Genomic DNA, 143,382 nt, shown 5'->3' with positions numbered 1-143,382 from the left:
TCGGTGGGGCTGAAAGTGTGAGCCCACGAGCACGCTTCAGTCTGTGACACATTCTGTGTGGCTCACCCACTGTTTTACAACTTTTGAGTTAGCTACTCACATTGAAAAATCTGAAAAATTATCATAAAAATCTAGAAGGTCCAACTTTTCTTTGCAAACAGAAGACCTGACCACACTGGGCCTGCGTTTCTCCATAGCAACCGTTGAATGGAGTCGAGCCAGTTGGATGGTGACCCCTCCCGTTTGCCCCTGTCTCCACCGCTCCCTGTTGTCTGGCACCTGGCCCACTTTACTCACTTAGATTTCCTGTCTGGCCCCCGAAAACAGTTGCATTTAGGACCCTGGGTTCATTAAGACATGTCTATTTATAATGTGCATGCTACGACCATCCCTCTAAGGCCACATTCCTTCTTCGGCTGCGTGAGTCCACGAAGCCCCTTTGTGACTTGCTATATCCACGTGCCACCTCTGTTTGCTCACGACTTTGAAATGGATTCTTTTAAAGTCAAGTCCTAGTTTTCACATTTGCTAAGTAGTAATCCTGTAAAACCAAGAGTTTGGTGTACCCTGCAGTTTTATTTCTAACACAAGATAAAGCATGCTTGTGCCTGAAATATTGGAGGTCATCTCTCGCGCTCCAATGGCACACACTCCTCACTCCAAGAGCACACATTTGTTGATGCCAAGGCAGATTGCCCGAAAGACCCACCCCACATCATCGACTTGGTCGTCCCTCTCCCCAGCAGCGCCTTTCACGCTGGGTTACACGTTAACCATCCTAGGCCGTCCTGCGAGCCCGGGCTGCCTTTCACATGCATCTGAAACTCAAAGTACATAGAATAGTCTCTCAAGTCCTCCTCTCTCCGAGAGCTGCCTGGTTCTTGCCCTTCCTGAGTCCTGCTTCTTTGGTGCGTCTTGGGATTTCAGGACATTCCCCGTTTGCTTGAGTTCACTCAAGTTCATCCAGAAGATACATAACCAGTTCAAACTGTAAGTTCTTCATCAGGGATGGGGTGTGGCGAGAGATGGGATCACGCTGGAGAGAGAGATGGGTTTGCAGGGCCACACTGAGGCTCTGTCCTGTCCTGTGACTATGAATAATTTCCTGTCTCCATTAACCCAATAAGTTGTAGAAATTGTTCTGTTATCCCAACATAGTTGGAAATAGGCATAACGACATTGTTGACTGAAAAAAATGCACAACCTAAAAAAGTTTAGAATTATGTTCTATTCGGCAGACTTGCGGGACTCCAGCCCAGGAGGAGCCTCTCCGGTGTTCTGAGGGATGGCTCTGAAGATGCAAGGGAGGAACCAGGATACACAGGAGTTTCTGCAACTAAGACCAGGTAGTCGGAACATCAGAAGATTACCGTTAAAGAAAAAACAAGCGTCTCAAGTTAATGGATTTAGCGCTTTTCTAGATATGGGAAGATGCAGGAGTCTGGGCTCATGGATATCATTCCTTTGATTTGCACCTCAACTATGTAGGGCCAGTATCCTGCTTTTTCCATCCTGAATCCACTCAGGGTGCACAGCTGGGGAGGCTGCAGTGGCCGCCGGCTTCATGGCCGCAGCATCCTTTGTTGACTGATACGGCAGTTGGCATTTTTTGTCCCCAGCATGCACAGCGAGAACACCGCCCGCATTTACTGAGTGCTGACCACGAGCCGGCACACGCACCGTCTAATTCAACGGTCACGCGAGCGCTGCAAGGGAGCTGCCGTGACTTTGGCCGCTTTATAGGTGAGGAAAGTGACGTTCAGAGAGGGTAAGTGTGTGACTAAGTCCCCACAGCTGAGAAGCGATGGAGTCAGCCCCCGAATCCAGGTTCGTTCAACACCAGGTCCACACTCTGGACGACTTGCTGTTCGTGGGCAGTTGACGCTGATTCATTTCCTGTTCTGCTGGTGAGTTAACCCCAGTCCCTTCCCCCTTCACTTTGTAGGTCAAGTGGTTTTGTTGCTCTTGGATTTCCCTCTGGTTTCCCCACCTTTGCCTTCATACGCTGCCCTGAATTGGGTGCAGTGTTGTGAAAAGGCCACACAGATCAACTCGCCCCATGAGGCCAACTTTCCTCCCACAAGGATGCCGTGTGTTCTCCTCCTGCGCTAGGTGGGAATAGGCAGCGTCATCCAGGCAGCTTCCACCCTCGAGAGGAATGAACTCCTCTCTATCCCAGCCAGCACCACAGAATGCTCTGCAAAGAAGACCAGAGGTTGGTGTCCTAATATTACTCAGCCCTTGTTGTCTGTGGCTGAGTAACGCCCACCCAGTCTTAGAGCCAGTGGCAGGGGTGGTCTGTGCATGGCGTGGTCTCCACACCCAGCCAGGAGAAAGCAAGAGGCTGGGGGTGAGGAGGGGCTCCTGCTACCCTCCAGCAGAGGCCGTCCCTGTACTAGGGAGGGGGGCCTCAGCATAGGCCCACCAACGCGGGGTACCATCCTTTAAAGGAGACGGATGATGGGGCAGAGGTGGAATAGTCATCCGCTCCTGCACATTTCTACACCTCCCTTGTGGTCAAGCTGGGAGTCACAGGATTAGTTCTGGCCAGTGGAAAGGGCCGTGTCACTTCTGAGCAGAGGCGTTTAAAAGTCACTGTGCTTCCTTCAGGTCCCTCCCTCTTCTCCTGCCATGATGCCTTTGGAGACCACACGTTGCAAATGATGTTAGTGACAAGATGGGGATGAGCCACCCACCTGCTGAGGGCTATGGCTTGAGTGAGTGTGGCACTCAGTCTTAAAAGACGGCCCCCAGGGCTTCCCTGGTGGCGCAGTGGTTGAGAGTCCGCCTGCCGATGCAGGGGACACGGGTTCGGGCCCCGGTCCGGGAAGATCCCACGTGCCGTGGAGCGCCTGGGCCCGTGAGCCATGGCCACTGAGCCTGCGCGTCCGGAGCCTGTGCTCCGCAATGGGAGAGGCCGCAGCAGTGAGAGGCCCGCATACTGCAAAAACCAAACCAAAACAAAACAAAAGACGGCCCCGATGAACCACACTTCCTAGTCTTCACTCCTGTTTTGGTCTTTTTGAGCCGCTGTAATAAACTACCATAGTGGTCTGTGGCTGGTAAACCACAGACATTTATTTCTTACGGTTCTGGAGGCTGGGAAATCCAAGGTCAAGGTGCTGACAGATTTGGTATCTGGTGAGAGCTTCCTGGTTCATAGACGGCTGTCTTTTTACTGTGTCCTCACACGTGGAGGGGGCAAGGGAGCTCTGGGTCTCTTTTATAAGGGCACTCATCCCATTCCTGAGGGCTCTGCCCTCATGACCCAATCTCCTCTCAAATATCAAATCTCACATCTCCTAATATCATCACTTTGGGGATGTTCAGTGCACAGCACATCCTTGTGTAACGCTCTCCCATGCTGAATCTGGGCTGGCCCTCTCTTGAGCCAACGGAACGTTGCAGAAGTGGTACTGGGTCAGTTACGGATCCAAGTTCTAAGAAGGCCCAGCGGTGGATGCTTGCCCACTTGGGGAGCCCTAAGATGTCACATAAGAAGTCCGGGTACCCTGCTGAACTTACCAAGTACAGAGGGAGTTGCCCTGGGGCTATTCAGAGAGAGGTGCTCAGCTCTCTCAGTGTCCCAGCTGAGTCCGGTGTTCGGGCTATCCCTCCGAAGGGGCCAAACCTCTGAGTGAGCCATGCTGGACGTTCCTACCCAGTCAGGTACCCAAGACGACCGCATCCCCAGGCAACACCAGGTGGAACAGAAGGACGACCCAGCTGAACCTGTCCACCTACAGAATCATGAGTGAAAAGACAGTGGTTGTTTTGAGCCACTGAATCTCGGCATGGTTTGCACACAGCAATGGATACCTAACAAGGTGAGAGAGGAGACGCAATGGCGCTGTGACTTGGGGCTTTGTCTGTTGCAGCAGCTGGTATTTATTTCCCTGATGTAACAGATGATAGCCCAATAGGCCAGCCAGGAGATAGCAGGGCCTACACGCTGGCAAAGATGCCAAGACTGGGAGGCTATGCAGAAACAGTCCTCAAGACCTGATTGACTAGATGAGGAGAATAAGGGAAGTGCAGAGGCTCTGAGAGACCAAGCCTGCGACTGCACGGGTGGGAAGGTCCTCAGAGGGGGCTGGAGACCCGGGAGGAGGAGAGACCTGCTTGGGGAAGGAAGCAAGAAAAAGAAGGCATTGTGGTTTTGGATTTAAGGTGCTGGTGGGATCTCGGTAGGAAAATAACCACCAGGCATAGTGAACCTGATTTGCTGCTCAGGTAAGACATTAAGCCTGGAAATGAGTGGGGGAAAGAGAGCTGACTCCATGGGAGAATGATGCCCATGGAGAGGGTAGAGAGAAAGGGAGGATGGGGCTGAGGGAGAGCCATGGAAAATACCTCTGTGGACATGGCATCCGAGGGACCAGCAGTCAGGGAAAAAGGCTAAGGAAGAGCTGGTGCAAAGAGGTGATTCCTCAGAGCCTGGGGTAGGAGAGTGTCAGTGACTGGTGGAGTCAATGGCATCAAAGCCTGTGGCAGGGCTAAGGGGCGGGGGGCCTTGAGAAGAGGGCCCTGGGCTCCAGCCAGAGGCAGTGGTGAATGAAAGGAAGGCAGAATGTATTTGATCTTCATACATTTATTCATCCATCTGTTATCCCTCTGTTTGTCCATATATTTATTTATCCATCCATCCACGCATCCATCTATCCATCCATCCATCCATATATCCATCCATTTATCCATTCACCTACCTACCCATCCACCCACCCACTCATCCATCCACCCATCCACATTCATCCATCCATCCATTTGTTCATCTATCCAAACCTTGTTAGAGCTTACCATGGGCCGTGCAGGGGAGTTACATTAGAGTAAAACAGATGTGGTCCTGCCCTTCGTTGGGAACACTCAGTGAACCCCCCTAAACCCTGAGATGCTCAGATTTGACGATCAAGCTGTCTCCTGCACACAAAAGGTCACAGTAAAGATACCAGCCACCATTTGTCAAGCTCTCGTTTGGGGCCAAGCCCAGTGACTTGTGATTTATGTGTTTTCTGCCACGTAGTCCTCCCAACAATGACTAAAGTGGGAACCGTTCAGAGATGACCCGACCGAGGCTGAAAGGGGTTACAGATCTTGCCAAAGCTTGAAGCGGGTGCTGGGATTCAGGCACACAGCTGATGGCCACCTACCAGGTCTCCCTGCCCCCACCCATGCCCTCCCCACCTCCCCCCCCCCCCAGGAGAGAGGGCCTCCCTTGATCTGCTCGGACCATCAGGATTTATCTTCTCACAGAAGCAATGCCAGAGCTGATGCTGAGGGGAACCGGAAAAGTGAAAATGGTAACGTACTTTCATACATCATTGGAGGAAGAGACAGCTATGGGTTAACTTGATGACCCATGAACACAGTTTCTATGGGAAAATACATCTCAAGTTCCAAAGGACTGACTTGGAAACACAGCCCTGGAACCTAGCCTGTGTATAAATCAGGGACTGTCTGTAACTATAACATTTGTTTAATTTGAATGCGGACCCGACTGGACTTGCTTTTTCTCACTCTGGTTCCTTCTCTGACTTTTTTCTTTTCCTTATGCTGTGCAAAGACCCTGGGCTTCCTGTTCAAGCTAACTGGCAGGAATCGTACTGTCCCTTAGGAGACAGAGCATGCATTTTTGTAAATACCCCCTAGAGATTTATTTCATCGCTATGGAAAATGTAATTCTGTTTTCCTAGGTGATGGCTCTTTTTATGCAGGGACTCCAAGCGGGCTCAAGGCCTGGCCAGATGGTGCCGGATGTGCTCTGTGCAACGTGAGGAGCTGAGGCCTCAGGTACTCCCCGGCCACGTGACTCTTGGCGAGAGCCAGGTCTAGGTGGCTGTGCGGCTGTCCGATCTGCCCACGCCGGGCTGTCCATACAGGACACCCAGTCCTGCTCCTTGGACACCTAAGGTGGTGTAGAGGCAGAGGAGGGCTTGCTGGAGCTGCGATTTGGCCCTTCCAGCCAAGTGTGAGTCAGACCTATTTTTAGCAGTGCCACTCCTCCAGGTGGGCCAGGTTTGACGCTGGGGGCTTTCTGCGTTCGGCATCTCTATTTCCTTGGTCCAACGTCTAGATGGTCTGGGGACTCGGCATTTTCCAGCTGATATTTCTGCACACGTGACTCTTAGCAAGGCTGGCGGTGGAGGGAAGGAACATTAGCCGTTGCAGGAGCTGGTGACATTATGACAGTGAGGTTTGTTGAATGACTCTACGGGTTCTGCCAGCCCGTGGGCAGGCGCAGGCATGGCAAATGGCGAGGCACTTGCTGTATCCCCCACCTGTTCTACCAGTGCCAGACATGACTAGGTGATCAGGATGCTCTCTCTCCCTGTGCTTGGAGAAAGGGGGCTGTGATCAATTAGCAATGGCTGCCGCTAAGGCTGTGGAATTGTGGGGACCGTGTCCAGCTCTGTGCCTTCTGGGGTGGAGGGTATTTGTCTAAAGTTTAGCTACTGTATGGAATCACTTATATCTGCTCTATTGACGATAGTTTTTTTTAGTGTGTTCAGAGCACTTTAATTTGGAATTCTGCAGAAGCAGACCCCCAGACCAGAGTTTGAGTGCAGGTCGTTTATTTGGGAGGTGGCCCAGAGAAACGGGAGGCCAGGGGGTCAGTGAGGCCGCAGGTGTGGACGCACAGCTTCCCACTGTGGGCCACGGGGGCCTCTCGGAACTGTGTAGACTGTCTCCAGGGTCGTCCCCTCAAGGGGCGAGCAGCGGAGTATTTATTCTGCGTCCCCGGCCTGTCGTTGGTGGAGGGCTACTCATGGGTCCCTAGTGCCTCAGCACTTTCGTCCTGCCCTTGAGTGTGAGCCGTTCAGGTTCTTGTTTCCACAGACACAGCCCTCAGGCCGAGAGCTTCCGGGTTGTGGTGGGAAGAAAGGGGGGGTGTGCCCGGGGTGAGGGCGGGCACCGTGTCTGCCCCAGAAGAGCAGCTTTGACAGTGTCGTGACAGAGAGAGCACCGCTCTGGACCCAGATGGTCTGGGGTCTGGCCCCTGCCGCTCCACGTAGCACTGGGTAGCACCCAGACTCTCTGGCAGGTATCATTCCTGCCCTGTGCCCCGGAGGGCTTTGCTATGGGGGTCAGATGAGGCAATGCCTATGAAAATGCTCGGTTAAAAGTCTGCATCAAGGTCATTTCCGGCCGCCTGCCTCCCTCCCCTGGGGTCCTCTCCTCCCTGTCACTCTGGGGAACGGCTAATTAGGATCCCCTCATCCCAGCCAGCCACGCTGGGCCAGTGGAGGGTCCCCGCCTCTCGGCCACAGTGCACGACCCCAGAAGAGCCAATGCGAGCCTTCCTTGGGGTTGAGATGTGGGCCCTGGGAGCCAGGAGACCTCTGCTCCTTATTGCAGGGCGCTGCAGCCTGGGGGTGCTGACGGTCACTGTCCCAAGCAGAGCTGAATGGCAGAGTGAGAGAGAGGGACAGACAGACAGACAGAGATGGGGAGAGAGGCCTGATGACCTTGTGTGAGTCGGGATCTCGTTGTCACTGAAACTCATGCCTTTCTTGAACCTTCCTGTTAGGTGAGTCTTTTTGTTCATTGGAACAGGGCTTCTGTGATTGGCAGCGGGAACCCTTCTAACTCAGGATAGAGACACAAGTGCTGGGTTATGTTTGCTGCAACTGGAGGATCTCAGAGCAGCCACTGCCGGACCCTCGTCAGGATGGGGTGGGCCCCAGGCCAGGCGGATTCAGATTCACCAGGGACAGTGGGGGAGACTTGGCAGCTGTCTGTGGGTCCTCCCTTCCCACCCCAGTGCCCCTCGGGGCCAGTGTCTGCGAGCTCCGCCCTTGGGCTCCCCCGCCCCGCCCCCCTCCCCCAGGGCTCCTGCCCCACAGTCTCAGGGCTGCTGGTCTCTGTGATTCATGCTTAGCCCTTGAGGAATGAGGAATGAGTTCCTGCTGGTGACCTCACAGGCGGCCTCACCCAGGGGGCACGTTCACAGCTTCTTGCTAAAGTCTGGAATTCTCACACTTTCTCCCAAGTAGGCCCCTTGGGAGGACAGGGAAAAGCAGCCCAGACGTCAGGGGTCCGGGCTGGGCGGGCTGGGTGAGACCTCTCTGATGGCTGGTCATCACTCCCCCTTAAAGCGCACGTAAAATTTGCTATCACACAATCCATCGCCATAAAATCTCGCTTTTTGCAGTGACTTCGGTCTGCACTCCCTATACCCTCATCTTTGAGTTCAGTGACCCTCCAGGGCGATGGTGGAGGGTTAGCCCGTGATGCCTCACCTCACCTTGTCCCCCTGGGGGACGAGGACCCTAGTGCCACAAGCAGGGCCCGTGTTAAAGGGGGAAGCTGGGGTGGAGGCTGGACTCTCAAACCCCACAGATGAGGCTGCCTGCCCCACTCCCGGGCCCTGTACCTTCCCTGCCTCCCAAAGTCTGACGGCCCTCCTTCCTTCTCTCAGAGACCCTCGCCCCCCCTCCCCCGGGGCAGCCGCAGGCCCAGCCCCTCCCCAGGGCCTCCTGGTCTTCCAGAAATACGAGGTCCCCGCAGCCCTGGGGTTCTGGCCGCTCCAGACTCGTACCCAGTGCCCCCACCCCTGGCACGCTGAGAGGCCTGGCCACCTTTAGGGGAGGGAGGGTGCACGACGTTGCCTCATCTCTGTCCCTGCAGCACAGGGCAGCCTGCGTGGCACCTAAGCAGGGCTGGGCCGAGTCCCCGCAGGGCTGCCTCCCTATACCTCACGTGGGGCTGATGATGTCCTTTCTGACCATAAGATGAGGCGGTTTGAAAAGGCTCAGCTGTCCCGCGAGGGGCCGGAGGGAAGTGGATCTGCCTGGGTGACACCAGTGGGACCCCGGGGCTGCTAGGGGAAGATGGAAGCTACCTGCCGGCTGATGAACGGGGAGGGGTTGGGGGTGGCGCAGAGATGCTTCCCAGCGTTGTGCATTTGCCAGAAGGGGCGGGGAGGAAACGGGCTCAGCCCCAGTGGCAGGGGGCCCGTGTTAACAGGGTGGGAGAGGCTGCTGCTTCAGGGCCAGATGCTGGGAGGGGCTTTTTGGGGACCTAATGGTGTGGGGTCCAGAGGGGGGTTCAGGAAGGAGCCCCCTGGCTGGTTGACCTTGGACATCACAGTGGAGAGCCCACTGCTGACCACCCCCAGTACATGGATTTCAAGGACGCTCCCTCCCCCTCCCCACACGCCTCTGCCATCAGACTAGCAGTGGGTCCTGCGTGGTGAAGGGGTGACGACGCCGGGGCAGGCTCGTCTGGGTAGCGTTTTGGCCGAGCCCCCCTGGGGTTATCAAGGGGTTGTGTGTGTCCCTACAGTGGCCACAGGGCTGGATGGCGGGTGAAGACATGGCTTTCAGGCTAAGGGCTACCCTGGACCTACGGGGACCTGGCCTTTCCCGTCCAATCACACTGACCAAGGTGAGCACATCCCACTGGCCAGCACGGAGCTGAGCTTCCACGTTACACATTTAAAACTTTGAGCAGCTCCGTGAGCTAATTACAAGCATGAACACGAGTACACCAGCTGATTTTTGACAAAGGTGCAAAGGTAATTTAGCGGGGGAAGGACTCTCCAACAGGTGGCCTGGAGCGACTGGATATCACAGACAGAAAATGAACCTGGACCCATCCTCATAACTTCTACAAAATTCAGCTCAAAGTGGGTTACGATCTGAAATGTAAAATGAAACCACGACACTCTTAGAAAAACCAGAGGAGGAAATCTTGGGGACCTCGGTCCGGGTGACAAGTTGCTAGATTTGGCATTAGGAAGTATGATCCATAAGGAAAAAATTGATAAATGGAACCTCCTCAAAATTAAAAACTTCCGCTCTGTGCACGACCCTGGTAAGATGAAAAGACAAGGTACAGAGAGGGAGAAAACACATGCAGGGGTCCGACCTGACAGAGGACTAGTGTTAGGACACGCGAAGAACTCTCAAGGGAGAACATCAGCTGAGGGAAGACTCCGGAGATGGGTCTCCTGGGCCCTGCTCTGTCCAGTAGAACTTTCTTTTGTCCAGTATGGGAGCCACGGCCACATGGGCCTCCCTGCCCACCAGGATGGGTCTGAGGGTGGACACCTGGCCCAGGGTCTTGGCTTGAGGCCCGACCCAGCCACCAGCACTCACCGGCCACGTCCAGTGGCCCTCAAACTGATCTGAGAGAGGTGCTCTGTCCCACTTCCCAATGATGCTAAGACAGTGCGAGCTGGACACTGCAGTGAGGGCAGCAGGTCCAGGAGGGAGCCTGAGCCTGGCACTCGAGGAGGGATGGGGGCTTCGCCTCCCCCCTGCAGGGCAGCCATGTGAGCGTGCGGGGGCAGAGGCTGCCCGGCCGGGTGGTGTCCTGCTCCTTCTGGCTGGCCCTGCTGCTGCCGTTGCTGTGCAGTTGGGGCGGACAAAGGCCTGGCTTGGGAAAGGGGGGGCGCTGATGGGCGTCGGGAGGCTCCTAGCCCCCCTTCGCTGCAGCTAACCCCTCTCTCACGTCGGCCTCATCACCCCCCCTCAGAGATGAGGTACAGGGCTTGCTGGCCAGTCAGCCCCTGGCTGTCCTGATGCCAGGCCCTGCACCTCCTTGGGCCTGTTCTGTGATCATGCTTATGCTTTTCCCAACACTGCGAGGCCAGCTTTAAGGAATGTTTTTAGCAGAAAAGTATCGTCTATTCACGTGGTATGAAAATGGCCTGAGTTTGTTTCACTCTGGGATTTAAAAAGTTACGACTTTATGGTACCCTGGAGCCCAGGACTCAGATGGCCACCGTCCCTCCTGGTGGGCCTGGTCTGGGAAGGTCTTGCCCCCTGACTCTGGCCTGGCCTTCCCTACCAGGCAGCCAGTGTGACCCCCCGAGAGTGGAGTTGGACCTCATGTCTTCTCTGCCGGGGGTCTTGAGGCCTCTCCCCTCACTCAGAGCCACGGCTGGGCCTCCACGCGCCTCTGAGGCTGTGTTCCTTCACGCCCCCACCTTCTGGAACTTTCCATGTCATTACTCAGCCAGGCCCCAGACCCCTCACAGGCCTCACGTCAGTTGGGCTCCCCCCTGGATGGAGCCTGCATGAGGGCTGGGGTCTGGGCCTGTCCCCGTTCCCCAGGGCGTTACAGAGCCGTACCTGACACGGGGCAGGTCCTCGATATGGGGACACGTGTGTGAGGAACAGATGGTCACACCGAGGGCTGAGCACGTGGCACCACATGCCACGTGTGTCACAAGGAGAGTCAACTTGATGGCATCAGAAGAGGCGGGTGGGTGTGCCCCGGGCGGGAGCTCGGAGGACTGTCTGGTGCGTTAACGAGTGATTTTCCAGGCTGGCTGTGTGTGTTTCGTGTCATTTATGGAGGAAGCAGCAGTGGCCAGGGAACTGATGGAAGTTCAGCCTCACCAGGAAACTGGAAGCCACGGCGCTGTGCCTCCTCCGAGCCAACTCCATGACCACGAGCATCTCCTGCTGAGTCCCTGCGGGGTGCTTCAGCGTGGCCGGGGCCAAGCGGGAAACACTCGGGTTTCCTGAAAAAGCTTCGACCAAAGTGCTAATCTGGACGATCTTGACGTGGATGTTGGGAAACTGGGGTGAGATGTCGAGGATTCCGCGGGGGCCGCCAGCACACGTGGTGTTTCTCCAGGATCACGTATGTCACGTATGACATGTTCCTTAGCTGACATCTAAGGCAGAGATTGGGGGGGGCAAGGGGGAGAGGAGGAGAGACAGAGGCTTCGAGAGCCTCTGCGGAGGAAGGTCAAGGCCTCAACAGCACCCTGCTCTCCAGCCCAGAAGCCCAGAACTCCAAGGGTCCCCTGGATCAGACCGGCTCTCACCCTGTCACGGGAGGGAGAAGACAAGGAACAGTTGAATAAATACAACTTTCCACTGGAAAATGGGCCTCAGACATATCATGTTATTCCCATTTTTTTTTTTAAAGTATGAAGATAATTCTCCACATCTTGGCTTCTGAAGGGGGTTGTATTTTCCTTCTCTTCTGCGTGTTCTTTTCCAGCCTGGTAAATGTCTGCTTAGATTAGGGATAAGGAGGACCACATGAGCGAGGAAACTTCCAGACTTGGGGGTGGGGCCTGGCTGCCTCACACCCCAGCCCCCCGCCTCATCTGGGCCGGGCCTGACCCGGACTCGCGGCCTCCCTGTTGCTGTCTTGGCCTGGGTGGGCCCCAGGGGTGCTGCTCTACAGCCCCCATCAGTCCAAGCCACCCGGCTGTGCCGCCCTTTGGCTTACGACGGGGTACAATCAATACAGCCCTGCGTCAGGATCTCTGCTTGTAACTCTAACGTCCTGGGGAAACTGGGTGTCGCTGGTAGCCCATGCCTTGAACATGGTGCACCTCGCCCTGAACCCCAGTTTTCTCAAGCAGCCCCTCCCAAGGGCAGGCCTAAAATAAAATACTGTAATGAAACGGCCCCCCTCACCAGCCCAGACAACCCCCTGCCCATACCCTGTCTTGGGAGGGTGGTGAGGGTCCTGAGTTCCTTGTCTAGCCCCTCCCTGGGGAGAGGACACTCTGAAGGTCACAGCCGTGTGGTCCTTGCCCCGTGAGGTACTGGGACAAGTGCCCGGCCAGGAGCAGCTGGGGACCCTCCCTCCTGCCTGGTCATCCAGGTGGCCGGGGTCTCCCCACTCAGTTTGTCACCTGCTTGGGCAGATGGCAAGGAGACAGTGAGGCTCGTACATGCAGGGAAAGCTGGACAGGTGACCCCGAGTTGGGGGAGAGTCACCGCTTGAGAAGCTGGGGTGCAGCGGAGGACCGCTGCCGGGCTCCCGGCTGGGATGCCATCGTGAGGGGTGGGTAGGGGGCAGCGATCTTCCCCGTTTGCTTCTCCCGTGTGTCCTCAGGGATGAGAACAGTTCAAGCCTCGTCGGATCGACACGTAAACGATGTCCCAGCACCTCCTGTTCCAAAGCAAGTCTAGACTAAAAGAAAGGTGTGTGGATGATTAAAGAAAAATCCCTTGGGAGCTGGAGTTCAGCCTCCCTCTACTCACTGATTCCAGGCATCCCGCTTGACCTTCAGACCTCAGTTTCCCTGTTGGGAAACCGTGGGAACAACAGCCGGCCGCATCGCTGTTGCTGGGGGAGGAGGGATTCCAGGGCTCGGGGTGGGGAAGCAGCCACGGGCCAAGTAAACACGGTTACTTGCTGTTCACCAGGGAAGCGGTAGCGGGGCTGGGTCTCCCATCACTGTCCAATCAGTCACGCGGGGCTGCTGACGTTTCTTGGTGGAAAAGATGGTGAACACGCGGAGCCTAGGGAGCTGGGACACAGCCTACCCAGGAAACCTCCGGGAGGGGTCGGTGGAGCCCACCTGAAGCCAGATCGGGCAGCGGGGGGGGCAGCGCCTGGAGGGGGCAGGTCGTCAGGGAGTCAGGCCCCGTCTGCTCTGGCTCCCATTTTGAAATTGACAGCCGTGCGACTGGAAGAGGGAAGACCAAATCTGACTCCATATTGGATCTGTTTCTTTTACTTTAACCTTGGTATTCTATTGCTTTGGCTTCCAGGTAGGAATGTTGCCTAGTGCCTGAAATATACAGGATAGCCCGTTCTCAAGGCTGACCTTTAAGGATGTAACACTTTTCCATTCATATAAAAATAAAAAGTTGGGGGTCGGAGAATAACATGTGTCTTGTGTCTTGTTGGAGGTTTACCGGGACATTGTGACCTAGCCTACCACGCCCCTCCCTCATGTTGCCTTTAAAAGTGCTTTGTTGAAACCTTCCGGGAGTTGGGGGTGTTTTGGGCATGAGCCACCTGTCTCCTTGCATCGCCCTGCAGTAACCCTTTCTCTGCTCCAGACTCCAGCATTTCAGTGCTGTTTGGCTTTGCTGTGTGTCGGGCACGTGAACTGCTGTTTGGGGACACACATAAAATCATTTACTTCCAAAGAATAATCTTCCCTCGGCTCAGTATTCTGGATTTTCCCATGTCGTTTGCATTTCGAGGACTCTATGTCACCTCAGGAATAATTAATATACTGAAGTGTCATTAAAGCCTGTGAACTTTGATAGAATTAGTAACACACACATTCGCATTTTTTCCCCTTATTTGAAAAAATAAAGCCTCTTGGCAAACCCCCTAATACAGGGACTTCTCTGGTGGTCCAGTTGTTAAGACTCCGTGTTCCCAATGCCGGGGGAGCACAGGTTCGATCCCTGGTCGGGGAACTAAGGTCCCGAATGCTGCATGGCACGGCCAAAAAAATAAAAAAGAAAGAAAAAACCCCACCCAAACCATAATGTAACAGTGTCAGGAAATGAAGCACTTTCAGAGGCTGTTTCTGATTATAATGATTTCAGGTTTTTTTAGTTATTCTGCTCCAAACGTTTATCTTTACACTTTGCTCTGGTGTGAAGAGGCTCTATTTATAAAACAATATAAGAAAAACGGTTTTATGTGGAGACTGAACTCTTTCATAACTGAGGCAATTACAATGATACTAAGCTTTCGTCTATATGACTTCTACATCATTAGCTAGAAATTAGCCCGCATGACTTGCCATAAAATTTCTTTTTCCTCCTCCCTGAGGAAGGAATGTTTTTATTTGGAAAGTCTAACAGAGGGATGAAAACAAAACCACATGTAGTTTTGTGTATCACAGACCCTCTGCTGAAAGGAATAAAGTCGAGAGAGTCCCCAGCACCATGGGTTACGAAGGCTACAGGCATCACGAGTGCAGAGAGGATTTTATTTTTTGAAGAAACACATGATTTTTTGTGATATCAACCAAGAAAAGAAATCTGAATATTTATTATTCTAATTTGATGAGTTAATCTTCCACAGTTTCAAAATCCCAGTTTCAATACAATAATTTGTCAAGCCCAGGTCTGCCTCCACGCATTCTTTCCTTCCACAGATATGTGAGTGCCTACGGAGTGTCTAGCCACGTGTTAGAGGCCAGAGGCTGATACAACAGATGAAGTCCCTGCCCTGGGTTCGGGGGGCTGATGGTCTGGTGGAGGAGAAAGAAGAACAAAGAAACAAATGCATTGCCACTGAGTCCAAACTGTTTTGCTCACCACATCTGCTCACCAGAGGACAGGCCAATAATTTGGGAGACCAGTTGCTGGGGCAAGGAGTAGTGACTTTATCGGGAAAGCCAGCAGACCAAGAAGACAGCAGACTCGTCTCAAGGAACCATCTTATCCCAGTCAGAATTCAGGCTTCTTTTATACTAAAAAGGGAAGGGGCGTGGTTGGTCCTGGCAAACTTCTTGGTGCTGGAATCCTTTGTTCTTGCAGCTGCTCCCCTAGGTCAGGTCACGGTGCTCCTGTAAACCTCCAACAAAACCAATGTTATATTCTGTTCTGCACCTTTTTATCTCCATAGGAGTGGAAAAGTGTCATACTCTTAAAGATCAGAGCCTTGAGATGGGCGCTCCTGCATATTTCAGGCTCTAGGCAACATACTTTTACAAAAGGTGCAGAGCCAGCCTGACTCAGCACAGGCAACAGAGCACAAAGGTTCAAGTCAAAGAAAGAGATCCAACATGGAGTCAGATTTGTTGTTCCCTCTTACAACATCAAGAGGAAACCTTCTGATAGTGATAAGTGCTCTGAGGTGAGAAGGTGGGGGGGCGGGTCCCTTCTATGGGGCAGGGGGGTCTCACTCACCAAGGTCACACCATGTGCTGTTAGCAGGCGGTGGCTGAGCACGTGGGGTCCTGACCCAGGCCTGTTCCTGCAGCTGGGGGACCCTCTCCAATGGAAACTTTGGTTCTCAGACTTCCCGGCGGTCTGGTTGAAACTTTCTTGGAACAGATGGAGCTGGAGTCTCCTCCATCCTCTTCTCCTTTCACGGGTGTCACACCAGCATCCCAGCCTGCAGGGGCCCCACCTCCCGCTGTCCCCTCCCCTTGCCCTCATCCACAGTGCCCCCCAGTGACTCCTACACATTTAATCTCTTCTCGGCCTCAGCTTCTTGAAAGGACTGGACCAACAGAGCCTGTTAGGAAAAAATACGAATATTTAAAAAGTGTGTCATGGCAGGAACATAAAAACGACCACCACCGTCGGTTGGAAACATCTGATCCCTATCGATTTCCAAGTTGGCTCAAGGCTGCTTGCATGTTTCATCTTATTGTCAAGCTGACACCCTGACAGATGTCTTTCCTCCCTCCTTCTCTCCCCCAGCAGGACACAGGGTCCTGGCCAAGCTTGCCTCCCTGTGCTTTGTATTTTGCTTTCTTGGTAGGGTCACCAGCCTCTACCCATCCCCTGAATATCTTTGCTGCATTTCAGCTGCCTTTGTAACATTGTAACAACCCAGCCCAAATGAACGTGTGCGGAAATCTTAGCTGGAGAATCCGAACTGGGTGTTGCTCCACGCGTGGAAAAAACGTAGTGTTTCCTCTCCGAGGAATTCAATCCACACGGCGCTCGGTCCATCAGCTGCGCTGAGGCCTGGGCGAGGGCAGGGGCTGGAGGCCCCGGCCAGGATCTGCCCACCCTGCCCCCGACCTCTTTCCAGCTGGGGGTCACCCCATAGAGACATCATGCTCCCCAGGCGATGACACCAGAGCCCCAAACGGAAGCGCCCCGTCCTGGGTGGCTACTGTGTCCAATGCAGGGCCCGCTGTCTCCTGGGGCTGAGAAGTCCTCTCCCCTGAGGGGGCCTCAGCCACTCCCATGCAACAACACAGACTTCTCTCTGAGAAGAAAGGGAAGCCCTGGCAGCAGGTGTGTGAAATGTAGGGGCAGTGGGGAGGGTGAAGCAACCAGTGGGCCAGAACCAAGCCAGCAGTGGCTTTATGAACCCCTTTCCTCTCGAATGCATGCATCATGGATCTGACGGCGCTGCTCAAATGTTCACTGGAGTCTCATTTCCTGTGACGGAAGGAATTGTGTGCTGTATAATTAGGCATATAATTAAATGCAAATTTTGGAGCTTAGGGAAGTATTGGGACGAAACCCCCTTCAGTGCTGGCATGAAAAAGTCTAATGCGTTGCACTTTTAATGTGTGTGAATCTTATCTCTGCCTTGACTGACCGTGGGGGAGGGACGTGTAGGATGGGGACAGTGCCAAGTACGGGTGTCCCTGGCCCCTTTGGTCTTTTCTCCCAGGCTCGGCCTCCAAGTGCATATTGAGGCTTCTCCTGGACCCTGTCCCCTCCACCACGGGCACAGCCCTCTCCTCTGGACACTGGTCACTTTTCTCCTCACTGGACGCCTCTGGCTGGAGAGCGGTAGGGGTCAGAATGGTTCTGCCATGTCTGGTGTCCCCGAGGTGCCCCAGCCAAGCTGCCTTTCAGCGATAAGCAGGACGATGCTGGCTTTGGTGTCTACGCTTGGCGAGTGGATGGCCAGCTGCTGAGCTGTGAGGGGTGAGGACCCAGCCGGGGGCAAGCCCCGGGGTGGCAGTGGTGCAGAGGGAGCCTGCTGGAGAGACTGTGTCCAGGAGACCCTAGGGTGGCCAGGGTCTGTCCTAGGCCAGCCTGAGCCACTGTTGCAGGGAGTTTTGTGGGAGCTGTGACTGTTCTCTGCTGAGCGGTTTGGAGAGACACAGAGGTGACTGTCACTGCTGCTTCCAGGAACGTCTTGGCAGCTGGGACCTTTCTCTGGATGAGATTGTGCACGGAATTGTGTGCATGAAGCTCCCAATCCTGCTTTAGAATCAGAAGGAGGACGGCTGACTGTGAGGATGGGAGCTCAGGGTCAAGAGGGAAGAGGTAGAAAGCAGCGAGAAGAGAGGAAGGTTTGAAAGCTTCACCATCGCAGGCGCAGAAATAGAAATAGTATGACTTATCTATTTCCAGAACAAGGTCTGCGATGGCCTATGATAACCATGCTAGTTCAAGGCTTCCAGGTCGAGATGAGGGAGGACCACACGCCTTTGTCTTGTCTCCAGCCTACAGCTCCACTAAACGATAGTAAAGGGATGGCTGAAAGTTATAAACTCACAAAGAAAAAGAGAACGGGAGGGGAGCCTTCAGAGGATGAGAGATTTCAACACACTTGGGGAGGGTGGAGAAGGGGGGAGGTGTCTGGTGGAGGAGCCTCAACACACTCGGGGAAGGTGCAGAGAAGGGAGGTGTCTGGTGCAGGGGGCAGACCCAAGGAGGGGGTGTCAGCCCCATGGAGCCTGGAGATGCCCGGGACTCAGGGTGCCCGTATGGAGAAGACCATGGCCCTGAAACAGGGGGGTTAAATGGAAGTGCACCCCTAATCCCTCCTCCTTGGAATACCTGGCATTTAACCCTGCTCCCCTCCTAGACCAGCTCACCTCCCCCTGCAAATTCAACCAACCAACCAACCAACCAACCAATCGACCATGGGTTCTGCTCTAAGGAAATTTAATGAGTCGTTTTGGGAGAACTGAAGTTGGCATGGCCTCTGCTGGGTACCCCAGAGCCAAGCCCTGGCAATGTGACATTTACTGAGCCCTCCTCCAGACCCTGTGTCCGAGGTCCTGAGGGAGCGTTTGCCCCAACTTGATCACCCATTGTGAGGTCTGCCAGCTGCCAGCCCCTTTCCCAAACAGCGACTATCGCCCTGTTCCAATAAATGAACACACAAGCCAGTAATTTAAGGAAAGCTGGCAACGTGAAAAAGAGGAACAAAGAAAAACACTCATAAAAAAATGCAGAAGAAAAGAGCATTCAGAGATGGACGTGGCAGCCATAGAGGGGTGCCACTCTGATCCCCCTCCAAGCAAGATGGCAGCTTGCTGACAACTCTGGCTGGGAGTCTTCGGGCCCTGCGCCACCTTCAAGCTGATGCTCTGTGCTTCACTGGCACCTGCAGCTGGTGGTGAACAGCGGTGGTACGAAGCTCACCGTTTCTGGCCAGTGTGGGATACTAGATGGTGTCTGCCGCCGAGCTCCCTGATGGGCTGGATGAGATGTCCTCAGAGCTGCGTGGTGGTCTTGGGCTTCTCCTACCCTGTCTTCCTCCCTTCCCCTTCTCCTTTCACAAGAGCTAGACCTGCATCATCATCTGAAGGCGCTCCTGCTTCCTCCTGTCCCCTCTCCCTCTTGTTTTTCACAGGTGTGATGCCCAATAAATCTCTTGTCTGCCTTTGCTTCTGCTTTGCAGAGGGTCCAAGAATTGGGACTAGATCACTCCCAACCTGGCCGGCAAGGGAGACCCCATCCCAAGTTGTATGTGGGCTGTGGGTAGTCCCTGGCACAGGTTGTGGCCCAGATGCCAACAATTTTAATGGTGGTGACTTTGGAGAATGTTTCAGTGAGGGGATGCCCTGACTAGCATGATGATCCAGTCTGTTGAAAATAGGAAGGCAACAGTGCACGTGAAGACAAAGGAAATGGCTGGTTATGACTGCCTCGCATTCAATACTACATTCATCCCCCAACATGTCATTGAGACCCATCTATTTGGTGGTGGTGTAAGCAATGTGCTGGGTCCTCGGAGCATAGAGAAAAGAGAAGACCAAGTAGAAACCTCAGCAGCTACCCCTCCCTCCACTTCAGCCAAGAGTGTGAATCAAAAACGGTGTCGCATTCACGTGAGACCAGCAGAAGAATTGTCCATCTGAGTCCAGTCTAGATTCCTGACCACAGAATTATGAGCAAATAAAATGGTTGTTTTGTTATGTTAAAAAAAGACAAAACAAAGCAAGAAAAATTAGTGTCACATTGTGGAAGGCATGTAGGTTGGCATGATCAGTGCTGTCCTTGAAGATTTTAAGAACACAGGGTCGGTGGTCCCACTCATATCTGTTTACGACCCACTGAGTCATGAAGCTGGGTGTGTCGAGGGTGGTCCTTTTTAACGTGGAGATGGTACAGCTGGGATGGAGCCTGAGTGGGACCAGAGGGCATGAGTAAGTGGTGTGAGCAGGTGCCCAGAGCACCCACCACATAGACCAGTGCCTAGTCCAGTGGGCATCTCCGGCCATGTGACCTGCTGGAGGAGCAGGGAGAAGCCCCAGCTTCACAGATGGGTGGGCTTGGCATCTGGAGGCAAGATGGAAATGCTTCTGCATCCCTTGAGTTCGTCGTCACAGGCTTTACTGCCAACGAGTCTCAGTACCTTCTAACTCCATCTTCTGCTGCTTTGCAGATGATCCAATTGACACACTCAAAGAAAAAACACAAAACACAACAGTGAGAACAAAACAAGTAGAAAGAAATAAAACAAAAACTCAAACCCAAGCTCAGATTCATTAATGTTTTCAATGAATTTTTTACAAAACAGATAATGCATCCATGAAACAGGAGCACAGGGCTATGAGAATAGAACAGTCACAGCAAGAGAGCGCTGCAAGATTAAAAATATAGGAAAACGTTTCATTCAAGTGTCAGAATTAGAAGAAATGTCCTGGAAAATAGTGCAAAAGACAAGAAACAGAGATTATGGGAGAAGATCCACAAAGGATCAATGTCGTAGCTCTGTCGCCTGACGGGCAGTTTCAGAGACCACTACGGGGGCAGCACCTTCTGCTCCGATGCACGGGCCACTGTGGCCTCCTGCTTCCCAGCGTCCTCCTCTCTTTGCTGTAGTGACTCTCCTGACCAGTAAATTTGGGGGGGGGGGTCACTGGGCCGGGCAGCCCATCTTTCTCCCTCTGGGAAGGAACTGCCTGTAGGGTACCATTGTCTCTCTGTCTCATTTTAAAAAGTCTCATTTTAAGAATATGTTATTTCACCTTATTTCTCAGAGGTTTCAAATATGGTTTCTCTAAAGATTAATTCTGCTCTCTTTATTGTTTCCTTTTTTTCTACATTTGTTGATTTTCCTTGGTCTTTGACTTTCATGCAGGCACATATTTAAATCTGGGTCCTCGGGATGCTGGTGGAAGGTCCCTGTGTATGGGTGACCTGGAGGTCAGCAGTGTGTTGGTTAGAGACCAGACCCCTCCCCTCCATCTGTCTCTGCAGCTGACCTTCCCAATCCTCAAACGGGCTCACGCCCTAACTGGACAAGGGGGCCCATGAAACCCCTTGCAAGGGCAGCTCTCCCTATTGGTTTCCTCACGCTGCTCTGACAAATCGTCACACACTTGGTAGTTTTAAAACAACAGAAATTAACTTTCTTGCAGTTCTAGAGGCCAGAAGACTGAAATCCAGGCGTCAGCAGGGCTGTGCTCCTTCCAGAGGCACTAGGGGAGGAAACGTCCTCACTTCCACCTTCTGGTGGCTCCAGGTGCTCCCTTGTTTGTGGCCACATCACTCTGGTCTCTGCCTCCATTTTCCTCCTCCTTCTCCCTGTGTCTCTCGTCAGTCCCTTATAAGGGCACTGATCACTGCATTTAGGGCCCATGCAGGGTATCCAGGACATTTTCCTCTCAAAATCCTTAGTAACATTTGCAAAGGCCTTTTTCCAAACAAGGTCACATTCTGAGGTCCGGGGGGTCAGGACATGGACATATCTTTTGGGGGAAACACCATTCAACCCAGTATACTCCCTAAACTTCCAACACATCCCCTTTTCCAGCCTAAATCCCTGGACAGTGAGTTCTCTGCAGAGTCTTACAGAGGAAGGCAAGGGACACAGCCACCTGTTGGATCTCCAGGGGGCCACTCTGCTCTGTGACACTACAAGGAGGCATAATAAACTGTGTGAAAGAGGGGCATCTTTCAATTTCTATTCATTCAACAGGTGTTTACGTTCTGTGTGGCACAGAGTGGGTACAGTGGCAGACTGCCTTCTCCTGGATATACTTCTATGGCTCCCTTTGGGTGATGCTGGTGCCTGAATCCTTCTCCAGGCCTGCAGACCCGTGGCTGGACCTTGACATTGGCTTTTCTCCCTCCTGGGCTGGCCATCCTCTGGGGTTGACCAGTTGTCTGGCCATCAGGCAATGCCTTGATATCCCCATGGTTCACTCATTGAACACCCAGATCCCAGTGAGGAAGCATGGGTTCATTGCCCTTCCAAGGTGGGCATTTCAACAGAGCAGAGCCTTCCTCCAGAGAAGGGGCTAGCACGATAAGTTTAGGCCATGTAGTCAGTCAAAAAGGGTCATTTTAGGGAAGGGAGTACTCCTTAAATTATAGTAATAACACCACATGTGAACACTTAAAAGGAATCGTAGAAATAAAAGAGCAGACACAGGATAAAGAAAAGGGGTGGGGGACAGTGGACCAGAAACACTGCATTATTCCTCAGAAGTGCTGACATTTTCTGTTTGGGGCCTGTTGCTTAGTGAAATTCCACAACTGGGGCGTCATTCCTGCTGAATTCAGGCTTGTCCAGAAACCTCATGAGACCAACGGCTTCTACTATTTTAATATATGGGTCAATGGAAAACAGTTGGAAATCTGGTAGTTGGTTAAAATTTCACTGGCCAGGCCCTGTTTGAATAGACACATTTATACTTTAGTTGATGCTCAAATAAATTATACCGAGAGGCAGTTATAAAATTTGTCAGACAAGAATTTATTTTGGGGGGTGGAAGGAGTGGAAGACCCAGCAGCGTGGAGCTGAAGGGGCACTGGAAGACCACTGCCCCGCCCCCGGCCCCACTGCATGGCTGCTGAGGAGCTGAGGAGGGGGCTCCACGCTGAGGACAGGACTGAGACCCAGCCTCAGGTCTCAGGATCCCAGCCGTCCCCCTTCTGTGACAGAGGTCACAACCGGAGGCCTGAAGCACGTGTTTTGTTTCAAAGAAAATGTGCCCCAAGCTTTAAAAATCCAGATGTCACACAGAATGAGATCTCCAGCTTCTCCTGAAGACCTAGAAGTTCCGGCCGCATGGGGCTGGCACCCCTGCAAGGCAGTGGGATGGTCTCCTTTGGTCCCCTGGTTCCCACCTTGCCTTAACCACATGGAACTGTAGAACCGGGCTGTGGGAGAGCATTCTGGAGAGGGGTGGCAGGAGAGAGAGGGAGGCCAGCATCTAGGAACCCCAAACTTGTCCGTGGGAGGTTTGTACTGCACGTGGACATTCATACGGATGCACGAGCATATATGTGTATTCATGTTTGTCTATGTGTGTGCCTATCTATCTATCCATCTATCTGTCATCTATCTACCTATCCTGCAGATAAAACTGGTAGATCTGGAGCCAGCCTGGGAACCTGGGCTCAGGTGTGTGGACCCCCTGGGTGAGAAGAGCTGAGGGTGATCTCCTTAACCGCCCTGGTGTGCTAGATGGAACCTGTGGGGAAGGAAGGACATGGCCAGCCCGCAGCAGCTGGGCCTTGGCCTGAAATCCTTCAGGGCTCCAGAAAGCTATGGATACCTCGACCAGCACTTCCAGAGAGGAAACATCCCAGTAAAGATTGTACAGAACTGGTTTCTGAGAAACTACTTACTATATTTAATTAAACAATAAATCAATTAATATAATAATATATATTTAACACTTATAATTGTATAATATATAGTATAAAGTTATATTGTATTGTATCTTATTATGTATAATATATAATAATATAATTGATCATTTATATCCTGACATTTTTCCTAAAGCAATTGAGGTTCCTTAGTGTGCACACGCATATCCTTTTATAGAAAGCATTTAAAATAAGAGAAAAGGCGAGATCAGCAGGAAAAAAGGGTTACAAGATAAAGACCAAGAGAGTAATTATTTTTTGAAAATTAGTTATAGAAGGAACTAATCACATGGCTTCTGAGACAAACTTCTTGAAGGGTCAGTCTGTAGCAGAGTCTCAGTGATGCCTTTTTGTAGCTGGGCCCTGAAGCAGCTGAGGGCATGTAAAGAAGGCTCTTGGTGGGGTCAGGCTGACAGAGTCCAGGAAGGTGGCTTTCTGTCCCTTGGGATGAGGTGAAGCTGGGCTTCCAGACTGAAGAGGCACAAGTTCCGTCACCCCTCAGAAGGTGCCTCTGAAATTGTCTGATCTCCTCGGGTGGCCTGAAGGAGGGGATAGCTTGTCGTGCCACTGTACATTCCTTTTATCAGGTTGGGATAGTGAAAGTGATGTTTAAAAACCTGTACATTTCATCGCACTTTGCCATAACTCATGGCAGAGCTAATGGAATAACATGCGTTAAGGTTTCACCGTCGGCCTTGTTCAGTTTCGGTTCCATATTCCTCTTTCTGACACATTTCCTAACGGGATTGTAGGGAGGATGGATCACTTCAGGAAAGAAGAGCTGTGAGCTTTTCAGGAGGAAAGCTCTCTGTACCGTGGAGACCGCGATGAGGAGGAAATCTAATCAGCAGAACAGCTGACGCTGAAAGTGATTTGAAGTTTGAAAGTTCTTTTTTCTGCCGGCGCATTGGGCTCCTCTCTGGCCAAGGGCAAGGGGCAGCCCTGGTCTGGGGGCACAGAAGGGCTCTCCCTGGATAAGGGCTGTTCTTCTTTGCTCTTCCTGCCTCTTTCCTTCCCTCCCTCCCCTACGGGTGCTGTAGTATTTTTATTTAAATAACACCATCACATGCCCATAGCATTCCGTTACGCAGATCAATTCCAATCATTTTGACATTACTCACTTAAAACAGAGATGTATGACAAAAATAATCCAAATTACAGTCTCACTTTTTTGGGTCTATTCCTGTGTTTTATTATATTTTAAGTTCTGCCAGGGCTGGGGCCGTGTCATCAGCTCCGAGCCGCCACTGGCAGATAGCAAATGCCTGGTAAATACTTAAGGGTTAACGACGCATCGTTCTGATGCGCCTGCCTGGACCCCTCCTCTCAAGGATCCCTCCTGCAAATGATCTCAGCAGCTGTGGTGTCTGGAGAAGGTGCCAGCTCTCTGCATTCCTTCTGAGGGTCTGGGGAGGGCAGGACATGCCCGCCTTGGGATGTGAGGCCTGCCTTCTTGAGGGAAGCAGCCTCCACATTTGTCCGGCAGACACAGCCCCTCAGGCTCCTAATGGGATGAGGGAGGGCAGGGAGGGAAGCTTCTAGAAGACACTGAGGTCTTTGGGGTCACTGTTAGGTTCCAGTGGCCTGATGGAGATGACTCGTGAGGCCTGGTCCCCCTGCAGGGCTTCATTCATTATCTCCTGGGTGATGTGGGGACAGAAGAAGACACAAGGATGAGGACAGCTGGCAGGATGAGAGCATCCCCAGGGCCTGTGAGAGCCTCCAAGTGTGGCCGGTACAGAAGCACGGCCATCCTGGGCACCATGAGTCACTTATTCCAGGTCCAGTTCATCCCAGGACCTGCCACCGCCCTCACGTTCCTGCCATGCAGAAATGCTCATAGACCTCTGCACCCACCATGAAGCTCCAGGGCCCCTGTCTGCTCTCACTGTCCCCTCTGCCTGGAATGCCCTTCTCTGCACCGCCTCCCCCTTTAGAAAACTCCTATACATCCTTCTAGACCCGGTTCGGGTATCTTCTCCAGGAAAGCTTTTATGAGCCTACCACCCTGGGGGCTTGTCAAGGATGCAAGTCCCAGAAATGACTGAACTAGGGGTGGCGGGTGGCACTCGAGGGGAGCTAGCCTTTTAGTAAGTCCTCAGGTGATTCTGGGGAGGAGCCAGGTTTATAATCGCTGCCCTGCTCAAAGTTGCCCGCAAAGGCCACTCGAATTTATATGCTTATTTTTGGGGTAGACTTAATCAGTTCTTCAAACTTCCTCCCTGGAAACGAACTTTCAACCTCAGATACTGGATAAGACACCCCCAAATGAAAATTCTGGACATGAAAAATCGGTACCTAGCTGGTTTGACTGTGATGGTCTCTAGGAGGTGAATGGATGGACATTTGGTGTCTGCCACATGGCCCAGAGCAGGCCGCCTACTTGACACAGAGTGGAAAACAATGGGCACCACAAGGGCTTTCTTCGGGCAGGGGGTGTCCTAACCTTCAGGTGTGTTAACGCACACACGTAATCTGTACGACACCCATGTGGACAAGTATTTCCCATCCCTACTTTACAGAGGAGGAAACAGACTTGGGGAGGGTCAAGACCTGGCCCCAGGTGGCCTGGTGCAGCTGGCATTTGATACAGACGTTTGGGCTCACAGCTGGTTTAGGGCTGGCTCCCTGGAAACAGAGACCGAGATGGATTCTCCTGCAAATGACTGATGAAGGGGAGGCCCAGGGCACACCTGTGAGGGTGGGAGGATGGAAGCAGGGGACAGGGGAGGAAGGGAAGCCTCGATGGGTTCAGGACGTGCAGCCACGCGGGCTTTCACCGTCGAATCTGTCCTGTATCGCTTTGCACCCCTGCCTCTGTCGGTCTCTGGCTTTGAGCCTCCCCTCAGGAGTAGGGTGGAGGGGAACAACTTCCTGGCACTTCTGGGGAGGTGGATCCCATTAGTCAAGGGCAGAGAGAGGTGCAGGTGAGAGAGGACCTTTCTCAGCCACACCTGCAGCCGCTGGGAGATGGGCTTCCACAACCCGACACAGGGACCCCAGGCGCTGAGCAGGGAGCTCAAGGTGTGGCTGTAAGAGCCCTTATCCCTGAGCACTGCGCAGAAGTGTCACCCATCCCAACGGGTCCAAGCCTGGCCAGCACAATTCTTGAGAGGGGAGCGCTTCTGGGGTTTTTCCTGGGCTCCAGCATCTTGATTGTGGCAGCCAACAATAGGTCTGATCACCAGGCATCTCTCTACGGCTACCTGGAGGGAATTAGAAGTGATAAAAGGATGTCCTGAGACTTTCCAAGCCCTTCCTCTGTGCTGAGGGCCGCCTTGTGTCTCTGGCCCTGGCAGTTCCTGGCACAGGCGAGCCCTCAGGAAAAGCTTGCTTGTATGAGTGAATGAATGAGTGAATGAAGGAATGACGCCTCCAGGCTTGTTGCCATCAGGTCTGGCCTTGCTGCTGCTGGGGAGGCAGGTCTCGCTTTCTGCCCCTTCTCGGTCTTTCTGGGCAGGACTGCAGCCCACCCACCCCCTGCCTCAGAACTCGACTGGCAGATTCCACGTACGTCCGTGTATCTTTTCAAGTGTTCCCTGTGTGTTTCCTCAGGAAGCAGGGCTGCTGTGTGGGTGAGGAGTGGTGGGGCAGCTTCTGCGTCGTCTCAGCTCAGCGCTGGAGGCGTGAGGGGAGGAGAGGGCGAGGTGGGGACCCACGGGCATGGTCACAGTTACTGTTGACAGCATCCGGGCTGTAGCAGCCGGTGGAAAAAGGATTTCACCGTTGCCTGTAAACCATGAATCAGTAGCCGCTCTGGCCAACGGCTTCCTCAGTGAGTAGCCCATTCATTCTGCCCCGGAGGGAGGGCTGAGGGGGCACTGAAACGGTGTGCCTGTGCCAGTTCTGGTGAACGGCTGTCTGTCTGTCTGTTCCGCTCCATGTGCTTCATCGACCCCAACCCGGTGCTCGGCCCCTCCCGGTGTGTGGCTGCGGTGGGCGGGTGGGAGGTGACCTGGCCCTCCTTTGCTTGCTTCCACACTTACTCACTGCCCAGTCACCTTCCGGTGTCCCCACCCACCTGCTGATCGTCTCCTGGTCCTGCGACAGCCTCTGCAGGGGCGGGGAGCCCACCTTCCTCCCGTGGTCTCCCATCTCTCTCCAGCCTCCCCCTAAAGGGTGCCTGGCACTCCCCGCTCCCTGTGCTGTCTGTCGGCAGGGTGCTGGGTGCAGAGAGGGGAGAGCCCGTGTGCAGGGCACAGAAGTGACAACACTGGGAGTTGAGCACAGACCCACTGGCAGCCCCCGGTTAGGGGCAGGGTGCTCTGGGGGTGCAAGGATGGCTGCCCAGAGGAAGTGACCATCAAAGGCAGAAAGGACAGTACGAGGGGCTGTGAAATGGCAAAGCTCGTTACCTGTTACATCTGCTACGACTTCCTGGGGCCTTTGAAACTCTTTCATTTTCCCCTCTCCACCACCCCCCACGGTAATCCTGTGAGACCAGAAAGATGGAACAATTACTCTCATTTTACTAGAGAGAAAACTGGAGCTCAGATGGGGTAACTGGCTCAAAGTCCCGTGGCCAGACAGTGCAGAGCTATGTCTACCATCCAAGCCCCCTTGTTCAAGCCAGAGGTGGTGCCACTGCCCTGTGCTCTGCCCCACACTTACTGACTGCTTGTTTCTATAGATTTGCCTATTTGGACAACGCATATAAATGGAATCATACAATATGTGGTCTTTTGTAGGAGTGGAATTGCTGGCTCATATGGTAACTCTATGTTTAACCTTTTGAGGAACTGCCAGGCTGTTTTCCCAAGTGTTCAATAAATTGGTGATTTTTACATTCTTATCAGTAGTGTATGAGGGTTCCACTTTCTCCATATTCTAACCAGTACTTATCATCTAAGCTATCCCAGTGGATGTGAAGGGGTATCTCATTGTGCTTTTGACTTGCATTTCCCTGAAGGCTGTGATGCTGGGTATCATTTTATACACTTACTGGCTATTTGTACATCTTCCTTGGAGAAATGCCTGGTTAGATACTTTTCCCATTTCAAAATTTAGATTGTCTTTTTGTTATTGAATTTAAGCGTTCATTATATATTCTAGATACAAATTCCTCATCATTCCTTATGATTTGCAAATATTTTCTCCCATTCTGTGGGATGTCTTTTCACTTTCTTGAAGATGTCTTTTGAAGCACAGTAATTAAAAAATTTGATGAGTCCTATTTATCTGTTTTTTTCTTTTGTTGCTTGTTCGTTTGGTCATATCTAAGGAACCACTACCTAATCCAAGTTTGCGAAGACTTACCCCTAGTCTTTCTCTAAGAGTTTTTATAGTTTTAGCTCTTAGATTAATTTTGAGTTAATTTTTGTGTATGATGTATATGATAGGAGAGAGGGGTCAAAGTTAATTCTTTTGAATGTGGATACCCAGTTGTCCTAATACTGATGATTGTAAAGACTATTATTTTCCCTTGGAATTGTTTTGGCACCTTTGTTAAAAATCAATTGAACATAAATGTAAGGGTTTATTTCTGGACCCCATTCTATTCCATTAATCTATATGTCTGTCTTTATGCATGTCCCACACCATCTTGATTACTGTTGCTTTGTACTAAGTTTTAAAATCAGAAAGAGTGAGTCATCCAGCTTTGTACTATGTTTTCAAGATGGTTTTGGCTGTCTGGATCCCTTGCAAACTTCTATGAATTTTGGAATGAGCTTGTTAATTTCTACGAAGAAGTCAGCCAGGATTCTGATAGGGATTGCACTAGGTTGGTTTGGAGACTAGCGCCGTCTCAGTAGTATTGAGTCTTCCAATCCACGAATGTGAGATATCTTTCCATTTTTTTAATTCTTCCTTAATTTCTTTCAATAATATTTTGTAGTTTTCAGCGTGTACATTTTGTACTCCTTTTGTTAAATTTACTTCCAAGTATTTTATTCTTTTTGATGCTATTGTTGATTGCTTGGGATTATCTGCTTAACCATGTCATCTGTGAACAAAGAGTTTTATTTCTTCCAGCTCAATCTGTGTATCTTTTATTTCCTTTTCTTGTCTTATTATATTAACTATGACTTCCAGTGTGATGTTGGTAGGAATGGCGAGGGAAGACATCCTTGTATTGTTCCTGATCATAGGGGCAAAATGTCCAGTTTTTCATCACTGATTATGATAGCAGTAGATTTTCTGTAGTTTCCCTCTATTCCAAATTTGCTGGGAGTTTTTTTGGTTTTTTTTTTCATGAATAGGTGTTGGATTTCATTGAATGCTTTTTCTGCATCAATTGGTATGATCATATTATTTTTCTTCTTTAGCCTATGGATTTTCAAATGTTGAACAGACTTGCATTCTTGAAAGAAATCTCACTTGGTTATAGTGTATAATTCTTTTTATATAGTGTTGGATTAAATTTGCTAATATTTTGTTGGGGACTTTTGCATGTATGTTCATGACAGACATTGGTCTCTAGCTTTCCCTATAATCTTTTTATCTAGTTTTGGTACTAGGATCCATAGAATTGACTTAATAGAATTAGTTCTGAAGTATTCTGTCTGCTTCTATTTTCTGGAAGACATTGTGGAGAATTAGAATCATTTCTCCTTAAATGTTTGGTAGAATTCACCAGTAAAACCATTTGGAACTGGTGCTTTCTTTTTTTTTGTAAAGTAATTAGCTAGTGATTTCATTTCCTTAATAGATATAGGCCTATTCAGATGATCTGTTTCTCCTAGTGTAAGTTTTGGTAGTTTGTGTTTTTCAAGGAATTGGTCCATTTCATCCAAGTTACCAAATCTGTGGACATGAAGTTGTTCAAAGTATTCTTTCATTATTCTTTTAATGTCCATGGGATCAGTACTGATGATACCTCTTTCATTTCTGTTAGTGGTAATTTGTGTATTCTTTCTTTTTTCCTGGTTTTCAGCTTCTAGCTGGCTAGAAGTTTATCAATTTTATTGATCTTTTCAAAGAACTAGGCTTTGTGTTGATTTTCTCTATTTTTTTCCTGTTTTCAATTTCATCAATTTCTTCTCTAAGTTTTATTATTTCCTTTCTACCTAAGAAGAAAATTAAATTGCTTTTCTTTCTCTATTTTTCCAAGGTGGAAATTTAGATGATTGATTTTGGATCTTTCTTCTTTCTTAATATATGCATTTAGTGCTACAGATCTTCCTCTAAGCACTGCTTTTCACTGCCTTGCACAGCTTTTTATAAATTATACTTTCATTTTTATTTAGTTTAAAATGTTTTTAATTCCTTTTGATACTTCTTTGACTCATGTTATTTAGAAGTGTGTATAATCTCTAAATATCTGGAGATTTTCAAGCTATTTTTCTGTTACTGATTTATAGTTTAATTTTATACTTTGTATGATTTATATTCTCTTAAATTTGCTAAGGTGTGTTTTATGGCCCAGAGTCTATCTCTGTGAATATTCCATGTGAGTTTGGGAAAAATATTTATTCTGCTGTTGTTTGATAGAGCATGTTATAAATGTTAATTAGATCGAGTTTATTGATAGTGACATTCAGGTTACCTATATCTTCACCTATTTGATTGATTAATTAATTACTGAAAGAGGGGAATTGAAGTCTCCAACTCTAGTAGGGGATTTGTCTATTTCTCCCTGCAGTTTGATCAGTTTTTGCTTAGTGTATTTTGATGCACTATTGTTAGGTACATACATGCTAAGGAGAAATGACTCCTTTATCATTATGTAATGCCCCTCTTTATTCCTAATAATATTTCTTGTTCTAAAGTCTGCTTTGCCTGAAATTAATATAGCTAACCCAACTTTCTTTTGATAAATGTTAGCATGGTATATCTTTCTCTAACCTATTACTGTCAATTTACCTGTTTTTATATTTAAGTTGGGGTTCTTATAGAAAATATATAGTTGGGTCTTTTTTAAAAATACACTCTGACAATCTTTATCTTTACTTGGCACATTTACACTACTCCCATTTATTGATATAGCTGGATTAATATCTACCATGTTTGCAACTGTTTCCTATTTATTGCACTTGTTCTCTAGTTCTCCTCCCCACCCCCATCCCCGGCCATTTTTATGCCTTCTCTGGTTTTAATTAAGAATTTTATATAATTTAATTTACTTTCTTGCCTCAGGATATCAATTACACATCTTTTTAAAAAGACTTATTGGTTCTTCTAGAGTTCACTGTACACATTTACAGATAATCTGAGTCCACTTTCAAATAACACTATATACTGTTTCACAGGCAGTGCAGGTATCTTATAACAGAGTATTTCCATTTCCTTCCACCTGTCCCTTATACTATTGCTGTTATTTATTTTGCATCCATATGCTATAACCACCTAATATATTGTTTCAATTATTACTTTGAGCAGTTATCTATTATATCCATTAAGAATAAGAAAAATAAAATATTTTGTTTTACTTACATTTGTTCTTTCTCTGACACTCTTCCTTCCTTTATGAATAAACAAGTTGTTGATATCCGGGCCTTTTTAAGCCCAAGGGATAATCTCTGGCTGGTACTGGAAGAACATTAAGAAAGCCAGGTACTATGGAGACAGAGGAATGGGGAGCAAGGGCTAGAGGTGGTGGAGCACAGCAGTCTGAGGTTATGGGCTCCAATGGGGCCATGGGGCCAATTTTTCTTTGTTGGGTGCTTCTCTCCTGGGATGTGGGTGAATTAAGGGTACTGACAACCCCCAGCGTCCTATGGGGCTGATGAGCAGCCTTTGCTCAAAGTTCTTGCCAAGTTTGGGACAAACTCATGCTTATTTTGGGGCTAACGGAAGAGAAGAATTTTGCTCCCAACTCTATACTTATTCTGACTTTAATTTTTGTACATCAGACTTGGGCTACCTACATGTTCATTACTTGGGAGACCTGTGACCCCAAACGATCTTCTTAAAAGCTGCATCAAAACTTCAAATGTCTTACTCCTGGATATGAACCTGGGGCTAGAAAGCTAGCAAGGAAAGGCAAAAAAAACTCATTTCTTTTCCCAGGAGCATTGCAGGGATTTGACTCAGAGCCACTTAGGTGTTGCAGATGACATGAGGAAAAAACCAGGGTTGAGTTGTTCTGTGAAAGAAAAATCTCATCACAGTGTATCTTCTGATGAAGATTTAGATAGTGAAAAACTGTCTACATTTGGAGGCTGAAAATAGGCAGGATAGAGAAAAACTCAATGTTCTTTTCAGGCAGTTTGTGGTTAAGGGTGAGAGAATGTATCAGCCCACAGGGAGAACTGCAGAAAAATGAGAAAGTCATCAAGAGGAACCCTGTGACTTGCAGGGCTGGGGAGCCTGGAGCCTGAGTTCCAGGGCTGGCTCTGCAGCCAGATCTTCCTGTGGCCTGATGAGTCTTTTCTGGCCTCGGTTTCCTCACCTGTACAATGAAGAATTTGTGTTAGATGCTCTTTCAGGAGACCTTCAATCCTCAAATCCCCTAATGCTATGGATTGACACATTTTGACGTGAGGGGAGGTTTTCCTTTTTCTGTTGCACCAGTGGTTTGAACAGACTCATGGGGCTAGACTGAAGAGCAAGTTGAGTGTAAGCATTTGTCTCCTTTGCTGACCGACAGCATCCAATTAAACTGTGAGGAGAAGTGGTTTTGTTTGGCAAGGCATTCGTTCGCACACCAGGAATTGAGGAAGCTTGATTTTCTTCCAGCTCTATTCCAGAACTAATCTCAGCAGACATCAGGATATTTTAAGAGGAGGGAGAAGGGAGGAGTTTTGAGAAAAAGTTATGAATGGAGGAAGAAAGCACAATGAGGGGCTGTGGCTGTGGGACTCTGTCTGTCTGATTCCCAAGCACCCTTAGGACTAAACTCTGTATCCTGTTGATGTCTTTCTTCATCTCCCCCCTTGGAAGAACGTATAGGGGCCAACTGCTTGGGTACAAATTTGTGCCCTACTATTTATTAGAAGGGTGAACTTGGGCAAATGTCTTAACTGCTCCAAGCCTCAGTTTCTTCATCAGTAGATGCCAGTTATGACAGTGGTATCTTATGGGGTTGTCGTGAGGTCAGAGGAGGCAAAGCATGGGATGCCCTTGGCGTTGGGTCTGTTCAATGCTGGTCATTATCACCTGAGGGTGCAGACATCCCCACAGATCTCTCAGACCCTATAGCAGATGAGGCTTCCTGATCTCGAGCCCCACTGTTCAGAGACTGGGCCCCCCAACAGCGACCCGGAGAGCTAAGCATGTGCTGATGACAGGGACACAAAATTGGACGTATTTAGGGAAAAGAGAAAGCACAGACTATCTTCCACCATCTTTGGAGTACATACCTGTTGCAGTCATACTACTATCCTAGTCTAGTAGTCAGTTCTGCTGTGATAACAAACAATCCCTAAATCATAGGGCTTTCAACATTGAATGTTTATTCTTTTTGTCATGTTGCATAAAAGTGGCTATGGGTGGGCTGTAGCAGCTCTATTCCATGCGTCCTCTAGCTTGGAGAAGCAGCTCCTCTCTTGGACACACTGGTTTTGTAGCTGATGAAAAAAGAGTTAGAGGGCTGCAGAAATCTGTGAGGCATTTCTTCTATATCGTGTCCTCACACACTCCACTGGCCCAAACTAGTCATGTGGTCTAGCTTGACAATGGGATGAGAATTATAATCTGCAGGAAGGTAGATGCTGTAAATCAATGACCATTGGAGGGAACGCATACTCTTCTACTGGGGAAGACGATGAATATTAGGGGGACAATTATATACTCTACCACACCCAGCATGTTTTCCTCTCTTTCTTGTAAACAAGGGAAAAAACAGAGAATACTGGGAATTTCAGATAGACGTTAAATGGTGGAGTGGGCTGTTCATTAGATGGAACCTTTACATTTAATGCAGTACCTACTGCTTACTAAGCGTTTGTTGAGTTAAATAATGACACGATACATATGTACCCGAGAAAATCACTAGTAGCTGTTTTATGTGTGTTGTTTCAAATATTTTGAAACACAGAAGCTGCAGTGAATTTCAATGATAAAACAAGGTACATTTGGGGAGCAGCTCTCAAGATTACCTTTTGACCTTCTTTTCTAAGCAAGGAAAATTCCTTGGAACACAGAAATGGCAGTTCATTTAGAATTAATGAAAATAAGATATTTATAGCAATGTTTAGAAGGGTTTGGAACCCTTCCCTGAATAAGCCTTTTGTCTTAGAAGACATTAAAGGCACTTTTTGAAGACAAAATGGCATGGCACAGCTAAAACGTCTCAGTCCATGTAAATATCAGACATGAGTTGTAAACAGCCCTGCTCTCTTTGGCATGCAGCCATGCTCCATATGCAGTACCCCACGCTATGCCATAAATATTCGCTTCAGATCACCAGGGAGGAGCTTTGCTGTTGGTTTGTGATGAGGTTGGACTCTGTTTCACAAAACACAATGTTTTAATCATGACAGAGACTCAGTTGTAGAAGAATAGATGAGAGAAAAGCCTTTTCGATGAAGGTTCTCCTTGCTTCAGCCTCCTGTAGGACAAATCCTTGAAGCTGAGACCTCAGAAACGGTGAAACATCCTTTGGTTATGTTCAGGTTATTACTCATAGTTACCTGATAAGGCTGTTTATGAAGGGTGTTGAGTTTTGGATTTTAAGAAAGGGTGTCAACACTTCTTTTTTTAAATGATGGAAATGTGTATATAAATTTATGCCCCGAAGTTTTGAACTTTAAGCCAAAAAATCCATTCCTCCAAATCAAAAAGCAGTACTTCAGGACATATTAACTTGATGCTGGTGTTAGGGATCCTGCTTAGAATTTTCTACCCTTTAATCATCTTCAGAAATTTTGGCAAACCAAGTACTAAGCCTAGAGCTAAGTTACTTGATTTTCTTCCTGATTTTGTTTTTCTCTCTTTTTCAAAAAGGGGAGAAAAAAATTTTTTGTAACAAACTAAACCCAGCAACCCTTTGTCCTACCCTCTTCCTGAAACCATTTTAACTCTTTTTTCCTTTCTTCTGATACTTGTCTCCATCTACGTGTAATACTTGTACTGTTCTTCTCAGCTTTTTCATTCACAGGTATCTTCTGACTTCCTTCCGTGGAAATGAGTGCTCAGCTTTCTTAGGTCCACCATTCCCCCTCCCTATTGATAATTTTATCATGTGTTTTGCTTAAACAGTTCTTCCGTGTTTACATTTTTAGGAGAGTTACTAGTGACCTCTTCTTTGTTGTGCTAGTCTCTGTACCTATGCGTATTTCTTCCCCAAACTCCTTTCAATAATCACCCAACACAACACGAATCTATCTGTTTCCTAAGTTCCTGGGGGCCTCCCTTTTGGACCCCACCTTTTGTTCTGGTCCTGGCCCGCTAACTTCCAAGCTGGTTGTACAAGCTCTTGTTTTACACCAACTACCTGGAAATGCCCCTTTCCTGCCCTTTCTGTTAGATCCCTGTCTCCCAGAGCCCTTGTTTCTCTCTTCCTGGTTTTCTTTCTCATTTTGGTGGAACACATCCTTTAGTAGACTCCTGAGAAAAGGTACTGGAAAATAATTTTCTGAAATCTCGCATAATGGTGTCTTTGCTCTTACCTTTGATTAGTTGGGTGTGGCATTTTAGGATGGAAATATTTATTTTTTTCCAGACATTTTTTTAAATTTTTAACATTTAAATTAATTAATTAATTATGGCTGAGTTGGGTCTTTGTTGCTGCACATGGGCTTTCTCTAGTTGCGGCGAGCATGGGCTTCTCTTTGTTGCGGTGCACAGGCTTCTCATCGCGGTGGCTTCTCTTGTTGCGGAGCATGGGCCCTAGGTGCACGGGCTTCAGTAGTTGTGGCATGTGGGCTCAGTAGTTGTGGCTCATGGGCTCTAGAGCTCAGGCTCAGTAGTTGTGGCACACGGGCTTAGTTGCTCTGTGGCATGTGGGATCTTCCCAGATCAGGGCTCGAACCCGTGTTCCCTGAATTGGCAGGTGGAGTCTTAACCACTGCGCCACCAGGGAAGTCCTTTTCCAGACTTTTGAAGGCATTTCTCCATTGTCTCCTTGTTTCTGGTATTAGTTTTGAGAATGTCTGATAGGTCTTCTGATTCCTAATCCTTTGTGCAAACCCCCAATCTTTTTGCCTTCTTGACTTTCTATAAGTTTTCAGGATCTTCTCTTGATTGTCAGTGTTTTGTGAAATGTGGCAAGAACGTGCCTTGGCAAGGGTCTTTCTTCATTCATTGTTTCATTCATTGTCCAGAAACTCAGACCCTCCAATTCTGGGTTTTTTTTTCATATTATTTATTTGATAATTTCCTCCCTGTTGTTTTCTGTTCTTTCATTCTGTGCTTCTATTTCTTAGATTTTGGGCCTCCTGGATGGGCCTGTAATTTTCTTGCCTTTCCTGTTTTATTTTCTCTCTCTTTGATTTTTGTCATACTGGCTGAGGGATTCCCTCTTGTTAATTGTCCAAAAACTTCTATCGAATTTTTTAGTTTTGCTATGATATTATTTTGCATATTACCACAATCAAGCTAATTAACACATCCATCACCTCACACAGTTACCATTTTTTTGTGTATGTACTGAGAACACTTAAGATCTGTTCTCTCAACAAATTTCTAGTGTCCAATACGGTTTTATTAACTATTATCACCATGCTGTTCTGATCCTCAGAACTTATTCGACTTATAAATGAATTTGTACCAATATCTCTCCAACAACTCCCCATTTCTCCCAACACCCAGTCTCTGGAAATCACCATTCTACTCTCTGCTTCTGTGAGTCAACTTTTTTAGAATCCACATATAAGTGAATTTTGCTAAGGTATTTTTAACTACTAAACGCTTTCTTAGCCAGTAAATATTAAATATTCTCATTTAAAAGGTAGCATCTTTTTCTTGTTTCATGGATGCAATATCTTTCCTTGGATTTCTATGAATGCTAACCATTACTCTGTAGAACACTTTGCTCCCTGCATTGTCTTTGTTTCCTATAAGTTTAATTAATTTATCTGTGTTCAGGTAAGGGGCTTGTTGAATAATGTGTTCCACAGTGGTGTGAAGACCTGCCTATCGTCTCAGACGTTTCTCTTGGTCCAGTGAATTTCGTTACGGAGGAACTTTCTGGTTTTCTGTTGGGAGGGTATAATGGGTTGAACTGTGTTTTCCGAAAAAGGGATGTCCAAGTCCTAACCCCCACTGCTTCACAATGTGACCTTATTTGGAAACAGGGTTGTTGCAGATGTCATTAGTTAAGATGAGATCACAGTGGAGAAGGGGGACTCATCCAATATGACTGGCGTCCTTATAAGAAGACAGACGCACACAGGGAGAAGCCGTGTGATGGCAGAGACAGAGATTGGATAGAGAAATGCCTGGGCACCAGCAGCTGGAGGAACAAAGGGGGGATCCTCTCCTAGGGGCTTTGGAGGGACCGTGGCCCTGCTGACAACTGGATTTTGCACTTCCAGCCTCTAGAACTGAGAGGGAATAAATCTCTATTGTTTTAACTTTACTTACCACGTCCCCTCATGCTAGTTCAGGGTCTCGCCCTTGCCCTATTCTGTGCCCGGTGTCCGTGGACCTGGAGTTCGTTGCTCTTGGAATTAAACTTCCGGTTCCTCTTGGGGTGAGGAAGGCGTGAGTCTCATGGCGCAGGGATCTGGGGCTGTGTCCTCCTCACTCAGACTCCCAAGTAGCCTCAACTCACTCTTGAAAAGTAACTGGAACCTCCTGTTCCTGAAGGACCTGCCTCCGCACACCAATGTCGCGTTCTCAAGTCCCGCAGCCAGAGGTCACATCTTCTAGGAATCCCTGAACCTTCCCAGACGGAGACGAGGGCGCCCTCTCCTGGCCTCCCCAAGCATTTTCTCTGGGCTCCCTTTAGGTCTCACCTGGACCATGAGATCCCGGAGGGAAGCCTTCCTGTCGGACGCATCCCAGCTCACCTCCGCCTCCCAACAAAGCGCTTTTCTACACAAAGGCCCCTCAGCACATGTCTGCTGAATAAATGAAGGAATGGAGATGACCTGAAGCTAAAGTGAGGAGACATTTGACTTTATGACTAAGGCTAGGATTGTTAAAGAAAGAACCAGTGCACCCATTCTTTATGAATGGGAGTTTATATCTCAACGCTGGAGAAATGGGTCAAAATTGGTGTCGTCTGATAATTATAAGACCAAACATCTCCTCGCTAGAATTTTTGAATTCCAATCAACCGCAAAAACTTCCTTGGCCACTCTCACAGTCGGGTTTGCCATCCTTAAAATGAATCAGCTGAGCATGGTTTACAGCTCACGAAGTTCTAGGAAGAATGCTATAATTTTAACTGGGCAGTTTTACACAGATTTTCCTAGACCCAGCTCACTGCTGGCAGATTACCTCTACTCAGTGCATCTTCTTATTCCCCCAAATGGAGCCGGTTAACATGTGCCCCCAAAGTTACTTATTCAAGGTAAATATAACATTCCTCTTGTTAGGCAATTCTTTGCAAGAACGTGTATTGTTACGAGGTGTTTCCCGTGCACTTAAATTTGAAAACTCTCTTTAGGATGCAAAGCCCTCCCCCGTGTCGTGCTGGGTGGAGGCTTTGGAGAATCCACTGAATCTCTAGTTTCCATGGCAGGATTTTGAGTCCATGTGACACTCAGTGACAACACTTTCTGTCTGTTTGATTAGAAAAATGGCTTTAAGAAAAATCAAAGAATTAATGGAAAAGAATCTGAAAAAGAATGTTTCTATATTCAGGTATGTATCTGAATCACTTCGCTGTAAGCCTGAAACTAACAGAACGTTGTAACTCGGCTGTCCTTCAATTAAAAAGAAAAGAAAAATCAAGGAAAATAAAGACGGGGTACATTTATTGCAGCGGACGCAACCATAGAATTGCCGCGGTCACTATTGCCACGGACTGACTGATCTGCTAGCCTAGGACTTGGATGAGAAGGTTGCCCTGTGAACAACTTTTATTAGTGCATCCGGCAAGACTCCTTTGGTGGCAAGTCTTGAGATCCTAACTCGAGTTAGGGTAAAAATGAATAAGTTTTGGCTTCACATAATCAAGGGGAGAGTTGGGATGGGTAGGATGAGACCAAACAAGGGTGTAGGCTCAGTCTTGGGGCATCTGGAGCCAGGAAGCTGATGGCGCTCATTCTCCTTCTCTCCTCTCTGCTTCCTTCCATCTGGCCGCCTTCCTCCCCATGGCAGGAAATGTGGCAGCTCCTGGGATCCTGAGATGGGCCGGCTGTAGGAGCGAGCTGGAAACCCCAGGGAAGGGCTGTTTGGACCGCTTGTGTCACATGCCCATCCCTGCATCAACCAGAGGAGGTGGTGCTGGCAGGTTCTGCAGGAAGATGGCGGCTCCCTGTTGAAGCACATGATGAAAGCAGGGAAAGGGCCTTTCCCACAATAAGGGAAGCACCGGTCTAGACAAATGACACAACAGATGTCCCTCCACGACCTGCAGATGTTTTCCTTTGTAGCCTGCTATACTTTATTTATTTTTAAAAAATTTTTATTGGAGTACAGTTGATTTACAATGTTGTGTTAGTTTCAAGTGTACAGCAAAGTGAATCAGTTATACATGTATCCACTCTTTTTTAGATTCTTTTTCCATATAGGCCATTACAGAGTATTGAGTTCCCTGTGCTATACAGTAGGTCCTTATTAGTTACCTATTTTATATATAGTAGTGTGTGTATGTCAGTCCCAATCTCCCAGTTTATCCCCCCCACCCCCTCCCCCTTATTACCTGGTAACCATACGTTTGTTTTCTACATCTGTGGCTCTACTTCTGTTTTGTAGGTAAGTTCCTTTGTACCGTTTTTAGATTTCCACATATAAGCGATATCATATGATATTTGTCTTTCTGTGTCTGACTTACTTCACTCAGTATGACAATCTCTAGGTCCATCCATGTTGCTGCAAATGGCATTATTTTGTTCTTTTTTATGGCTGAGTAAGTATATATGTACCACATCTTCTTTAGGTAGCCTGCTGTATTTTAGTAATTGGAGGTGAGTGTCATTTAGCTTTAGACTCAAAAACTGCTGCAACGGCATTATTTGAACAGTAGACCAGAGTGGTGGGAGGATTGCGTCAATGCACACGTACCAAGTGCATGGGGAGCAGGGCGAAGGGCAGTGAGCCCACCATGTTTTCTGTCCTTGCCCCTGAGACTGGGGTTGGGTGGAGCTGAATCTGGAGGTGGAGAGTCCGAGTTTGCAGCCCAGGGCCAGGGAGGAAGTACAGGCTGGAAATCAGGCCGAGGCAATGTGCTGATGCAGCCCCAACTCCCCAGGGGCTGATGCTGGACCGTCCTGGACACCTTGGCGCACAGCTGCCCTTGGTCTACAGATGAGGAGGCTGAGCCGCCCTGCCCAAGACCTGCAGTTCATTAGTGGCAGAGAAGGACTAGGGCCTCGTTCCTAGCCGGGTGGCCCGCTTCCCACGGTGCTGCTTATGGAGGCTGAAAACCGGCATGGGGATGGAATGAGGAATCCCAGCCGCCCTCCAGCTGCAGGGTCAGTGGAAACCTCAAATCCTCCCTATTGGTTGGACTCACAATCCTTCGTCTCTTGAAATAGTAATGCCTCTGTGAAAATTAATGTGCGGTTGGTGACAATGTGCTTTTCCTTTCAGTTTGGGATTCTTACGATTTTTTAAGATCGGGACATAATTATGCAGAATTGGGATGCTTCTTTTCCCACAATGCTGTAGCCGCCGCGTCTGCTTGTTATTTGCCAAAGCTATGGTCGCCTGTTGGGAAGAGCTTTTTGGTCTCGAGCAGCATCCTGGGGGCTGAGGACTTGGGGATGCTGGCTGTGACCCAGAACAGCCCTTTCCAGTGTGGACGCCATCAAGGCACCTCCCGACTTGTCAAGGGACCGTGAGCTCAGAGGGCCAGGCCCCCGGATCACATATCTCTGAACCGGAGACCAAAGTCACAATGGCAGGCTTCCGGCTCCTGTCAACTCTGTTAGGGCTACCAGTGTCTATTATGGGATGCTGGTTGTTATGACAATGGGGGTTGGGGGTGGCAGTAGGGAACTGATCTTAGGGGGGTTATTAAAGATGTAAAGTGGAAAAGGGCTCAGCTCACATGCACTTAGAGAAGCTCACTCCTGTGAGCTGGGTGTGAATCATTCAACCCCTTCCTCCCAAGGCATCTGCCAGGGAAATTTCTTAAGATTCTCATGAGCTCCCCGGGGGTCCTTCTCAATGGAGATACCAGTTACAATTTCAGGGTCATGTGAGTTGTGTTATGTACATTCTCCTCTCCATCAGCATGGACTTACTATGTTGAATTAAAAGAGAGAAATGGCACTCGAGGAGAAATCATTTCACATTTCTTCTAAAAATGTACTAGAATTCCAATTAAGTGTAGACTTCCACACGTACGATAGTATAGCTGAGACATTGCGATTCATTGTAAGAGTCTGTGTCCGTGCGGGCTGACTCCGTGTGTTAGTGTGGTGAAGTCTGCAGATGGCAGAGAGAATTTATCAGCAGTAGTGCCAAGACAGAAGTACAAGAAGAACAATAAAGGCCATCTTCTTTTTTTTGTTTCCTATTTTTATTTTTTGGTCACGCCATGCGGCATGCGGGATATTGGTTCCCTGACCAGGGATCAAACCCGCACCCTGTGTAATGGAAACATGGTGTCTTAACCACTGGACCGCCAGCGAAGTCCCTAAAAGCTGTCTTCTAGGGAAGAGACTCAAAGGCAGAGAGGCCACCAGTTACAGAATAATCTATGTATGACTGAGCCAGAGACTAATTAAATACAATATTACATCTACAATCTCATTTGGGCATAGTGCTATTTTCGTTTTGTTCTGTCATATAAAATATATAAGCACAGGCTGTTGGAACTGAAAGAAGCTTTAGAGCTGATGTAATACATCTGTTCCAGTCGGGGTTCCAGGCAGGAAACAGAAACCACTTTTGCTACTGTGAGCAGAAAGGGATTCTTCGCCAGGAATTATCAGGAAGGGCCAGGGGAGTGGGTTTGAGGCGGGGCCTCCAGTAGTAATTCCCAGGGCATTCCAGCTTGATCCTCTGGCCCGTTCTGGGAGGGAGGGAAGCAGGGGGCTGCACTGCAGAGCCTGAGTTTCGGATCACAGCCGGCAATCCAGGGGTAAGGGAAGGAAGACGGGGGAGGGGCACTCCCCAGCCACCACCCGGATGGATGCTGGGCTGAGGGGTCTGACTGCCGCTGCTGCCTTCACAAATTCCCTTCAACTTACCCTCAGCACCTGGGAAGCTGGCGTCTCCCTTAGACCTACCACACTCATCCCAGCCCCTCCAGAAGAGGCAGCTTCCAGCAGGAAAGAGCAGTCCTCCAAAAAGGGTGTTGTGTTCCAGCCTTGGAAGGGGTCTGGGAGGGGCTCCCTTAGGGCCTCCGCACTATACTTGCCAGGAGGGAAAAGACCAGCCAAAGTAGTAGAGAAATCACCATGCCTCTCCCCACCTTCCTATATATCACAGCAGTGCCTAGGGAAGCCCTTAACTACAGCGGAGCCTGGGAAACAGGGTTTGTAACTTTCTAACTTGTGCAGAAGGAAATGGGAAGAGGTACCCAGGTTCAACACAGCATTTAAGAAGAAACTGGACTGCGAGATTCTGTAAGGTCCCTTGGGTGGTCAGGCCCAGACCCAAGACCCTTGATGTTGAGGTCAGTTCTCACCTTTGAGATGGTTTCCTCTTGGGACCAGATGGCAGGAGGAACTGGTCATTTCACCGAGAATCCCAAATCCCGGTGATTAAGTGAGAAAACCATAGGAGCCATAATGCTCTCTCTGGTGTGTTCAAGGGAGGATGTGGGAGGTTTTTCACCAACAGCTGCCAGCTTCCAGAAGTTTCTGAGGCCACAGACAGTGTTGGTGAGGGTCTAGATTGTCAATGATTAGTTACAGTTAAATATTACAGAGAACCGTTCCTGCTTGAGCAGTTTTTATTTCTTTAAGTCTTGCTCTAAACGATGCATCACCCTTGCCATTGAAATAGTAGAAATTCCTAATAGCAAGGAATGTGTATTTCTAGCTATCTTGAAAAGCAATAGTTGTATTGGTATTTGGGAAAAGGAACCACTGAATGGAAGTACATAGGCCACACTTGTTCCATTAACCTCTCTGAGCGGAGTTGCTTGGGACAGAAAGTTGTAATCAAACGTTGCCTTAATTTGCAGCAGGCGATGTGCCTTGGAGAAATGGTTCTCTCCAGAGCTGAACTTGCAGATGCCAACCGATAGAGTGGCAGCACATGTCCCAGCTCCTCGGGTCCGAGTCCACGCCTGCCACGTGGAGTGGGGACTCTGGTGGGAGATGGGCTGCCCTGCATGAGAACATTGTCTTCCCACACGTCACACGGGCAATGTGGCTCCTACTCAGAGCCTCTGCTCATTTCTTCTTCCTCTACAGGTGATGGACAGGAAAACCCTCAATCCAGGTCTCCCTCCCCATTCTGACACTCTTTGAGCTGAACCCCCAGGGTGTAGAGAGGGGTTGAGTCTTCCTGTGGATGAGTAAGGGGACCCTGGAGCTGCAGGAGGGGAGCAGGCACTGTCTCTCCTGTACCATCTCCCCTTCCTCCCTAAATTGGAAGGACATCGTCTGTGCAAAGGAGTTAATGATACCTTTACCCTCAAACTTGGCTTTGGAAGGATCTCCAAGTCAAAAGTATCCTTCAGCTGTCTCTCTCTCTCTCTTTTTTAAAATTTTTATTGGCGTCTAGTTGATTTACAATGTTGTGTTAGTGTCTGCTGCACACCAAAGTGAATCAGTTATACATATACATATATCCACTCTTTTTTAGATTCTTTTCCCATATAGATCATTATAGAGTATCGGGAAGAGTTCCCTGTGCTATACAGTAGCTCCTTGTTATTCATCTATTTTATGTATAGTAGTGTGTGTAGGTCAGTCCCAATCTCCCAGTTTATCCCTCCCTCCCCCTTACCCCCTGTAACCATAAGTTTGTTTCCTCAGATGTCTCTTGATATCTCACATGAACCGAATTTTCAAGGGGGGGCCGTGCGATGGGTGAGCAGTGAGCAGTTTGGGGGTGTCCACGGTCAGGGTTCTGATCTGAGCTCTGCTACGAACACAGATTCTTCTCATCTGTAAAATGAGATCATAATCTCACTTAAGAAAACATGACACATATCTCTTTAACAGGTGGAGACGTTCCTGGTACAAGAGATAACGCATATCAAAGTGCTGGGAAAGGTACAAAGCCTTGAGGAAACACGAATTCTTTCTCAAGAATTTTCCTGTAAATCTGAGCACGATAACCATTCTTGCTCCTGTCGTAGGTGTCCTGGAATTGGGACCATTAGCTTCATGATCAGAATCATTATATACAGAATTACCAAAAAAAAAAAAAAAAAAAAAAGTAGTCTTTTTTCCTTGTCTTCTCACCGGCAAACAGAACTTTGGTTAGCAGAACGCCAAGGTGATTTTAACGGCTGGTTTTTATATTTGAAAGGGGAGGTTATTAGGAGAAGTCTCAATTCAGAAACTTCAAGAAGAAATGGGAGGGCGTGGTGAGGGGGGAGGCGGGAGACTGCATTTCCTGTTTTCCTTTCAGATGGTGTTGGAAAACACTGCAGCAAAACCATGGAGACCCACAGAAACATTCCAAAATTCATTCTCTTTGCGGCCAGGGACCCAGCCCCTAAGGTGATGAGTAGAAGGGGTGGATTTTTTTTTTTAAGAGTTTTTTTTAAGAGTTTTAAAGTGATGAGTAGAAGGGGTGGATTTTTTTTTTTAAGAGTTGCAGGCATCCAGCTACGGGCTCGTAGGGTGAAGACAGCCTTCCGAGGTGACATCAGCCCGTGGCTGGGCCAGAAGCAACAGAGTGAGAGTCTGGTTTTCATTTACAGTGTGGGGCAGGCCCGAGTTGGGAGGGGGAGAGGAGGGGCTGGAGGGAGCCTTGACTGTATCCCTGGACACGGTCCAGTTTGGAGCTCAGTCTTCCACCAAAGGCCGCTCAGCTCTCCCGCTCAGCAGCCCCCTGCAAGGACCACAGGGGGAGTTCTCTGCCTGCTCGGGGTCCCCTCTCCTGCAGAAGGAAAAGGAGACGCAGCCAAGTGGGGAAAACATGTGTCAGATTCGCACATAATTGAATATCGAAGCCCAGGGACACACGCTTCTCCAGGTTTGCTCAGGGTAAGTGCCGCTTCGCCCCTGTTCCTCCTGTGTTGGGTTTGTGGCCAGAGGGAAATGCTTTAAACCCCGCTGACCATTTCTCGATGGCTCTCAGATTCGCTCCTGTAGAGTCCGTTTTCTGTACACGCCGCTGGTCTCTGGAAGATCCAGCCGACTTTTCTGTCTCAGTTTGTGCCACCTGGGTTTCCTTAGCTGGGTCGAGGCCCCGGCTGCCCACGAGTCGTGCTGTGTCCCCCGCTACCTCCCCCCCACCCCCATCACCCTCTGCTCTCCTGACTGCGGTGCTTTTCGGCTCACGGTTTATTTATTGGACATAAATAAACTGCAGCTCAGCTGGAATCTGAGAATCTGCTTTGTTCGCAGAAGTGTCTTTCCGAGGATTCGAGAGCTACCTTGGGGAGACTCTGAGTTCTCCCACGTCCCCGGGGCGTGAGCTGGTTGGGTATATCTGTCACCTCCGGGGGACTGCGGTGACCTTGGTGTCCAGGAACAGGACCAAGTCAAGAGTTACTCAGCTTACCATCGGGGCTCCATCTTTTCAGGAATCTGCAGTTACGGCTGGAGCCTCAGTCCTCTGGGGCTGCCTAAAGGAGCTGCAGGGGTCAGAGGAGGAGAAGGAATTTGGTGTTTGGGCAGCACGCCCGGTGGATAGGGCAGGGCCCCTAGGGCCACGGGCTGGGCTGTGTTGCCCAGAGTGGAGCAAGCACCAAGTCCGGAGGCCGGGAGCCTGTTCCCCAGCCAGGAGGGTGGGGTCCGGCCCTCTCGCCCAGGATGGAAAGTGTTATCTGACAGTTGCCAGTCTACTCTGGGGGCCTGTTTCAGGGGCTACCATGTTAGAAAATTAGGACTGGAGCAGGGGTGGGGTCCCTAGGAGGCCCCAGAGGGGTACTGGGGGGTGTAAACAGAAACTGGCATTTCACAGCCTGCCCAAGGAGCGAATTGATAGGCTGGTCTGGACCCCAAGAACAAGCTGCTGTAGGCGGAGGGGAGTGTCCCCCCCAGTGGGGACTCAGAGGGGCTGGCCCATGCCAGCCTACACACAGCTGCCTCCACACGAGAGCTGCAGGGTCCTAGAGCTGCAGGGCTGCTCAGAGCTCATGCAGATATTCTCACACTGGGGTCCCCCAACTTCCCAGGGGACCCATTCTTAATACTTCAAAAAACTGAAGTGGCTTTAAAATCAGGTATTTTTTGTTCCTAAGCAAAATGATGTTGAAAACCACCAGTTGGCTGTCGGACATTATTGAAACTTCTGAGTTCTTTGCCGGACTAAAGATAAAGGAAGAGATTCTTGGTTAGGAGGCACTGAGGTGTGGTTCCCTGGCTTTAAAGATGAAGGCTTAGGGGCTCTGAGATGCTCAATTACTTGCTGAGGCCACAGCACCAGTAGGTGGCTCAGACAGCAGTCAGATCTTTACCATTTCAGGAAAGCAGATGGCCCAGCACTGGAGGATCCTGAGCTAATTTACATCCAGATTTGGAACATACTGTTTGATTTGCTCTCCCAGAAGACAGTGTCCTCCTATCATATTCTATTAAAAGTGATGGGGAAATTGGATTATGCTTCCCGGGGCCTCTACCAACTAACGGGGAAAGACATGCCAGAGAAGAGAGCTGGTCCCCAGGGACCGACACTGGCTTTGTGACCAGAGCAGCTGAGCAGGCATCCCTCATCCAGGCCACCTCTGGGGATGGGGGCCTGGAGGGACGGCACCAGCGTTCTGCTTCATTCTTTTTTTTTTTTTAATTTAATTTAATTTAATTATTTTTTATACAGCAGGTTCTTATTAGTTATCTGTTTTATACATATTAGTGTACGTATGTCAGTCCCAATCTTGTGTGGGCTTTGCTGAGGGTAAAGGCAGAAGGGTGGGGAGGTGAGGGGTTTTGTAGGAATTCAAGCTATACGAATTATGGTCTTGTGGTCTTCGTCTCTTCTTGGAGGAGGCATGGGTTTTCCATCACCATAAGGTTTTTCTCTTTCCCCGCTCACGGCAGTGAGGAAGCCGTTGAGAAGATACTTGGTGGAGAGGAGAACTTGGGGAACAATCCCATAGCAGGGTGGTGAGCGTGGGTGTCCTGCCCTTTTCCAGTGGGGGAATTGGAGGGTGTAGCTACTCCCACCTTCCTGGGAGGCAGCTGGGGAAGTCTCTAGAATGTTAGCCCTTGACCCAGGCTGTTCCAGCCCTTGGGAGCGTGTGTGCCCCACCCCACCATGCTTTGTGGTCCTTAGGTGACAGGATGTATGGTGAACGTCCAAACTTGGGGTCTTAAGGATACTTCTGATGTAAGGCAAGAAGAATTCCTACCTTCCTGAATAGAATTGTTTTTATTTCTGCCCCTCCCTCTATTTTCAGTGTTTAGGACTCACTGCAGCTCATTCTGTCATCGTAAGTGCTTTCTGTGATTTCGTGCCTTAGAACCTGATACAACACTGATGATAAAGTAGGAAGAAACCCCTCTCTTCAACTGATGATTGATGATGGATTCATGACTCAAGGGAGGCTCCCCACCTGACCTTAGTTTTAGGTTAGGAGGTTACGGATGCCGCCGCTAAAGCCGGCTTGAAATCAGACCTCCTTCCCTTTTGAAAGTTAGTAGACTTTTGCCACGGAGGCTTCATCTGTGCTGTTGCTCAGAGTATTTAGACAACTGGTTACAGGGGTCTTTGTCATTACACACCTTTTTTTAAAAATAATTAATTAATTAATTAATTTTTTGACTGTGTTGGGTCTTTGTTGCTGCGCGTGGGCTTTCTCTAGTTGCGGCCAGTGGGGGCTACTCTTTGCGGTGCGCGGGCTTCTCGTTGCGGTGGCTTTTCTTTGTTGCGGAGCACAGGTTCTAGGCACACGGGCTCGGTAGTTGTGGCTCGTGGGCTCTAGAGCGCAGGCTCAGTAATTGTGGCGCACAGGCTTAGTTGCTCCACGGCATGTGGGATCTTCCTGGACCAGGGCTCGAACCTGTGTCCCTTGCATTGGCAGGTGGATTGTTAACCACTGCGCCACCAGGGAAGCCCTCATTACCCACTTTTATGTGAAATTCCACATTTAGGGTTTAAAATACACTGGCAGGTCACGAATTCTGTTGCATGAGACTGTCTTGCAGGTATGTTAATCACTTTAGGCAAAAGTTTTATTTGAAAATTAGTTCTTGTCACTGTTCTTTTTGGAAGAAACTGAGGATTTGTTATCTCTTGCAGAAGAATAGTGGGCTGGTTCCCATCTGAAGGGGACTTTGTGTCCCGGGCAGCCTTTCCACGGAAACCCACAGGAGCAAACTTTTCTTGGTGTCTTAGCTGTGGAAAGCAGGCTGTAAAAAACACACCACTGCTGCATAAATAGTTGACGATTTGAGGAGTGACCTGGCATTTAAAAAAATCCTCTTAGTAGCTCTCACTGAGGAAAGGAAAGCTCAAAATGATTCAGGTTTTTAAGTAGGGAAGCTTTAAAAATTTCCTGCTTCTTCAGACAGCCTTGAGCGAGACAAGGAAAGGTTCTTTTCACCCACATTTCTAGATATGGATTCCCTCTTTCCAAAAATCTGGTAGGAGATAATCCTACCCTTTCAAGTAAAGACACTGCCTGTCCCCTCTAAACCATGGGTGATGGCCGTGTCACACTCAGGGAGCACCTGTGGCACCCTGATTTACAAAGAGGGATTCCTTTCAGGAATTCATTATATTAATTTTTGAAAACGTAATTTTAGTACCTTCTGGTCTCATCAGACTATGTTAGGAAGCAGATGAAATTGTGAAGTAGCACCCTTGTCCTGGTGTAGTCTTTCCCGAAAGCGTAGAGGAAAGATGCATCGTCCTCTAGAGGACGATGCATCCCGCTGAGCTCCAGAAAAATCTCCGTGCATCGTAGGGAGTCCCTGGGGTGGGGTTTCCGGGACCGCAGGGAATCTGTTGATACACATCTCAACAGAGCTTGTGGGTCACGTTGGGACTCACCTGGAGACCGCTCCAATACATAATTTTAAAAAATGTGACTGTAATATCTGAAGCAAATGTACATTTAGAATTTTATTTTTTCCTTATGCTCAGGTATGCACGTATTGAGGTGAACTTCTGCTTGCAACGAAACATTCTGCTTTCTAAAATACATTCATGACAAGGGCATGAACCAAGTAAGAACTTTGAAAGGAAACATTTTACTGATATCTACTGAGAAAAAAGTTTAAATTGAATGAACACAAAGGTGTTTCAGAACCAGATCAAGGCTGCCTATTCGTGCAATGCTGTATCCCTGTAGGAGTTTTGAAGTTTACAACTGGAAGAGATGTTGTTAAGATGAACTAATCCAGTAACTCCCAAACTTTTCCTTACCTGCTCTTGGTCTATGCGTCTCATATTCCTTTAAGCTTAATAAACCCCCTTGTGCTCCAGGGCGTGGAGCTCTGGCTCGAGGGAGGGGACAAAAATGACTAAGACTTAGGCCCTGCCCTCTGGTCGGCAAATATATGATTTCCGTTTGGCTACTGGAAATATCCCCAAATTACTACCTTGGTGGATGGTCTCCCCACGCCCTTGACACCTCAGATGAAGAAATGGAACACAGGGAGGTGAATTGCTGGTTTGAGGTCCCAGTACTAGAAGGAAAGCAAAATCAGCATTTCCTGGGCGCCCTGGCACATGCTCACGTGTTCTCCCAGGTAGGTGTCTAAGGCCAGGAATATCAAGGGAGTACAAGTCTTCAAGAGTATATCTTGGAGTTTCACGTGAAGAAAGGCACTTTTTGCCATCGGCCAGTCTTTTATAGAGTAGCATATTTTAAGTTTGTTTAGCAGAGAGGTAATTGTTGTTTCAAAAAATCTGGAAGGAGAAAGCAAAGCAGAAAAGTAGGACAAATATGAAACGTTCTGCCAAACCCTCTCCCAGAGGCAGGTTGTTAGTCTTTCGTAGGGGTCTGGCTGCGTTTTGCATAGCGTAGTCCTGCTGTCCTCCTGAATTTTAAGGCTCATGAAGTACAGAGAAACATTTGCGAGGTAGGAATGGCTGGGGAAAGGTACAATGGCAAATGTTTCTGTCAAATCCCCCTGGTTTGACCCATACCTTCAGTTTTCATGGACCCAGAGCATCGAGAATTGGCCGCTAGATGGAAGAGCTCGTGGGTTGGTTGCATTTCAAAATTAAGAACTGAACAGCAGCTGGAGATGACTCAGGTCTCAAGAGAAGCCATTCCAGGAAACTGGTTTTTCTCTTCTGGAATCCTCATCATTTGATTCAGCAGTTCAGTGCCAGCACCCAGAGCCAGTTCAGCTAAGCCCACAGGCTGCCCCGCCGTGCACTGCGGGCCTCTCTGTTTCTTGTGGGGACAGCAGGAAACCCACCGGTGGTCAGAGCCTAGGGTAATAGATGAAAGAAAGCGGTCACAGAATCACTGCCGGTTAAAGCATCAGGCAATCAGCCTCATTTTACACGTAAAATTAGTGAGTCTGGGAGAGATTAACTGACCTTTCCTGATAGAGACAGGAACTAAGCAGAATTTTTCCCAGATATTACACTAAATACAGTGTGGTGATACTTTATCTGAGGTTTCAATGTCATTTTTTAAAAATTCCCTTTTAAATAATTTTCTCTTCTAGACTTGATCACGAATCAGACTAGAAAACGAGATGTTTAGTTTTTCCTTACGAAAGGAGGACACTTTAGCCGCTGTGTTTGAACAGTTCTACAATGGAACACCATGGTTTTGGAGAGGCCAGTAGCCCCAAAAGTCCATGGCCAAGGCAGGAAGGGAGGATAGCACTGGGATCTACCCTGGAGCCGACGGCCCTGTGTGTGTCACGGGGCAGGAATGGAATGGGTGTTTGTGCAATTCCTTCTGAAGCGTCTTCTAAGGCATTCTCTGCCCTAACATTAAATCTGAACTAATCTCTGCCTAATGTTTATAATTAGCAGGAAAAATGGAGGAAGTGCTCTGTGGGGCTGCCTTATATTTAAGAGGGTGAAATGTCTTTTACATGTGCATCGTGGTGTCTAGCTTATATTTAAGAGGGTGAAATGTCCTTTACATGTGCATCGTGGTGTCTAGCTTTTCCAACTATAGCAGATATAGAACTTTCTGCTTTGTGTTTATTATCTTGGACCCTAGGAATACGTCTTTAAATAAATTTCCAAATATCTGGGCAGTTAATCTGGAGGTTCTTCAAGTTGCCTTTATGGGGAGAAGGAAGGTAACCCCAGACGGTGCTCGGCACATCCTCACGTGACCTCATTCCGGGAGGAGGCTAACTTGTCAAGGCTCAGTCAAACCCTCCCTTTCTGGATTGCTCTGTTCTACTGCGTGAGCTGTTGAACAGTCATTGTTTATAAACAAGATAGACACTTAAAAAAAATGGAAGTATAGTTGATTTAAAATATTGTGTTAGTTTCAGTTGTACGGCAAAGTGATTCAGTTATACATATGCATATATATGTATATTCTTTTTCAGATTCTTTTCCATTATAAATTATTACAAGATATTGAATATAGTTCCCTGTGCTATACAGTAAATCCTTGTTGGTTATCTATTTTATGTATAGTGGTGTGTATCTGTTAATCCCAAGCTCCTAATTTATCCCCTTTCCCCTGGTAACCATAAGTTTGTTTTTTATGTCTGTGCGTCTGTTTCTGTTTTGTAAATAAGTTCATTTGTATCATTTTTTAAGATTCTATATATAAGTGATATCATATGGTATTTGTCTTTCTCTGTCTGACTTACTTCACTCAGTATGACAATCTCTAGGTCCATTCGTGCTGCTACAAATGGCATTATTTCATTCTTTTTATGACTGAGTAATATTCCTTTGTGTATATATATATATACACATACCACAACTTCTTTATTCATTCATCTGTTGATGGATACCAAAAGTCTACAAATAATAAATGCTGGAGAAGGTGTGGAGAAAAGGGACCCCTCCTATACTGTTGGTGGGAATACAAATTGGTACAGCCTCTATGGGGAACAGTGTGGAAGGTCCTTAAAAAACTAAAAATAGGGCTTCCCTGGTGGCGCAGTGGTTGAGAGTCCACCTGCCGATGCAGGGGACGCGGGTTCGTGCCCCGGTCTGGGAAGATCCCACATGCCGCGGAGCGGCTGGGCCCGTGAGCCACGGCTGCTGAGCCTGCGCATCCGGAGCCTGTGCTCTGCAACGGGAGAGGCCACAACAGTGAGAGGCCCGCGTACCGCAAAAAAAACCCCAAACCCCCCCAAAAAACTAAAAATAGAACTACTACATGACCCAGCAATCCCACACCTGGGCATATATCCAGAAAAGATGAAGACTCTAATTTGAAAAGATACCTGCACCCAATGTTCAGAGCAGCACTATCTATAATAGCCCAGGCATGAACAGACACTGTGTTACTTGAGCCAAAGATCTTGGGCCCAGTTCTGAGTGTCTAACAAGGATACCAGTAGGTGGCAGTGAGACCAAGTCAATACACAGGATCAGAAGACTTAAGTTTCGCTCTCACAGAACACACCTTCAGAGCCTGGGTCGAGCAGATAATTGTTTACAGATGTGTACACGTGGCTGCTATTTTCTTCTCTAGCACAATTTCATAGAATGGAAATGCGAGATTCAAGTTGTAAAATAAACTGTAGAAGAGCAGCTTCTGATGCATTTATTTGGAGGAATCTTCTTAGAGTTGTTCCAAATGGATTGCTTTTGAGGATTCCCCCAAAGCTCTTTCAAGTAGCAATAACATGTTAAATTCCGCTCTCCTCCTTCGCTAACCGGAGAAGATTAAGTCCTCCCTCTCATAGCTTCCTCTCTGGGGACAAGAATGGGGGCTCTTTTCCCAGGATTCAGGCAGGAAAGAGAAGAAGGGTAAGAAAAAGAGAGAGAACTAGGGTGGCTGCAAGCTAGAGACCCCTAGGGTTTACTGAAATGTGACTTTTCATTTCACGGCAGGTGGGCATAGTTCTGTCGCTGCAGTCTTCCACTATTTCTGCAGCTCCCACTTAAAATGGGACAGTTAGGAGTTAACAGAAGTCCTAGAACTTGTTAGGAGGACCAGCCTGATTCTAAAAAGCAGTGCTTGGAGGAGACCAAATAAATGACTTCAAAATGGGAGCTCTGGATGTATTTAAGTCTTTGTTTGAAAAAGATTGCCTTGTGTGCATGTGTGTGTCTGTCTTAGAAAAGATTTCCAGACATGGAAAATGAAAAAGCTTCTGAGGAGACTTAATGAAAACTAATTTCATGGAATTGCACAATGGCTGGGGAATGTCACTGGACTCTGAATACAATTTTGAGTTGAAGGCCCATGTAGAGCAGTCTTCATAATAAGAGATATCTTTTTAAGTTTCAAGTGGACAGCTACAGAAAGGAAAAAGGCATCTCAAATTCTTTTCAGAATGAGGCTGAGTAAAAAAAGGAATGACTAATGCGCAATAGAAAGATAAGAATTTAATGAACTTCTCTGGTTGAATCTATTGCCTTTAGGACAGAATCTGTGACACAAAGCAGCTTGACACCCCACCCAACACGAGGGTCTCAAGCAGCCAATTTTGACTTTTTTCATATTTGAAAGATCAGCAGCAGACAAATGGCGTCTGTTGATACAGAATCTGTGGTGTGTCACCACCAAAGAAATTTAGTGTATTTTTTCCCCGAAAGATGTCGGGGGTTTCCTTGAGATTGGGGCCAAATCCGGCACATCCTCTTGGGGTTTCCTGGGGTTCTTCCCTTGGGCTTTGGAAACACAAACTTTCATTAGGATTCTGGTTCAATTTTTTTTTTTAATGTGGCAGTGGGCAAAACACTATGCCTCACCTGTTTTCAGTTTCCCAGCTATAAGATGGGGGAAAGTCCAGCCATGGGGCTCCTGGGAGAAGGGCGTGAAATCCCACCCACGAGACAGGGGCCCAGAAAATATGACTTGTGCTCTTTTGTCTCTATTTCTTGGGGGTGGGAGGGAGAGTTAAGGAAGGGTAATGGGAGGGTGACTTGTTCCCCCTTATTAAAATGGACAAACTGGGTGATCATTTGGGGAGATGCTATTTGACGTCTTTTAAATCTAAATGAAAAAAATTCTCCAAGCTTTGTTGCCAGGAACTGCAGTTTTAAAAAGTGGGATGCCATGACATGGTAAACACTAGGAGAGATTTAATTGCAAACAAAAACGTTAACAAATATTCACCAGCTGGTCTAGGAATGCTTGAGCCCCATGACTGGCTCCTAAGCCCTGTGGCAGGAAAAGTGTGTGGATCTAAAGGCCTTTTCCCCACCTGGGAATTCAGCTCGACTGAACATGTGAGTCCATTAATCATCAGTGGAGCCTGGATAACTCATCATCCAACAAACATCATTTTCTGTCCTTCACTTTCAGGGTTGGAAGAGCTTCTCCCCTCTGCCCTCCTGCGCCCCCCTCTGCCTTCTCCTCCCCTCCCCCACTTCCCCTCCCCCCTCTTTCCCTCTCCTCAACATCTGGATAGGTTTTAGAAAAGATAATTCCAGTGCACTGAATGTTTTTTCATTACTTTGTGTCCCAATGAGAAGGAATTCATTTAGGGGTCCACTCTCTTATAAGATTAAGATCTTGGAAATAAAAATCTTTACATATAATTTTCAACCAATTTAAAATTCATTTTCCTTAGAGAATAGTTGAAGTAACTCATTAGTGCCTCAGAAAGACATTAAGACTTTGTTCTATCATGATTTTGATTTTATTGAGCTCTACCAAAGACTACCAAACTTTGGAATTTGTTAATAGAGATCCCACACAGGGATATAGGGATAGTATAGGGATAGTATAGGGACAGTATAGGGATAGTATAGGGACAGTATAGGGATAGTAAAAACAAAACAAAACCAAAACCAAAACCAGTGAAACCTACTCAGTGCACAATTCACCGATGTTCTCTGTCAAGGTTGTCTGCAGAGAAGCCTGAAGCTCGTCCCATCCCACACTCAGCAGTGGTCATGTCCTATTTTTTCCACATGGATTACATTGTCCAATGCTTTGCAGTGAGGTCCTATACTATTTTTTTGCCCTCATTCCAAAACAAAAATGCTACTTTAAATTCTGCCTCTTGTGCACGGATCAAGTATTTAAAACAATTGAACTGGACCTCCCGGAAGAATTGCATCAAATCTTTTTCTCGAAGGAGTGGTGCTTGAACTTTAGTGGGGAGTTAGACTAGAGGCGGTTAGAATCACATGTGAACTTGGATGCTATCCCCAGAGACTCCCACATACACAGAAACAATGTTGTACACTTTTGGGGGAGGTTGGCAGATCCTTTGAAATCTGTGGATCCCATATTAAAAAAAAAATCTGTGGATCCCACATTTTAAAAAAAGTTCTCGACCAATCAGAGTATCACAGGCTGTCTTGGAAAGGACAGTATGTATTTCTGGAAAGAATCCAGTAAAATTTAAATAATGTGGGCTGACAATTTTCCCACAAAATAGTTTTCTAGTAGGATGCTTACTGCTGGTAAATTTAATGGAAAGAATCAAGAATGACATATGTGTGATGTACTTTAACATTACTCTGAAGTGTATATCCTCAATTAAGAAAACTTACAAAGACCACAAATACTGCCTGTGCTGTTTTTTCTTCAAAAGGCAAACTCAGGAATAGGTCTAGCAGAGTGTGGGGAAGAAAGGTATGACCGGATGGAAAGACCTAGAAGATTCCTAGAGTAGAACATGGTCTTGCAGGATTTCTAGAGAGCAATGGGGCAACACTGGGGCCGTGGCTTGGGCATTCATCCTCAGTGAAGAAAACAGACCAACCAGCCAAGCGTGGGTTTCTGTACTGCCTGAGGGGACTCCCCTGAGCACGGGCCAGGACTTGGGGACGCTGGGGAACCAAAGCACGGCGCGCTGAGGACTGCCCTCCTGTATCGTGCAGATCCGTGCCTAGCACGTGTTGACCATTTCAAGCCAAGAAGATTGGGCTGTGTTTTTGGAATGGCACCATTATCACCACTGGCTGTCACTTCACTGTAGAAAGAAATACGTTCTCTTGATGACTGACCTTCTGAACATCAGAAAAACCTTTCCTTCTCCCTGTTGATACATTTCCAAGAGAAAGTTGTATTGACAGGTGGCTTTGTATTAGGTGCTGGGGTTGTATCTTCAAGCTTTCAGAATTTGAATCACAGGGTAAATTTGTTTTATCACAGGTGATACTTTCGGTTTGACCTCCCTGGAAAATCCAAAGCAACAGTGGGTCTTGGAATCCATTCTCTTGTTTATGGTTTTGTCTTTTTCTATCCCACCAATTTGGCTGACTGGGCTGGCCTGGGGCCCACACTCTGTTGTCTTGCTGTTCCTCACAGCTGGGCCACAGGATCTGGACCCCAGCTCCTCCCTCTGGGACTGATCTCTGGCAGGAAAAATCATGGGACTGAGCCCACTTCATCCACGTCCTTGGGTGACACCTTCGATAAGGGGCTCCTTGGCCCTCTGTGCATCTTGCTAAGAAGTCCATCTAGACACGAGTCCCCTGCCAAGGCCAGGTCGCTAATTAACCAGACAGATTTTTCCTTTGCTGTCATTATTTCTGTTGCTCTAGATGGAAAGGTTGAGAACCTTAGACCACCCTTAACATTGTCTTCCTTAGCAATGAGGGGAAAATGGGATTCCTGAATTATATATACAACGGACAACCACAAATAGAATCACCAGGCCCATGGAAGGCCTATGGTGAGAGGAAGGTCAAGGTAGGAAGGTCAAGCAGGTACAAAAGCTTAGGCCTTAGGCGGACCTGATTTTGTAGCGTTGATGACACTGGTTGGGGTAGAAATAACTTTTGTACCACATCTCAGTGTTCATATCAGATACTTTTCAGTTTCCTGGGACTGAAGTCCTCTTCCCCAAACCTTAGTATTTTGCTGCCAAATACTTCTTTACTTCTTCCTTTCCAAATATTATTTAGGAGCAAGGACAAATGTTGTGTTATTTAATTATAGGGGCACATACATATGCTTTAAGAAGATATGTGCTGTTGTATTGTTTTCCCGTTTTAGCTCTTAAAGACTCATGCCTCAAAAAAAAGATGCCACATTTATACCATTCCTGTTAAACTGATGGCCACATTTTAGGTGTATGGAGTAATCCACACTTCTAAAAATCTCAGGTAACTTTTCCTATCCTTTGAAAGATTGTAGTAAAGCACACATGACATAGAATTTACACGATTCTAAACTGTATATCCTCAATTAAGAAAACTTACAAAGACCACAAATATTGCATGTGCTTTTTTTCAAAGGACAAACTCAGGAATAGGTCTAGCAGAGTGTGGGGAAGAAAGGTATGACTGGATAGAAAGGCCTGGAAGATTCCCAGAGTAGAGCAAGTGAGCAAATTTAATCATTTTTAAGTGAATAGTACAGTAGTGTTATCTACGTGTACCTTGTTGTGTAACTGATCTCTAGAACTTTTTCATCTTGCAGAACTGAACCTCTGTACCCTTTGGACACTAACTCTCCTTCCCACCTCCCCGTCCCTCTAGCGACTACCATTCTATTTTCTGTTTCTAATAGTTTGTCTATTTCAGATGCCCCACGTAAGTTGAATCTTGCGGTACGTGTCTCTTTGCGACTGGCTCATTTCACTTATCATCATGTCCTCAAGGTTCATTCATGTTGTAGTCTATGACAAAATTTCTTTCTTTTATTTCAGGCTGAATAATATTTCATTGTATGTATATACCACATTTTCTTTATCCATTCATCCATTGATGGGCATGTATGTTGTTTCCACGTCTTGGCTATTATGAAAAATGCTGCATTAAACTTGGGTGTATATATATATATATCTTCAAAATCTTGTTTTCAATTATTTTGGATATGTACCCAGAAGCTGGATTGCTGGCTTATATAGTCATTCTATTTTTAATTTTTGGAGGAACCTCCATACAGTTTTCTAAGTGGTTGCAGTGTTTTACATTCACACCAACAGTGCCTAAGAGTACCAATATTTCTACATCCTCATTAGCACTTCTTGTTTACTGTTTGTTTGATAGTGGCCATCTCAGTGGATGTGAGGCAATATCTCATTGTGGTTTTTGTTTGTTTTTGTTTTAACATCTTTATTGGAATATAATTGCTTTACAATGTTGTGTTAGTTTCTGCTGTATAACAAAGTGAATCAGGTATACATATACATATATCCCCATATCCCCTCCCTCTTGCGTCTCCCTCCCTCCCACCCTCCCTATCCCACTCCTCTAGGTGGACACAAAGCACCGAGCTGATCTCCCTGTGCCATGTGACTGCTTCCCACTAGCTATCTATTTTACATTTGGTAGTGTATATATGTCCATGCCACTCTCTCACTTCATCCCAGCTTTCCGTTCCCCTTCCCCATGTCCTCAACTCCATTCTCTACATCTGTGTCTTTATTCCTGTCCTGCCCCTAGTTTCTTCAGAACCACTTTTTTTTTTTTTAGATTCCATATATATGTGTTAGCATATGGTATTTGTTTTTCTCTTTCTGACTTACTTCACTCTGTATGACAGACTCTAGGTCCATCTGCCTCACTACAAATAACTCAATTTCGTTTCTTTTTATGGCTGAGTAATATTCCATTGTATATATGTGCCACATCTTCTTTATCCATTCATGTGTCGATGGACACTTAAGTTGCTTCCATGTCCCAGCTTTTGTAAATAGAGCTGCAATGAACATTGTGGTACGTGACTCTTTTTGAATTATCTCATTGTGGTTTTGATTTTCATTTCTCTGATGCTGAGTGTTTTCTCATATGCTTATTGGCCATTCATATGTCTTCTCTGGAGAAATGTCTATTCAAGTCCTTTACCTATTTTTAAATCAGATCTTGTTGTAAAGTTGTGGGAGTTCTTTATGTGTTCTGATATGAACCCCTTATCAGATATATGGTTTGTGAATATTTTCTCCCATTCTGTAGCTTGCCTCTTCACTCTGTTGATTGTTTCCTTTGCTGTGTAAAAGTTTTTAAGTTTGTTATAGTACCATTTGTCTGTCCTTGCTTTTGTTGTCTGTGCTTTTGGTGTCATATGGAAGAAATCATTACCAAATCCAATATTATGAAGATTTTCTCCTATATTTTCTTCTAAATGTATAATAGTTTCAGGTCTTACATTTACATTTATAATCCATTTTGAGTTAGTTCTTTGTAAGTGGTGTAAGGTAAGGGTCCAACTTCATTTTTTGCATGTGGATATACAGTTTTTCCCGCATCATTTGTTGAAGAGACTATCCTGATCCCATTGTGTAACCTTGGTACTGTTATAGAAGCTTATTTGACCATATACTTGAGGGTTTGTTTCTCGGATCTTTATTTTATTCCATTGGTTGACATGTTTGTCTTTATTCCAGTCCCATATTGTTTTGATTACAGTAGCTTTGTAATATGATTTGAAATCAGGAAATATGAGGTCTCCAGCTCTATTTTTCCTTTCTCAAGTTTACTTTGGCTCTTCTGGGTCCTTTGAAATTCCGTATGCATTTTAGGATTTGTTTTTCTGTTTCTACCAAAAAATGCCCCAGAGTGAGAGGTTTTTGATTTTTATTTATACTGATGATGATTACCTTTTCATGCTGTAATTCCCAAGGCCGCCTTCTTAATCTTCAAACCCTAACAATGAACTGTAAATTATGATGGTAACCCAATCTCTCCAGATGAAAATATTTAGGTTTCTTAAACCAAATGGGACTTCTCGCTTGACTGTAGTCTATACCACATAATTTTCAATATTAAATAGTACTGCTTGAAACTAAGGACAAGAAAAAATAACCAATAATTTTGACCGGCACACCCCTCCTCTCTGATGCTGTTACCCAAGGCTCTGACCAGGGAACCCCTGCCAAGTCTGGGTAAGGGTAAGAAGAGTCATTGATACACATGCACAGCTGTAGCCAGGACCAGCTCCAGAATCTGTGGGCTTGATGCAAAATGAACATGAAGGGTCCTTGTCCAAAAGTTATTAAGAATGTTAAGACAGCAACAAACAAATCATTAAATCAAGCATGGGGTCTAGTGGGTCTGCACAGGTCATATACCCAAGACCTAAGAAAGAGTTGGGGGAAACCAGAGCCTTGGATCAAGGGGAAGAGAAAAGAGGTGATGTCCTGCAAGGGGACCTAAGCCCAGGTGGAGGAGACCTAGGCTGGCTCTCTGGAGGGTCATAAGGAAGAGCCCAGACCCTCAAGCTGCTGTCACTGGAGATTGGAGGGTGAAGATGCTGACCTGAAGGTTTGGTGTAGGTCAGGGTGCTTTCAGATGTGGCATGGGGAGAAGGTGGTGTTTGCTTGAAGGGAAAAGTGATGGTGACACAGCCCACTGCGCCCATCCAGATTTGAGCCCGGCTGGCTGGCAGTTAAATTTGCATGGGAGACCACGCTATGTGGCCGTCAGCCCTCCTGACTAGCTTCAGTCTTGCTAATTCAGTACCCCAGGGTGTGCTCCATCCTGTGATTGGCGTTGGACACACAGCAGGTTTTTGGTGGAGGAAAAGTGCTAAATATTAACAGAGAATGAGGGCAAGATTCGAAATGGTCCCAGCTGCCATGGTTGTGTTGGCACACGTTGTGATTTGGATGAAGCCCGTTCCCTCCCTGAACGGAAGCTTCCCCGCGGGATTCGTTTAGACACGATTGACAGTTAGGCTGGGCGTCACCAACCTGCCCCTTTGTGCCTCTGAGCACCTTTTCTCCTGACCCTTTTTCATTCTGCCATTTGTTTCGTGATATACTATTTTTGCCTGCCTCAATTGAGAGGAAAAAAAGTTGAACTGCACAATTTTTAGCTATGGCCAAAGTCCTACAATCACTAGACTCAAAGATTCTCATGTCTATGTTTAGTCAAAACTATTTTTCATAAAAGGGATAAATCCTTGATTCATTCGTTAGTAATCGGGGAGTCGATACCTGATCATTCTCCTTTGTCCTGTTTTCTCTCGTAGGTTCTCACTTGGTGCTTAGACAAAATCAAAATGAGGAAGCATCGGCATTTGCCTTTAGTGGCCATCTTTTGCCTTTTTTTCTCAGGCTTTTCCTTTACTCGTGCGCAACAACAAGCAGGTAAGATCCAGAAACATCTCTTCATTTCATTAAAAGGAACAGTATTCTCTGATTTTAGATCTTAGGCATCATGTGCTGAATATAGAGCTTAGATGAGCTTTGAAGAGATAGCCAAGCCATTGACTACAGGATGTTCATTTGTTTTACAGACTTTTTCCTCCTCTTTATCCAGTGAGAGAGAGGTTCTTTTTACTGAAACTTGGGTTTGATATCTTGGCGGTGGTTTGCAAGTGGTTTGTTTTTACCTTGGGTGTGAGCAGAAAGTTTGTGTCGAGAATATTTTACCGTCTGAAGAGCTTTCCCACATTTCTGGCGCTGGTTGATGTCTGAGCACATAAAACCCAGGGAAGACAATGGTTGAGAGCAAAAAATTATTTTCCCTGAAAAAACAACAAAAACAAACACACATGTCGCCATTTCTTTCTCAGTCTGGACAGGAAAAGACGTTTTTCATCCAGAATCATCAAATCTTTAAATATCAGTTTCCCCAAACTACTTAAAAATGGATCCCAACTCATCCTATTAAGAACTTGCTTGCAGAGTTCTAGAAAAATGAGAAATGGTTCATGTATTATGAGCTGGGAAGGAGTGACTTGGGTCCCTCTCCTTTGCTTGGAGAGCTGAGCTTCTCATGGGGATTCTCCCTCTGGACCTGGTAGTTCTTAGATGGCGGCCTGGTGAGGACCACCTCAGTGCCAGGGGAGCATGGCTTGGGGCATCGGGTCAGCCCCAGGTGAGTAGAGTCCAGGGGCCTGCTGTGCACAGCCAGCCTGGCCCAGTGCAGAAGGGCACTTCCCAGCCACCCACAGCCTGGCACCTGGAGCCTCTTGCTCCTACTTTTAAGAGAGAACTGGATTCATCTTTGAAAGAGATGAATACTGTTCAGCATCTAAGAGGGCTTGATGGCTCTGAAGATGTAGTGATGAGTTAGGGTACCTTTCTTCATGCTAAAAAGTCTGAAAAAAATGAGACTTTGCCCTTCCTTACAGTTATACAAGTCTTCTTAAGATGTATTTATAATACTTATTTTTCTGGCAAATTACCCAAAGCATGGGAGGTAAAACTGTAGTAGATTTCAGTGTTCTATCTTGTCGGGGCCCAGTTTCAGACCCAAAGCTGAGGAAGGAATTTCCAAGATGATGCTTGGCTACCTGTGATAGGGTATCCTTCCTACCTGAGCAGGTGGGTCTTGGGGTTCAAACTACCACAAAGAATCATCTAGAGTTAAAGGGCATGCCAGGGAATGTTTTTCCCCATTGTGGAACCTGCTACTGGTCCATGTATGGCAGTCATTGCATATGGAACTTGGGTCAATGACTGGGCACCGGCAGCTGTTGGGTCCATGTGTCCAGGTCCCTGTTTCTCAGGTAAGTCAGCGTCCCCGCCTGTTTCACACATGAGGTGTAAATTATTTAGTAACAGCAGAGTGGAAACTGAATGAGTTGAGGAAGGCTTTGCACTGATGGGAAGTCATTTCTTGAACAGGAGAAACATCTAAACCAATGTCTTTTTTTAAAGATGTCAAAAATGGTGCTGCTGCCGATATAATATTTCTAGTGGATTCCTTTTGGAGCATTGGAAAGGAACATTTCCAACTTGTTCAAGAGTTTCTATATGATGTTATAAAATCTTTAGCTGTGGGAGAAAACGATTTCCGTTTTGCTCTGGTCTGGTTCAACGGCAGCCCAGATACCGAGTTCCTGTTAAATACGTATCGTTCTAAACAAGAAGTCCTCTCCCATGTTTCCAACATGTCTTATACTGGGGGAAGCAATCAGACTGGAAAAGGATTAGAATACGTAATGCAAAATCACCTCACTGAGGCTGCCGGAAGCCGGGCCAGTGATGGAGTCCCTCAGGTTATCGTAATGTTAACTGATGGACACTCGAAGGATGCCCTTGCTCTGCCTTCAGCGGAACTTAAATCTGCTGATGTTAACGTGTTTGCAATTGGAGTTGAGGATGCAGATGAAGGAGCGTTAAAAGAAACAGCAAGTGAACCGCTCAATATGCGTATTTTCAACCTAGAGAATTTTACCTCACTTCATGACATAGTAGGAAACTTAGTGGCCTGTGTGCATTCATCCATGACTCCAGAAAGGGCTGGAGGCACAGAGACCCTTAAAGACATCACAGGTAATGGCAACATCGCCAAGCTGCTGCCTGCCTTGCTCTTCTTTGGAGATAAGCTTGGCAACCGCTGGCATTAAGGCAATATTATGGCTAAAAGATGGTGGGCGGATTAGGGAAGAGATGCCTGTTCACAGGTCTAAAAACAAAGGTTTGAATATTCTCTGTAGTCTCCTTCCAAAACAGAGCAATTCATCTACCTTCAAGAGGAATTCTTTGCTTTTGAGACAATTAATATTCTAACTCTAAAAAAGCACATCCTGATATTATGACCCCACAAGAGGTTGCTTCTACCTTCCTTGGACAAGACAGACTCAGCGTGGCTGGGCAGGTATCTAACAAAAATCCCTTCATTGTTCCTGGGATAGAGAGCCTGTTTCCTTTAAAGAAAGCTCCGTGTCTGAAAGAGTTTGAGTGGAGGGGGAAGGGGGGGGTCCACTTTGGGTCCAGTGAAGCAACACGCAGAGCTCCTCTCTTTGACTCAATGGGATTTATTTCAGAGATTTGATGGAATTAGAATTGTGAGAGGCCTTAGAGATGATCCAGTCCAAATCTATTTTGAAGAAATTGAGTTTTAGAGCTGGAGGCCCTTACATGTTGGCTCTGGAGTGGGTTTTCCCACTTCTCCTCCATGCTGTCACCATGGCTGTGCCCATAGAGATGCTTCTGAGATTCCAATGGTCCTCATCAGTGCCACTCTGGAAGTACCGATGATGCAGCGACTTTACATGGATGTGTTCATGCATGTTGATGTGCATGGAACTAATTGTCCGGCAAGTCACTTAACCAGTCACACCTATTAGCTCTCTTGCCAGTGCTAAGTGCCTAAAGACTGATAGGGAAGGAATTCCACAGGTAAATTTCAAATGTATTGCACCACAGCAATTCTGACCAGGGCTAGGCTTCCTCATCAGCAACGAGTAGGACAGAGGGAACTCCCTGTGTCCCCAAATGAGTCCATGTCGCCAACTGACTGTGGGTAGGAGAGAATTCTAGGAGAATGGGCAGAAAGCTAGGGTGGGAGAGCTCAAGCAAGAGATGAGCTCCAGAAGGAGAGATGTGTGTCCCACAAGATGAAGGGAAAGGAGGAGAAGGGTATCATATTTCTAAGATACTGAGGTGGAAAGGGGAGACGTTGAGAGTGTTCAGGTTGAGTTGGCATCAATCATCCAATAAGAGAAGATGGCAGAGGGAGAGAAGCAGTGGTGCTTGGGAGTTTGGAGGAATCGAAGTTATTTTTGAACAGCTGCAACAGGGCTAGGAGGAAAGGATCACAAAAAAGGATCAAGAAGAAACTGCTGACTTGCAGTGATGTTCAGTTGTCATCAGAGACCACAGCCTGGGGTCTTGTCCATGAGCGTGGTTCCCTGGTGTTCTGAAGATATCTCAGGCACTCTTGGAAGAAAAAAGCTACCAGGTTGGAGCTTGCAAAGAGAGGATGATAGAGGGGCAAGAAGATCTTCCTGGGAAGGAAATTTATCATTGCTAAGACGGTAGCTAGTAAATTCCTGAAATAGCCCGCCTTGGGGACCTGGCTGGGCAGGGAAGCAGATGAGAGCTGGAAGGGGCTGGGAGACTTCTGGAAAGCCAGAGGAGCAGGGGCCGGGAAGAGGCAGAAGAGACCTAGAGGCAGTTGAGGAGGAGTCCAGAGAAAGGCTTTCTGGATTATGATCAGAATAATGGTGTTTTTAGGCAAATAGTACTAGACATCAGTTTTTCATAAGACAGATTCTGAAAACAGGGAGTGGGGAGCAAGATGGGTAGATGTCATTAGATAGGAGCCGGGCAGGCAGATCGTGGTTAAGAGAAGGGTTACAGAACTAACCAACCCCGAGGCGTTTCAGGAGATTAAAATGGTTTCCCCAATGGTTATCCGTGATTTCAGCTTTGATGGGGTGGGAGGGCTCATGACCCTACCAGTGGGTCTACTTCTAAGAGAGGCGTAATGCACAGTCTGGATTATTTGCATTAAACCTGAATAGCATTCCCTACTTCAAATGATGTGTCTCACCTCTGCATTATGACACGGGTGTCGATCCTGCCAGATTACAGGAAAAGAAGGTGGACCCTGAAAGCACCCCAAACCAAGCACTGCAGGTTACAAGGAGGTTACAAGATGGCAGCTCTAATGACCTTTTCCATTGGCTACAATGTGCTCAGCATCAATAATCCACTAATCATCGCTTTTCTGAATATAGGGATAATAACTCATCCATGTCAAAAACAATGAAAGGGATCAGGTGAGAAATGGAACATCTTCTCTTTATTGGTGTTTTGGCCAATTCAGGAAAAAGGGTGGATGAGTTTGCCATTATGTTTAACCGTTATATAAATGGATAAACGATTAGATTACCATATGAATGCTAAATGAGCCTGTCAACATAGTCTGTTTCCACACAAATGACAAAACCTTTGTTTTTATGCCAAGAAAGCATCTCTGTCTTCTAGTGTCCAAGCCGCTAGCAGCACCGGGGTGGGATATTAATCCATTTATGTTGTCTTTTCTAATTAACTTCACTCTGCAATTCTGCCAGTATCATGTCCCACTGCATGTTCCATAGCAAAAAAAAAAAAAATAATAATAAAAATTCTCTGCTTATAGTTTTTGGGAAAGGTAGTCAGGAAGGCATTATGGAGATTGCTAATAAGTTAGGGCCATTTCTTTCCATTTCCTGCCCACTAGGTAGGTAACTTTTCCCCATGAATATATATATGATGGCGCTGTTCTAAATGAACTGTACTCAAGTAATCACTGAAAGTTGTGTTTTTTTAAATCCCTTTTATCAATGGATATAAAATACAAAAGCTTTACTAGAGCAAGAGCTAAAGGTGACCTATGTATCCGTGAGGATGAACTTTCTTTTCTTTGCAAAATATAAAGATTTAGAAAACTCGCAAAACCTATCTGCAGTTTTGTGTTTGCATAGGAAATACAAATGTGATCTTTTAAATTTTGCTTGGAAAAAGGAAGCATCCCATGAGCTAAGGAAAGCATTGTGCCCACACCAGTGTGCTCAGGAAAGTAGTGTTTCCAACGATGTTGAAGGAACCTATGATTTTTCCATGGCTGTTTCGAAACTTTTCCATAGAAAATGCCACAGATGGTGTGATACGTGAGCCATAAAAGCAGAAAACCAGACAACTTCACATTTTGAATTTTAGAAAGACCTGATTCCTCTTAGAGTTAATATCGATCCCTGGTATGCCTTGCTGTACACAGGAACCGGTCTCTCTTGTGTCTGTCTGAGGCTTCGGCTCTCCTGGATAACAGCATGCCCTTGTGTGTCCCATCATTGTGTGCATAAGAGGACAACGTGGTTTTTTCAGTGATGACAAATTATCCAACATTTTTCTATGACCTGCTGTGGTTCAGCTTTTTAGAAGAGCAGTAATCAAGGGTTTTCCCTCAGTGTTTGTTTATTTTATTTATTCTATTGTGAACCGCAATCAAAAAGTACATAATAAATTAATAAGGAATGAGTCATCTGTGATTTAGGGATCATTCTTCTTTTATTGATCTTAGGTTCAGAGTTAGTCCTTCCTTTAAAGGTCTCGGTTTGTTGAGTAAGGGGCAAATCTTCCTTTGTCCCTCAGGGTCATTGGTTTAGGCCTGGGAAGTGTTGAGGAATTTTGTGGTATGGTTTGCTGAACCTGGAGCTCCCGGCACCATGTGGGCCATTTCTATGGCTTGCAACATAATTCACACTGCTGACACCGCACCATCCCATAAGATCCTTCAGGAACCTTGCGGTTTGGTTAAAGAGTAGGAAATGCTTTGCAATTCTTAGCAAATGCTAAGTTAATATCTTATAAAACCTTACAAGATATTTTCACATTAGTATCTTTCCCTATGAAAGGAATCCCTCTACAAAATTGCTGTTAGGGGTTTCATGTATGTAAGGGGAGAAAGAGAGCAGTTCTGATTCCAGTAATCCCAACTGCAGCCATCCTTGGCTAAGATTCCCCAAGGGGAGAGCTTGGGTAAGAACATCATTTCACTATAGCAAAATTCCTTAATTCCATGAGACAAGATTTGTATCCTGTTTCCATTGTGGAAATAAAAGCAATTTTGTTGGTACCAGGAAAAATTAATTTTATGTATAAAATGTTCACTGTCATTAAAAATATCAGAATGAATGATTGTATGTATAATATTACAATTATACTCCAAACATAGCTTCCTAAAATCCAGAATATAAATACCATATATGCTCACATAAAATCTCTTCCTATTCCTAACATCTACTTAGGTTATTAAAATATATTTGCTAGAATAATTTTACTTTTCATATCGTTTAACTCAGCCAGATTTAAACATTCTAGCAGATGAGCCTTTGAAATATTCCACCCAGGTTCATAGTTTATTGATTGCTATTCCTTGCTCAGTGCTTCTATGAAACCCCCATTCTCAGTAACAGAATGGAAGTGTCATGTTTGCCATTGTGGGGAGCAAAGAGATCTTGGTCAGCCTTTTTATGTCCATTTGTATAACTCCGGAGCTAATTCTGATTCAGGGTTTACTAGATGCCCATGGGCTTGCCAGGCATCCGGTCTACGATGTCATAAAAATAAGGTTGGATAATTATGTCATGACTGGTTTCATATCACTCTGCTTAACATTGTTCTGCATTGTGTGATTGAATATAGAGGCAATGGCAAAAATAAATGAAGAGAACACTTAGCTGAATCCCAGACTTGCATTTGAGTTTCACGCAACTAAACGTCATTTGAGAAACAAAAATCAAACCAAAATGTATCAGAGCATTTTTGAATCAAAACCGTAAATGTTGTTTGAGTTCTTCTTTTCGTATTCCCAAAGTGGTAGATACACAGCCACTTTGGTTTTTAAAGTAAAAAAGAAGGAACAACAGTTGCTCAAGGAATCAAGTGTTTAACATACTGGGATGATGAATCACCAAACCCTAAATCTGGGATTCTGTCTTGTGCTGTGGATTTGGACAAAGAAAATTCTTATAATGACTTGAGGATTATAAGAGAAATGTCCTCAAATTAGAAATCATCTTTGGACCTTCGTTAATATACTCCTTTACTTTCTCCTGTAGGTATGGTAATGCATAATTCCATGCAGCTACAGTTCCCTCCAAATTCAGCAGAAAATTTCAGAATATACCCAGAAATTGAATACGTGTTGCAATTTGACTACAAAGATGGCACAGAAGAAAATTTGATATCAAATGCCCTACTAAACACCATCATTTCTGTTAAGAAATGATGTTAAGAAGTTGCCTCTTATCCATTCAGAATGCAGAACTAAAAGAGAATTTCACATTCCTTAATCAACGTGTGTTTTGTTTGTCCATATTTCGTGTTTCTTATTGGTTTCCCAAGAAACATGTCAGAACACTGAACGGTGCATGTGGTCACTTGTTCTAATGCTTTCACATTTTTTGCATTTCTCTCTTTTAAAGCACAAGACTCTGCTGACATTATTTTCCTAATTGATGGATCAAACAACACCGGAAGTGTCAATTTCGCAGTCATTCGCGACTTCCTTGTAAATCTCCTTGAGAGACTCTCAGTTGGAACTCAGCAGATCCAAGTGGGGGTGGTCCAGTATAGCGATGAGCCCAGAACGCTGTTCTCCTTAAACAGCTATTCCACCAAGGCTCAGGTTCTGGACGCAGTGAAAGCCCTGGGGTTCATCGGTGGGGAGTTGGCCAATGTCGGCCTGGCCCTTGATTTTGTGCTGGAGAATCACTTCACCCGGGCAGGGGGCAGCCGAGTGGAGGAAGGGGTTCCCCAGGTGCTGGTCCTCATAAGTGCTGGGCCTTCTAGTGATGAAATCCGAGACGCGGTCATAGCACTGAAGCAGGCTAGCATTTTCTCGTTTGGCCTCGGAGCCCAGGCCGCCTCCAAGGCAGAGCTTCAGCACATAGCTACCAATGACAACTTGGTGTTTACTGTCCCGGAATTCCGTAGCTTTGGGCTCGTCCAGGAGCAATTACTGCCGTACATTGTTGGCGTGGCCCAAAGGCACATTGTCTTGCAACCGCCAACCATTGTCACCCAAGGTACGTATGCTTTTCTCACCATCTGTGTGGTAGTGGGCTGTCTGTGTGTGTTTTTGTAGAAGTCAGGTGGGCACCTTGCAGAATGATTCGCCTCGGGAGAACCTGTAAGTACCCACAGCCGAGTCCTTCCACGATGAGCTAGTTCTTGGATGTGGTGTCTGTGACGGTTGCAGTGTTCCAAAAAAAACAGAGATCTGTGATTGAGTGGAAAGTTCTTTGTAGAGCATGAGTTGTCAAGAAAGTGTGCTTTTAGGGCTAATTCGGCAAACCTGTTACGTTGGTTATTAAACATCGTCGTATGATCTACTTATAATGCAGTCATCCTAAAAATGGATCTCTGGGGGTCATTATGGTTCTGAGACAGTTACTCCAGGATAATGGCATTGAGCTCTAAAAGTCAGCCCGTTAGAGTGTGCTGACATGTGAGAACTGTCTCCCCAAAGTCAGTTTTGTGATGCGTAGCAGGAGTGGCATTTCTGGAGGTAAGAAATAACAAAGCACTCGCTTGGGGGGATGTTTATGAAAACCGTTTTTCCTGTGTTTACTGAGTTGTAGAGTAGCTCTGTTGACGGAGAGATTATACACTCAGATGGGAGGCCTTTGGCAAAAGAGCCCGACTGGAGTCATTTTAAAATAACATATAAAGCTGAGCAAGTCAGATAAGAAAACACATTTCACGGACGTGGGAGGCGGGAAGTGTATTTAAAAATTTCAGTAAGAACCCAGTGGTGCTTGATGCTGCGGCAGGTAAAAATCTGGCAGATCCAGGTGGACCAGGTTACATCACTGGTGATCTCACCCATCCGTCAGGGATTTTATTATTAATGGTTTTAGGCATATTGCTGGGTGGGGTAAATTAAGGATTGATGCAAAATTGCATCCAGAAAATTCTCTTGATATTTCCAGACTTCCCTCTGATTGGAATACAATCTATCAATATTAGATAGATTGCATGGTTTTGGAAACCATGGGCTTGCATGGTTTTGGAAACAAAAGAATGACTTCCATAGGTTTTGTAAACACTCAGAGAGCGCCATGGCTGCTGTCCGAAGAGCGGGCCTTTGGTCCCAGGTCTTATGTTAACGAGCTGTGTGATCCTGGGCAGCCCACACAGACTTTCTGGGCTCCAGTTTTTTGAATTGATGACAGAGGACGAAAGGATATTTTTGTTCCAGGAGAAGTTTCAAGTTCATTTTTATCTATGGCAGTCCAGGCCCTTATTTCAGCTTTCCCTAGCTGACTTTCACTCCTCACTTACAAAACCGTCTTTAATCTTTGTGCTTCATCTGTAAATATTCAACAGATATTCTTGGCTCTCAGGTATGTGCTGGACACCAGGCCAAGCACTGGGGACCCAGACTGATGTGGCTGCTGGCTCGTTGCAGTATAATGGGGAGATAGATCACGAAAACGTAAACCAACAACCAGAAAACTACTCCCAGAGCGTGACAGATGAGGACGCTAAAGGGGGCTGTCAGGGAAAGAAGGGGGAGAGAGAGCTGTAGGTCAAGTGGCCAGGGAAGGCTGCTGTGAGGAGCTGCAGGACAGAAGCAGAAGGAACAAGGTGCCAGGTGTGGCGGTCAGTCGTGCAGCACGAGGGAACCTGGCCGCACCCAGGACTGTCAGGGGGAGGCGGGGCTGGAGCTCACTGGTGCCTGGAAGCCTGGAGAAGCCTCTGGGTTAGGGCGCACGCATCACCAGCTTGGGTGAAGTCCTCCAGTGGCTTCTATCTTTTTCAGTGAAGCTGGGGGGGACAGGAGGACCTGCTTTATTGGAGGTCAGGGTCCCCAAGTCACTGAGAAGAATCACCTAGGAGTAGCCTTGAGTCACCCTAAGAGGAGGGTGCAGAGGAAGACAGCAGCGAGGAAGGGCGATGGGGGCTGGACGTTTGCTGGAGGAGATTTTGCTTGGGAACAGGAGAGTGGGAGAGTGAGGACCGCCACCGGTCCTGGGCTTGCAGGGGCTTGGCGTCCTTGGGTCAATAGGGAGGTGAGGGCCTCAGTCGACTGGTTACAGGACCTTCAGGGTCACCGTGGTAAGGGTGTTCACACCCAGCCCCAGCAGAACCGTGTGAAAGAGGGGAGACGGCTCTTTTGGCATCTCGCAGCAGGAAGAGGAGAACTCTTACTGGAGGGGGAGGGAGGAGATGAGGTGGGAGTGAGTCAGCCCAGAGACTGGGGGGTGAAAGGGATCTGCCTTCCTCTCCATCTATCCATGTGTTGCATTCACCTTATTGAATTCAGGAAGCTCTGCATTTATCGTTTCAACTCCTACATCCACGGTATGGAAGGCGCGTTGTGAGAGTGGGTGTTTCCAGGTGAGCTCGCTCTCCTTGTATGTGTCTAGAAAGCACACATGTGGTTAGCTGCACAGCTGTGTATATGGCTTTTAGGTGTATATGGAGAGAGGGAGAGGGAGGAAGCAGGGGGTGTGGCCCTCAGGGTCTCTCAGCAGCGCCCCCCCCCCCCTGCCCCCAGGTAGGGAGAATCCATGTGTCTGCAGGCTTCGATGGAGAGCTGGAGGACTTGGAATTCACTGTTTACACCACGACTCAATGCCAAAGCAGTGGTCTCCACGCGCCTGTCCCTGAATGCTTTGTATCTATGGTACATTAACATGTTTTCTCTTAAAGAGGAGAGTTTGGACCAGTGCTGTCAATATAATCAAACGTCAAGTGAACTAAAGTGTTACGTGCCATCCATCTGACTGCAGGGGGTAACGAGGCCTCCTCATATGCAGATGATCATTTAATAAATTGCAAACACTCCTGCCTCTGCTTGAGCCATTTACGATCTTACGAGTCTTGGAAGCCTTCTCCGTTTTCTGGATGGGGTGCTGTGGTCCGATATGAGCCTCAGTTCCTGAGACTCAGGTGTGCTGCCTGGGTGTCGATACAGCAGGTGGACGCAAGTTCATAGTCACTTGGAGGCAGTGATCTTGTTAAGGTGTTTTTGCTTTGTGATTTGTCTTTGGGTTGTCATAACCTTAACATGTAACGTGGGACCTGCACAACGCCTCTCTCTTAAATGCAAATACTTCCAGGCCACTTCCTGGTTTTGACATTGATTTCCTTTTTATAAGTTTAGGATGCCAAATAATTGGTGTTTTTTTTTTCCTTGCCTGAAAAAATCAAGGCAGGGACAAGGGTACCGAAAGGAATAGAGGTGCTTATGCTTGTTCAAGTTTTGCACTTGGCAATAGGTGTTCATGAAACCAGGATTGTGAAGCACAGGGCTCTCCGAGCAGACACTGACTGCTTCTTTAATTATTTGAGCTATGGCTTCGTTCTCACCTCTAAAACCCAAGCTATGGATTTATGGTAGAAAAGAGCTTGCTGACATTTTTAGTGACAATAGGGTAAATAAGTGTTGAATAAATCTACGTTGATTTTTGTGCAACTGTTTTGTAAAAAGTACTAAGAGAGGGTGGGGGTTCGGGGAGCCCCACTTGCCAGCCGTAGGGAAGCTATAACTAGCGCAGCTATAACTAATGTGTGTGTTAGGACAAATTCCTCAGGGGCTCCCATGGACTTGACATTGGCCAGGGCAAAGGGAACTCCCCTTGGGTGGTGTTAGCTGTGTAGAGAGTCATACTGAATGTGATGCGTAAGGCTATCCTACTCACCTTGTCACGTTGCTACCTACAGTCATTGAAATCAACAAGAGGGACATAGTTTTCCTGGTGGATGGCTCTTCTGCACTGGGACTGGTCAGCTTCAATGCAATCCGCGACTTCGTTGCCAAGGTCATCCAGAGGCTGGAGATCGGACAGGATTATATCCAAGTGGCAGTGGCTCAGTATGCAGACACAGTGAGGCCGGAGTTTTATTTCAATACCTACCCCACCAAGAGGGAGGTCATAACCGCCGTGAGGAAGATGAAGTCCATGGATGGCTCGGCCTCGTACACAGGCTCTGCTCTGGACTTTGTTCGGAACAACCTGTTCACGGAGGCGGCCGGCTATCGGGCCGCCGAGGGGGTCCCTAAGCTTTTGGTGCTGATTACAGGTGGTAAGTCCTTAGATGAAGTCAGCCAGCCTGCCCAGGAGCTGAAGAGAAGCGGCATCATGGCCTTTGCCGTCGGGAGCAAGGTGGCCGACCGGGCTGAGCTAGAAGAGATCGCTTTCGATTCCTCCCTGGTGTTCATTCCTGCCGAGTTCCGAGCCGCCCCGTTGCAGGGTGTGCTGCCTGGCTTGCTGGCGCCTCTCAGGACCCTCACTGGAACCACTGAAGGTGCGGTGGGGAGGGTGTCAGACACGTGAGAGGGCTGTCTCCAGGCAGAGTCTCTGGGGAAAAAGCAAACCCAGGTTTTATTTGTGTTCAGCTGAGAGACACCTTTTAAATGATGGAAACCATAGCAACCAAGATTTATTTCGGGTTTCCTTTTACCCTGACTTGAGAAATATATGACTTAAAACACCATGTGATACAACTGTATGTCTTAAAATGTCATAAAATAAGAATCGTGTGACTTAGGCTATAGGACCAGGGACTGCCTGTCTTTGAAGCTTCTGGCCAAGAGATCACCTCTCTGTTCTGATCCCTCTTGAGGTCCTAGTGTTCTGTCTCTACTGGTGACTCCTGTCCAGCCCCCTCCCGCCTCCACCAAGATGAAGCCTGGCTCTTCCTTTCCCAAGTAGACAGTTTACTTCTAAACGGTCCAAACCTGAGCATTCATCCTCTGTGCTCTCTCTTTAAGGGATTTCCTTCAATGGGGAAGCATAGTGAGGGGATGCGTGTGCAGATAAAAACCCAGTGGTCCTCCAAACCCCTCATTTATTACGGTTATCACTGAACAGTTATTTTTAAAGACAGGATAACAGTCAATGAGCTTATGAATTGAATCAGTGCAATTCACCGTCCTTAAAGAAGATGGATATCACAGAAACAAGCTTTTCTGCCTCACAAGCTTCACCCCTGGAAGGATGTTCGGTGCATGTCCCACGGTGCATGGATGCATGCTTTCTCCTCAAGCTCTCTGGTCTTCTAAAATCCACTCTCTCTCTCTCTTTTATTTCCTTAAGACTTCTAATCCACACTTTCAGAGCCAAGGTTCAATTTGACAGAACGTAGGATATAAGTAGTTGTTAGGCTTCCATTTTAGTGAAACGTCAGGGAAGAGATGGGAAAGAACTTGGTAGCATGTGTTGGGGAAAACACTCTGATCTGAGAATTGTACTTTCGATTCTTCATGAGCACAACGTCAGCCAAGCATAGCAAGGAGTCTCTTTGCATTTTAAGGTGTTTCCATGACCCTGTGATCTCACTCAGGAGGAATCCCCGTGGGCACTGGTTGGATTATTGCCGGCCAATGCCGTGGCTCTTCTATGGGAGAGTCGGTAGAGAATGACAAGTGGGCCTCCCTAGGAATATTTCAAGATGAGAACAGCCTAATTTTGTCGATTTTTTTTAGCCTTAGGGAACTCATGTTCTCAGGTTAACTTGGGCTCACCCTTCTAATCTATCTGTAAGTGGAAATTTATCTGTAAATGTGTAGAGGGAAACCCAGGGGGACCCAGTCTCGCCCAGGTAAACCTGGCTCTGACCGTGGTCATAAGCTGAGTGATGCAGAAGGAGCAACACCCTTGCAGAATTCATTTCCAGGGAAGGAATGTTCTGTTTCAAGGATTCTGATCACTTTGGTTGGTTGTAAACATTCTAGCTTTTGGCACTACATCTCTCTGTGAGCCCACTTGTTTTGTAATGTCAGCTATCAATTCTCCTCACAAACACCAGCCCCCACTGGAGGGAAATACGCAGCTTTATGCCACATTTTATGAGATGGACGTGCTTGGCCTCACTGATGTTCTCTGTGTTCTACATGTTGGCATGTGTGCCTGGGCTGTGGGCACACATGAGGAAGCCCTCTGTGGTTGTGTATGTCTCACTTTGTTTTCTGTGCTCCACTGCAGTTCACGTAAACAAAAGGGATATCATCTTTCTTTTGGATGGATCGTTCAACGTTGGAAAGACCAATTTCCCTTACGTGCGGGACTTTGTCATGAATGTAGTTAACAGCCTTGATGTTGGAAGCGACAATATTCGTGTCGGTTTAGTGCAATTTAGTGACACTCCGGTGACGGAGTTCTCTCTAAACACCTACCAGACCAAGTCAGAATTGCTAGCTCATCTGAGGCAGCTGCAGCTCAAGGGGGGTTTGGGCCTGAACACGGGCGCAGCCCTAAGCTATGTCCATGACAACCACTTCACCGAAGCTGGCGGCAGCAGGATCCGGGACCGTGTGCCGCAACTCCTGCTCTTGTTCACAGCCGGGCAGTCTGAGGACTCTTATTTGCAAGCTGCCAACGCCCTAGCACGTGCAGGCATCCTGACCTTTTGTGTGGGCGCTAGCCAGGCCAATAAGGCAGAGCTTGAGCAGATAGCTTTTAACCCGAGCCTGGTGTATCTCATGGATGATTTCAGCTCCCTGCCTGCTTTGCCTCAGCAGCTGATTCAGCCCCTAACCACTTATGTTAGTGGAGGTGTGGAGGAAGTACCACTCGCCCAGCCAGGTAACGCTCTCCGACTGTTCCGGGCTCCCTCTTCCCCCCCAACACCACTTTGGCAGGCAGATGGCCCGATCTGAACTCCAGAGCGTGGCAATAAGCTATAGAAAGAGGATGGGCTCTCTTTAGTTGAAGGATTTTGAAGGGGGGGCCTGAGACACTCTACCAGCAAGCTTAGATGCTCTGTCTAAAGGATGTTTGCCCATGAAAGAAAGTCTAGAAAATCCAGTTTACGTTCTGTCCTGGTTGTCCCACTCTTGATTCAGAAGCTTTACTTATTTATTTATTTTGCTCCAATACCTCTGAAGATTCTGGTGAGCAAATCCAGATGGAAATGGGAGAAAAACAGAGAAAGAGAGAGAGATGGATTCCCTCTCACACATGAGTATGCATTGGGAGCATTTAAAGATGGAAAGGATTTTCCTGATACGATATTTTTATGTTCCAAATCTGCTGTATCTAGAAAATTATTTGTCATAAACCCAATGAAGGCTGTATCTTTATGTTATGGCAAAACGGAAAACGGTTTCCAAAGGAAGTCTGGGTGATGATGATGATTGCAAATTACTAGGGTGATGAGATACAGACTCTTAGATCCACGAGTCACTGACGTCACAGATGGGTAGCAAGACAGATCCCACTGAAACATAATCAAAATAGTTCTAAGAACCGTGTGTGCCGAAAATAATGTTCACATGACATGCCGTAGCTCCCTATGTCCGTGTTTTCTGTTGTCTGATCACAGCAGATTGGAAATCACTGACAGAGATCCTGACCCACAGACCGATACTGGACACTATTTTGGGTTCTAACCCATAAGCTCAAATTTAATGAAAAGAGAATCTAATTAGAGCATGTCTATGTGTCAGGTGGATATCCCATATCAGCCTTTGTCACTAGAGACAGATCCATTTTTAAGCAGAAGAACAACAGGACCATATTTTCAATAGTTCTGCTTATAACAATTTGAAAACACTGTCTGTTCTCCTAGAGTGGTTGCCACCTGATATAAGAACAGGACCCTCTGGGCTTTTCCTTGGCCTGCTTTGTTGAGGAAGCATGATGTTAGGTTGGGCAGACCGATCTAGTTGTTCTAATCCTGTGCATAGATGAAAGGGGGCATTTGAAAGGCACCTGGTGTGGGTTTTCTGGTGCAGTGATACCAGATGAATTTTGTGAACTCCCATTACCAAAAGCTGGTGGTTCTGGGCTCAGGTCAGTTTGGTGCCTGTTGTGTTCTTGTCCCTCACTGTGTCCTAACTCTCCTTCCTTGTAGAGAGCAAGCGAGATGTCCTGTTCCTCTTTGATGGCTCAGCCAATCTCGTGGGCCAGTTCCCTGCTGTCCGCGACTTCCTCTACAAGGTCATTGATGAGCTGGACGTGAAACCTGACAGGACCCGGATTGCGGTGGCTCAGTACAGCGACGATGTCAGGGTGGAGTCTCGTTTTGATGAGCACCAGAACAAGCCCGAGATCCTGAATCTCGTGAAGAGAATGAAGATCAAGACGGGCAAAGCCCTCAACCTGGGCTATGCCCTGGACTACGCGCAGAGGTACATCTTTGTGAAGTCCACTGGAAGCCGGGTCGAGGATGGAGTGCTTCAGTTCCTGGTGCTGCTGGTGGCAGGAAGGTCATCCGATCGTGTGGACGGGCCAGCTCTCAACCTGAAACAGAGCGGTGTGGTGCCCTTCATCCTCCAGGCCAAGAACGCAGACCCTGCCGAGTTGGAGCAGATGGTACCATCCCCTGCCTTTATCCTGGCTGCGGAGTCTCTTCCCAAGATTGGAGACCTTCAACCACAGATTGTAAACCTCTTAAAATCGGTGCAAAATGGGGCGCCAGCACCAGGTAAGGCATAGAACTTCTGGTTGCTTCTGCAGCCCAGTTGTCCCATGCTTGAGTCGATGGTAGGCGGCTGGCTCCTGGTCTCCGGGTAGAAGCCTTCCTTGGGTTTCCAAGAAAGAAAAGTGATTTCTGCAGGAACAATGGAATATGGTTTTTCTTTCCCCGAGGTGACTCTCTAACTGCTCTCTAGGGCAAAACAGGAGAATCAGGGTGATTATTTTTAAGGACATTATAAAATTTAGCTATATCAGTGGTTAAAAATAATCCTTTTTTTAAAAAAACACAGTTTTTACTATATATATAATAAAAGCCATATAACACGGTCACATTAGAGCTAACATGGTTTTCATCTTCATGTAGTTCCCCAATTTCTTATTTTAAGTGGGTATCACTGTGTCATAATTCATTCTCTGCATTCATGAAAACCATAAAGCATGAAGAGAGGCAGGCACATTCCCATTATAAACGCTGCATTAAAGTTTCTCAGTACTCATCTTTGCTACCATGACTTCATGCTTAACCACTTTGCATTTGGTGATAAAACTGCAGCAAAAAGAGTAATTAATTTCACATATGATCCCTTTGATTGAAAATAGAGCACCTAGAGCTTCTCTACATTGACTGTTGAGCACGTTCGCTGTGGGTTTCGGGTTGTAACCTGGACATCTGGGTCATATTTTCCCCCATTTATCCGCTGTGACTTGCAGTACATCCTTTGAAACCTCTCATCTGTAAAGTGCTAGCGGTTGTGCAGACTCCGCCGACCCTGTCTCTCTCCCTGCCCCCAACATTTCTTCTTGAGGACAACGTTGAAACTTAACAATACTGTTCAAACGTGGAAAAGTTCTAAAGTAAAAGGGCTATACCTGTATGTATTGGTGCATCAGTTTCCTACTCCTGCCTTAATAAATTACGATGAATTTAGTGGCTTAAAGCAGAATGAATTTACTATCTTAAGTTTTAGCGGTCGGAAATCCAAAACCTGTTCTCCTGGGCTAAGATCAAGGTGTCAGCATTGCTTTCCTTCTGCAGTTTCTGGCCGATTACCCACTTCCTTATCTTTTCCAGTGTCTAGGGGCTGCCTGCATCCTTGGTCCACGGCCCCCTCCTCCATCTTCAAAGCCAGCAGATCTTCAAAGCAGATCTTCTCCTATCTCTGGCCTCTTGTTTCCATCCTTACCTCTTCTCCCTCTAACTCTAATCCTCTTATCTCCCTTTTATAAGGACACGAGATTGATTACACTGGATCTACCTGGATAATCCAGGACAATCTCCCCATGCCTCTAACCCTTAATTTAATCGCACCTGCAGATTTTCTTCCATATAAATTCCAGGGATTAGGAGTTAGATATCTTAGGAGTTGTTCGGTCCACCACAGATTGGTATGAAATTATCCCTATTGTGTCCCGTGTGAGTCACAGGGGCTGTCTTCCTTCTAGTTTCAGGTGAGAAGGATGTGGTGTTTCTGATCGACGGCTCCGACGGTGTCAGGAACGGCTTCCCTCTGTTGAAAGAGTTTGTCCAGAGAGTGGTGGAGAGCCTGGACGTGGGTGCGGACCGGGTGCGCGTAGCTGTGGTGCAGTACAGCGACCGGACCAGGCCCGAGTTCTACCTGAATTCCTACATGGACCAGCAGAGCGTCGTCAGTGCTATCCGCGGGCTGACGCTGCTGGGCGGGCCAACCCCCAACACCGGGGCCGCCCTGGACTTCGTCCTGAGGAACATCCTGATTGGCTCCGCCGGGAGCCGCATAGCAGAAGGCATCCCCCAGCTCCTGGTCGTCCTCGCGGCCGGCAGGTCTGGGGATGATGTGAGAGGCCCCTCGGTGGTCCTGAAGAGGGGAGGGGCCGTGCCCATCGGCATCGGCATCGGGAACGCTGACATCACCGAGATGCAGACCATCTCCCTCATCCCGGACTTCGCAGTGGCCATTCCCACCTTCCGGCAGCTGGGGACCATCCAACAGGTCATCTCCGAAAGGGTGACCCAGCTCAGCCGCGAGGAGCTGAGCAGGCTGCGGGCATCTGTGGTCCCTGTAACGAGCCCGGGTAAGGAGCGGATTCTTTGGCTCTTCATTCCTTGAAATATCTGGGGCTACTTGTTTGGACTGTGTGTTACAAAGTATTCTCAGTTTTGTTTCCTCAGCTGTAGGGAGTGAAAACCAGAGTTACGCGAAGAATCAGGAACCGCTTGGTGGGCTTGGTGCCAGAAATGGCTTGGGAAGATGCTAAGATTCATGTTTTTGGCCAAATTCAAGTCTCAAAGATGGGCGTAGGCTTGGCTTTCAGCTCAGACCCCTAATTCTGCATAAAGGCTCTGTATAACCAACCGAAAAGAGAGGCCATCTAATTGATAGTTCCAGTTCAATGCCGGGTCCAGGCTTCCCCTGGTCGGTCCAGCTGGCCGCCTCCTGCGATCGAGGAGGGAGTTTGACCACAGGTGGCCTATCAGGCTAGAGCACAGTCTCTGAAACATTGTTACTTCCAGACCCAATGTGTCAAGATTGCTTTTTTTTCTTTACATCTTTATTGGGGTATAATTGCTTTACAAGGGTGTGTTAGTTTCTGCTTTATAACAAAGCGAATCAGTTATACATATACATATGTTCCCATATCTCTTCCCTCTTGCGTCTCCCTCCCTCCCACTCTCCCTATCCCACCCCTCCAGGCGGTCACAAAGCACCGAGCTGACCTCCCTGTGCTATGCGGCTGCTTCCCACTAGCTATCTACCTTACGTTTGGTAGTGTATGTATGTCCATGCCTCTCTCTCACTTTGTCACAGCTCACCCTTCCCCCTCCCCATATCCTCAAGTCCATTCTCTAGTAGGTCTGTGTCTTTGCTTGGTGCAGAGAAGTAAGTGTCTTAACTGACAGGAAGGCCACCCGGCTCTTATGACCTCGGCTTATTCTATCTCCTCCTTCCTGTTCCCCTTTCCTAGGCCTGATACAATGAACTGGAAAGTGGAGGGAACCTTACTTGCTCAGAAGGAAGGGGGCTCAGATAGACCCACCCTTCCCAAAATGCCCACAGAGCGCCTGCCCTCCCTGGACACTCGGGTGGGGAGGGCAGTGTGGTGAACAGGCACATGCATCCTCACTCCCGTGTGGTTCACATTCTACAGAACCGTCCACATCAAGGCTTGGGGAGGGGAAACTAGGAAGGGCTTGCAGGGAAGGGGGAGGGAAGAGTAAAAGCAAGTGAGAGGAAAGTCGATGTAGGACACAGTGCTGTTTGGGTGGGTGAGGGAGGGAGGGTGACTGGCACGGTGCTGCAGAGAGGGATTGCTTCCCTTGCTGATGTCCACGCAGAGTGCAGCTCGCCCTGCAAGGCTTCCCTGGAATGTTCTAGAGGGCTTGCCATCAAATAAATTTGGGAAGGCAGTGGGATAAATGAAGTGAGGGTCTTTTTGGTTTTGGTTGGGCCCTAATTGATGTGTGTTGTGTATCCCCAGTACAATAAGGGAACACAGCATTTCCCAAACTTGTTTGTCTGCAGCAGTCCTTTTTCTTTTTCTTTTTTTGTTTTTACTTTATACTGGAGTCTAGTTGATTTACAATGTTGTGTTTGTTTCAGGTGTGCAGCAAAGTGATTCAGTTATACATGCACATATATCTATTATTTTTAAAATTCTTTTCCCATTTAGGTTATTACAGAATATTGAGTAGAGTTCCCTGTGCTATACAGTAGGTCCTTGTTGGTTATCTATTTTAAATATAGTAGCGTGTCTATGTCAATCCCAAACTCCCAATTTATCCCCCCCGCCATCTTTTTTTATGGTGCATTGGAGGTACTGGTACTCCCAGGAAGGCACTTCAGAAATGCTGTCATTGTGTGTGCAGCTCACTTATACACAAAAGCCTATGTTTCTACAACAGTACGACTCCTGGTCTATCGGCTCTCCTGCTCTTCAAGATGACTGTTTTCTACCTTCTCCTTCTCCTGCTTCTTCTACACTTCTCCTCCCTCAGCTTACTCTGAGCTGGTGATCCTGATTCCCATTTCACTGAGAAAATATAAGTAAATTGGAAAAGAACTTCCAGAAGCCTTACTGTCTGTCCCAGCATCAGTGTCCATGTCTTGGCTTCCTCCCGTTACTTGGGTGAACTGTCCCTGCTTCCCTGGGCAGCCTCACCACTTCCCTACTCAAGGGTGTCACCTGCAACTCTCCTCCTCTCTCCTGCATCATCAGTTCTCTGACATACTGGGTGATTCCTTTCATGATACAAACGCAATGCCTTTTCTTTTCTCGTAAAGACTCTCCCTTGATGCCCTGCTCCCACCTGCAGCAGTGCTCCAGGCTCCTTTATAAAGTGTTGCTGTCTACAATTCTTCTCTGGACACACCCTAACCTGTTGTTTGCTCTCCCTGCTCCACAGAAGGTGCTCTGGTCAAGGTCCCTCCATCTGGCAAATCCCAGTAGTCAGTTGTCGGGCACTGTCCCCCTTGACCTATGAGTGTCATCTGTCACAGGTTCGATCCCCTCCTTCCCCAAACCCCATCCCCACTCGGTCTAGACCTGGCTCCTGTGTGTCTAGGTTCTTCCTCCTGCTGACTTACTTTTCCTTGCCCTTTGCTGCTTCCTCCTCTTCCCTCTGACTTTTAATCACTGAAATGCCCAGGACTCTCTCCTGGGACTGGTATTCTAACTCAAATAGTCTGAATTAGGATACCTTACCGGTCAGGTGGCAATTCTCTGACAAATTGGGAGGCTGTTCATTAACACTAAGAATTTGGTGTCGGTGAAGCTGAAGCCCTATGGTAACGTTTGATTCACAGGTGTCGGTGGCAAGAGGGACGTGGTCTTCCTCATCGATGGGTCCCAAAGCGCCGGCCCCGAGTTTCAGTACATCCGTACCCTCATCGAGAGGCTGGTTGACTACCTGGACGTGGGCTTCGACATGACCCGGGTGGCCGTCATCCAGTTCAGTGAGGACCCCAGGGTGGAGTTCCTGCTGAACGCCCACTCCAGCAAGGACGAGGTGCAGAACGCAGTGAGGCGGCTGCGGCCCAAGGGCGGGAGGCAGATCAACATTGGGGGCGCCCTGGAGTACGTGTCAAAGAATATCTTCAAGAGGCCTCTGGGGAGCCGGATTGAAGAGGGTGTCCCTCAGTTCCTGGTCCTCATTTCTTCCGGGAAGTCTGATGATGAGGTGGATGAATCGGCAGTAGAGCTCAAGCAGTTTGGCGTGGCGTCACTTACAATCGCAAGGAACGCAGACCAGGAGCAGTTGCTGAAGATCTCCCTGAGCCCTGAATACGTGTTCTCAGTGAGCACCTTCCGGGAGCTGCCCAGCCTGGAGCAGAAACTGCTGACACCCATCACAACCCTAACCTCCGAGCAGATTCAGCAGCTCCTGGCCAGCACGCCCTACCTTCCTCCAGGTAAGGTTGGGCGTTTCTTGTTCTTTGTTGTGTCTTTTCAAAAAGATATAAAAAATAACAGGCTCTAAGGCCATGGTGCTCACAAGTAAAATTAAAATAACGGGACACCTGAGATTGAACCAGCTGGGTCTATTGCTTGTGGCAGGGAGGAAGGACAACATGCTGGTGAGCCACAGGGCATCTCAGCGAGAGGGTGTTAGGAAGGGTTTATGATAGGACTTGAACTCATCATAGATGGCTTGAGGAAATGGGACTTTGCCCCGGATCGAATGCTGTTGAGAAGGAGTAATTTTATGATTGGATATCTTACCAAATCTCACGGCTAACGCTGAAATTGATACAGAAGCAGTGGTCACACCTATGATCCAGGATGGGGAGTGTCCGGTGATTTTTGTTTCCTTTTTGTCAGTGTTCAGATATGATCAGGGCGTGGCTGTCTCTGATACTGATGTTCTGTGAAATCTTTTATGTGCCACTGGAGAATCCAAGTCCTGGCTGTGTATGCCTGGCCAGCTTTTCTCTCTCTCAAGGTAAATGGTTCAATTCCATGACCTGCTCAGCTTTTGCTGTGCTATGTTTCCACTATAAGTAGCCAGTGATTTATGAGGCAAATGTTGAATTTGTTGAGAGGCAAGATATGAGCTATTTAATAAATGGCATCCAAGAAGTACCTAGAATTCTAATTAATAGGAAGCCATGGCTCATCTTTCCTAGGACGTTTGATTAATTTTATAGTTAAAAATGGATTCATGCAAAGAAAATAGGGGCATAATAGTGAAAATAAAAACTTCGTATAAATGCTAGAGATATGTGAGAAAAAGAAATACTATGAATCAAACACCAGGAATGATGGTGTGGCCTGCTGGAGCGAGTTGGGATTCTCCGGGCTGTCACTAGCTAAGTGGTGGCCTTGGATGAAGTGAGGGCCTTTGTCCTCAGCTGTCTCTTTTCTTGCACAACAAAGATGTTGATGCTGGTGATCTCAATCCCTTCTGGTAGTAACAGTTCGTGATTCATAGATTATGGTAACCCAGGATTCGTTTCTAAGTGCTGTTTATATTTTTGAAATGAGTTGTAACCCAGACACCAAAGCCAAAATTAAAATTGAGTAAACTCAGAAAGAGAAAGTTTTGGAGAACTTAAAATATTTCAAGAAGCAGAAATTGTTTTGATGCAAAAGGCCCAATTTGTAATGATTGATTAAAAAAAGCCAAAGAGATAAACACATGCACATCGGCTTATAATTTTCATGTCAATTGATATTTTGGTGCAACATAGAGCAAAGTTCAGAAACGAAACCAGATGCGTGCCAGTCTTGTACTGAGTTTTCCTTTTTCCTTTTCATCCACAGCCGTGGAGAGTGATGCTGCAGACATTGTCTTCCTAATCGACAGCTCTGACAGCGTGAGGCCGGACGGCATTGCACACATTCGGGACTTTGTTAGCGGGGTCGTGCGGAGACTTAACATCGGCCCTAATAAAGTGAGAATTGGGGTCGTGCAGTTCAGCAATGATGTCTTCCCAGAGTTTTACCTGAAGACCTATAAATCCCAGGCCAGCGTGCTGGATGCCATACGTCGCCTGAGGTTCAAAGGGGGGTCTCCGCTGAACACTGGCAAAGCTCTGGAATTCGTGGCAAGGAATTTCTTTGTCAAGTCTGCTGGGAGCCGGATAGAAGACAGGGTGCCCCAACACCTGGTTCTGTTTCTGGGTGGCAAATCCCAGGATGATATTTCCAGGTATTCCCAGGTGATAAGCTCCTCGGGGATTGTGAGTTTAGGGATAGGAGACCGAAACATCGACAGAACGGAGCTGCAGACCATCACCAATGACTCCAGACTAGTCTTCACGGTTCGGGAGTTCAGAGAGCTCCCCAACATAGAAGAAAGGGTCGTGAACTCCTTTGGACCCTCCAAGGTCACCCCTGCACCTCCGGGAGTGGACATGCCCTCTCCCTCACGGCCAGGTATGAGTTGTGGTACCCGTGACGGCAGAGCGGGACACCAATTATTTTCTTTTTAATTGAAAAAAAGCAGTTAGCATTCATTTTAATAATTTTCTTCTCTCAGGGTTGTGGCTGCCATACAATTAGAAACTAAATACGGGAAAAATAATTGAGTTGAAATTGTAGGAGGAATAGAAGGAAACGCATCTCAGAAAGCATATGGTCATTGATTCTTCCATGAGCTTCCACGAGGCTAATCATAGCCCCATTGAAAGGTCCTATAAAAGTGCATTGAGGGTTAGCCACAGACTCATTGGCTCTCAGAATAAAATGGCATCTTTGAAGTTGTTCAATCTATGCCCCTCCGAACATGATCGGAAGTCAGCCTCTCTCCTTGGTGGGGTCATGGTCCAGTCAACCCTCTTTCTTTGGACTGGTATCATCGGGAATTTAGAGCTGTCCACCTATAGCTTTGACCTCATGCTCCTGGGTCTGACCTTTGGGGCTGCCAAGAGCAAACGGAGTCCCTCCACCAACCCACGTCTTTCTTAGCTCCTACCCCAGGTGATAGCCCCTCAGACATCTGGAGCAAATGATTAGGGCTGGTTTTCCATGGGGCATCTGCACTCCACTTAGCTCTTTCATGTCTTCCTTCTGTGCTGGTGGTGGAACATCTCACGCTGCTCCGGATTCCCTTCTCTCTACTCCAGTCTTGATCCCTTGATTGGAACCAGGGAATTATCTCCAAATGTCATTGAGTGTCACAGGCTCCAACAAAGCTCTTGGCATGCTGGCTGGTGATCCTCCAAAGATGCATGGAGTCTGCTTCCCATTTTCCAATCTGTTTCTCCCAGCCCTCCCTTTCCCCGTCTCTAGCACACCTCCCCCAGCTCCTTCCAGACACTATCATTTATTTTTGACCAGGAGGAAAGTGTGTAGTGGCATTTCCTAAAACCCCTGATATCACGGACTGTTGAATCCATGGCATACTCTCATTTTGCACGGGATAACTGGGACTCAGTTCCGCTGAGTTTTCATGTCTCCTTTCCTTTTGTTTAGGTGATTTATCATTTATCACCTAAACATGTTTTGAGGACTGTGAATTCAGGAACTCTAGAGTCATGGAACAGAGTCCAAGGTGTCCACTGTGAATGAATTACAGGAATGCCTTATTTTAATCATTTTATGTTTTGTGTTTTTGCTCTGGATATAGAAACCAAATTTCTCCTTTTTTTTTTTTTTTCATTGTAATCATCTTTAGAGAAAAAGAAAGCAGACATCGTGTTCCTGTTGGATGGTTCCATCAATTTCCGGAGGGACAGTTTCCAGGAAGTGCTCCGTTTCGTGTCTGAAATTGTGGACACGGTTTATGAAGGGGGAGACTCCATCCAAGTGGGGCTGGTCCAGTACAACTCTGACCCCACCGACGAATTCTTCCTGAAGGACTTTTCCACCAAGGAGCAGATTATTGATGCCATCAACAAGGTGGTCTACAAAGGGGGGAGGCACGCAAACACCAACGTGGGCCTGGAGCACCTGCGGCTGAATCACTTCATACCAGAGGCAGGCAGCCGCCTGGATCAGAGAGTCCCGCAGATTGCCTTTGTGATCACCGGAGGAAGGTCGGTGGAGGATGCCCAGGAGGCGAGCCTGGCACTCACCCAGAGAGGCGTCAAAGTGTTCGCGGTGGGCGTGAGGAACATCGACTCAGAGGAGGTTGGGAAGATCGCGTCCAACAGTGCCACGGCGTTCCGAGTGGGGAGCGTCCAGGAGCTGTCGGAATTGAGCGAGCAGGTTTTGGAAACTCTGCATGACGCGATGCATGAAACCTTATGTCCTGGTGTGCCTGATGTTTCCAAAGGTAATGCCCTTTAGGTGCATATTTTCAACCATGTCCTGTCGATGTTGGTGAGTTACCTGTTTACCCAGATCCCCAGCGCTGGCCTCTGGGCTCCTATAGCATCTGGTGTGTCAGGCATTGACTTACATCCACGTGGGTTGGGTCCTGGTTGTCACCTACCACTGTGATCAGATGTGGTTCCAGGATAGGAGTGGATGTCTGTCTCTTCTTGCTCTTACCAGATTTACTCCCCATCCCCTACTCTTTAATCCCCTAAATAATTCAGACTGATTGATGCCTGTTTCTGTTTGTAGGTTTATCAGACCAATTATTTGAGATCAGAGGGTTTGCGTCCTCAAGTGTGTTTAGTCTAAAGCACAAACTTGGGATGCACTTAGATAGACACTGACTGTATACGTTGCCAAAGTTGATTAATATCAGGAAAGCGAACGTACTGAATGGCCAACAGTTTTGGCTCCGAAGAGTCAGTGTGAGTTCTCCCAGTGAGAGAGGCAGATCTCACGCACAGAAGGTCCCATTTTGCACTTGAGCGTGGTGTCCTGGTCCACGTCCCGAGCTGTGCCTGTAGGTTGAACACATCTCGGCAGCTCGACTTCGAGCTCACGGCCTGCTTTTCCCTTTACAGTCTGTGACCTGGATGTGATTCTGGGCTTTGATGGTTCAAGAGATCAGAACATATTTGTGGCTCAGAGGGGCTTTGAGTCCAAGGTGGACACCATCCTGAATAGAATTAGCCAAATGCAAAGAATCAGCTGCAGCGGCAGCCAGCTGCCCACGGTGCGGGTGTCCGTGGTGGCCAACGCGCCCTCGGGCCCCGTGGAGGCCTTTGACTTTGCCGAGTACCAGCCAGAGCTGTTTGAGAAGTTCCAGAGCATGCGCACCCAGCACCCCTACGTCCTCACCGCGGACACGCTGAAGCTCTACCAGAACAAGTTCCGGCAGGCCTCGCCAGACAGTGTGAAGGTGAGGACGGCTGCCTTGTTTCCGCTTCCTGGGCCATCTCTGGGTTTTACTGGGCAGGGGCAAACCTCGATGCCCGGAAGCCCCCTCCCCAAACGGTTCTTCTATAGATGCTCTTCATGTTTGATGGGGTTGGTGATGCCTGTATGTAAGAGTCCTTTATTATCAACTGGGCTGAAATGGAATATCTTCTTCTAGTTTTACTAAAGCTCTAAAAAAAATCTTGGAAATCAGTAATTAAGCTTGAATGCATTGAATTTGTGAGTAATTCATGTTTAATCATAGTCCTGACCATTAAATGCATTATGTTCTCTATTTGTATTTACTTTTATCTCTCTCTTTCTCTGTATTTGTTCATACACACACACACACACGCACACACACACACACACACACGCACGCATGCACAATCAGTTTGCTAGGGCTGCCATAACAAAGTTCCACAGGTTGGGTGGCTTAAACAACAGGAATTTATTCTCTCACAGTCCTGGAGGCTGGAAGTCTGAGATCAGAGCGGCGTCAGGGTTGTTTTTCTGGAGGTCTCTCAACTTGGCTTGGAAACGGCATCTTCTCCTTCTGTCACCACGTGTTTTTCCCTCTGTGTCCTAATCGCCTCATCTTAGAAGGACACCAGTCGTATTGGATGAGGACCCACTCTAATGACCTCAGTTAACTTATTGGCCTCTTTAAAAGTCCTATTGCCAAACATGGTCACACTCTGAGGCACTGAGGGTTAGGACTTCAAAATATGAATTTTGGAGCACGGGCTATACAAACACACACGCACGCATGTACACACCCATGCATACGCGTGATTTCTAGAAACTACATCTCCTAAATAAGAGAATGAGATAAACTTTTTATTTCCATTGTTGACTGTGCTTTTTAATAAATCAAGTCCTACCCTATACCCATTTACTTTATACCTCATTTATTGCACAGTATCAAGGAACTATGAACATGGGGTGATTGTTTCTCAACCTTGGCCCCCAGTTTCCTCTGCTGTAAAGTGGAGGCTTTGAACTGGCTAATCCTTCTCTCAAGGGTCTGTGATGTTTCTTTTACTTTTGGCTGGCGCTTGACGTATCTTTTATCTTCAGGTGGTCATTCATTTTACTGATGGGGTGGATGGAGATCTGGCTGATTTACAAAGAGCATCGGAGAAACTCCGACAAGAAGGTGGGTTCTGGGGCTTTCTATGGGAGAAGTAAACCTGGGTGAGGCAGGCGCACTGCTGGGCTAGAGAGAAACAACTCCACTAAGGGACCCTCTGGGAGAGCGGCTTCTCTTGGAGGATACCTCATCCCGGCATCTTGGTCTTCTGTCGCCTGCCTGGGGCTACAGGATGGGGCAGTAAGGATCCCATACTTACACAGACAGCTCTATTACCAAGTCCTGGCACAGACCCCACGGGGTCTCAGGCTCATTCCTGTGGTAGGACATCTAGAAAGCATGATGCTTCTGTAAAAGAACATGAAGTTTTGATTCATTTGGCTGTATTATATAAGCTAGGAATTAATTTTATAGCAAAAAATCTTGCTGTATTTTCCATTTGCAGTTATCACAGCTCAAAAATACTCCAACGTTAAGAAAAGATACACTTTCACATAAAATTTGGAAAGCATACTTTCCAAATTTAAGGTGACTGGTTTGCAATGATACCTGTTATCAGGTGTACTATTTGTTCATCTGCTTTGGAATTTGGTAGCACTGGCTATCAAAAAAGTGGATGTCCACACTAGAGGTTTAAGGAGAATTTGTTGAAGCAAATTTATCATAAGAATGTTCTATTTATTAGCTTGCTTTTCCAGAGCAATGGAGATGAGACTGCTATCATCTGACTTGAGAGATGTGGGATTTCAATTCTTCCCACAGCATACCTGTGTTACGTAAGACCAGAGCTTGAGAATTTATGTATGAATAAACTTCATGGTGGTGTTTCCTAGAGTTACATGAATCCATTTACTTACTGACAAATCAGAAACAATTGCTCAGAGGAGTCCAGAGTTCCAGTATTTCAACTCTTCGGAGCAGCTAATCCGTGTGATTAAGCAAGTTTCAGTTAAAGGCCAAATTTTATACTGAAGTTTTCTTTAAAAAATAAAAGAGAGTCAGGAGGAAAAGCACAGAGGCTCTTGAATGCCTAGGTAAGGCTTCTTAAGTGTACCTGTCCCCCCAGGTGTCCGAGCTCTGATCTTGGTGGGCCTTGAACGTGTCGCCAACTTGGAGCAGCTGATGCAGCTGGAGTTTGGGCGAGGATTCACGTACAACCGGCCCCTGAGACTGAACTTGCTGGACCTAGACTATGAACTAGCGGAGCAACTTGTGAGTGTTTTATGTATCTACACACAAACTGGTTTAGATAGCACAATAGTGGGCATCTCAGGATAACGCAGTCCGTCATCACCAGGCAAATGGAGGAGAGACCGCTGGGTGGGCAATTTAATTCATGTAATTTACTTGGGACCTACTTTGTTGCCATAACATGAGTCCTGGAAATGGAGCTATCTGAGAACTGGAAAGACGGCCACCCGGGCATGGGTGTTGAGGCAGCTGTCACCTTAGAGTTTCCTCTGCTCCCTTTAAAGAGACTTCTTTTCATTTATAAGATTGTTGAGAAGCCATAACATTGAGATTTGACCCTTCCCTCTGTAAACAGGAAACAGGGAAAACAAGAATATGGAGGAAACGAAAGACCATTTCTGGGTGGAAAGGGGCCTCCGTTGCCTTCTCTTCTAGTTTCCTTTGGAGCAAATGAGGGCTCCCCATAGGCTTCCTAATCCTCTTGGGTTCAGCCTCTCAGCAGGTGGGGTTAACGCCTGGGTTTGGGGGTGAGGCTGGGGGCTTTTGGGACATGAGGGGGGTGAGCGTTCAACTCAGAGGTTCTTTGGAGGAGGCAACGGTGCCCTGTGGGACGAGCTGAATCCCTCCGGCCCTCTGACCTTCTTCCCAGGGCTGCAATTCAGATTTTTTTATGGAGTGGAAGGAAGTTGAGTTAATTGACAAACCTAGGGCATGGGAGAAAGTGAAAGCTCTAGGAAATTCACTGCCAGAAAAGGCATTGACCATCATGAGTTTGGCAGGTAGAAATGTACTTTGGGTGTGCGCTTTCCCGCATAAGGCCGGGGGCTGGGATGGGAGGGAATGTCCAGGGTGTCTGATGGGCGCTGGAGTCATTGGTGACTGGCGGTGCGGTGCTTGTGGCTCAGAGGCAGGGATCCCACCCCGCAGCTGCTCCCAGGCTTCCTCCAGGCTGACGCCATGTTCCGTGACTCTGACCAGGGTTCTGGGGAAGGGCATACGGTCTCTGCTCTGAAACCACCTTCCATCCTGGCCGTCTGCAATGGTTTGTCAGGTTTTGCTTTCTGGAGCTTAAAAATACGTAAGCTGGGCTTCCCTGGTGGCGCAGTGGTTGAGAGTCCGCCTGCCAATGCAGGGGACGTGGGTTCGTGCCACGGTCCGGGAAGATCCCACATGCTGCGGAGCGGCTGGGCCCGTGAGCCATGGCCGCTGAGCCTGCGCGTCTGGAGCCTGTGCTCCACAACGGGAGAGGCCACAGCAGTGAGAGGCCTGTGTACCGCAAAAAAAAAAAAAAAAAAAAAAAAAATGTAAGCTATACTTAACATCTGAAGCTTGAATATCTATGTTGGAAACTTCTAGAAATAAGGCCCAGCCTGAGGTGACATTGTGAATAAGATGCATTATCTTTGGTGGTTCTTCAGAGTCCATTTGTGACACTGTATCGCCCACCCATGGCTAAGCCTTCAAGGGAGTTGCCGTAGGAGGTGACTATCTCTTGCTGTGGAGGCCGCAGTCCTCAGACGGCACATTTATGCCTTTTTTCTAGACATTTTTTGAGATCTGAACTTCGTTTTTTGTCTTGGTAGGACAACATTGCCGAGAAAGCCTGCTGTGGGGTTCCCTGCAAATGTTCTGGACAAAGAGGAGACCGAGGGCCCATTGGCAGCATTGGGCCGAAGGTACGGTGGTGTTACCCTTTTCTTACGCCTGAGACTAGATTTCAGAGCCGTCATTACTTTGGCTGGGGAATTTCTCTGCTATGATGGTGGGGAGATGCAAAAGGGAGGAGAAGGAACTAGCTGTGCTGTAGGACAGATCTGAGGTGCAGACCTTGTCCCTGTGTCTGCTCCCTCCTCCCTTTCCACTGGGTTCTTTTATACATTGGTTCTTCATTTTATAAAATTATGTTAAGACCAGTGGCATCATTGACTGGCAGCCTCACTAGGACGGCCAGCAGGGATGCTTCCCATTTGCCTCTAAGTTATAGGAAACGCACAGGATTTCTTGGTAGATCAAGAGCCTTAAAGATCCTGATAGAACAATTGCACTGAAATAATGAGTAGGAAACCGTCACGTTCCAGGGACACCGAAAGCACCGCTCTACCAAATGAAGGGGGGTGAAGAGAGGCTTAAATAGGAAACAGAGAAAACCACAGCATTTAACCAAGGAAACGATTGACTTTCTTCTAGGGTATTCCTGGAGAGGATGGCTATCGAGGTTATCCTGGTGACGAGGGTGGACCTGTAAGTAAAGGTTGTTTTATTCCTTAAGTCTTTATTCCCTCCTTGTTCTTTACACGTTGGGATTGAATTGTGGGGCTCCTCATCTGTTCCGTTTCCAGTCTTTTCCATCAGAAAAAAATTACTTTCTAACTTTCTTAACAACTTGACTCAGATTTCTACACTATGGAGACCAGCCTGAGAATCTGAGGATGACAAGTGTGGGTAGGAAGTGCAGGTTTTTACGTGTTCCATCTCAGAGGGAGGTGCTAAATGGCTCCTGAGACAGAGGACCACTGAGGATGGCAAACCCAGCATCTACCAAATTCAGACATCCAGGCAGAGATGAGAGGCCGCTGGAGCTGGGGTGCAGGGGAAACCCAGTCAGGATTGCAGCGGTGACGCCCTTTGAGGGCAGCCTCCCAGAGGGCAGTTGCCGGTATGGGTTACCAGTCACCAAGGGGTCCATTTGGGGGTGGGTAGAGCCTGAAGCAGGGCCTTCGGGAAGCAGAATCCTGCCCAGAAGTGGTTTGAGAACTTTTGAGACACTAGAACAAGGCCCAGCCCTGGGGTGGGGAGAGACGGCCCCAGCGGGAGGAGTTGAAGCCCCCAAGGTCCCGTCCGGCAGTGCCAGGTGTCAGGGTTGAGCCTGGACCCCATAGAAGAGCTGGGAACCCAGGACCATGGCCAGCCCTGGGGTGGGGAGAGAGGGCCCCAGGGGGAAGAGTTGAAACCCCCAAGGTCCCGTCCGGCAGTGCTGGGTGTCAGGGCTGAGCCTGGACCCCACTGGAGAGCTGGGAGCCCAGGACCATATGGAGAAGCAGCCAGCCCGAGGGTTCTCCACGGGCCCAGCCCCCACCCAGACCCAGTACCCTGAGGACTGCTTATCCTCCGCCCACCAGGATGTGCCCCAGACCCCACTCCCTCCAGGGGAGGGAACTGCAGGTTCGAGGCCCTGTGCAGAGGTTGGCCCGCGGGGCCCGCGGGCGGGGATGCGGCAGGCCCCGCCTGGCACATCAGCCCGCCAGCCAGTGGACTGCTTCCTAATGCACGCCTTTCACAGAGCTCCCTACTCAGTGGAGACACGTGACAAGAAGCCCCAACTCGTAAAATGCCTCTGTTTCTCCTGACAGGGTGAGCGCGGCCCGCCTGGTGTGAACGGCACTCAAGGTTTCCAGGGCTGCCCCGGGCAGAGGGGCATAAAGGTACAGTGACCCCCACGTGTGGGGAGGGGACCATGGCACTGGGCCCCAGCGGGGAGAGGGCGGTCGGTGGCGCGTACAGAAGGGGGACACTTTCTCTAGTGACTCCTGGGGAAGGAAGATGCCTGCCCCAGCTTCTCTGCTCAGCGCAGACAGCCAGTGGCCTCTCACAGAGGCAGCCCAGGGCCTGGCGGGTTCAGGAGCGCACGCCGTGCCGGGAAGGGAGCCTGAGGTTGGAGAAGCAGTTTCGCATGGCAGTGTGAAGCAGTCAGGACACACTGATGAGGACAGACAGGATGTGGGCCAGGGCAGAGAGAAGGCCGGTGCCCGGCAGCTTCAGCCCCTGGACCTGGGAGGAGTGAGGGAAGTGGAGGGGGCCAGAGACAGAGGGAAAGGACTCATGTGCTGGAAGGTTCTGTGTGTGACATACTTGGAGTCAAGGGCTGATGAACCTTCTCCTCAATTTGCTGCTGTTTGAGAGACAGGCCACTGCAATGTCATAAAGGGGCCTCCTCGGAGCTCCTGTCCCGGGCCTTCACGGCCCAGCCGTCCTGCCAGAGAGCCAACACTACCCAAGTGCTCAGGTCCAGGCAAGTTAGTTTTATGATCCCCTCATGATAGAGCAAGAGCTAGCCAAACAGACTAATCTCTAACACTGAAAAGTCAGACACTGACTTTTCTTTAATATAAATTTATTTTATTGATTTTATTTTTGGCTGCGTTGGGTTTCTGCTGCCGTGCGCGGGCTTTTCTCTTGTTGTGGTTCGCGGGGCTACTCTCCGATGCGGTGCGCGGGCTTCTCACCGCGGTGGCTTCTCTCGTTGCAGAGCACGGGCTCTAGGCGTGCATGCTTCAGTAGTTGCGGCACACGGGCTCAGTAGTTGTGGCTCGCAGGCTCTAGAGCTCAGGCTCAGTAGTTGTGGTACACGGGCTTAGTTGCTCCACGGCACGTGGGATCTTCCTGGACCGGGGATCGAACCCGTGTCCCCTGCATTGGCAGGCAGATTCTTAACCAGTGAGCCAGAGGGAAGCCCTAGACACTGACTTTTAAGTTGGGGACGGGGAGAGGGGAGCCCTTAGCCTATTCTAGCCTATTCTCTTCAGTCTCCGGGAAGGAGCTAATGTTTCCTCTTTCCCTTCCCTTTTAGGGCTCTCGTGGATTCCCAGGAGAGAAGGTACTTAAGCTTGCTTTTCTTTTTATATTTAAAACTTTCCCAGTGTTTTGCCATATTTTACACTCACCTGTGTGTCTTGTCCCCTCACAGGGTGAATTAGGAGAAATTGGACTGGATGGTCTTGACGGTGAAGATGTAAGTGATTTTGGACTCTGAGTGCAAATTACTTTTGGTCCTGAAGATTCCAGTGACTAACACCTCAGTCTGTGGTAGAAATTGTGCCAGGAATGACATTTTATCATTGTCTTTGGCAGGGAGACAAAGGATTGCCTGGTATTTCTGGAGAGAAAGGGAATGCAGGAAGAAGGGTAAGTATATTTCTGCATTGTTACTGTCATGGAAAAACTATGAACATTTCACTTAGGGATTATTTCTTTTACTTGTGTATGTTAAGACCGCTTCCTCCAGGCAGCCTTCCCTGACCTCCTCCTGGGGTGCATCCTTGGCATCTCCTATGTCCCTTGTCAGCTGTGACATATTTACATTATATTTTTCTTGTTTGGAGAGTCCCATTGGGCAAGGACTGAGTGTGTTTTGTTGAAATAAATCCCCAGCGCCTGGCACAGAGTGGGTCCCCAATAAATACTTGTGGGTTACCTGAAGTATCTGGAAATAATTTTCCCTTCATGGAAAATGAGTAAATGCAAATGCTGAAACACTGTTCTTTTTAAGATTTGTGATTGGAAGAACGCAATTTTGAGGGTGAGATAACTATGTGAAACTCATCTAATTCTCAGTCTCTGCTTGTGGTTTTTATTTAGGGTGACAAAGGACCCAAAGGAGACAAAGGAGAAAGAGGGGATGTTGGGATCAGAGGTGATCCGGTAAGGGGAAATCCTTGTCACCGATTTGAGACTCGAGTCCAGGGAAAGGGTTTGTGGGGAGAAGTGGGTTGAAAGGAAGAATTTTACTCTTGAAATTGCTTTAAAACATGTTGGCAAAATATGTGGTTTGCCCTTTTCTTAGAATTTTGGGGTGGCTGGAGATGCCTTTGCCCTCTCGCTGCAAAGATAAGTCTTTGCAAAGCCTCTTATGTGAAGACCCGAGAAGTTTCCCTAAAATGTGGTCTCAGGACACTTTAAGTTCGCTTTAGGAAAAGGGAAGAGTTTGCAGTTTTTCTTGCTTTATGGATCTATAAAACCTGTCAACAAGTGACCACCGCTGGGCCAGCCTCTTCTGGTCCAGACCAGGACAAGGCAAGAGGGAGCCTGGCCACCATCCTCCCGGGGGGAGGAAGAGCCATCTCCCCCCCAGTTTGGGGCTCAGAGTGATTGCTGGCCCCACGGCAGGTGTTATCTGGAGATGGGATGTGGCCAAAGTGGCTGGCATTCAGACCACCACTAATATTTTCCTAGTCACTGACCCAGCAGCAGTGGCTTTCCCTGCACACGTGGCTTACTCCCCGACCTGTTCTCTTTTCAGGGTAACTCAGGACAGGACAGCCAGCAGAGAGGACCCAAAGGAGAAACCGGAGACATCGGCCCCATGGTACAGCACTCTGTGTACCTAGACTCCCCCTGTGCCGAGAGCCCGAGAAACTAAAGTCAAGCTGGTTCACTGCCAGCCCCGGAGGCCACAACGTGGTCTTTAAGGCTGTGGATGTACAAGGCTGAGGTTGGGAGCAGAAAGCCCCGGGAAGCCAGTGTGCACACTCGCAAAGGAGTCTCCAAGAGGAACAGCAACAGCCCCTCCCAAGAGGGGCTTCCTCTCGGCAGAGTTGTGCCCCATAGATATTTCCAGAAAGTGCTCATCAAGCCTGAGCCTTGTGGGGGGCAGAGTGCACCTGGGTCTAAGGCACCCCCAGAGTGTGCGACTGGCCCTGTGTGTATCCATTCCTTTTCCCCAGCGTCTTGTGTGATATTTGAGCTACAAGCTCTTCTTTGCAGACGAGAATCTTACGTTAATTTTCTTTCCCATGACAGGGTCTCCCTGGGACAGATGGGGTGTCTGGCGCGCCTGGAGAACCCGGGAAAAGCGTGAGTGCCTCTTGGGGTTTGCGGGGGCTCTGTGGTGATATTTACTTAACTCTGCTAGACACCCTTTGGGGCAGAGCTGCTCAGCAACGTTTTATTTAGGGAATTTAAGGCCATTTCGGAAACCATTGTCCCCCACGTGTTGCTGCTTCTGCAGACCCTTCATTCTTATCATTCACTCTGGACTCCCCCGGCCTGCTTCCCTCCCCTTCCAAAACATACTGAATAGACGCTTTTAAAAGTAATATCTTTGCTGCTTTCGACTGTTTGGCCGGGCTTTATCCCACTGAATGTTTAAAAAAATCTAAACAGAAACACAAATACAGAGGGAGTGAGGGGATAAAGGGCGGGGAGGCTGATGGGGTGTATGTTTGTTTTGTTTGATAGTTGTTTTTCTCGTACTGCTGTAACTCCAGCAGTGAAACCAGAGTCAATTTTCTAGTGAATTGCATTTCGCAATTGCTTTCTCAAGACGTTTCAGAAATGCCTGTTGTAGACCGCTCAGTGCACGCTTCGTCTTTGTGTCTTGTTGAAGAATTGCTGAAGCCAAAGGGAGATGAATGATCTTTGGGAAGCTGTTTGAGTGCTTCCAGGGCCCAGGGTTACACGGAGCTCAGACCTCCTAGCTGGGAGAAGATGTGTCTGGAAGTCTGTAAATTCTCACGGCTGGTTCAGGGCGCTGGTGGGTGCCTGAGAGAGGTATCTGCTCAGCATCCGGCTGGGGACGGGGGCCAGATCGGGGCCCCCTCAACCCTTTCCCCCATGGCAGTCACATGGTTAGGGATCTGCAGTGGATGATCAGAGGGTGAGTGCTGACAAGGGCTTTTAAAAGCAATGACTCTCGGCCCTAGGCAAATGATATACTATGGGCATAACCTTGCTTTGAAAATTCAGAAGAAAACGTAAATTTTGAAAATACTATCTTAAAAGCTTTTGAGTATTATTTTTGAATAATGCTGTTGATTTCTACAATGAAAAAAAAAAAACATGAGGAAAACACTCCATTGTTATTATGTGCTGAACAACTTAGTTCGTGAGTAGAGCCAGAGCCTGTTTCCATGAAGAGACTTGAAATACAGTCAGGCATACAGTTCGTGTTAATTCTATGCACAGGGTGCCAGTTTGGGTTTGAAATCAGTGTGGTCAAGTTAGGGCTGTCTTCCCTTAGGATATCACTAAGCCAGGCTCACGCCCAGGTGAAAGGCATCCTTCCCCTGGGCTACCTCACTCCTCACGTGGCCTGAGCACAGGTGGCCTCTGGTCACACTCGGTGAGGTCCCCTTTGGAAGCGGCAGGCAGATTGCTACTCTGTGGAGCGTGGCCTGACCGCGCCCCTCCCCCTCTCGTCCATGTGTCATCCCTGGAAGGAGGCCAAGGTCTTCCATTAAAGAAGCTGCCATTACAGTGAATCAGGGCAGAAGGGCGGCCCCAGAAGATCATGGGGCTTGTTCACTGGGTGAAGAGACGGTGGTTCCTGGGTTGATGCAGAAGATGGGCCAAGCCTGTAACAGGCTGGTGCCTTACAGGCTCCAGCATTCAACCCCTAACCTTGCGAAGATATATCCAGGATGGATTCCCACCCCAAACCTTTCCACTGAGGGGAAGCCGTCTTGAGGTGGGAACTCATGGATCACTTAAGAGCGAGCCCATGTTTATTTGCACTAAGGTTCACTTCTGGAGCATCGGGGGAGATACTGCCAAGTCATGAGCCCAGACCAAGTACAGCCAGGCTTTCAGGTTCACATACGCCCACGCTGAATACTTTACTTAGCCGAGTGTGTGTTATATTTGGCCGGGACAGTGTGGAGAGTCTGGGACTCCCTTCCATTATAATTAACGTCTTACCTCTCCCTCCAGTTAGGAAAATGGAAGAAAAATAGACAGGTCGACCTTCCTGATTCACATTCCTTACTTGAAACTGTCTGGGGCCGTGCAGCCCGAGGGGTCCTTATTTTGGTTGGCAGGTCTGAAGTCATCCTCAAACCTTCCATGTGGAGGACTGACAAGGGCAGCGTGGAAGGGCTGGGCAGGAGGGGAGTGCAGGAGGAAAGGTGTCCCTTCACAAGAGTTTCCTCTGGGCTGGGTAGGCACAGTGTCTGGGGCCCAGCAGGTGTCGTGAAAGTGCGGGTTAAGTCCCAGGGAGCCTGGCCTCCCCCAGCCTCCCCGCCTCCCTTTCACCGTTGGTGTGATTTCTTCCTCAGGGCGGCTTTGGCCAAAGGGGACCAGCAGGGGCTAAGGTAAGCCTCAAAGTCACCATCTCTTTGCTGTCATCACAATGTCAGTCACTGTGTGCTCTCGGGAGAGGGTCCCCACCCCACCCACAAGTTAAAAATTACTCTCTCCTTCACCATCAAAGCTTGTAGCTCCCATCTTTTCTACCGTCTCCTTAAATGTAGCCTCTTCTATACGACTTGCAGAAACGATGATGGCGGTGGAAATGATTATCAAAATGAAAGTGACGGTGGGGAGGGGAGAAGGGAAAGGAGATGATTGGGGAGACAGCGTCCTGGGGACCTCTTGCCCGCGATGTGCCCACTTACCTGGTCATCAGCAAGTCACCTGTCTTGGTGGCTCTGTCCTCTCACCTGTGCAAGACAGGTTTGGGTCCCAAATAGCTTCAGGTCATGAAGTCATCTTGAGGAAAAGGTGAGGGAAGAGTGAGAATCGATCCTAAGAGTGCAAAGTGGCTCCAAGTACTGAATGTCTCTCCCTGGAGTTACGGCGCTCTCGCTTCTGACCCCTGGTACAGCTGTGACTGCCTCCCTGCACCCTTGTGCAGATGTGACTGTAGGACAGAGGGCTGACCCTTTCTTACATCTTCTCTTGTTTCAAAGGGCAACAAGGGCGGTCCCGGCCAGCAGGGCTCTGTGGGAGAGCAGGGGACCAGAGGTGCACAGGTCAGTACCCCCGGTGTGGTTGCGTGCCTTGTGACATGTTCCCAGATGCCCTACCATTTTTAAAAAATTGAGGTGACCATTGCTTTTACAAAATTGAGCACAAAATTCATCTTTTAAGGTGGCGTTTAACACATCCCCAATGTTGCAAGACTATCATCTCTATCTAGTTTCGAAACATTTTCATCGTCCCCCAATGGAGACCCTGTACCCATTAGGCAGTCATGCCCCTCCCCCAGCTCCTGAGAACCAACTAACTTCCTTTCAGTCTTTGTGGATTTGCATATTCTGGGCCTTTCATATGAATGGAATCATGTAATAGGTTTTGTGTCTGGCTTTCTCGCTCAGCACCTGGTTTTTGAGGTTTATCTATGCTGTAGCCGGTGTCAGTGTTTGGTTCCTTTCCATGGTGGAATGATATTCCGTTGTGTAGACACTATGGCAGTCACGGTGTGTCACCTCCACGTGGCACTTCCGCTGGCATTTTACTTTTTCAGGGTCCTCCTGGTCCCATCGGTCCTCCAGGCCTGATCGGTGAACAAGGCATTCTCGGACCTCGGGTAAGTCTGTCTTGATCCCACCCCTCTCTTTAGCTAAACGGGTAGCATGTTGCCCCAGCAGGGTGAGAGTTCCATGTTTCGCGAAGGGAGGAACAGGAGACAGACCCCTCAGCCCCACTCTTTGGCAGCACAGACCTGGGGCCAACCTCAGTCCTCGGAGCAACTAGCTCGTTCACCCTGAGGAAGTTAGAGGGCGTTTTTCTTGATGCTCCAGGGGCTAAGTCCCAGTGCTGCCCCTTCCAAACATAGGCCACCTGGGAGGTGAGCAAAGGAAGGAGGGGCCTCCTTGCAGAAGTCTTAGGGTGGATCTGCAGAAAGTCAGATGAATCGACCAAAATTCTCAGATTACTCTGTGTTATTTCATATTTGGCCCCTGGAAATTGCCCCTGCAGTTTGGTATTTGTGTAAGGAGCTCCCCATCCTCAAGTTCGACATGGAAGATGTCCCTTAAACTTGCTGTCAATGCAAACATCAACATCTATCTTGGCTGTTATCCATGATGAGCAGAAACGTGGTGTAGCTGAGCTAGGACTGGGTGCCCATACTCTGGTGTCCCTTGGGTCTACTAGGAACAGGGAGCCATCTTATAATTTGTTACAGAGATTAGTAAATGACTAATAAACTGGCAATGAACTGGCCTGGGGCGACATAGACGTGCAAGAATGTTTTACAGGGGAAGCAGGAACTTTGTGAGAGCCCCTATTTGCTTGGAAAGTCCTTCCCAAGTTTGAAATCTGATAAATACCTATTTCATTTTAAATATTTATTTAAGCTCTGATTAGTCAAGACTTTAAGATGGTGCACGGGTGAGTTGAAGCTCTTCAAATAGTTAACAGTACAAACAGCTGCCACCACCTGGATCTGCCGCATCTGTCAGAGTCATTTCTGGGCTCTGCAGGCTGCACTGCTTTTGAAGACCTATGTTCCTTTGTTGACTTATTCACTCACTCGATGAGAAAGTGTGTATAGGTGCTCGTTGTGGAGGTGTGGAAAGGGAGAGGAGGTAAAGCCATATAAATCCGGGTGTTTGTCCCCTAGTCGGTAACTTAGGAGGTGAACGTTAATTACTGAGATGTGTGCACACCTGTGAAAACTGGTCACACTCATATTTTAGGTTTGCACAAGCCATCTCCATGCACGTTTGCACTGGGGTCTCCAGGGCTGAGAGTGGCAGAGAGCTGCAGGATCTGACCTCCACACAGGAGCAGCAGGGGGTGGGGTGGGGCTTGCGGGAGGCGGGCTTCCGCTGCTTTGGCTCGGAGGGTGAATGTTTCACTGACTCTCTCCTCTCCTCATGCTCCAGGGAAGCGGGGGGACCTCAGGTGTTCCTGGAGAACGTGGCAGAACCGGGCCCCTGGGAAGAAAGGTTTGTCTGGAGCTCGTGTTTCCCCAGGCCTGGGCCTGGCCAGACACCATGTCACCGCTCCCTCGTTTGTCAGTCTGTCCAGCTGCTTGGCTTGCATATCCCTTCTCCTCCCCTCTGGTCTTTTCCACCAGGCCTCCCCCGTTGACAGTGGCTGCGCCAGTGGGATCACTGTCCCCGCCTTGAGGGCACCCATGGGCTGTGTGCAGTGGGTCGGCCTGCGTTCTCATAACCAGAACTGCCAGCCGCTGCTGAACTGCCCTATCTTTTCGAGCACAGGCTTGTGAGGACAGCTCAGCATCCCCAGGGCCCTTGGAGCACACCAGCAGCACTAGGACCACTTCCGTATTGCACTGAATATTCTCCAGATATTGACGCTGTGCACAGCAGCCCCGCTGGCCACGTGCAGCTAATCCAAGGGTCCCAGAGCCCGGCTGCTTTGGATAACAGCAGCTTGCTATATGCAGGCTGCCTTTCTGTGAGCCTTGAGAATGACTATTCAGCAGAACCAGTCTGAGAGGCAGCATTTTCTTGGGGAAAGCAGTGTGTTCATGTGACTCCAGCCTTGCCTCTCCGCCCCTCGTGGGGCCACTGGCTTTCACTGCTGACTCCACGCCTTCCTCTATCCCGTCTCTCTCTCTCCTCCCCATTGGCACGTCCCCGTGCCATGATGATGAAAAGAACAAACACAAGACTTCCTGGATTCTCTTCCAGGAGTCCACACGTGGACGTTGCAGTTTAAAAAATCATTAACATCAAAATCTAAAAGGTGAAGTTAGCAGCTTGTGGCCACCCTACCGATGATGTCACCCAGAACAAGTGCAGGGCTTAGAATCACATTTTAAATTGTCCCAGACCCACAGGTGTCTCAGCCCTGTTTCTTATGTCTAGGGCGAGCCCGGAGATCCAGGACCTAAAGGAAGCATCGGGAACCGGGGTCCTCGTGGGGAGACGGTAAGATCAACACGTGCACGGGGCCCAGGCTGCCGCTGACTCCGCTGAGGTGCTCAGGAAGCAGGGGGATGTGGCTTGTGCTGGGCTGGGCTTTGTCACTGCAACTTGGGTTGGTTCCACAAAGAGACAGCTTGGTAGCTGCTTCTTATATTACTGGGGATGTGATTGAAAATAGTGAAACCTGCTGCTGATAAGTTTCAAACTAATTTTTATTTCACTGGAGGAGGAGTGAGTAGAGACATTTTTTCTTGATTTCTTCCTGAGAAGTGAATGTGGTGGTTTACTGACCCTTGAACCACCTTCATTTCAGGTCTTGCAAATGCTTTTGGAGCTCAACTAGATGCAGCTTTTCTGCAAAGAAATAAACGTCCTTGGTTTAAAATGGAATGGGCTTTGATAAGATCTCAATTCAGGTTGAAACGGTTTGTTTTGAATGAGACATCCCAGCAATGGAAATTCTAACTTTGAGAATTCATTTTAAAAAGTTATTTAAAAACACCCTAACTGCTGTCTTGCAATAACGTTGTAACATACGTTTCTATCCGGGAAAAAGAAATCTCCAGTACATTGGGAATTTTTCTGTAAAATGAGTCATTACACCTAAAAACTACATTAAGTGGACCAGGTTGATCTGATTCACAACCCCAAAGCTTGAAAATACTTTTCTTGTGTTTGTAATTTCCCTACAGCTAACTGAAATTTTAAAATCCATGGCTATTACTGTCTCAGAAGCAGAGGGGAAAAAAAACCAGACTTTAAAATCTACTCAAAACATTGAATGAAATCTCTTCCTGATTCTGTTTCTATAAATTTGGGCCAACAGCTCTTTAGCTGTTTAAAACTGTAAATTAACTAAGGAGCATGTTCTGTGCATGTTTTAGAGATATTAATGTATAGTTCATGCAAATTCTTTTGATTCTTTTGAAATGATCAGTAGTGTCCAGTTTGGAAAGCCCCCCAGGAGAGAGTGATAGGGGCAGATCTCCGAGTACAGGGAAGTGGGTTTGGGGAAGGAAGGCAGTCTAGAGGCATGACCTGGAAGGAAGGGAAGGGGCACCGGGGAGAGGGGAGTAAGGGCTGAGCACAGAAGACTCAGGAGGGTGTGAGACTGAGTCTTTCGTTCTTGCTTTGAAGTAGAATCAAAGACCCGTATATGCATAGATCAAAGAGTCCTATCAACTCTAAGATTCCCTGGTTCCATGCGTCTTTCATTCTACACCCAAACAGCATCTTTACCAATAGCTTGTAGTGGTTCTTTAGTATAGACACGGTCTTATTTGCACTGGAGGGTGGGATAAGACTAGGAACTCTTCCTTGAGCTGTACCTTGATCTGGGAACATTCCAGGGACACAAAGACCCACTGCTCAGGGCTTTAGAAAAAGAAGGTCATGGTGTGCCTGACAGGGGCACCTGCAGTAACGCTGTCTTTCCACCCTTAGGGAGATGATGGACGAGATGGAGTTGGCAGTGAAGGACGCAGAGGCAAAAAAGTATGTGTCTGCCGAGGATTCTTCAACTTCTGACATGCTGTATTTTTAAAGAATTATCTCTCAAAATTGAATTGTAATGTAGTGAATTTTTTCTCTTGGCGATGCTACGGATATATTTTTTCTGCTCGAGAATAATTTGTTAGATGATTTTAAGTTGGGATCAAATATTGAGTCGTTTATTTTTTATAGGGAGAAAGAGGATTTCCCGGATACCCAGGACCAAAGGTAAATATTCCCCTAGGGGGTAAACAGCATCATTGTTTTAGGATGAGTCTGATGTGACCATGGACTGAAGGTCACCATAGCTTGGGTCTAGTCTTCAGTCAGACACTTACTAATCAAGTGACCTTGGGAAAGGCCCACCCTCTCCAAGACACTCCCTCATCAGTCACATGGAGATGACAATATGCCCTTGTCATGGGGCTCGTGAGGATTAAATGAAGTGGCACTGCAATAAAATACTTTATAAACCTTAAGATGCTAGTATAATCTGTATGATGTTATCATTAATGTAACTTCTAAGTCCAAGTTTAGTAAGCTTAGACTGAGTCTGCAAATGCCACAGCTGCGCCGGTAACTTGGTGGAAAATCATCAAAATTAGCCATTTGGCCACTCTGGGAAGTGTGGTCCAGAGGCCCCCGGGGACCCTCAGCTAGACCTGCCTCTCAGAGCTTAATGTGCTTCTTCCTGGCTCTCTTCCCAGGGCAATCCTGGTGAGCCGGGGACAGACGGAGCCCTGGGACCCAAAGGCATCAGAGGCCGAAGGGTAAGTTTGCCTGCACCTTCCTGGTAGCCGGTCTGAGCACTGAAGACTCCATTGCTTCTTTGAAACTTACCTTCTTCACTTGCAACCTGGCCAGAGATAGTATGGGGTGGGAGTAGAGGGATGCTACGCCTTAGATGGGATGTACTCAGGACACCCTGCGGTTGTGTCTGTGCTGTCTTCCTTTGGTCATGCTCCCTTTAGAGGGAGGTCTGGAGGGCCCCTCGTCTAATACGTCTCAGAGGTCACTAGCCCACGGTCCACTCCACGCATGGTGCCAGGGGACTCAAGTCTCACAATGAATGACATCAGAAGTCTGCACAGACATATTTGGTCATGCCCGCCAGATGGTGCGGAGACAGGATTTCATGAGCTGCACGATGTGCTTACTAGGGTTCCAAGTTCAGGGGCGAGCCAGGCTGAGTCCATGTATTCTCTCGCCTCCCCACCATGAAAAGACTCCTCTTTCTTTTTCTTTCTTTCTTTCTTTTTTTTTTTTTGCGGTACGCAGGCCTCTCCCGTTGCGGAGCACAGGCTCTGGACGCGCAGGCTCAGCAGCCATGGCTCACGGGCCCAGCCGCTCTGCGGCATGTGGGATCTTCCCGGACCGGGGCACGAACCTGTGTCCCCTGCATCGGCAGGCGGACTCCCAACCACTGCGCCACCAGGGGAAGCCCAGACTCCTCTTTCTTAAGCTACTTTTCATTCTGGATTATTCTCCGTAGTGGATGTTTACTCATCCTTTTAAGATTGCCCTGAGTCTTGAATTAGCAACTTGTGGCCTAGAATCGGGTAAAGGCTTCTAACAGTTATATTTAGCTTAAAATATAGTGAAATTCATTGTCATTATCCTGTTAATTTTCTCAGTGAGGACATTCAAACTAGATCATTTATTACTCACGGTAGAGTTTTAAAAGATTGAATTGGTTATCTGCATCGAAAAGTGAGCTGATTAATTGTCAGTTACTGCTTTCTTATGCATCCATAGTGGTCTTATTAAAGGCTCTCAGGCAAGCATCTATCTCACCTTGACCTGCCAGAGAACAGAGTTGTGGGAGATGCACATCGGTTTTGTCAGGGCCACTTGTCCCTATACCTGAATTTTGGAGACACTTAAGGTCTCTTCAAGTGAGAGATTCCGTGTGGTGATGGGGGACATTAGACAAGATCATCTCCACCACCCCTTCCGACTGCAGAAGCTGAGAAGTCTCCATCTTCTGCCACGATTGAGCAATGTTTGTTCTGCTTCTAGGGAAATTCAGGACCTCCAGGGATAGCTGGACAGAAGGGAGACCCTGGTTACGCAGGACCAGCTGTGAGTACCTACCCATTTCCAATCAAGCTGCCCGAGGGCTGGGTGCCTTACACATGGTCCTCCTTGAAAACTTTCCACTATCTCTTTTCCTCACAAAAGAGCTGTCTGCATTTTTGTTGTTGTGGTTTCTTTGTTTGTTTTTTAACCACTTCCCTTCTGATACCACAGTGGAGAAAAGAGCCTTTGAGCTTTAGTGTACCAAGAAAATTTTAAAGCAAGTTTCACATGGAACTCTATAATCTAGGGTGTATCGTAATTTGCCTTTACAATTTCCTGGTGTAGGTTTGCTTGAGGTTTGTGCTGAGGACAAACTAAAGAGAACACATTTGAATACCTTTTGATTTCATCTTGTGGAAGGAGTATAGTATAGACCTCGGTTTGGGGAAGATTCCCTTTGGTCTATAAAATCCCCAAGGGAGCTACTGATTTGTGGTTGAAACCCCACTAGTGACCTAGAGCCAGGAGGGCACCTTTCTCCAACCCTTCCATATCCTTCATCATGAATGTCTTTGTTTCCTTGCTTGAATTTCTTCCTGTACTGTCTCCTGACATTGAAATTGATGAGGTTCACAGAAGAATGGAAAAGATAACTCAGGAAGTGGAAAAATCATCCTTAGAAAGAAAGGTCAGAGGGTTGGATTGGTTGAACCCAGGAGAAGATGGTAGAGTCAGGTGTTGAATCTGGAGAGGAGCCTTTAACGGGAGATGGTTAGTCCAGTTGCAGTGGGGGACGGTTGAGCAGGGGCAACCGGATGGAAAGACGCTGGCTAGCCCATGAGGTGACAGCTTGACCCTCGGTGGCCACACATTGGGATGAGATGCCGAGGGCAGCCATGAATGTATCCCTGGGGTGGAATCCCGGGATGCTTAGACCTGGAGCCTCAGGGTAGCTAAGTGACTCCTGGGTGTCCCTCCTCTGACAGGATGTAGGAAGGCAGCAGGGGAAAGGCAGCTCTTCTCTCTGGAGAAGCAGCGTTTAGACTCAAGTTCAAATGTGTGATTTATGTTCATTTGCCATGAGTATCCTGGATTCCAGGGCATGGAGCTATTGATCTTACAGGGGAAACACTTCTGTCCTCAAAGTCTCTCCTTTGCTCTTCGAGCAGTTACATCAAATTTATAGGGAGAGCCTGTAAATGATCAAGGTCAGTCAGGGCCCACCTTGTTCTCTCTGTCATGCGTCTGTGGGCCCCAGGCTGTTCCTTGGTAGGAAGCTCCACAGCCCTCACGTCTGCAAGATCTCAGCCCCCGTCCTTGTTTTGCAGGGTTACAAAGGCAGCAGAGGCGACTCGATGGACGTAAGTTGCATGTGTGCCTCACGAGCCCTTGCCCTGTGAGCTTTCTCTGTCTGTTCTCTTACATCTTCTTTCCTTTTCCAGCAATGTGCCCTGGTCCAGAGCATCAAAGATAAATGTCGTAAGTACACGATTTTCTGCCGTCTGTGCCTCATTTTTATCCTTATGTGTGAAATTCGCACCTGGTGGACCAGGCTTTCACTCTCTTCTCTGTTCTCTTCTAGCTTGCTGCTACGGTAAGTCATTTCAGTAATTGAACTTCCTTCCAAGGAAAGCAGAAGATCCCTTTTCCAGGAAGTAGTTTGTCTGTGAAAACCCTCCCCCTTCCCACAGGGCCCCTGGAATGCCCTGTCTTCCCGACGGAGCTGGCCTTCGCCTTGGACACCTCTGAGGGAGTCACCCAGGACGCATTCAGCCGGATGAGGGATGTGGTCCTGAAGATCGTGGATGACCTGACCATCGCCGAGAGCAACTGCCCGCGGGGCGCCCGTGTGGCCGTGGTCACCTACAACAATGAGGTCACCACGGAGATCCGCTTTGCTGACTCCAAGAAGAAGTCCGTTCTCCAGGACAAGATCAAGAACCTTCAGGTGGCTCTGACGTCCAAGCAGCAGAGTCTGGAAACTGCCATGTCCTTCGTGGCCAGAAACACGTTTAAGCGGGTGCGGAATGGATTCCTGATGAGGAAGGTGGCGGTTTTCTTCAGCAATAAACCCACGAGGGAGTCCCCGCAGCTCAGGGAGGCCGTGCTCAAGCTCTCGGATGCTGGGATCACACCATTGTTCCTCACGAGCCAGGAGGACCGGCAGCTGGTCAACGCCCTGCAGGTCTGTGCTCTGGGCATCTCTGACTCTGAGAACGTGCTTGGGTGCAACTGTATCCTCCCTGATGGGTTTGCACCCCTTAGCTTCTAGATGAGGCTGGTCTCACTTGCGAGACTTCCAGAACATCCTGATGGCTCTGGCACTAGATGAACATCCAAATGCCCATGACTTATTCCCACTAGGTCCCTCTTTGCTTCTTGGATGAGGCTCTCCCAGGCTGACCCTGGAGGCCTACAGTCTCCTTGGGAGGTTCTCCAGACATCAGCCAGCCCAACACCCAAGCTGCATCCCTGTTCAAGTATTTCTCAGCCAGGCTGGCATCTAACAATGAAACAAGTTATTTAAGCATAGGACGAGGAAGCATTAGCTTCAGCCTATGAAGCAGCTAAGTGTTTCCTTATGCTTTGCTTAAATGACTTGTATAATTGTTATACTACTAATATATATATATATAAAGATTAATTAGTCAATTAATATTTACTCAGTGCTGATTGTGGCTTTGCAGTCCAGGATGGGTGGATGATGGGTAGGAAGGGACACAGCGGGACCAGGAGTGAGGAGGTCTTGGCTCTAGTGCCAGTCCAACCACCTTCTAGCTTTAAGTCACCAAAAGTAACATGGCTCTGTCACTTATGCTCTCTGTGCCTCAGATTTCTCACCTGTAACAGAGGCTGGTGGATGAGATGGTCCCTAGCGTCTTCCTTTCCAAACTGGATGTTCTATGGTTTTATCACTGCCACGTCAGCAAGAGACACTTGGGTCACTGGCACCATCTCTTAGGGTTTATTCTGCCGAACTCCAGGCCAATTGGAGAACATAGCATTGGGCTTTCGGCTCCGGCTTGGGCTACCAGCCTTACGTTCCTATTAGGGGATCATGGATACATCTCCCCTTGTGAGGGCTGAGTGATCCAGAACCACGCATGTTTCCTAAAAAGCATCGTTTCAGCAAGTTCAAAAAGTCAAATATTCATTCATTTATTCAATTTAATGATGATGTGCCAGGGGCTGTGATGGGCAGGACATTCTGAGTCTTCTGGAAGTGATTTCATAACTTGCTTTGTTGTTAATTCCTTTCTAGACCTGGGCCCATGGGAGAGGGACAGACTGAATATTTGTTAGTCGCTATTATTATTGCTAGATAACGATGACATTTAGGTCCCTGCTCTTTGGTAGAGGCTATACCAGGTACTTTACATACATTATCCAATTTAATCTTCCAAATAACTTTGTGGGAATTTACCATTATCTCCACTTTGCAGCTAAGGAAACTGAATTCCAGAGAAGTTAAATAATTGTGCTTCAGGTCCAGCAGGAGTGGGATTTGAACTCCGGTTCATCTCATTGGGAGAAAACCTGTTTTCCTATCATAATCAGTGCCTTCCTTCCTAACCCCGCTTCCCAAGAAAGAGAAGATATTGATCTATTGGGGGGTTTATTTAACTGATGTGTTTATTAAATAATTATTTAATTTAATTATTTAATAATTATTAAATAATTATTTAATTGATGTGTTTATTAAATAATTGTGTTTATTTAATTGATGTGTATTCTTCAGCTGCATTTTCAAATGGTAACTTACCCTGTGTACTCCTACTAAGGATTTCATTTTGTTTAAACCAGATCAATAACACAGCAGTGGGTCATGCCCTTGTCCTACCAGCTAGTGGAGACCTCACAGACTTCTTGGAGAAAGTCCTGACTTGTCACGTTTGCTTGGGTAAGATGCTTCTCTAAGAGAAAAAAAATCTGTCCGGCTGCAATTGCAAAACACACTATCTACAGAGGGACATTTGAGTGAATAATCATCATCTGTACAAAGAGCTTAAGTTAAATGAAGATTCACATAGTCTTGTATTTACCAGTGTCTATGCTGCGTGAGTAGTTTCCATCCTTAAAGCCGACTGCCCCCAAACAGAGCCTCTCTTTGTGAAGAGAATGATTAGTTCCATAGGTAACAAAGGAGGAAGTGGGCTCTGCTTATATTTTGACCTTGGAGTCCAGAATTTTATTATCTGGTTTTGTTTTATTATCTGGTAATGTGTTTCTGGAACACATTTCTTCAAGGAGTGGCAAGGAAGCAAGGTAGTTTTCTTTTCTTTCCTTTTCTTTCATTGTGCCAATGCCACAGTATGTTAACAAGGATTTCGGCTTGGTTTTTTTCCTCTAGTAAGTGCTAGGTGATGAAAACTGAAATCTGGCCATGATATTGTCAGCAAGGTATACATAGGTTTCTACATTATGTGACAATTCTAATGACCCCAGACTCCCTGCAGACTGATGTGCAGTATCTCGCCAGGAGAGTCACAGAATAAACGGGCTGCCATGCTTCTTTCTAGACATCTGCAACATCGACCCATCCTGTGGATTTGGCAACTGGAGGCCTTCCTTCAGGGACCGGAGAGCAGCGGGCAGCGACGTGGATATCGACATGGCTTTCATCTTAGATAGCTCCGAGTCCACCACTCCGTTCCAGTTCAATGAGATGAGGAAGTACATACAGTACCTGGTCCAACAGCTGGACATGAGCCCGGACCCCAAGGCCTCCCAGCACTTCACCAGAGTGGCGGTCGTGCAGCAGGCACCCTATGAGTCCGTGGGCAACGCCAGCGTGCCGCCCGTGAAGGTGGAATTCTCCCTGACTGACTACGGCTCCAAGGAGAAGCTCCTGGCCTTCCTCGGCAGCAGGATGGCACAGCTCCAGGGGACCAGGGCTTTGGGCAGCGCCATCGACTATACCATTGAGAACATCTTTGAAAGTGCACCCAACCCACGGGACCTGAAGCTCGTGGTCCTGATGCTGACGGGCGAGGTGCAGAACCAGCAGCTGCAGGAGGCCCAGAGAGCCATCCTGCAGGCCAAATGCAAGGGTTACTTCTTCGTGATCCTGGGCATTGGTAGGAAGGTGAACGTCAAGGAGCTGTACAGCTTCGCCAGTGAACCAAACGACGTCTTCTTCAAACTCATGGACAAGTCTACTGAGCTCAACGAAGAGCCTCTGATGCGCTTCGGGAGGCTGTTGCCATCCTTCATCAGCAGTAAGTCCTGCGCACACTTGGCCCCCAGGGATGGGGCCGCAGGCATGAGAATGATAGCTAGTGTGCCCATGTTGACCCATCCATTCATTCAACAAGTATATACTGGCACCTACCGCATCCCAGACACACTGTTAGGAGCTGGGGTGGGCAGTTGACACAGACGGGAATCCTGCCCTTGTTCACTCGTTTATTCAACCAGACTTGACTAGACCCCTCCCAGCCATGGACTGTGTCCCTGGGAGTTTATAGTCTAGGTGGGTGAAGGGGTCAAGTGCACATTCATTAGGCATGACATGATACGCTGTTATGTCACACTGAGTGTGCCCTGATGGGGATCAGGGAAGCTTCTAGAAGGAGCAGCATTGATCTGGGCTTAGCCCCCAACCATACACTTGGATACCTCTGAGCCTTTACCCGATATGGCTCTCCCTCCGCTAAATGATCTCCACCCTTACTTCAGCAACAAACCCGCATTCATCTTCAAAAATTATCTCCAGACCCCCTGCTCACTGCGATGGTCCCCACTCCCAAGGCTCGGGCATTGTTAATCAGGATGTTGTCCTTACCGCATCTATCACATGGCCCGTTGGTCATTCATTTATGGGTATGTGGTCCCAGTAGACTGCACATCCTGGAGGAGGTGTGTCATTCATCACTGCCTTGATGGAGTCAGGCGCAGAAAAGCATCTAACAAATGAGGGAGATTTATAAAGTATGACCTGTCTCCCTAAAGTTTTAGGGGAAAAATGTGAAGCAAGCGTAGGCCAGCAAGTTCACCCAGGAGCCACTATTACCGTCTTCGGAAAATTAAAACAGAAGTTTTGTTAAACAGCACTGAGAAAATGTTCAAAGTAATTCTATTGTAATGTGATGTCCAAGAGCTTGGAACTTGGTACATTCTGCACTTGATCTTTCTTCTGTTCCTGTCTTCCCTCACATTGAGGAAGTGTTACCTTTAACTTAATCACCCAAATATTGCCAAATAGGAGATACTGGCTTACGACGTTTTATGGATCAAGCACCATTATGCTTCCTGTTTCAAATCACTGGACTTAGATTGTCTGGAAGAATGAATTAATTCAGCAAATATTCACGAACTACCTATACGTGATCCATTTAACTCCTTAGCAGATTGATTTTAATTTGCATGTGGTTCACATGCCCTTAAATATTTCCTTCTCTCTTTTTCTCTAGGTAAAGATGCTTTTTACCTGTCCCCAGATATCAGGAAACAGTGTGATTGGTTCCAAGGGGACCAACCGGCAAAGAATCTTGTACAGTTTGGTTACAAACAAATGTAAGTGATTATAATAACTGTCTTAGAAATTAGAGCGCTAGAGGGAATGCAGAGGTCCTTCAGCCAACGCCTAACTTTATGGGGTGAGGATGTTGAGATCCAGAAAACGTGACTTCCCAAATGTCACGTGGAGCATTTCAGGGGAAGAGTCTGTTGTATCCATTAGCTTTTACTGTGTAACAAATTACCTGAAACTTAGTGGCTTACAATAACAACTGTTTATGTAGTTTGAGATTCTGTGGGCTGGTGGGTTTTGCTTGGGCTCAGCTGGGCAGTTCTTCTGGCCTCTACAGAGCTCATTTTCATGTTTGTGGTCAGCTGCTGGTCAGCTGTGGACTGGCAGTCTAGGGTGGTCTCATGTGGCAAGTGTGGGTTTGTGCACAAGGAGACTGGGAGGGTTCCGTGAGAGAAGGTGGAGGTAAGCAAGGCCTCCTGAGGTCTAGGCTAGAGCTGGTACACTGTTACCTGTGCCCTATCCTACTGGCCAAAGCGTGACCAAAGCTGGCCTCGCTAGATTCAAGAGTGGGGAGCTGGGCTTGTTGGGGGAACCTGCCACATCACATTGCAAAGGGTGTGGGTACAGAGAAAGTGGGCCACGGGGGCCATATGTCCCAACAGTCTACTATAACTGGTGTGCAGTGATTTCATACAGAAAGATTGGATACATTAAGCAAAAAAAGGACTCGCTGTCTCTCAAAATGATTAAAGCTGTAATGACACAGGTGATGGTGTTAGCAAAGGGAGGGGACATGCATGGTCTCCTAGGAAGACCGATGAGATGGATGGGAGGTGGGTGGGGCTGCAGTGCCCATGGTGATGCTGGCTGCTCGGCATATGCTCCGTGGCCTTACATCCAGTGCCATCGTTGGTGCCAACTCCAGGAGTAGAGAGGAGGGCACTGTGGCTGTGTGACAGAGGGCTGGGCAAGGGGGACATGGTGGCAGGAAGTGAGGTCAGGCACTGTACCAGCAATTGTGTCCCTCAAGAGAAGGCCACAGAGGATCATGCTTTGGGAGAAGGGGAGGTTTTGTCTGTTGCATTCAGGTGAGATGCAGATTCGAATTATCCTTGTAAAGTGACTGCCTGCCTTACGCTTGGCTGAGCCCCAGGGTGACCTCTTCCAACCGCCCATGCTTCTCCCTACACCCCTTAACTCCTTCAGCTTTTGTCTTTGTCCTCAGAGGGAACGCTTCACATTTCAGCCTAGTAAGTTGAAAATCATTCCCAAAGCAGCGGTGACCCTTCTCTGGTGCTGTGATGCTCATTCTGCTTGATCTAGGTTCACAGGTTCTGTTTTTCTAGCCTTGTATTATCTGTATAATTTCCCTGGAACTTTCCATCAGGTTGGCTCAACTTTATATTTAGGAAAACAGAATGAACAAAGCAACATAGTATCAGAAGTTTTATGACAGCAACTTGAAAGTATACTGCCTATGCCATATAGCATGACATTTCTATAAAATAATGAATGTTCATCTCAGGGCAAGTAATGAACAAAATTGGGTCTGCGCTAGCATGTCTGATGGTTATATTGCTGTTCTCTTTAGGGATTCATAGTAAATCAAGAAATTGTGAGAAAAACAACCGCATACACAAAAATTAATACAAACAAAAATATACAACACGCCCTAGGAATGAAAGCGTATGCCGATTTGATCATTTTCCAGCTCAACACAGCATCTTGCTTATTTTTTTATTTAAACTTTTTAATGGAAGTATAGTTAATTTACAATGTTGTGTTAATTTCTGCTGTACAGTAAAGTGATTCACTTATACATATATACATTTTTTAATATTCTTTTCCATTATGGTTTATCACAGGTTATTGAATATGGTTCTCTGTGCTATACAGCAGGACCTTGTTATGTATCCATCCTGTATATGATAGCTTACATATGATAACCCCCAACCTCCCACTCCATCCCTCCCCCAGCCCCCCCAGCCAGGGGCAACCACAAGTCTGTTCTCTATGTCTGTCTATTTCGTAGATAGCTTCATTTAACACAGCATCTTGTTGAGCGGCTACTTTCTTATAATGAGCGTAGCTATTAACTGATCTTAGTTTTTGGTGTATGCGTTTCAGTTGGTCAATTTTTATAATTAGAGCATTATTTAAATATTTTATCTTTACTCTTTATTATGAACAAAAAGTATTATTATTATGACAATATTTATTTCTGTTTCTTTGCTCTCTTCCAGCTTTTATAAATTGAAAATAAGATTTCAGGTGTATTTATAGTACAATAGAGGCTTCATTTTTAATAATTCTATTTTTTATATGCTGTTCAATGTCTTTCTGTGGCGCAGATCCTAAAAGGAAGGAATTTAGTATATGCAATGCTATATGTAATATGTAAAAGCCACTGCATGCATTTTGGTGAGATAGCAAATTTTGTATAGCGCATGGAGTTATGTCTTTGTCTATTTTAGATAGCAGGAGAAAATATGTATGAGTTGAAATAATATTTAATATGTTTTAACAGAAATGTTCCGAATAATGTTACTTCAAGTCCTACATCTAAACCAGTGACCACAGCAAAGCCAGTGACCACCACCACCAAACCAATAACAGTGGTAAACCTGCCGGCCTCAAAGCCAGCTTCCACGAGACCTGTGGCCGAGAGATCCGTGGCTGGGAGACCCATGGCCACCAAGCCTGAGGCTGTCAAGTCCACGGCCACCAAACCTGAGGCCGCCAAGCCCGAGGCCGCCAAGCCCTTGGCCAAGCCAGTGGCCACCAAGCCCGAGGTTGCCAAGCCTGTGACCACCAAGCTTGTGGCTGCCAAGCCCGAGGCCACCAAGCCTGAAGTTGCCAAGCCCGTGGCCACCAAGCCTGAGGCCACCAAGCCGGAGGTTTCGAAGACAGCCACAGTCAGACCCGCACTGGCCGCGAGGCCCGCAGCAGCAAAGCCGGCCCCTGCCAGACCCCCTGCTGCTGCCAAACCCATGGCCGCAAAGCCCGAGGCCCCCAGGCCCCAGGCAGCCAAACTGGCCACCACCAGGCCAGCCACTGCTAAGCCCATGGGTAAGAAAGCCACCTACCTGGGATGTCTCATTTACTGTGTCCAGGGCTTGTCCCTTGAAGCCTGTCTACAAAGCAATCCAGACACGGTCCTTGATCTGCAATCTGACATCTAGATGATGTATTTTGAAAGGTGCTGGTTTGAGCATGGAATTACCAAAACATCCCTTTTTATCTATATTAGAAAGTAATCTTTCTCTTCCCCCCCCCGCCCCCCGCCCGCCGTGAGGCTGGTGAGTTCCAAGCAAAGAGCAGGTGAAATACCCACCCCTCTGCCGCCTCTGCTGCCCGTTTTCCCACTCCCCACCCCAGCCCCAAACCCCCATCGGGGCAAGCATGGGAGCGGCTCATTCTCTCAGGGGTGTCAGTGGGCGGCCACCACCCACCTCTCCTGGAAATGCAACTGTCTTCAGTTAAAGGGATGAGTGCTAAGTAGACGTAGGGTTTTAGACCCCGTCGAGGGAGTGAGAGAGAGAGAGAGAGAGAGAGAGAACGCCTGTTGTCAGCTCGTAAATGGTGAAGCTTAGGCTTCTATAGTTCTGGAGCCAGACCCGCCTCCCTTAGAGTATGACTCCCGAAGGTCTGGACGGAGCTTTGTAATTGCAGAAGCCTTGTCCCCACTGGGAAGCACGTACCCATAGAGAAGAGGCCCAAGCCTCGTGCTGTGGCAACATTGGGGCGTTGCGTTTAGCAACTTGAAAAGTTAGAGCCCAGACGATTGTTCTGTCCCCACAGACCGAACTACGCGCTGGTACTGCCCCTGGGAAGAATGCATTCCAGGCTGGATTAGATACGGGGGTTGGGGGTTGGTGGGCTTAATGGGACTCAGACTGTGTTATGTTATTTTTCCCACAAAGAAGATGCTAGAAGTTCCTATAGAGTCACAAACTGTATGGAAAAGTGAAGGCAGGATGTATGTGCTCCTGAGAAAATGGAGATTATCTTCATTTTATGAAGAGAGAGAAGCAGGGATTCCTTGAAAGAATTTCATGTCATACCCTAAAGTTCCATGACGTATATTTAATATATTTTAAATTAGGGGCCTCGTTCTGTCTTGAACGCTTCAGATTAAGCACCCCGAACCACACAGTTTCAAAGTATTTCCTTAATAAGAGAGATTTTCAACAGGAAAAAAAGGTAATCGTGTACCTGGCCGATGAACGATGAGATTTTTGATTACTGTGAATTTCACGTTTCACATGTGCTGGTGGGTTACAAGATCAGTATTTCTCTGCAGCTTGAAAGAGAAGCTAGTTGTCTGCCTCACCTAAATTTCAGATCGACCGTGTACTGGTATATCTCTTTTAGAGTTCATCTCCGGCCTGTGTGTTACAGTCATTTAGGGTTTTATTTTCTGTCTCCTGCTCTCAGCACTCCATCTTGCAGTTAAGGCACCCCGAGAGGTCCACGCGTCTGAAATCACAGAGAACAGCGTCAAACTCCACTGGGAGAGGCCCGAGCCCCCCAGCCCTTATTTATACAACCTCACCATCACCTCGGCCCACGATCAGTCCCCGGTTCTGAAGCAGAACCTCACGGTCACAGACCACGTCATCAGGGGCCTGCTCCCTGGGCAGACGTACCATGTCACGGTGATCTGTTACCTAAGGTCTCAGGTCAGAGCCATCTACCAAGGCAGTTTCAGTACAAGTAAGTGCACTGTCGGTTTAAGGAAGGTTGGTACCTATCTCTGCGTGGGAGATCCAACGGCGCCATAAAGGGAACAGTGCTTATTCATTGACCTTTTTCTGAAACAGCAACAAGGTTAAAGCGAAATCCTGTGTGTTTCGGTTGCACCCAACTTGATAACTTAACGAAATGGAAAATGGGTTCCTTGTGAACTGTTGTCCTGCCTTGGGGGTCCTGGGCTACTTGATGCAGGAAATCAGATCCGTGTGGCCTGAGTGCAGCCCCTTCCCAGGGAGGAAGAAATACGGCCATGGAACCTGGCTGGGTCTTGGCTGCCCACCATGTCCCGTGTCGGAAGCATGTTCCCATGGTCAGTGAACAGAAAACACCACTGAGTCATGGCTCCTTAGGGAGTCTCATCCCAGGGGCCACGGGATGTCCACAGGCACAGTCGAAAGGGCACCAGCGTTTCCCTCCCCTGGTCTCATCTGCTCAGGCTCTGCCCTCTGCTGTGTTGGCCCTGTGGCTCCTTTGCTGCCCCGAGTCCTGGCCTGCATGATTTCCCAGCCCCCTCCCCAAGTTCTCCTGGACCCTCACCCCCACCCCTGACTCTTCTCGACCCCCTGCTGTTCCTGGGACGTGGAGGGGCGGCTCCCATTCTTTTCTCTTGGGCCAGAGTTATTCGTATCAAGGAACTATGATTGAGGAAAGGCAATTCCCATCAGTTACCATACAACCCATGAAGATTTGAGTCCAAAGACCCTTCAACCCCAGGGCTCTGCTTCCTTGGAAGGAAGCAGAAGATGTTATGTGGAAAAATGCGAGGATCTCTTCCAGGTTCAGAAATTTCCTCCGTTTGCTTGTTGAGATGAATCAAACGTGCAGACAACAGACATAAGCAGTGTGTGTGGAGACTTCTTGGGTCTCTGCGTTTCAGTGGCCCCTCCTTACATAAGACATGACCCAGGATGGCAAGCCTGCCTCAGTCCCATAGGGTTCCTAAGCCTTTCATTTTCTGAGTTACCTATTAGTGGTGTATCTTTTTCTTTTATAGAGAAAATTCAGCCTCCATCTCCGCAAACGGCGAGGTCAGCTTCTAGTTCAACCATCAATCTAGTGGTGAGCGCAGAACGGCTGGCTGGGAGTAAAACAGGTGAGCTGTGAAACTATCAGGTCCACTGCAGCACTAAGAAAGCGTTCTTCTGAACAGTTTAATCTGCTGGGGTTCTAATTCTCAGACCAGGAGAGACTTGTATGGAGAAAGTTTCAAAGTGGCTCTGTGTGGCCCCTCCTGGGCTTATTCTGCACATTCCAAGTTGCCTGTCCCCAGGATCTTAGAAAAAGTTGAATGAGCGCTGCTTTGGGAGCCGTAGCCAGGAACTCATGTGTCCCTTAGTCATTTCCCTGGTGCCTCATCTTGGGACTCGAGTTGATTTGTGGTGTGTGATGCAGCGAAGCATAAGATTTCATCCGCTTGGTGATTTAATCTAATAAAAAACTGCTTAGAAGAATACAAGACAATTCAGACTGGAATCCATGAAATAAATGGGTTTGGAAGTGACCCATGGGATCAATGTTCTGGTCCCAATTTCCTAAGCACACGCCCTGGCTTAGTCTAGCCTGCCATTCTCGATGTGTCTGACCCCAAGCATGTGCACATTTTATGTGAAATCCATGATGAGTTAGATGTGTTTCTGGAAGTGACAGTTGTGACTTGCTTTTGTCCTGGGCAGTGGAACGCTGGGGGACCCGTAACCTCTTCTTCAGGGGAACATGAGCTATGATTGTTCATCTGTGGGAAACTGGTTATTGAAATAGCCGATATGCTTTGCTTAAGAGTATTCTGCAAAAGATATTGGTACTAATTCCACAGTCAAGGGTATTTAGATATCTTATTGTTTACAGACCCCAAAGCAAAGGGTTTCCACTAGTTATAGGGACAGTTCATTAGTTTTTGATATATTGGCCACAGTCAGGAGAAGGAAGGCATATCTCTTTACGTTGTTAATTTCTGCAACGGATTATGACGAAAGCCGTATATCGAGCGCCCAGCTGCTTTCCTACAGTGCGAGATTTAAAAGCAGCTGTGCTTTCTCGATATGCCCTGCATTGTCAGAAGCAGCAACACATTATTTTTTGAGCTGTTGGCAAGGATTCCCTATTTTACTCTTTCCAATTTAAGTTTTAAAGTGACCCTTGTTTCTCCACTTCATCCTTTTTGTAGAGTTTGCATCGTATCTCATCAGTGTTTAAATGAAATTGGGTGGTTTCTGACTCCACACACCCATCTCTTTGGGGCCACTTGGAAATACAGCGCTCTCAATTCTTTTAGTTGTTTCTAGAGGGAATCTTCTCTATTGCCAGAATAGTATTTTTCTTTAACATCTTTATTGGAGTATAATTGCTTTACATTGTTGTGTTAGTTGCTGCTGTGTAACAAAGTGAATCAGCTATACATATACATATATCCCCATATCCCCTCCCTCTTGCGTCTCCCTCCCACCCTCCTTATCCCACCCCTCTAGCTGGTCACAAAGCACCAAGCTGATCTCCCTGTGCTATGCTGCTGCTTCCAATTAGCTATCTATTTTACATTTGGTAGTGTGTATGTGTCAAGGCCACTCTCTCACTTTGTTCCAGCTTACCCTTCCCCCTCCCTGTGTCCTCAAGTCCATTTCCTACATCTGCATCTTTATTCCTGTCCAGCCCCTAGGCTTATCAGAACAATTTTTTTTTTTAGATTCCATATATATGTGTTAGCATACGATATTTGTTTTTCTCTTTCTGACTTACTTCATTCTGTATGATAGACTCTAGGTCCATCCACCTCACTACAAATAATTCAATTTCGTTTCTTCTTATGGCTGAGTAGTATTCCATTGTATATATGTGCCACATCTTCTTTATCCATTCATCCGATGATGGACACTTAGGTTGCTTCCATGTCCTGGCTATTGTGAATAGTGTTGCAATGAACGTTGTGGTACATGACTCTTTTTCAATTATGGTTTTCTCAGGGTATATGCCCAGTAGTGGGATTGCTGGGTCATCTGGTAGTTCTATTTTTAGTTTTTTAAGGAACCTCCATAATGTTCTCCATAGTGGCTGGAATAGTATTTTATTCCATTGATGGACTTTCCCTGTGTCCATGTATACATGGTTGATCTATATCTGTACATCTACATTTATCTATCTACCTATCTATCTTTTAATTCATCCACAACCCATACTGACATGTGGTATCAGGAGTTACTAGAAAGAAGATGATGAGTCAATGCAGGAATTACGAAACTATTACATACACAGATGTGTGATAAGGGTCAAAAAACCAACTACTTATAGAGCTGCAAAATATTTTAAAATAGTTTACTTTTAGAAACAAGTTTAGGAATTGGTCTGTGTTAGAGACAGCCACGTGTTTTTCAGACTCCTTTTGCCTTTCCAATGGAAAGATTGACAGAAAACCAAGAACTTCTCTCCTCTTGACATAAATTTATGGGAACAGTTCAAGAATTCATGGTAGATTGGGTAATTAAGTTTTAACTTAAGAGTTGTATAAAAAGATTTTATAAAAACTTTTAATGCTATGATTTTTAAATCAAACTAAAAAAATGCCAGTATGGATGTGGCATGGTGGTTTGGGATGGAGAAGAAAACAAGTCTCAACCCCTTTGATTTCTTATTTTTTAATTGAAGTATAGTCAATTTACAATGTTGTGTTAGTTTCTGGTGTACAGCAAAGTGACTCAGTTATACGTATATATATATATATATATATATTCTTTTTCATTTTCTTTTCCATTACGGGTTATTACAGAATATTGAATATAGTTCCCTGTGCTATACAGAGGACTTTGCTGTTTATCTGTTTTGTATATAGTAGTTTGTATCTGCTAATCCCAAACTCCTAATTTATCCCTCCCCTGCCCGTTTTCCCCTTTGGTGCCCGTAGGTTTGTTTTCTATGTCTGTCAGTGAGTCTGTTTCTGTTTTGTAAATAAGTTCATTTGTGTCATTTTAGATTCCACATATAAGTGATATTATAGGGTGTTTGTATTTCTCTGACTTACTTCATTTAGTACGATAATCTCCAGGTCCATCCATGTTGCTGCACATGGCATTATTTCATTCTTTTTTATGGCTGAGTAGCATTCCATTATGTATATGTACCATGTCTTCCTTATCTATTCATCTGTTGATGGACACTTAGGTTGCTTCCATGTCTTGGCTATTGTAAATAGTGCTGCTACGAACATGGGTGCATGTATCTTTTTAAATTAGAGTTTTCTCAACTCCTCTGATTTCTGCTCATAATCAAGGGACAATGGATAAGCCTTTGTCCTCTGCACTGAGGGTTCCCTGCAGGCCCTAGTGCACCCCAGCTACCTTCCTGAGTCATCTCTCAACACGATGCTTGAGCTCAGAGAAGCCACAATGGACCTACTAGGATTTCACCAAAGATATGGGTCAGGACAGATGACATTCTGACTTCAAAGTCCCTGAAATCTGTGCATATTATTTGCCACTTGCTGGTAACTTCACCCCTCACAGAGTGTGGGAAAAGTAAAACTTCTAGCAAATTCAGTGCTTCACTGAGAGAAAATGATTAGGAATAAATTACACAGTGAGATTTGGGGATGTTTTTGGTTCTCTAATGTATGGTCCAGAGGGAATAAGAATATATAAACAGTGTTGAGTTAATATAAACAACACAATCTTTAAGCAAGAATCTGGCTGGGCTGTCTTGTTTTTTAAGACTGAGTCACAGATTCAGACGTAGGAAGGTGTTTTCAATCTAGACCTTCAACACTTAGGTCTCCTCTCTTCATGTGACAGACAGAAAAGAGATTTTGAGACCGGGGCTTTTGTGTCCTTCAAGGCGATGGGTGGTAGTTACATACAGATGAGTCCAAAACCTTTCTCCTTCCTTCTGATCAGTACAGAGCCCTCAAACCCAGGACTTGAATGTTCTTTCACCCTTCCTTTCACGTGTGTGTGCGCACACACGTGTGTGTATTTCCCCCCTAGTGATTCAAGTCAGCCTGAAAATATAAATTACTTGCTCTTCTTTTTTTTAAAATTTTTGTTTATTTTATTTATTTTTATTTTTGGCTGCATCGGGTCTTAGTTTTGGCATGCGGGCTTCTCGCTAGTTGAGGTGTGTGGGCTCAGTAATTATGGCGGCACGTGGGATCTTAGTTCCCTGACCAGGGATCAAGCCCATGGAAGGTGGATTCTTAACCACTGGGCTACCAGGGAAGTCCCTTACTTGCTCTTCTTAAGAACAAGTTTCTGCCTAATTCATCTCTAGCCTGCAAGTAACAAAACAGCGCTTTTGGAAAAAAAAAAAACCCAGCACTTTGGAAAAAAAAAAAACCCAGCACTTTGCCTGGAGAAGTCGCTTAATAAACATCTGCTAAATGAACATATGTAGGTGTACACACACACACACACCATTTTGAATGCTCTTCTTCAATGAAATTAGTTGGATATTTACTTTAAAATGTATAAATTGAAAATGGGTAAACAGGATTAGGAGATGGAAGCTTGTTTTCCCTCCTCCCTACCAACCCCTCCCGCATATAATCAAGGCATCTTAGAAATTTTTTCCAGGGGGTGAAACATTTTAATATATTCCTATTTTTGCAGATAGAAAAGGAGTAACAACAAATCATTGTTTATAAGAAACTTTAAAAATATACTAACTATATTTTTGCTCAGTAGTTTCAGGTATATTTCACATCTAAATATCAATGGCCACAATATGCATTATTTCTCCAAAGATGTATTTTCCAGACAATTCAGGCAAAAATAAGTTTTAAAACTAGCTTTTATATGTGGACGTGAATGCAGTTTAATTCCAGCACCAGTTCATTACAGTTCATATCTGTAAGCACAAACACAGCTTGTGCTTACAGAGATGTGTTCCTTTCTTAGTTTTAAATGCTAGATACTATTTTTGTTTTTTGACCTCGGCATGCGGCTTGCGGGATCTTAGTTCCCCAGCCGGGGATCGAACCTGGGCCCACAGCAGTGAAAGCACCGAGTCCTAACCACTGGACCACCAGGGAATTCCCTAGACACTCTTCTTTGCTTTTTTACCTCTATGAATAAAAGATTTACTGGGTTTTGATTCTATCTTTAGGAACTGAATTTTGTCATAGTTTACCACTTGGGGTTTAGGAAACATGGTGACCAGTGTTTGAATCTATGCAGGAATTTGTGGGCAAAAATCCTGTGAAATAAAAGGTCTTTGGTCCATGGCATCCAATGAAGGGGGAGAAGATTGAGCAGTACTAATATTTGAGTTTTCATATGTTAATATTTGCCCCTTTTGAAATTCACATTTAATAGGTACTTCTTTACCAGAAATTTGACACAGGCGTGTAATGGGAGGATAGCCTAGTGAGGGGATTCTTTGTCCCCCATCTGAGGCCTGGCCCTGTGTCACCTGGAGTGTGAGGTGTGGCAGTAAGGCCTCAGCTTGAGATGAAGGTTGATTACAACAGCAAACCAATAGCATCATTACTAACCATTCAGGATTCCAGACTTTGCAATACTACATGATTCCATTTTAAATGGTTAATACTTGTATTTTCCTCAACAAAACAAGCCCTGCAAAAAGAAAAATCCCACCCCACTTTTTGCTTTCCTCAGCACTTAAGGGCAGCACATCCACTTTTCTGAGATACATTTGCTGCCTGAAAATGGCAGTTAGCAGCAATTAAACAGATCTTTCAGTGCTTATCACAGTCTTAAAAAAGTATTGACCGTGCTAGGTGTTTTTGCAGTATGTTTTGTGGCTGCTAGTTTTGAGGATGCTGTGTTGTTGCTAATGTTGGTTTTAGGTTTTTGTTACCATCTCTCTCTTTCTCCTTCTCATTTTTGGCCAAAGAAGACTTGGATGAATATTTTACACGCATATGATTAGTAAAGCTAAGACTCTGAAGTTTCTAAACAGCAAAAAAAAAAAAAAAAAAATTTAACTCAGAAAAGAATGAATCCTAAATTATTGGCCCACCCATGTGTGAAGCAATGTTTCAATGCAGAAGAGAATAAAAATAACTAACACAACGTGTAACATTCTTTTCTACTCACCCTAGAAATTAGCAATCTGTAGAAATGACCATATTTCATCTGATCAGGCATTCCTGGGTCAGTTACACAGCTCTGGAGGAAATGAGTTCAGCAATGTTTTACTTACTTTGTTGATTCTAAGATGTGTAATTTTCCCCATTGTAGTGCCTCTGAAATTGAAATGTGACTTGACGTTGATGACATGTCATGGCTTATTGGCAGCATTTTCTCTTACTTAGTGGATTATAAAACAATAGTACATTATAAAATGAAGATGTCTTAGATTTGATGAAATCCAGTATTTGCTTGGCTGTGTTCCACCATGAATATACAGCGTTGGCTGCCATAAAACGATGTGATGGGAAAATATATGACTTTATGTTGATAATAATTTAAAGAACTAACTTAACCCCACAAATTGAGGTACATTCAATGGCTACAAATATTTTCTCTACTTTGAAGAGACGTAGCCGTCTTCAGGGCTGTGTGTTTACTGCTGCATGAGAATGTAGCTAAGTCAGCTACCATGTTTGGGTTATGACGGGTCTCCAAGGGCATTTGGTATTTTTTTATTGTGAGCTATAAAAGTCTTATGAAATAAAAGTCTATTGGTCAAGACCTGAAACTACATTTAAAATGCAACTACAGCTACATTTAAAATAAAGTTAAAAGTACAAAAAAAGTTTCTTTGGTACTTTTTGAGCCAATCCACGCTCAAAATGTAGACACAGGAAAGTTTTATTCATTCCTGCCAATTGTATCTGCTTCAGAGGTTTGGAAGCACTTTATATCATGTCAACAATGTCTGATCCTAAGGCAATTAAACCTTCTTCTTGTTTTGAAACCATTAAACTAACGAGGAACATATTTACACATATTCACAACTGCAGCCTAAACCCTTTCCCCTCCTTTCAGCTCCGACGATTTTGCTTAAGAAAGAACTTAAATACTGATAACTTGCTGGTTTGGAAAATGTCAAATTGATGCCTTTAAAAATGCTGCTTTGAAATAGAGACACAGACATAGAGGATAAGCGTACGGACACCAAGGGGGGAAAGCGGGGTGGGATGAACTGGGAGATTGGGATTGACATATATACACTAACTAATATGTGTAAAATAGTTAACAATGAGAACCTACTACATAGCACAGGGAACTCTACTTCACTTCGCTGTATGGTAGAACCTAACACAACATTTTAAAGCTACTAAACCCCAATTAAAACAAGAAGTTTAAAGAAATAAATAATGATAATTTTAGAATGACAGAACTAAAAAAAAAAGTATGCTGCTTTTAGACACTATACAAATCTCAACTGATAAAAAAGGCAAGATTTTCCAATTCAACATGTTTTTGGTTTCAAACACTTTTTCTAGTAATAACATAATAGATATTCATTGTGAAGAATTCAGGACATACAGAAAAATGTAAGAAAAATATGATTCCCATAATCAAACACTGATGGCCATTTATGGCCACCATTAATGATCCAATGCACAGCTTTCCTGGTTTTTCCCATGAATATTACACGTGCACACACACACGTCTTTATTACAAAAGTAGGCTGTGTTTCCTTGGGTGCCTTCCACCCCATGGCTGTTGTTCCAGAATGTAGGTTGGCTCCTGTGGTTTCTGTGAGCGTGGGATTCCTTGGAAAGGGTTTCTCCAGGCACCACGCTTGCATCAGTTTCCTCTCATGTTTGGAAGCTCACTGAAGCCCAGTAACCATTGACTATTTCACCAGGAAGTTTCACCAGATGGGGATCTGAATCAGGCAGCCTTTCAAGTCTCTCTTTTAAAATGAAACTTATTATTATTTTTTATAAATTTATTTATTTATTTTTGGCTGCGTTGGGTCTTCGTTGCTGCGCGCGGGCTTTCTCTAGTTACGGCGAGCGGGGGCTACTCTTTGTTGCGGTGCGCGGGCTTCTCATTGCAGTGGCTTCTGTTGTTTTGGAGCACTGGCTCTAGGCACGCGGGCTTCAGTAGTTGTGGCGCACTGGCTTAGTTGCTCCGCGGCATATGGGATCTTCCTGGAGCAGGGCTCGAACCAGTGTCCCCTGAGTTGGCAGGCAGGTTCTTAACCACTGTGCCACCAGGGAAGCCCTAAACTGAAACTTATAAAAAAATAAAAAATAAATAAAATGAAGCTTATTTACATTGTTATTCTAGGCAAAAGTGAACCAGGAAAGGTTGGTGATAATTCTCACTCCCCATGGTCTCTTAGGCTCTGGTTGGGTTCTCAGTATGAGGAGGAGAAAATCAATGAATGTGTAGCCAGACACTTCTCTTGGATCAAGGACCCCAGGCTCCCCCAGGGCTGGGCCCCAAGGGGAAAACTCTTTCTGGAGGGAAACATACATAGCTCTCATGTCCAAAGACTTGTTCTAGGGAAAAACTCAATGAGATCCAACCATCCTTCTTTGGACTATAGGACACTTTAATGTTGTAGACTTTGACACCGTTGTTCTAGCATATGCAGACATAGCTTGGGTGAGTCCAGCCTGCATGGGTCTCAGAGATCAAATGACGGGAGTTCAAAACTTTCTCTTCTTAAGAACAGAAAACCTCCCATTTTCATGCTTTAAAAATGGAGAACCCCAGGCTCTTGTCTTTGCATAAAGTTGAGGCCCACGTTAACATATTTCTCTTGGTTCTCCAAGAATTTACGTGTCCAGAGTAGTAGCATCCTCATATTCCATTAGTAAACCTTAAAGGTCTTGGCAGTGACTCCTGCTGGAATAAAGGATGTAGAATGCAAGAGCCGTAGTTTGGTACCGGAGACTGAAAGTGAAAATCAAGGGAAATTGGAAAAGCCAGTTGGTCAGGGAGCAGGGTCCTGCTGCTGGGCTGCCTCCAGGCTGGGTGTCCTTGGGTCTGGGAAGACTTCTGTTGCTTCAGAAGAGCACAGGGGAGTAGGACCCAAAGAGCTAAACACAGATGGCCAGGACTGGGTGCACTTGGGACAAAGTGGAACCAACGTGGGCCACTGGGGGATGCTCTGGGGAAGAAAGGGGAGGGGATGAGGCGACCATTTGGCCAAGTTCCCACACTAATAGGGGACCCACCGGCAAACAAGGGATGTGTGTTGGTGCTTGAACGATCTTGCCTGGCTCAGTCCCCTCATTCCTTCAAACCAGGCCTTCTCCTCTAGTGTTGGCACATCTGAGAGGAAGCAAGTTGTTTTTGTAAGTTGTCATCATTTTATCCTGGCCTCATTTGGGTCTTCAAAAGCTCTTGGTAGCACTGCTGACCTTCTGGGGCTCTGAAAGTGTCTGCAACTCAGAGATGCTGTAGGTGTGGGGCCACTTTCCTCCTGGGGGCGGGGGTGACAGCCTCCCCAGAGTCACCAGGTAGCGTCTTAGACCAATTCTGAGCCTCAATCCTGTGCCTGGAAGTCTGGTCCATTATGCTTGACCTGAGCTTTGGTTTTCGACCTGAGCTTTCGTTTTCTACCTGAAGACCTAGATTTTCCTTTTACTTCTTGTTACCCACCATCCCTGAAGATGCCTACCACCCCTGCCATCCATGGAGCTGGGGGAAAGGCCCCCGGAAATGTCAGCCCTGTGTGGGGAGGGCCGGTGATTCACGGGTGTTAGTTACACACATAAACATGTAACATTGTCCACTCCAGGGGTTTGTTTTACGTTTTTCAAACTTTCAGATAACAGTTGATATTAATGTTTCTCTTTTCCAGCCAGATCTAGAGTTTGCCAGAAAACACTGTAAACAGAAGTTTTACTGTGTGTGAACTGTAAAGTTTTCTTTTTTTCCAGGCGTGGTGGAGAATGTAGCTTTTACTCTGCAGCTGGACTGCATCAGAAGCATGCATTTAAAACACAAACTTCCTTAACTGGAAAAAGAATGCTGTCTTCAGAATAGCTTTGCTATGTGACATTTTTGCTTCTGTGAATTTTGCATCAGTGTTAGCTCTTCTTTTGGCTTGTTAAATTTGACTGGTCACAAAGGTAGTAGCTACACACACACAGACACAACACATGTGTGCATATACACACATTTAAAAATTTTATTTATTTATTTATTTTTGGCTGCATTGGGTCTTTGCTGCTGTGTGTGGGCTTTCTCTAGTTGCGACAAGCGGGGGCTACTCTTCGCTGTGGTGCGCGGGCTTTAGGCACTCGGGCTTCAGTAGTTGTGAAACGTGGGCTCAGTAGCTGTGGCTCGCGGGCTCTAGAGCGCAGGCTCAGTAGTTGTGGCGCACTGGCTTAGTTGCTCCGTGGCATGTGGGATCTTCCCGGACCAGGGCTCAAACCCGCGTCCCCTGCATGGGCAGGCGGATTCTGGACCACTGTGCCTCCAGGGAAGCCCTACACACATATTCATAAAGGGTTTTCTTTTTGCAGTTTGACTTTTGTTTTTAATCTACCTGGCTTGTAGTGAAATGGAGAGTCTTGTTTTTGAATGACATTCTGACAGGACTTAATTGTTATTTTGCAAGGAGTAGAAAACGCCAAGGTTTTAAAGTTAGGTTTCTTCTCCGGGGGTTGAGCATTGAAAGAACCGGAGACTAAGTGACCCAGTGATTGGAAAGGGGAAAACACAGTTCATTTAATCTGAAATCATCCAATAATAATTGCCAACATTTGGGATTCCAAGTGTAGTTTATGAAGTCCTTTCATCGATAAGATTGTATTTATTGCTCTCAGATCTGTAGGTGATTATTATGTCCACCTGACAGTGAGGAAAATGAAGACTGGGGAGGTAAAGGAAGTTTTCCTTCTGGAAACTCTTCTGTTTTCTCTCTCTGACAGCACTGTGATTAGAGCTTCAGCCCCTCACGCTGGGAGCACAGTAACTTACACGTTCTCATTAATCCTCTTTCCCCATCTTGTTCTTCAAGATATATGTAAGTTGCCAAAAGAAGAAGGAACTTGCAGGGACTTTATATTGAAATGGTACTATGACTCCGTTACTGAAAGCTGCGCCAGGTTCTGGTATGGAGGCTGTGGTGGAAATGAAAACAGATTTGATTCGCAGGATGAATGTGAAAAGGTTTGCCCTCCTGGTAAGTGATTCTTCTTTTGTGTTGGTGGTTTTTGCAGGTAAGGGATCCAGGCCAATAATTCACCTTTTAAAGATATTTGAATGATAATGATGATGATAGATTTGAAAAAGAAGATAAATTGGATTTTCAGATGAGGAAGGTGTACAAATAAAACACACGGGGTTAATTTTCTGAGTTACTATGGTCTCCTAAAAACATACTTGTATCCTTGTATTTTTGCCGATGAGGAAACATACGGTGGACCACGCCTCACCCTTCAGAAATATTACTAAGTTTCTGTTATTCATAAAATACTGTAACAGACAGGGTTATTAGGAAAATAATATAATGAACAATTAATAATAACTGCTATATAGTCTATTCAACTTTAAATAATCTTGCTTCCTCTAAATGATAATGTGGACCGCCAGGCCATGCGATATCTCCATTATGCTGGGCAACGTGATTGGTAATAAAATCAGAACAGCTGCGCAGAGATTCTGGGGCCGGTGCGGAATGGGAGCGCTGGGTTTGCTTAAAGGCCAGGCAGGTGATGCCAGGAGAGAGAAAGGGCTCAGGTGGCACAGAAAGCCCCAAACCCCAGGCCAAGAAGCTCCAGGGGAGCCACTGAAGGAAATGAACTGAAAAGTGAGATTGGTGATGGAAGCCAGAGGCTGTGGATATTTTCATGAGAAATACAGTGTCCTTTTGGGTCAGTAATGTGACTTTTCCCCTCCTCTTCCTTTCCACCCTCACCCGCCGCCCCCACCGTACATGCTCAGTGCTCATCAAGCCCGGAGTCATTGCTGCGATTGGGACCTAAGCGTGGCCGACCAGTGACACATACCTCTTGAAGAAGAAGGAGTCCGCCATCGCCAGTCGTCTTTGTAGAAGCTCTGTGTATAGATTCCCTTGCACTGTACCATTTCATGCTTTGATTTACACTCGAACTTGGGAGGAAATGTCTGCTGCATGACCTATCAATATGGTGCTAAATGTGTCTGTGGAGTCAACCCTCTTTGTCTCCGGGCAATTACATTGTATACTTTGAACGTTGTGTAATAGTTATCCACTGCTGGTGTTTATGTGAACATTCCTATAAATTCAAATTCCCTCTGGAGTTTCACGTTATGCCTGTTACAGGCAAGTGTAAGATCTAGAAAATAACCCCCAATTTCACAGCTACTCTATATACTTCTGCTTGGTTCATTTTTTTCCCCTCTTAATTAAGCATGACTTTAGATGGAAAGCCTGTGTATGGAGAAAAAACAAGAGTCTAACTTTTCCATTTCCCCCCCAGTTTCCTGGATTAGATTTTGAGCGACTTTCCTTTTTCTAGAGCTTCTAACAAACAATGTAGTTAGAGGGAAGCAAAATCCCCTAATCTTTGTGCACTGTTGTGGGACCAATGCCTTAATTAAAGGATGTAAAGAAAGTCATAATAGAGATTTTTTTGGCATTCCTCTAATGTTGTGTCTGTGTTGCTTTTTTTTGGGGGGGGGGTGTTAATTTTAATTTTAAAATTTTTAGGAAATTTATACAAAGAAACTTTTTAATAAAGTATATTGAAAGTGGTGTGGGTTTGGTGTTCTTGGCTGTGTCGTTTCCCTAGCACCTGTTGTCAGAATCACCCCAGGACAGGGGAATTGGAACGTTCAAGCCCCCAGTCTTGGGTACCACCCTTTGATTTCCAGCGAAGGGGCAAGGGTGCTCTGTCGACAGTGGGAAACCTGGTGGATCCAGCTCTCCATGGCCGGGTGGGTCACGTTCCTTGCTTAGGGCCCCTGGAGTCTTCCTAGTCTTAAGAACAAGGCTGGCTTTCATGCTCTCCTTTAACTTCTAGCTGTGTCCCAGAGATGTGGCCTCCTTCCCTGCCCCTTTAAGATAATTGTTTCCTGGGGGTTCCCTTTGCTCCTGCCTACAGTGGCTGAGAGGTGGGATGTCACTGGCCCAGGAATCCCCAGTCCCCTTTCTGGAGTCTCAAAGATGAAGCATAAAGTTTCTTTTTTCTTTAAAGACCCTTTTGCTCCTGTCTTCAGAAATAACACAAGAAACAAATAAATACATATTTAGGTGATACCTGAACTCCACTTGGGAAGAAACTGAATTTGTTTGATAAAACACATCTACTCTGACAAGTGCTTCCGGCTGAGCTCTAGGGACCTTGGGTGTGGACAGAACTGTTTTATGTAAGATGGGGAAGGATCTGTCAGTTAATCTATTGATCAGAGGTAGGGAGGAGGAGAGAGAGGGTGTGTAGAGCCACGGAGATGGGTGGGGAGAGGCTGGGAAGTCACAGAGACCACTCCTTGTGATTTCCACCCAGATCTTTGGGTGCAATTTCTAAATTCACAAATGCGCTCAAAGTGAGCACATCTGCAAAGCAATTGGAGGAAGAACTGAGCTTTGTCCCTGAGTCGGTGTGTCAGAGAATGCAGCCAAAGGCAGAGATGGAAGGAAGATGCTGTGGGCAAAGGACCCCTCTGCTGGAATCTGCAGGAATCTGGGGGAGGACTCAGCACTTCACAATCCAAGACGTTGGGCACCTTGTCGGGATGGAGAGAGCCTGGTTGAATATCAGGGTAGCCCGGGGTAGATTGCATGGCTTTGAGGACTCCTGAGAAGCTCTTACAGTCAGGGGGCCCCTGGACCACGTCCGCCCTCTAGGCCATGCTGACTGCCTCCCCACCTTTGAAGGGCCCCCTTTTTAGCGTGAGGCCAAGCCAATGGAACTACCAAGGGCCCCGTGATGGCCATGAATCCCTTTCAAACAGGTACTCAGCCTGGGTGGGAAATGTTCCTTCTATGACTTTCTTAGAGATTTTTCTCTCCAGCCCCACAGGAGCAGCCCCCTTCCACAGAAACAGGCCTGCGTGCCTCCCCTCAGGCTGTGGGTAGTCAAGCCAAGCGCATCCCATCCCACTGGAGCAGAGAAACATTTTCAGGGGGATTGGGAAAGGCAGCTTCACTGGTGTAGTGGATGGGACAGTCTGTGTGCATTTGTCCTGGGGCTGCCATAACCAAGTGCCACAATCCAGGTGACTTAAAACAATAGAAATGTATTCGCTCACAGCTCAGGCGGCTGGAAGTCCAAAATCAAGGTGTTGGCAGCGCCATGCTGCCTCGGAAACCCGTAGGGCAGTCCTTCCTTGCTTCTTCCTACTTTCTCGTGATTCCCTGACTTATAGGCATGTGAGTCCAATCTCTGCCTGTTTTCACATGGTCATCTTCTTATAAGGACACCAGTCAAACTGGATTAGGGATCCACCCTGCTCTGGTATAACCTCATCTTATCTAACTATATCTGCAATGACCCTATTTCCAAATAAGGTCACATCCTGAGGTCCTGGGGGTTAAGACTTCAGCACATCTTTTTTGGGTGGGACACAATTCAACCCATAACACAGTTTTAGGGTTTCCAATACCAGTTCCCAACTCTGATCTGTCGATCCACTGTTAACAGCAAGGTAGCAGCTGTAGTTAAGAGATTTCAGTTGAATGCTGTCACTTCCTCACTGGCATTGGTTATTGAAACCATCACTATTGGATCTTCAGGCTGGGTCCTATTCATTTCAAAACTTAAATCCCAGATGCTGTGCAGACCCTTTTCCCTGTAGACCAGCGCAGGTACTGGATGATTAGAGTGGAGAAGCCCATGGCTTGTTCCCTCCCACCTTCCCTTTTCTCCCCAAGCCTGTGGAGTTCTGGGCTGGAGCTCCTTCCCAGGCTCCCTAGGTGAACTTGGAGCGGACTCTCTGTTGGCTTCTGTTCTCTCCTTGACTCCTTTCTGTGGTAGGGTCCTGTGCTGACTGTCTCGGGGTGTATGTCGGTTCTCTGGGGGAAGCTGAGGGGCCCTAGCCTGGCAGTTCTGTGAACCTCTTCCGCCCCTTACTGGGGGTCGTCCTCTTCACAGACCCTCGGTGCTGGTGTCTTTGTGCAGGAGAGCATCCCCTTGGAGAGCAGTGTAAGCCAGTTGGCTCAAGTCCAGCCACCTTCTCGGGTCACTTAATCCATAGGAAATGCTCATGACCTTGCCACATCAACTGCCACATCCGTCTTTCCACTTGACCAGGGGTCAGGGGTCCTGCGGGTTCAGGGGTCAGGAACATGGCCAGTTGAGAGCTGGTCTCCAGCCCCTGACTTGGTGGTGGTGGGAAGGAATGATTCAGACCATCATCTCCAACTCTTGAGTGTTTCTTTGTCTTCAGGGACAGGGTCCAGTGGACGCCCCTTCCTGATGCCGCAGGGAGTAAGGGAAGAGTGTGGCCTCTTCATAAGCACTTTGTTGCTCTCAAAAGGCCCCCACCACCTCTCCTTCGGCCTTGTTTTACCTCATTAGTGACTGGTTACTGTGCTCTAAGCTGGGGCCCTTAGCCGTCAACTCTGGGAAAACAGGACCCACCAGGCACCCACCACCAGCCTCTTGTAGGAACTTGATGAGTGGAGAGCTCTGAGCCCCAGATCTCTAGTGCAGGCTGAACACTGCTTTTCCTCCTCTGTCCCTCGGTTTCCTAGAAGTGAGCCTCTGCACCCCAAGGCACCCCACTAGTGTGTGTGAGTCTGCCTCGCCACACGTTAGTGACTGAAGTCTCCTCGAGGGGATGAGGGAGAAGGCTCATCACATGTCCATGGTTTGGCTTCACACACACCCTTTAACAAGCTCTCTCAGCCCCAAAGTTCCTCTGCCCAACAACGACCTCAAGTCTCCCCTCCTCTTCCTTCCCCTGCTGCTTGAAATCCCCTCCGTCCCTACAGCAGTTTCCAGGTCTTCCCCTCAGTGGGGGCGCTTCGACTGGGAAAACCAAAGCCCGACAGAGGGCGGAATGGTGGGCATCTTGCTTCCTGCACTGTTCACATGGGGTCGGTCCACCCCATCACATTAAAAAAAAAAAATCAACGTTACGTACAATAAAATGCATCCACTTCTGTGTGCTGCTTGATGAGTTTTGACAAATGAATACATGCACAGAACCCTCACCACGCTCGTGATGGCCATCATTCCCTTAGCCCCATCCAGCCGCGTGTGCGAGTGAACAGCATTTAAAGTTATCATGACTTTTCTCCCAGTAAATTTATCCTAAGGAAACAATCGGAGATGCACAAAAATTTATGTTTAAGGATATGGCTTTATTTGCAATGACAAAAGTGAATGCGAGATCATCAGAATGACCAACAAGAAAAGGATGCTTACATACATCTTGCTTCACCAACAAAAGAAAAACATAGCCATTAATGTGACTGATATATATACACTACTATGTATTAAATAGATAACTAATGAGAACCTACTGTATAGCACAGAGAACTCTGCTCAGTGCTTGGTGGTGACCTAAATGGGAAGGAAAACTAAAAAAGAGGGGATATATGTATACAGATAGCTGATTCACTTTGTTGTACAGCAGAAACTAACACAAAATTGTAAAGCAATTATACTCCAATAAAATTTAATTAAAAAATACATCATGTTGCTGGTAAATGGTTGATGCCATTAATCAGTTGATATATACGATATGATGTTAAAAAGATAGAAATCTGTATATTTAATATGATAGTTTCATATATATGTGCACATGCACACACCTATATTTCCCTTTTGTGAAGGAAAATAACAAAAGCAAATACAACAAAATTTAAGCAGTGGTTGTTTCTGGCGTGGTGATTTAAGTGTTCTTTAAATATTCCTACACTTAAATTTGTTTCTAAAATAAACCCGTGCATTACCCTTATCAAACAGTCATTTTCAACTTGAACATATTTTTATATACGAATTGCACTATTCATAAATTTTAATTGTTTTAGAATCTGTGTTGTGTGGATGTACCTAACCACTCATCCTTCCTTCCTTCCTTCATTCCCTTGTTCCACAAGTGTTTACTGAACATGTGTCATGTGCTACATCCAGGTCTAGGCACTGGAAATGCAGTTCCGCTGGAACTGACCTACTGGGGGAACCAGGCAACACAAATGCATCTGTAAAGCATGAAGACGTGGGAAGAGCTGAGGAGAAAAATAACCGCAGCCGCCTTTCCAGTTCCCTCGGTTTCTTACTCTGCCCTCGTGCAATTTAGCATGTGGTCCCCAGGAAGAGAAAACGTGGACTTTAGGAGAGCTTGAGGGCACACACATCACCTGTGGCCCCAGCTTACATCCACACCCAGGGATGCTCAGATGTGCAGAATCAGACACCACTGGAGGGAGGGCTGTGGTCCTAGAAACCCCATTTGGCCACCAGACACGTCCCCTACCCAAGCACTTACCCTTCCCAGTGTCTAGGCCCTAATCTTGAAGTTGCATTTTACCCCAATGTTAGTTATAAAATAGAGTGGAAGAGTCATTAGTGGGTTCATTCCACCCCTGGAAAATCAGGCTGATTTTGCATCTCACACTAAGATCCCATTTCCACATAATTCTGCCTTGTTCAGTGGAGACAGTTGGTTACACTAATTCATTTGACACCTGAGCACATTGTATGTGTTCCTCTGGGCTTTTAGGATAAAGTGTTGAACAAACCAGACAGGGTCCCTGACCCCGAGGGGCTTACATGCTGCTGGTGGGAGACAGAGAGAATGCAAGGACCATGAAGAAGAAGCAAATGGTAGAAGTGCTTTTGCAGGAGGTGACGAGGCTCTGGGGCAGGGAAGGTGGGGTAAGGGGCAGGCGGTGCTGTGCTGGGGCAGCCACCATGTTTCAGTAGCGCGATCACCGTGGGCCTCGCTGAGAAGGAGACTTTGAGAGACACCTGAAGAAGGTGAGTCAAGGGGTAACTGAGGAGAGAGCTCAGGGCAGATGGGACCCCTACAGCAGCGTGTTCCTCAGATGGAGGAGAAGGCCCTGGGCTGGGTTCTGTCAAGTGAGGGCGGGGCCCCAGGGGCCACTGGTGGCCCGGGTCGATCTACCGGCTTTTACTCAGTGACCTGGAGCCGTCATTCAGCAGCTCCATCAAGAGACCGACAGGAACGTCCTTGAACTCCACAGGATCCACTAGCTGCTCTGTGGGGACAAGACCTCAGGCAATGAGGCGATGACACCAGTGATGGGGTGGTGACATCGGTGGTGAGGCCATGGAAGAAATTCAGGTGAGACGCGATGGTGACCAAGACCAGAGCAACAGCAGAGGACGTGAAGTGTGGACTCTGGGTACATTTTGGTCTAAAATGTGCAAGAATTGGGGTAACGTCTGTGTACAGCTTTTTACCCATTATTTCCACAAAGGAACTAGAACCAAACAGATGTTAGATCATCTGTGCTGACTTTGTGTTCAGCAAAGCGTGGTCTGAGCTGCACTCCCGACCTGAGACAGCTGTGGACCTCTTTCTGAGGCCTGTTCTTTGTCAGACAGTGCCACGGTCTCCACATCCTTGCCTGTGCTGTAGCGTGCCCCTGACCCGAGGGTCCACCCAGTGCTTTATAGGGCAGCCTTGGACAGCTTCCAGCCTGGCTGTGTGCACGGAGGTGGCTTGCCAGAAAAGAACACCTGTTTTGAATTTTGTGAGCAAAACTAAACTTCTACTCGGGTAATGCACTGAGTTTTTGGGCTGTTCTAGAAGACGGTGTAATCTTAACACAATTTACCTCTACCCAGTAGCAGTTGTGTGTCAGGCACTGTACTAACTGCTTCACCCACATTATCTCAGGCAGTGCTGTCTGGTAGCGGTCACTATACTAGTTCTTTAGATGATGAAACAGAGGGTCAGAGTGTTCCAGTTCACCCAGTTACGACCTAATGGAGGCTGTATCTGAGAAAGTCACCATGACCCAGAAGCGCTCCCTGAGCTCCCAAAGGTATACTGGTTCCTGCGGGATCCTCGCTGTCATTCCCCAGGGGCTGTTTCCCTGGAAGTTGGATCTAATCTCAAGCTCCGTATCTTCTTCCAGCACAAAGCACGGCCTACCCAGTCCCTTTCTAAGACCTTCTGAAACTCTCAGCGGGCAGAAAGTCCCTCTCTCCTTTCCCTTTCCTTTAATGACAGTTTTCCCATCTCTTTTTCATTATCCAGAGCTGCTCAGGCGAGGACTTAGAAAAGCTAGCCATTCTGGGCTTGTGCCTGGTTCTCCGAGGCCAGGTCATTGAGACATCTGTTTGGACTGTACTATCAGCACATTTCGATCCTTTCGTCAGCTTTGCTGGATCTGTGAATATAAGTGCCTTCTACTCCTCCCCCCCACCCCCACCCCCTTTACAACATTCTACATAATTTTAAAAAAATCACAAGGAGTGTGAATGGGCACCAGTCTTTCTGTAGGAAGCCAATATCCTGAACCCTCAAGATCAGTTTGAGATTTCTCCCCCACGGTGATTCATTTTTAGGGAATTGTTCAGATTTCACTGCCAAATTTCCCTCGCTGTCACATTTCCAGTTGGACCTGGCTGTTGGTCAGGTTCTCGGAGTCTGGCCTTCTGGGTGTGGCTTCCGGGGAAATTGGGGTCTGCTGATGGTGCTGAGCTGCTAGGCCCCAGTCCAGGGGCTGCCCAGGGGTCTGCTCCTTCTCCGATTTTAGTTCAGGGTTCTGATCTTTGATGCTGCGTGTGCCTCCTGTCTCTCCCTGGAGCTGAAGTGCTATTCTTAGTGCCATCGGATTCCCAGGGGGGTCTTCCTGTTTGTTTGGAGTCAGGACTTCAGAATTGGACAGTCCTTCAGAGGTCCCGAGGCCCAGCGTGAACAAGTTCAGAGATCCCTTTCCGCACTATTCCTGATTCTGCGACTCACGTGGTGGGCATAGAATTGCCTGAGAGAGAAACACTGAAGGAGTGTTTAAAAACCCAGTTGCTCCAGCCCAAAGACACCTGGTAGAGGGTAATGGGAAACAAAGAAGAAAGGGACTCTGTGCATAAGGGTGACACTTTCCAAGTAAGACTCAACCTGGAAAGTACATACGATTTTCCTGCCTTAAATAAGAGGTGTCTATGAAAACCTTCAGGCTACTGGTACAAAAAGTCATCTAGTGGAAGGGATTCGGGGAGCTGCAGAGAAAACCAGCCAAGCATGTTTGAATTCAAGAGGAATGCAGAAGTTCCAGTGTCTGCACAAATTTTCCAGGAAAGGTTAGACAAAGAAATAGTGAGACAATACGAAAAAACTGGTGGAGCCTCTATATATTCGAGGGAAAAAAAAGTCTATTTATTTATTAGTTCAAACAAGTTTTTTTTAAAACATCTTTATTGGAGTATAATTGCTTTACAATGGTGTGCTAGTTTCTGCTTTATAACAAAGTGAATCCGCTATACATATACATATATCCCCATATCTCCTCCCTCTTGCATCTCCCTCCCACCCTCCCTATCCCACCTCTCTAGGTGGTCACAAAACACCCAGCCGATCTCCCTGTGCTATGTGGCTGGTTCCCACTAGCTATCTATGTTACTTTGGGTAGTATATATAAGTCCATGCCACTCTCTCACTTCGTCCCAGCTTACCCTTCTCCCTCCCTGTGTCCTCAAGCCCATTCTTTACGTCTGTGTCTTTATTCCTGTCCTGCCCCTAGGTTCTTCAGAACCACTTTTTTTTTTAGATTCCGTATATATGTGTTAGCATACGGTATTTATTTTTCTCTTTCTGACTTCACTCTGTATGACAGTCTCTAGGTCCATCCACCTCACTACAAATAACTCAGTTTCATTCCTTTCTATGGCTGAGTAATATTCCATTGTATATATGTGCCACATCTTCTTTATCCATTCATCTGTTGATGGACACTTAGGTTGCTTCCATGTCCTGGCTATTGTAAATAGTACTGCAATGAACACTGTGGTACATGACTCTTTTTGAATTATGGTTTTCTCAGGGTATATGCCCAGTAGTGGGATTACTGGGCAGTATGGTAGTTCTATTTTTAGTTTTTTAAGGAACCTCCATACTGTTCTCCATAGTGGCTGTATCAGTTTACATTCCCACCAACAGTGCAAGAGGGTTCCCTTTTCTCCACACCCTCTCCAGCATTTATTGTTTGTAGATTTTCTGATGATGGCCATTTTGACAGGTGTAGTTTTGATTTACATTTCTCTAATGATTAGTGATGCTGAGCATCCTTTCATGTGTTTGTGGCAATCTGTATATCTTCTCTGGAGAAATGTCTATTTAGATCTTCTGCCCAATTTTGGATTCGGTTGTTTGTTTTTTTGATGCTGAGCTGCATGAGGTGCTTGTAAGTTTTGGAGATTAACCCTTTGTCAGTTTCTTCATTTGCAAATATTTTCTCCCATTCTGAGGGTTGTCTTTTCGTCTTGTTTATGGTTTCCTTTGCTGTGCAAAAGCTTTTAAGTTTCATTAGGTCCCAATTGTTTATTTTTGTTTTTATTTCCATTTCTCTAGGAGGTGGGTCAGAAAGGATCTTGCTGTGATTTATGTCAAAGGGTGTTCTGCTTATGTTTTCCTCTAAGAGTTTTATAGTGTCTGGCCTTACATTTAGGTCTTTAATCCATTTTGAGTTTATGTTGTATGGTGTTAGGGAGTGTTCTAATTTCATTCTTTTACATGTAGCTGTCCAGTTTTCCCAGCACCACTTATTGAAGAGGCTGTCTTTTATCTATTGTATATTCTTGCCTCCTTTATCAAAGATAAGGTGACCATATGTGCATGGGTTTATCTCTGGGCTTTCTATCCTGTTCCATTGATCTATCTTTCTGTTTTTGTGCCAGTACCATACCATACCATACTGTCTTGATTACTGTAGCTTTGTAGTATAGTCTGAAGTCAGGGAGCCTGATTCCTCCAGCTCCGTTTTTCGTTCTCAAGATTGCTTTGGCCATTCAGGGTCTTTTGTGTTTCCATACAAATTGTTAAATTTTTTAATCTAATTCTGTGAAAAATGCCATTGGTAGTTTGATAGGGATTGTATTGAATCTGTAGATTGCTTTGGGTAGCACAGTCACTTTCACAATGCTGATTCTTCCAATCCAAGAACATGGTATGTCTCTCCATCTGTTTGTATCATCTTTAATTCCTTTCATCAGTGTCTTATAGTTTTCTGCATACAGGTCTTTCTCCTTAGGTAGGTTTATTCCTAGGTATTTTATTCTTTTTGTTGCAGTGGTAAATGCGAGTGTTTCCTTGATTTCTCTTTCAGATTTTTCATCATAAGTGTATAGGAATGCAAGAGATTTCTGTGCATTAATTTTGTATCCTGTCACTTTACCAAATTCATTGATTAGCTCTAGTAGTTTTCTGGTTGCATCTTTAGGATTCTCTATGTATAGTATCATATCATCTGCAAACAGTGACAGCTTTACTTCTTCTTTTCCGATTTGGATTCCTTTTATTTATTTTTCTTCTCTGATTGCTGTGGCTAAAACTTCCAAAACTATGGTGAATAATAGTGGTGAGAGTGGGCAACCTTGTCTTGTTCCTGATCTTAGAGGAAATGGTTTCAGTTTTTCACCACTGAGAACAATGTTGGCTGTGGGTTTGTCATATAAGGCCTTTATTATGCTGAAGTAAGTTCCCTCTATGCCTACTTTCTGGAGGGTTTTTGTCATAAATAGGTGTTGAATTTTGTCAAAAGCTTTTTCTGCATCTATTGAGATAATCATATGATTTTTTTCCTTCAGTTTGTTAATATGGTTTATCAAATTGATTGATTTGCATATATTGAAGAATCCTTGCATTCCTGGGATAAACCCCACTTGACCATGGTGTATGATCCTTTTAATGTGCTGTTGGATTTTGTTTGTTAGTATTTTGTTGAGGATTTTTCATCTATGTTCATCAGTGACATTGGCCAGTAGTTTACTTTTTTTGAGACATCTTTATCTGGTATCAGGGTGATGGTGGCCTCATAGAATGAGTTTGGGAGTGTTCCTCCCTCTGCTATATTTTGGAAGAGTTTGAGAAGGATAGGTGTTAGCTCCTCTCTAAATGTTTGATAGAGTTTGCCTGTGAAGTCCTCTGGTCCTGCATTTTTGTTTGTTGGAAGATTTTACATCACAGTTTCAATTTCAGTGCTTGTGATTGGTCCGTTTATATTTTCTATTTCTTCCTGGTTCAGTCTCAGAAGGTTTTGCTCTTCTAAGAATTTGTCCATTTCTTCCAGGTTGTCCATTTTATTGGCATATAGTTGCTTGTAGTAATCTCTCATGATCCTTTGTACTTCCGCTGTGTCAGTTGTTACTTCTCCTTTTTCATTTCTATTAGAAATGAATTTCAATTCTATTGATTTCAGTCTTCTCCCTTTTTTTCTTGATGAATCTGGCTAATGGTTTATCAATTTTGTTTGTCTTCTCAAAGAACAAGCTTTTAGTTTTATTGATGTTTGCTATTACTTCCTTCATTTCTTTTTCATTTCTTTCTGCTCTGATGTTTATGATTTCTTTCCTTCTGCTGACATTTGGGTGCTTTTGTTCTTTTTTCTCTAATTGCTTTAGGTGTAAGGTTAGGTTGTTTATTTGAGATTTTTCTTGTTTCTTGAGGTAGGATTGTATTGCTATTAACTTCCCCCTTAGAACTGCTTTTGCTGCTTTCCATAGGTTTTGGGTCATCATGATTTCATTGTCATTTGTTCCTAGGTATTTTTTGATTTCCTCTTTGATTTCTTCAGTGATCTTTTGGTTATTTAGTAGCGTATTGTGTAGCCTCCATGTGTTTGTATATTTACAGTTTTTTTTTCCTGTAATTGATATCTAGTCTGATAGCATTGTGGTTGGAAAAGATTCTTGATATGATTTCAATTGTCTTAAATTTACCAAGGTTTGACTTGTGACCCAAGATATGGTCTATCCTGGGGAATGTTCCATGAGCACATGAGAAGAAAGTGTATTCTATCGTTTTTGGATGGAATGTCCTATAAATATCATAAGTCCCTCTTGTTTAATGTGTCATTTTAGGCTTGTGTTTCCATATTTATTTTCATTTTGGATGATCTGTCCATTGGTGAAAGTGGGGTGTTAAAGTCCCCTACTATTATTGTGTTACTGTTTATTTCCCATTTTATGGCTGTTAGCATTTGCCTTATATATGGAGGTGCTCTTATGTTGGGTGCATAAATATTTACAATTGTTATATCTTCTTCTTGGATTGATCCCTTGATCATTATGTAGTGCCCTTCTTTTCCTCTTGTAATAGTATTTATTTTATTTTATTTATTTATTTTTGTGGTACGCAGGCCTCTCACTGTCGTGGCCTCTCCTGTTGCGGAGCACAGGCTCTGGACGCTCAGGCTCTGCGGCCATGGCTCACAGGCCCAGCCACTCCATGGCATGTGGGATCTTCCCGGACCAGGGCACGAACCTGTTTCCCCTGCATTGGCAGGCGGACTCTCAACCACCGCGCCACCAGGGAAGCCCTATTTTAAAGTCTATTTTGTCTGATATGAGAATTGCTACTCCAGCTTTCTTTTGATTTCCATTTGCATGGAATATCTTTTTCCATCCCCTCACTTTCAGTCTGTATGTGTCCCTAGGTCTGAAGTGGGTCTCTTGTAGACAGCATATGTATGGGTCTTGTTTTTGTGTCCATTCAGCCAGTCTATGTCTTTTGGTTGGAGCATTTAATCCAATTACATTTAAGGTAATTATAGATATGTATGTTCCTATTACCATTTTCTTAATTGGTTTGTGTTTGTTATTGTAGGTCTTTCCTTCTCTTGTGTTTCCTGTCTAGAGAAGTTCCTTTAGCATGTGCTGTAAAGCTGGTTTGTGGTGCTGAATTCTCTTAACTTCTGCTTATCTGTAATGGTTGTAATCTCCATCAAATCCGAATGAGATCCTTGCTGGGTGGAATAATATTGGTTGTAGTTTCTTCCCTTGCATCACTTTAAATATGTCCTGCCACTCCCTTCTAGCTTGCAGGGTTTCTACTGAAAAATCAGCTTTTAATCTTATGTCGATTCCCTTGTATGTTATTTGTTGCTTTTCCCTTGCTGTTTTTAATATTTTTTCTTTGTATTTAATTTTGATAGTTTGATTAATATGTGTCTCGGCATGTTTCTCTTTGGATTTATCCTGTATGGTACTCTCTGTGCTTCCTGGACTTGACTATTTCCTTTCCCATGTTAGGGAGGTTTTTGACTATAATATCTTCAAATATTTTCTCAGACCTTTTCTTTTTTTCTTCTTCTGGGAC

The 143,382-nt window shown here is 46.8% G+C and overlaps 1 protein-coding gene across 7 annotated transcripts; it reads left to right on the top strand.

Annotated features, from left to right (window-relative positions):
- Nucleotides 1-44,702: 44,702 nt before the first annotated feature.
- On the top strand, nucleotides 44,703-130,903 carry COL6A3 (collagen type VI alpha 3 chain). Of its 7 annotated transcripts, none has more exons than XM_033424518.2 (44): nucleotides 44,703-45,259; nucleotides 61,153-61,270; nucleotides 62,789-63,406; nucleotides 68,830-69,432; nucleotides 73,079-73,663; nucleotides 75,343-75,942; nucleotides 77,213-77,785; nucleotides 79,222-79,830; nucleotides 82,560-83,165; nucleotides 84,517-85,131; nucleotides 86,372-86,971; nucleotides 87,597-87,934; nucleotides 89,032-89,110; nucleotides 90,111-90,256; nucleotides 91,819-91,911; nucleotides 92,423-92,476; nucleotides 93,586-93,657; nucleotides 94,803-94,829; nucleotides 94,920-94,964; nucleotides 95,084-95,137; nucleotides 95,591-95,653; nucleotides 96,252-96,317; nucleotides 96,752-96,805; nucleotides 99,004-99,039; nucleotides 99,637-99,699; nucleotides 100,194-100,256; nucleotides 101,560-101,622; nucleotides 102,511-102,573; nucleotides 104,014-104,064; nucleotides 104,254-104,289; nucleotides 104,769-104,831; nucleotides 106,081-106,143; nucleotides 107,409-107,441; nucleotides 107,523-107,559; nucleotides 107,663-107,674; nucleotides 107,772-108,265; nucleotides 109,885-109,981; nucleotides 110,601-111,299; nucleotides 112,494-112,596; nucleotides 115,080-115,621; nucleotides 116,990-117,268; nucleotides 118,302-118,400; nucleotides 129,185-129,349; nucleotides 130,111-130,903. In XM_033424518.2, exons 1-44 carry the CDS (start codon nucleotides 44,708-44,710, stop codon nucleotides 130,149-130,151), a joined length of 10,272 nt encoding a protein of 3,423 aa, XP_033280409.2. In that variant the 5' UTR covers nucleotides 44,703-44,707; the 3' UTR covers nucleotides 130,152-130,903. The 7 variants fall into 7 exon arrangements, with proteins under 7 accessions (XP_033280409.2, XP_033280420.2, XP_033280434.1 ...); XM_033424522.2 differs by lacking the exon at nucleotides 44,703-45,259 and adding an exon at nucleotides 49,724-49,912; XM_033424529.2 differs by lacking the exon at nucleotides 75,343-75,942 and having other exon boundaries at nucleotides 44,704-45,259.
- Nucleotides 130,904-143,382: the final 12,479 nt, after the last annotated feature.

This window comes from Orcinus orca, chromosome 7 (assembly GCF_937001465.1).
Source record: "Orcinus orca chromosome 7, mOrcOrc1.1, whole genome shotgun sequence".
NCBI lineage: Eukaryota > Metazoa > Chordata > Mammalia > Artiodactyla > Delphinidae > Orcinus > Orcinus orca.
This window is presented reverse-complemented; position numbering and strand designations above follow the sequence as displayed.

What these genes read in the sequence shown, in the direction of transcription:
- COL6A3 (XM_033424518.2), top strand. Translation starts at nt 44,708, where the DNA reads ATGGAGACCCACAGAAACATTCCAAAATTCATTCTCTTTGCGGCCAGG. An exon ending in TTGGGATCAGAGGTGATCCG is followed by an intron (nt 95,654 to 96,251) that starts GTAAGGGGAAAT and finishes TTCTCTTTTCAG; the next exon opens with GGTAACTCAGGACAGGACAG. An exon ending in TGAAAAGGTTTGCCCTCCTG is followed by an intron (nt 129,350 to 130,110) that starts GTAAGTGATTCT and finishes GTACATGCTCAG; the next exon opens with TGCTCATCAAGCCCGGAGTC.